This window comes from Acomys minous, assembly GCF_964271855.1.
Source record: "Acomys minous genome assembly, chromosome: 16".
Lineage (NCBI taxonomy): Eukaryota > Metazoa > Chordata > Mammalia > Rodentia > Muridae > Acomys > Acomys minous.
The window spans coordinates 1,269,435-1,402,522 of record NC_140498.1 but is presented as its reverse complement, the minus strand read 5'-3'; the positions used below and the strand labels follow the sequence as shown (position 1 = coordinate 1,402,522).

The following is a 133,088-nucleotide window of genomic DNA, read 5'->3' as shown; positions in this document are numbered from 1 at the left end:
ATCTTAAGGAAGTTACCTAATTCTGTAAAACTCAACGAGGAGCACAAACACTAAGGTACCCACTGGTATCTCCAATTAAAAAGGTAGAAAATGAAACTTCTGAGATTAAAGTCATTACATGCTGCAAGGAATCTTGAGGATGTTACTAGTGAGTATTATGATATCATGCAACTTCCTCACAAAGTGATAAGCTCAAATAATACAAGCAGAAGAAAAGAAAAATCTTTTAAACACATCTCCTAGATTCTCAGATTATTTACAACAGCTTCAATGGGATGATTCAGTACTCCGCAGAAAACTTGTATATAGCCAGTTCTTCCTTCTCGTTTTAAATACAAGCTCTTACATGCTCTGCTAATTCAACACAGAAAGGCTGGCAAGCAGTGATGGTTTAGGTTTGCTCGTTCTTTTTTGGAGGGTGTCGGCGTTTTTTACTCCAGCGTGTGTTTGTGCACTGCGTGCATGCAATGCTCACGGCGGCCAGCAGACGGCGCTAGACCCCTGGGATTGGAGCTCAGCCGGCTGTGAGCCTCCATCCACGCGAGGGCTTAGAACCTGGGGGACCTGGTTAGTCCTCTGGTTGCCGAGCCACGGTCACACAGCGAGCTGGGTTTGGCTTTCCTAGAGAGAATGCGGCCTCTAGTGCGTAAACGATAACTCTCAACTCAATGAAGGATACACATCAAGTTTAGCATGCTGACCTGCTTTTGGACACCTGGAGGCGGACCTTCCCCAGCCTGTGTGGAATCTGGTGCGGCCTTGGTCCCGCTGAGACGCTTCAAAGCCTTATTAAGAATGTCTGGGTCAGCAGGGCGTGGTGGCAGTCCCAGCACTCAGGAGGCAGAGGCAGGAGGATCGCTGTGAGTTCGAGGCCAGCCTGGTCTACAAAGTGAGTCCAGGACAGCCAAGGATACACAGAGAGACCCTGTCTCAGAAAAAAAAAAACCCTAAATAAATAAATAAATAAATAAATAAAAATAATTGATTTTGTGTGTGGTGTGTGTGCACACATGTATGAGAGAGAGAGAAAGGGGGAGGGAGGAGGAGGTCAGAGAACAACTTATGGCAGGTGCTGCTTTCCTTCCGCCATGCGGTGCTCTGACAGGTCTTTAGGCTTGGTGGTAAGTGTCATTACCTCTAGATCCATCCCATCAGCCACACCACACGCAGGCACGCAGGCGCATGCGCACACACCCCTTCTCTGGAAACACCCATTTATCACAGGCAGCAGTTATCATGGAAGACATTCTTATTTTAAGAAAAGCAAAACAAAAATTTTTGGTATTTTTTAAAATATTGGCTCGGGTGCTGGAGAGATGGCTCAGAGGGTAAAAGCCCTGGTTGCTCTTCCAAAGGTCCTGAGTTCAATTCCCAGCAACCACATGCTGGCTCATAGCCATCTAAAATGAGATCTGGCGTGCAGGCATACATGCAGACAGAACACTGTATTTGTAATAAATAAATAATCTTTTAAAATAAAATAAAACAAAATATTGGCTCAAAAATTTTAAAGTGGGTAAAACACCTCTTTAAGGACCTCATTCCCGGTAACTCACTAATTCAGCAGCATCAATGATAACATAAAGAGTCAAGAACTTAAAAAAAATTATTCTCAAGACAGTTTCTCTATGTAGCCTTGGCTGTCCTGGACTCCCTTTGTAGACCAGGCTGGCCTCCAACTCACAGCGATCCTCCTGCCTCTGCCTCCCGAGTGCTGGGATTGCAGGCATGCACCACCTCGCTTAGCTAGAAAACTTACATCTTTTATTACATAAAACCACATTGCCCACACGTCCTTCATGGCAGTCTGAACTCTGCTGCCCTCCAAAAGAAAGGTCTCTTGTGGTTCAGGAGCTATGGGGAAGCTAACACATTAAGTATTCAAAAGATGACCCGTCGGGCACATTTTATTCTTGCCTGAGGTGGTTAAGACGGTACCCTCCCTGGTCTGACCATAGCAGCTCGCGGTCACCATGGACTGGACAGCACCACACCACACCACACCACCCAATCATGTTCAGCTTGGCTCCATGCTGTTTCCAGAAGCGATATGAAGCCTCGGCAACTAGGTATGAGCTTGCAGACAGACCCAGCAATCCTTTCATAATTAAAGATACAAGATAAGAGTTTGCTGATCAATAAACAAAGTGTTTATTCAGCACCCTTGTGCCAAGCACTGTGCTAGGCACTGTGGTGGATACAAAAGTTAAGACACAGTCCCTGCTCTTGAGGAGCTTACAGTCTCAGAGGGGAACAGAACTAACACGGAGCAGCTAAGACAATGTATGATTTGGTATAAGATTTTTTAGTACAGATTTGAAGCTTCATAAGAATTTAAAGAAGAAATGAAATAGACCTTCGTGTTAAGATTTTAGTGTCAGGGTCTCAAAAGACTCAAGAAACTTAAATTGAGGTCCCTGCTGGGTAGAAGTGGGAGCAAGGGTCCAAGGAAGACCGAAAGTGTCCACTGCTAAGGGCTAAGAAGCGACTGCAGATTGCTGAGTGGCTTAACCATACAAGCAAGGTTCAAGGGCTTTAATGCCAACTCAAAACAGAGTAAATAGGATGGAAGGGCAGGGTCTCGGCTAACACAGGACTCACCTGTCGAAGGAAAACAGCCACAAAATAAAACAGTGGCAGGAAGCATGACAGTCTAGGAAGCATGTCACACGACACGTCAATAGCTCCAACGTTTCTCCCGGTTCCCAGAGGCCCCCCGAGACAGTGTTATGGTTCCATGTCAAGCTCCAGGAGGTGGAAGCTTTGCCTCATGAAGTACAAAAGAAATATAAAAGACTGGAGGACACAGAAGAATGACAGAAAAAGAAGTGGAAGAAACAAGTAAAAATTCAGTGAAAAAAAACACACCAAAGTATATAAAACGTATCTCCGAGGGAGATGTAATTGGCACGTCCATTCGGTTTTAAATGAACATATACTGTAGTTCCATAACAAAACAAAACTGCCTATGCTTTAGGTGTGCTTTTCAGTTATTTCTGCTACAATCAACCCAGGAAATGCCTTAAACTCTATTCATGTAAGCTTAAGTGGCCACAGAATCCCATAATCCAATCTCACTTTTCTGTTGACTCACACCATGAAAACAAAGTGTGCTTTGGAAGGACCAAAATCAAGAGGTTTGCTGGGGAAGTGAGGACTTTCCCTCGTGACCAGGTAAGCACAGGGATCCCGTCAAACCACAGAGGGCCAGGGAGACACCAGACTACTAAGAGGCCAAGCGACTGAGACCCGGCACTCCCAGGACACAGCGTGGAGCACAGCATGGCATCTGGCCACTAGAAATTCATATCCTAAAAATCAGATACTGCTTTACGCTATACATCCAAAATGCATCCCCTGTTTTCCAGTCATTAATATGTACAGGTATTCACTATTTAAAATGAACAGCTGGTGAAGAGATTATTTTAGAATTAAAGCTTTGCTGCAATAACTCCATTAATTAGCTAGATCTAAAATTAACTCAGGGAAAATAAATAAAACCTAAAGAAACCCATTTCTGGCTCAAAAGCAAGTAATAATAATAATAATAATAATAATAATAATAATAATAATAATAATAATAGTTACTGACAAAGCTTTCTTGAACAAAAACAATGATCAAACTTAAGAATCCCATGAGGAGCATACAATCTAAGATTGTCATTAAAACGTACAAGACCCTTAAACAAGAGAAAAGCAGCCCCATTGGCCCACGCCCCATAGAATTACAACCGTCTTCAGCCACTTACAGGCAGCAGGTACCGTGCCAGTGCTCGCCCTGGTCCTCACGCATGCTCCACTGAGCCGCTAAGATGCTTCCCACCCCTAAGATACTCTGACACTTTCCACCCAGCCTATTTAAGCCTGTGTGTCAGCCTTTGAGAAAAATCTCATCTGGAAAGCAACTCAGCCAAAACCGGATGCAGCAGCAGCAGCCAGGGGAGTCCGGTGCCTGCATGCTTATGAAAACAGATGTCTGAGGTCACCGTCCCGGGCTCGGATAAAGCAGCACGAACGTAAGGCTGCTGAGTCAGACAAGATGTGGCATCTTTGACAAGCAGTCACCGAACCACCAGTGTGGCTGCTTTTAAAGCCCCTCATTTCTACGGGATGGGACAAAGATAAACCACACTTGGCCCTTTACTTACAAAGAGTGACAGGAGGGACACGAGCCCTCGGCATGTGCTTTGACAGAGGGGGCCATTACTAATCTGGGTATTTCTTAGTAGAGAAATTTAGCTAAAACAGATGTCACAGTGGCTTGCTTACTGCTGGCTTCTCTACAGCCAGTCCTCCGCTACAAGAACCCACCCTTCCTTCTCTCTCCTCCTGCGGAAGCTCCGTTGTTCTCAGACTGTCTGAATGGCAGAAGGCAATCTTCCCTCTACTGAGGCCAGCACTCTGCACTAGTCAGACGGACGTACATAGCCGCTGTGTATTTCCAGTCTTGAAAGGAATCCAGGTGAAAGCCGTGGAGACAGACAGCAGGCACAGGAACTGCTGTGATCAGGCCTACGCAGGAGAGCTAAGAACACATTACCATGATTTAAAAGATCACACGAGAGCTTAAATACAGTGTGAGAGAGATGGAATTCCGTTTTATTTTGTCCTCTTTGAAACTTCCATTTACACCACGGCCTTGTCTATCAAAGAAGAGGAGGAGGAAAAGCCCCGCCTGATGCCGCAGAGCTCAAGTACCCACGTACTTGCTAGAGGCGGCAGCTTCCGTCTCTCCAGTTTTGGGCTCCACGAGGTTATACTTTCAGTACCAGCACAGTGAGGAGCCTCTGGCAAACTGCTGGAAACGTCTTCTGTGCTAGTCAGTGTACCATTCCGTAAAGTGCTTCTGGAGTTAAAATCGGCCAAGCTGTCAAAAGTGTCCACACTTTTGCAACAAGGGATGAAAGAACCCCAACGGGCATCTCACTGAGTCCGTCTCAGATGGGTCTCGTAACTGGCACAGCTGCTTTACCCTCCAAGGCGCTGGCCCTCACCCCAGGCGAAGCCTCCTGGCCGCTCTTCAGGTAGTGGGTTGTAATTGGGATCCTCATCTGGCGTATCAAAAATAGTCCTCCTAAAACACACAGAGACTGTTCAGTGCCAGAGCCCTCTCAGATCGGAAGTACCATAGAGCAATTCACTCCCACAGGCTCCTCAGATAGTAACCATCTCTGCCTGCCAATTAAAGAGGTAGTACACCTTAAAGGCGCCATATTTACTTAACGTTTACATTAACTTTTGCCTCCTTTACTCAGTTTTATTACAGAAGCATTAGTAATGAGCTACCTAGAATAGTCAAATCCGCGGGCACATAAAAGGTACGGTGGTTGCTGGGTAACAGGAAGAGGGCGTTACCTAACGGGCGGAGCTTTAGGATTACGAGATACAAACACTCTAAAGAGAGTGACCCTAGTGGCACAACACAGTGCACTGAACACCACACAACTGCTCATTTGTAAGTGGCTAGGATGGCCAGTTTCACGCTGCAGTGCACGGACTTAGTTACAGGGACATTCACTCGCCACTCCAACTACAGAAGGCAAAATAGTAACTAATGTCAGTGCTCATTAATAAGGGAGTAATATAGTTATGCTAAACATGGATCACAAAATATCATGTAGCCACTAAAATTCTGCGGGCCATTTATTTATTTACTTATTTCATTTTTTTGGGACAGGGTTTCTCTGTGTAGCCCTGGCTGTCCTGGACTTGCTTTGTAGACCAGGCTGGCCTTGAACTCACAGAGAGCTTCCTGCCTCTGCCTCCATGAGTTCTGGGATCACAGGCCTATGCCACTCTAGGCCGTTTACAATGGAAACTTTGTCCTGAGATATGGTTTCTCTGTAGCTCTGGCTGTCCTGACTCTATAGACCAGGCTGGGCTGGAACTCAGAAATCCACCAGCTTCTGTCTCCCAAGTCCTAGAATTAAAGGTGTGTACCACCACACCCAGTTAAGAAAAGTAATCATTACACAGTAAATGACATTTTGTGGGATATGGTGGCACACAGCTTTAATCCCAGCACTTGGGAGGCAGGCGAATCACTGTGAGTTCTAGGCCAGCCTGGTCTACAAAGTGAGTCCAGGACAGCCAAGGCTACACAGAAAAACCCTGTCTCTTAAAACCACCACCACCACCACCACCACTACCACCACCACCTCCAACAACAACAACAACAAAATGACATTTTAACAAAGTGTATATGGGCTGGAGAGATGGCTCAGAGGTTAAGAGCACTGTCTGTTCTTCCAGAGGTCCTGAGTTCAATTCCCAGCAACCACATGGTGGCTCACAACCATCTATAATGTGATCTGATGTCCTCTTCTGGCCTGCAGATGTACATGCAGGCAGAGCACTGTATACATAATAATAAATAAATTTTTAAAAAAGTGTACAGACTCTAGTTTAGGGGACACATGACCCTCTGGCCTCTGCAGGCGTATGTACCCATGTACCCTGTGCACAAGACATGCAGGCACACAGCATCGCTTACACATTTATAAAATAAATGTTAAAAATGTAAAAAAGTGTTTAGTTACCCCAACCCAAGCAGTCAGCTGCAAACACATTTACATACAAGCAACAGGAGACGGACTAAACAGGTAAACAGATTTGTGTGTGTCTGTGTAATTAAAGAAGAGGTCATTACTTGAGTAAGGAACAGGGGAGACACTGAAGGGGAGAAACGGTGAATTAGAAATGTTATAAATACAGTAATAATGTAGGAAATTACCAACAAGTTGAAGATACAAGACTGTTTACCAAGAAGCCAGTCAGGGCCCTGCTGAAGACGAGTAGAAGTACAGAATTTCTTCCTTCTACTTTTTTTTTTTCATTAATTAAAAAAAAAATTTCCCCCTCTTGAGATGAACTCTTGTTATGTTACTTAGGCTGCCATCAAACTTTGACTTCCTCTGCGCCAGCCTTCAGAGCAGATGGGATGACGGGCACGCGTGCACGCTAGCTCGCATACCTGGCTAGTTCACTCTTCCTTTAATATTTATTTATTCTTCTTTTACTTATTTCTTTTTCATTTTAGTTCTTTTTAAAAAAGGTTTAGATAGCTGGGAGTGGTGGCGCACGTCTTTAATCCTGGCACTCTGGAGGCAGAGGCAGACAGATCCCTGTGAGTTCGAGGCCAGCCTCTTCTACAAAGTGAATCCAGGACAGCCAGGGCTACACAGAGAAAATCGGGGGGGAAAAAAGGTTTACTTATTTGTGCATTTTATGTATACGGGTATTTTGTCTGCATGCACAATTGCACTCTAAAGGGGGCATCAGATCCAGGGGACCACAGTTATAGACAGTTATTTGCAGCCAATGGGTGCTGGGAATTGAACCTGAGTCTTTTGGAAGAGCAGCCAGTACTGTTAACCAACGAACCCTGTCTATTCTTTTTTTTTGCTTAGCTAATCCACAGAGAACGTATGTCAAGGAACTGCAGCACAGAAATGAAGAGATGTGCTTCACACGGCATCACTTGCAGGAGCATCAGTTAGTGAGGCTTCAGGTCCGAAGCCTTTTGCTCTCTAGCTCCCTGCGTGGCCACCGCCTGCTCTGCTGGCCAGCATGCCACAGGATGTCCCCGGAGCTGTGCTGCTCACGTCTTCCCACTGGTGCAGCAGCTCTCATGAAACCAAGTTCTGGCAGTCACTCAGGACAGTAACTGCAAAGTCACCCCATGATGTCGGGAGCCCAGGAATCACACCCCAGGCCCAATCTGCTCCCACCAATCCCAAAGCTCCCACTGCCCACGTATTGCTCAGTCTGCAAACACTAACTCATACGAACCACACACTAAGGGAGCCCAAGGCAACCCACGATCACGTGAGTCTGGATGGAGTGTGAAGCATGGAGCTGAGTACTCACAAAATAGACGGTGTTTTCAGAATTCTTATTCCGCCAGGCTGATTGGGAAATATATCTTCCAAGAAAAAATATATGTGTCCAACTGCAATACCTATGAGCAACGAGAAATAAAGGATAAAAAGGAAGATTAAAATTTCTTTCTTTCTTTTTTTTGGGGGGGGGGTTCGAGACAGGGTTTCTCTGTGTAGCCTCAGCTGTCCTGGACTCACTTTGTAGACCAGGCTGGCCTTGAACTCACAGAGCTCTGCCTGCCTCTGCCTCCCAAGTAGTGGGATTAAAGGCGTGCGCCACCACGCCTGGCTTAAAATTTCAATTTTAAGTTCCCTACCAGCATACATTTTATATAGGATAAGTATAGTTATTAAAAAAAAAAAATCAGTGAGTTAATATTATCTTTAGATATAATTATTTTTTTTTAAATCCTACAACAGCTATATATAAAGACTAAACAATAAAGATGAATGACAGTGACAAAATGCATTTTCAGGTGAAATGGTAGACAAAGTAGTGACACTTACCCAAAAGGTCCACAATAATTGAGTTCCCCAACAACAAGGAAAACCCCATGAGCACCCAGGGCAGAAAGGGGGCCTGGAAGTTTAGAAGACCAAAGAAGTTCATCCGGACGTACGGGTTCCTGCGGCTCCACACGTACACCAGCATGATTGTAAAGGCCTGGCCTAAAAACACTAGGCTCACAAACAAACCAAAAAGCTGGCAAATGGCATTAAGGAAAATGTCAGCATGAAGCTTACTGGGGAAGGCTGAGCAGAAGAGCTAAAGGATGTCCTCTAGCTAAGATCTGAGGCAGAAAACCTGAGAGGGACATTTTTAAAATATAGGGAGAAAAGCCTGAAGTTAATTACCCAAGGCAACTAGGTAGAAACCGGCTCGGGCAGGATTATAGCTGCTACAAACTAAGACTCTGCTTCTGTGATGCTCTTGCCTTTTTGGAAAATGCTAATTCTTTAGACAGTGAAGCCGGGTCACCACTGACACCACACAGGTGTCCAGGCCGGAAGGCGGAACAGAGCCTCCCGGCACACGGCGGCACATGTCAGCTAAAGAGCAAACCTCTCTTCTTTTAGAAACCACTGCTATCAGTCCTGACAGCGGCTTAATGCGCCTCTTCTTACCAATCTTGTGTAAAAGCGAAGTCACCCACCAGCAGCCAAGTAACCGAAGTGCTTCAAGATAACCCACCTGGCTAAAAGTTCTGCCTGGCGGAGCTTCCTGTCCGCCCTCTGGCTTGGACGTTGTCAGGGTGAGCTGTGAAGCAAATCTGTAGATTGTCTGTACTTTTGTCTGTTCAAAGTATCTGGCGAATGACGGAGACGGAAGCCTGAGGGACAGACAGTCAGCTCCTCAACACTTTCTGCACTCAACTTGTTGAAGGATACAGTCATTAAAAATCCACCGAAAAGGAACATAAACACAAAGTCCGCTGTCCGACCTCGGAAAGAGCCTTCTTCTAGCATTCGACAGTAACGGTATCTTAAGTTTCAAGTTAAGAAAATATTAGGCACATATGAACAAAGAATATTAACTGTAATGAACCCTGAAACTTTCTGGGGCTTCATGCTGCTTGGAGATGGTCCGGCTGCATTTCTCTAGGTGCGTTGATTTGGAAAAGCTCCTGCAAAGAAGTCTTGTGTGGTTAACTACCTTTCCAGGCCAAGGAGACTAAGCATTTCTATTTCCCAGTCAATAAAAACTGTAATAAAAAGCCTTTTATTAGGAACTTATCAGAATGGTATCCTATGCACTAGAAACCATCCTAGAACTAAGCCCTGTCACCCCCAAAGGCCCTCTGTCTGCTGCAGCTGAGCTGGAGCTGTGGGTGCAGGAGGAACAGCTCAGCCCAATCACCACGTGACACCACAATTGCCGCCGCTCGGATTATCTTTTAATGAACCTAAACATGTCAGGCCAGATATTTTGACACTCTTTCTGGCCTTGCATTTTTGGTCCCCTGTCTTAAACCCATCCCAAAACCTGGGGAAAATTATGCTGAGTTACCGATGTTTTAGGCTGTTTTACTACTGTGCCAGCTGACGCTGACGTTATTTTACAAACATGCCCACAGTACAATACAACTTAAGGACACTGATGTCTTTTAACAGTTGGAACCTCCCATGTAAACAAGGAGTTACAAACAGTTTTGAAGCTAATTATGATCTAATTTCATACTAGAGACCCAGAAGTCATAACTAAAATGTTATAAAAAAACAAGAGTAATAGTTTCAACTTACAGTATGATATATATATATATATCCTAAAATTTTGATGTTGACTCCACTTAATAAAGGATACAGAAAAATCATGTTAAACAAAAAATTGAATCCAACTGGACCAAAAAATAAGAAATTGGTGATTAGCCTCCATATCTGTGGGGGTGGGATGGGTGGAAAAATCAAGAGAAAGACACGTTAAGTAAATTATATGACCAGGAAGCATCTCTATTCTAAGATAAAAACAACATCCTATGACCCTGAGGCTCTGAAGTCCTAGATGGGGCCCATTCAAATGGGACACCCAATCTGACTGTGGACCTGTTCTCTCTGTCTCGCGCCCCCCCCCCGGGGTGTGTGTGTGTGTGTACACGCATGGGACACCCAATCTGACTGTGGACCTGTTCTCTCTGTCTCAGCCCCCCCCCCTGGGGTGTGTGTGTGTGTGTACACACATGGGACACCCAATCTGATTGTGGACCTGTTCTCTCTGTCTCAGCCCCCCCCCCACCCCCTGGGTGTATGTGTGTGTGTGTGTGTGTGTGTGTGTGTGTGTGTGTGTACATGCATGGGACACCCAATCTGACTGTGGACCTGCTCTCTCTGTCTCAGCCCCCCCCCACACCCCCCGGGTGTATGTGTGTGTACACGCATGGGACACCCAATCTGACTGCGGACCTGTTCTCTCTGTCTCGCCCCCCCCCATCCCCCGGGTGTATGTGTGTGTACACGCATGGGACACCCAATCTGACTGTGGACCTGTTCTCTCTGTCTCGCCCCCCCCCATCCCCCGGGTGTATGTGTGTGTACACGCATGGGACACCCAATCTGACTGTGGACCTGTTCTCTCTGTCTCGCCCCCCCCCCCGTGTGTGCGCGTGCACACGAGTGTGTGTGTGTGTACACGCACGTGCATGGGACACCCAATCTGACTGTAGATCTGTTCTCTCTGTCTTGCCCCGCCCCTCCCCGGTGTGTGTGTGTGTGTGTGTGTGTGTGTGTGTGAGTGTGTGTGTGTGTACACGCATGGGACACCCAATCTGACTGTGGTCCTGTTCTCTCTGTCTCAGCCCCCCCCCCCCTGGGTGTGTGTGTGTGTGTGTGTGTGTGTATGTGTGTGTGTGTGTGTGTACACGCATGGGACACCCAATCTGACTGTGGACCTGTTCTCTCTGTCTCAGCCCCCCCCTCCGTGTGTGTGTGTGTGTGTGTGTGTGTACGCATGCGACACCCAATCTGACTGTGAATCTGTTCTCTCTGTCTCGCCCCCCCCCCACCCCCCCCACCCCCCCCCCCCCGTGTGTGTGTGTGTGTGTGTGTGTGTGTGTGTGTGTGTGTGTGTGTGTGTACACGCATGGGACACCCAATCTGACTGTGGACCTGTTCTGTCTCAGGCCCCCCCCCCCCCCGTGTGTGTGTGTGTGTGTGTGTGTGTGTGTGTACACGCACGTGCACTACTTCTAGATAAAATAATGAATGATAATGTCTGTGAAATTTATATGGATAGGGCAAAAAATTCAAAACCATGATTATCTTTTAGGAAACAACACAAAAAGCTCACACTATGTGCCTAAGCACATTATACGGGAACCATCTGAGCAGAGGCTGGGTCAGTCTGCACAACAGAGGGCTGCTGTATGTGTAGTCCCCAAAACCCAAATGTGGAGCTGACAGGCACTAAAAACTTCAGGGGTCCAGTATGTAACGCTGTCAAGAAATGTTTCTACACTGGCTACGACATCCTGGTGAAAAAATTCTAACACAAATAGCCAGGTTCTTTCTGGTTTGAAGTCAGTGTCCTACAAGACAGGATTAATGCTCCAAGAGCCAAGGAAGTCTTGCCTGCCCAACCTACAATTACTCACAAAGCTTTACATAACTTACTCTCATATGTGATCTCAGTAGTCCTGTGAGACAAGCAAGTGGGTGTGAGCATCCTCTTAGGGCTTGCCCAGAGACATGCAGCTAGGTGGAGGCTCTGATAGCAAATCTAGAACTCCTGGTTCCAAGCTTAATGAAGACTTTAACCTTGCCGAGGGGTGGTTGCTCCTGTCTATAATCCTAGCACTAAGGAGTCCAGGCAGGAAGACCACAGGAGGATTGTTAAGGTCAAGAGTCGCCCAGGCTGCATAAGAGACCCTGTCTTTAAAAAAAAAAAAAAGTATGGTGATGCACACCTTGTGATCCTAGGAGGCTGAGACAGGGAGACACCATGAGGGCTATGCCAGCCACAGCTACAGAACAAATTATCTCAAAAAATAAACCAAAAACAAACCAAAGAACTTAACCCTAGGCAGTCAAGCCAAACAAACCAGTAGGAAGGACCCCAGCAAAGGACACAGGTGCACCGACGTGACAAAGATAAGACAGCAGACTGTTTCAGACACTCTCAAGCCTCGGGTCACTGGTAGTTTGTTTGTGATAATTAATACTGACAGATCTAGAGTCACCTCTAAGACAAAGTCTGTGAGGGAGATTCTAGAAGCAGTCACTCAGGGTGGGAAGGACACCGCCAACGCCAGTGCGTGGGCTGGGGTCCTAGAACAACTGAACAGGAAGAAGTGAACTGAGCACTGTTTCCTCACAAGGCTGCAATGGGACCAACTGCCCCAAGCTCTGGATGCCGGAATGTCACAACAATATCAAACTGCGACCCAAGATAAACCCTTCCAGCTGGGCGCACGCCTGTAACCCCAGCACTCGGGAGGCAGAGGCAGGCGGATCTCTGTGAGTTGGAGGCCAGCCTGGTCTACAGAGCGAGTCCAGGACAGCCAGGACTACACGAGAAACCCTATCTCAAAAAAGTAAAACAAAAAAACAAAACAAACAAAAACAAAACCCCAAAACCTACACACAGACACAAAAACCAAAAACAACAAAACACCAACAAACAAAAACTAAACTGAACTAAACGCTTCTTTTCTTCAGTTGCTTTGCCAAGCATTATGCCACAGCAGTGAGAAAAGCAACCAGTGCTCTGTCCACACGGAAACAATCCACTTCTATGTGTTACTTGCGCCCAGGTAATATAGGACCCGCATCCCAGTGAGGACACAGCACATAAAAAACCCCAAGTCACGGTGAGAGATTTTCTAAGAAGAGACGATGCAGCCGAGGGTTCATGTAAGACTAACGTCTTAAAAGGCAAGCTAGCATCCAGTGGGTCCAAAGGGAGTGGAACACGTTTGAGTGGGACGTGGGAAGCATTCTTAAGGCCACTGGGATCTCTCCTCCACCGCACCTGGAGCGTGACTGACCACCCAGGCATGGAAACACACTTCTCCTTAGCATTCTGATGACTGGACCAAGACTTCCTTCCTACTGTAATCTAGTGAGTCAGCGCTCTGCTTTAGATAATGGTCCTCCAGACTTGGGTCAGTAGGATCTGACTTCCAGAAGGCAGACCAACACCAAAGCTCTACCAGAATTGAGTTTATGAGCGGGATTGTGAGGATTAATGGCAGTGATGCGTGTGTCTGCGTTGTGACCTGACAGCATATAAGGCTATCCTGTGAGACTCCCCGGGCAGCTAGCTGGTCAGTCTATACTCAAACTGCATTATTATTGTTGTTTGTTGCTACTGGTGTTTGTGTTTTGAGACAATTCCTTGATGCGTAGTTCAAGCTGGCTCCAACTTCCTAAGCGACGTTAATTCTTTACTAGTTGTAGTCAAATAAAGGGACGCAGTCCATCAAAACACACTAAGAGTAGAAGATAGATTCTAAATTCCCACCCTTGGCAATTTTCTTAAGACAAGTGTCTCTCCACACAGCCTAGGCTCACCATCCTCCTGCTTCCTGGGATTAGAGGCATGGGCCACAGCGCCTGGCTCCACCCCTGGCAATTCTAATCTGGCATATGAGGACGCGCTCACAAATACCTAGCAGCTCTTAAATGATTCTGGAGCCCAAGCCGGCTTCAGGGTTCCCTCTTTAAATCTCAACAAGACTTACAATCAGAGCTTCCCCCATGGGATTATTATTATTTTTTTTGAGACTGTATCTGATAGGATTTACTACTTACTAAACAATGAAGGGAAAAAAAACGATCATGGAAACATTAGTCATAGTTGCTATAAACTACTTACTTGAAAGTGTTTAAAAATTAATTCAGGATTGAAGTATAACTGAAAAGGTGTGATCAATTCCAACTGCTGAAATGGAAAAGAGAGCTCCTTAAAGCAGATCAATCACAAAATAAAATTTCAGCATCAATAACAAAGGATTAGTAGCTCTAATAACTTCTGTCACTTGGAGTACATTTCTCTGTCTTGCTTGTGACGCCAGGTAAGGGATTCTTTAGAATTCGCACAACCACTTTGTATCCTCAATACACAATGTTAAGTTTCATGTTGCAATACTTGATGGTGCTATAACGCAGGTCGGTGGGAATATTTTAAAACAACAGAGTCTTTTAAGAATCTATGCATCACGTAGTCACCACCTGAAACAGCCGGGTGAGATTACTCAGAATAAAGAGATTTTGAGGCCCCATACCATTAGGACTCGGTATAGGCGGCCAGTTGCTTATATCCACAGGCCGACTTTTGAAAGACGTTTCCAGACAACTCGAGATTTCTACCCTCAACACAGAAGTCTGTGAACCTAGCGGACCTCACTCCCACTAGTACCTGGCCGTAGCTAGAGCTCTCAAGACACATTTTTGGGTGGGCGGCTCCCGCAGTTCTGACTTGCTACAGGTCTGGATTTCAATTCTCGGGAACTGACCTGCCCCTTCAGGGAGGAGCACATCCTTCTCAGGTCACTGGCTTGGCACCCTTGGGACTATCCAGAACCCTAGAGTCAGCTCCGGATGTCTCCACCCACCCCTGGGACCAGACCCACTGGGCTTCTCCGCGGCCCAAACCCGTTTTCCGAAGACCCGGTCATAGCTAGCCTGAAAAAGGGAGGACGTGGCGCCACAGCTGCTCACCACGGCCGCGGTGGTGAGGACGCAGGCGGTTGTGTAGGCGCGGCTGACCGGCGGGATCTGCAGGTACTCCAGCCGGAGGCTCTGGTACGCCATCTTCCCACCGCGCCTGCCCCCCCTCCCCTTCCCCTTCCGCCAGTATGCCAGGCGGCAGGGCGGACTCAAAAGAGGGCCTTCAGCCGACCCACCACTGTCCAATCAGCGCTGCGCACCCGGCCCGCCACCAATCGCCGGGGCCTTGGGGGCCGCGCACTGACCAATCACAAGTTGCGCCTCCGCGTCGGCCCACCCCTGCTACTCCGCCTACCAACGCAGAGAGACAGCACCAGCTCCTTCCGCCAATCCCCGCCGGCCACAGCTAGCTTTCCCGCCTCGTCCCCTTCCCTCCACCAATCCAAGCGGCCCCTTTCGACCCACGGCCAGCCAATCAGGAGCGCGACCCATCCCGCCTTGGCGAGCGTTCGCGGAGGGCGCGTCTCAGTCGGTTCCGAGAACCGGGGAGGCCGCCTTCTTCCACGCAGCTCGGCGTGGTTTGAAGGAAGTGGCGGGAAGCCGGTGCGTGGCGGATCCCATCGCTTCCGCGATCGCCTCGGTAAGCGGGGCGCTGTGTGCGCTCTCTGAGGAGGACCGGGAAGGGCGGGGCTAGAGGACGTGGCGTCCGGGACACCGGAGAGTCCTGCAGGGTATCCCTCGGCACGATCCCGGCTACGCCTGGGGGACTTTTGGGTTCCCGGCATGCATCGCGGCCGCGGGGTGGGACGGGAGCTGCAGCTGCCGGAAGCGCATCCCGCTCAGCGGGTTTTCTGGGCTTTGTCGGTGGTGGCCGGCGCGGCGGAGTGGGAGCCTCCCGTGTTTAATTTCAGCCGCAGAGAAGGGACCGTAGATGAGTTAATAACACGGAGCGGAGAGCGAAGGAGGTAGCGGCGAAGGAGGTAGGGATGTGTATTCCCTGGGCTCTTGTAAGGGTCCGCGCCCAGGCCGTGCTTACTTGAAGGAAAGAAAATAGAATTCGGTTGGGTTGGGGCAAAGACTATCCCTGGTCGTGGCAGACGTCTTTCGGTGAGTTATAAAGAAGCATTAAAAAAATTATGGGGGAAAAATGTGACTGTCAAGTGTGGTAGGAACTAAGTTAGAAAGGTGGAGAGAGAGAATGACATTTAAACTTAAGACTGTGAGTAAAGCCCGGAAGTCCCAGGCCAGCGTGGACAATGTAGAGGAGATTGTGGGCCGAACACAAGAGAAGTGGGCTTGTTAGTAAAACTGCAGCTTTATAGCTACTGCCTCATCATGGCATCAGTGTCTAACGGAGAAAAAGCAGAATTGGAACTTTTCTCCGAACTGGAAGTTCGGATTTAGGAATTTGGTTAGAACTGGTTGTATGTCATGGTTTGTCAATCCAGCATTGGTGAGAACTTTGAAGCAAAGTTAGGTTGCAAACTTGGGGACTTATTGGATGAAGGTTGTCCGGTAGATTGACCCATCACTTGGGTAATTTGTAACCAAGTTAGAGTGAAGACACAACCACAAAATACACATGCTCCACTTAAAAAAAAAAAGAAAACAAAGACTTGAGTTACTGTTCTCTTAGAGCAGTTTCTGAATCAGTTATTGTGTGGGTGCAGCCGTGGCGGCTCCTTCCAGAGGACCTGAGTTTGCATCCCAGCACCCATGTTTACTAGCTCATAGTTACCAATAACTGACCCCAGTCCATCTGTCTCCCACTTCTGGCCTTTTAGGGCCCCTGTTATGCCTGTGGCATATGCGCATATAGGCGCACACACATACATAAATAATAAAATACACTTTAAAAATTACTGTGCAAGACTGAAAGAACGAAAATGTTCTCAGATGACCAAGTGACTGACTGGGAAGTGGGGGGGGAAAGGGCAAAATTTAAAAGATGAGGTCTGGGGCTGGAGAGATGGCTTATCGGTTAAGAACACTAGCTGCAGCCGGGCATGGTGGCGCACGCCTTTAATCCCAGCAGAGGCAGGCAGATTGCTGTGAGTTCGAGGCCAGCCTGGTCTACAAAGCGAGTCCAGGACAGCCAAGGCTACACAGAGAAACCCTGTCTCAAAAAACCCAAAAAAAAAAAAAAAAGAAAAAAGAAAAAAAGAAAAGAACACTAGCTGCTCTTCCAGAGGTCCTGAGTTCAATTCCCAGCACCCACATGGCAGCTCATACCTGTCTGTAACTCCAGTTCTAGAGGATCTGACATCCTCTCAGAGACATACATGCAGGCAAAACACCAGTGCAAATAAAACAAATTATTTTTTTAAAAAAGATGAGTTCTGATAAGGGAACAGCCAAATAAGAATTAAAAAGTAGACAGGAATTTAAGGTTTATTCCAGCAATAATGCAGGCTCAACAAAGTCTCTAAAATGTGTCTCTGTCTAACTTATAGATTATATCTGGTACTTAAGGATATGCACACTTGTATCAACAAATGGATAAAGCAGTTTAGAAATAGTTACAGCAGGAGGTCGCTGATCTTAGACTGTGGAGTCAGCTGTTACCCTTGCTGTTACTATGTGAATGAAAGTTCTTACAAAGTGAATTGTCAGAGAGTGCAGTGCCTTGATATGGACTGTGGGTAATTGTTACCTATTTGGCTTGCCACGCCCAGCTGTGTGCAGTGCCTGAGCTGGTCAGAAGAGGGTGCCAGATCCTTTGAACTGGAGTTCCGGATAGTCTTTAAGTTTCATGTAGTTGTAGAAAGCGAACCTGGGCCCTCTGCAAGAGCAGTAGGCGTGCCTAACAACAGCTGGGCCATCTCTCCAGCCTGCGCCTCCTTATCTTGATACCTGCTCAAAGGTCTGAGCAGGTTGCTTGGATACCTGGCTGGTGGGGCAGGGTGGGTTGACTGACACTGCGTATCATCAGTCCCGTAACCCCAGGGTCACAAGCACAGGATAGGTCTAAACAGACGAGGCTACTTCCCGTGTATGACTGAAGTGGTGCTGCCCTTTCTTCCATTTTGGGAGAGCACCTTCTTATTCAATGGTCAGAGGTTGGGTGGGGCACGGATGCAGGTCCTGGGTTGAAAGGGAGGATAGATAAGTAGCTAAAACCCTTAAAAGAAGCACTTTTGTAATATTTCTGATGGCGAGATGCTGGAACCAGGGCCAGGGATGTATGGAGCTGATTGGTAAAATTTTACCTAATGTGTGTGATGCCCTGGTTCCTGCATTTAAAAAAAAAAAAAAAAAAAAAGGACTAGAACTCAATGAAGTCTTTGTCCCAAGGAGCAAGGGCGCTTTATCTGGAATATGTGTGTCTGACAGAACTGATAGATTACTGTGGTCAAAGTATGAAGTGATCAGGACATTAAATGCAAACATGTAGCTGGCCTCGTGGCTCATGCCTCCTATAATCCCAGCACTCAGGGAAGCAGAGGCAGGCAGATCTCTGGGAGTTCAAGGCCAACCTGCCTGTCTCCAAAGAGAGTCCAGGACAGTCAAGGCTATACAAAAAAACTCTGTCTTGAAAAAACAAATAAGTTTTTTAAAGAAGTAAACATGTATGTATGAGGCTATATTTGTAGCGACGAGAGGTGGCTTTATAGTTAAGAGCTTTTGCCACCATTGCAGAGGACCTGAGTTGGAGTCCCAGCACTCGCATCTGACATCTGGAATCTGGAATTCTAGCTCCAGGAACCCAACACCTTCTGGTTCTGTGGGCTTCATGTATGTGTAAATACACAGGTAGGTATGTGCACATATACATAAAAAAAAAAGTGGGTTCTGGGCCTGGAGAAGTAGCTTAGAGATTAAGAGCACCGACTGCTCTTCCAGAGATCCTGAGTTCAATTCCCAGCAACCACATGGTGGCTCACAACCATCTGAGATTAAAGGCTTGCCTTACTATGCCTGGCTTGGCTTACAACCATCTATAAGGAGATCTGGTGGCCTTTTCTGGCATGTAGGCAGAACACTATATACATAATAAATGAATAAATAAATAAATAAATCTTTTTTTTTAAAAATCTTTTTGAAAAGTTGAGTTCTGAGATCAGCCAGAGCTAAAAAATGACAACACACATTTAAGAGTACAATCCCAGCATCTTGCTCCTTGTGAGGCTAAGGTAGAAAAATTGAAATTTTGAGGCCAGCCTAAGCAACATAATGATGCCCTGACTCAACAAAACAAAACCCTAGTAAGAACATGGTTTTCCTAGTAGAAATCTAAGAAAAGTGTTCAGGAAATAAAACTAAATCCAGTCCAGAAATAATCTATGAATGACACCACAAAAACAAGTTCTATTTATATAACCATATAGTTTCTTCTGTTTTAAACCATTACATACATAAATTGTCAAGGCTAATTTTAACTTGTCTTCTCATAAGAATTCACCAGATAGTTGAAGTAGCAGTTTGCAGATTACGTTAAATGCCCTTACCTGGGAGTGGAGTACAACTTCCCTTATTTCTGTAGCAAGGATATAGTTGTATGACAAAAAGTACCAAGGTTAAGCTCCGATGGCCATAAGGAAATGGAATGACATGTTTGGAGATGCTTACACTGGAAAGGAATGCCTCTCAGGTCCTTGAAACAAGTCAGGGAAAGGCTTGATCATTTAGTTGGATTTTTATCAGATGGCTAGGGTGGAAAATGGAATTGAGGACATTTATAATGAGGTAATTAAAATAATTGAACATGAGGCCTAAAGGGAGTCGGGAAACAAGTAGATGGGCTGGGAGCAAGAGATCAAAGGTCAGGTGCTTAAGGTGCATTATGAGTGACAATTAGGCCAGCATTGGAAAGGGCTTGAAGATGTAGCTAAGTTAGTAGAGTGCTTATCTGGGCCCTGGGTTTGAACCCCAGCACCACATAAGAAATTGGGCTTGTCGTTATATGCCTGGGACGCCGGCACTCTGGTGCTGGAAGCAGAAGGACAGGAAGTTCACCATCACCCTCAGCTGCATCCCAAGTTTGAGGCCAGCTCCAGCTACGGGAGACCCTGTCACAAACCAAAGAAAGTTCGAGGCCAACGCATAAGGCTGCACAGCAAGACATTGTCAAAAGGTTAGGGTTGGGGTGGGCATGTAGATCACTGAAGCCCAGAGAACCGGGTCTCAAAGCATGGAGGCCATCTCTTCAAGCTTTTAAAGTTGCCAAGACAACAGAAGGTCGGGCTTGTGCCTTAGTCCTCAGTGATAGTAACGGAGGGAAATGAACAGGAAAGAGGATGTAGCTTTCCTATACTTGACTCAAGAGAGGCAGGGCTTCTATGGAGAATTAAGGCTGGAAGAAACCAGGTATCAGAGAAGCACAGATTCCTTCGTTTATATTTGCTTCCTGTATTTGCTTATCAATAATGACCTTTGTTACTTTCCTATGTTGATTTTATCCAAATGAATTTTTTTTTTCCTTTTGTACTTGCAGGTTTTCACAGTTGAGGGCAGCACAATAAAGCAGGATGTCTGTGGATCCGATGGCCTACGAGGCCCAGTTCTTTGGCTTCACACCACAGACGTGCCTGCTGAGGATCTATGTAGCGTTTCAAGACCACCTGTTTGAAGTGATGCAGGCTGTGGAACAGGTTATCCTGAAGAAGCTGGAGAGCTTCCCGGACTGTGAGATTAGCCCTGTCCAGACTCGTAAATGCACAGAGAAGTTTCTTTGCTTCATGAAAGGACGTTTTGATAAACTTTTTGGCAAAATGGAGCAGCTGATTTTGCAGTCGATTTTGTGTATTCCCCCAAACATCCTGCTTCCCGAAGATAAATGTCAGGAGACACACCCTTTCAGTGAAGAAAAATTCCAGCTTCTCCAACAGGAAATCAGAGAGTTACAGGAGAAGTATAAAGTTGAATTACGCACTGAACAGGCCCTTCTTGCAGAATTAGAGGAGCAAAAAACTGTTCAAGCCAAACTCAGAGAGACCTTGACTTTCTTTGATGAGCTTGAAAACATTGGCAGAGATCACGGAACTAGTAACTTCAGGGAGAGTTTGCTGTCCCTGGTCCAGAACTGCAGAAAACTCCAGAACATTAGAGACAATGTCGAAAAAGAAAGCAAAAGACTGGAGGCCCGGTAGCTTCTCTAGTGAAGGAGAGACCGTGCAGATAGCTGGCTTTTCTTTGTTTGCTCTTCTGTTTAGGCCTTTGGGGCTGCGTCCCCCCCTCCCCCCTGCTCCCCCTGTCCCCCTTTCCTGGGTTACACAAAGCCAGGACTCCAGGTCGGACTTGTAAAGCAGAGCTTGTGTTCATCCGCTTAGGCCGAGTGCGCTCATGTCCGGTAGTGAAGCCAGGTCTTCTTTTAGGGTGGTAACTCTGCTGGTAGCGATGTTTCAGTATGATTTCAGGAGGGGGTGGAATCCTTATATAACTCGATGTTTCCTGCTTATTTCTGCTGTGTAAATTAGGCCTGTATACTCATTCATTGGATGTTGGGGTGCAGCCATGAAGTGTACCAGGGACTACCAAGGCAGAGACGCTGGGCTGGAGACGCAGCTCCGTGGCGGAGTGTGCTCAGCGTGTGGCGTCTCACCTTTAACACACCACACTGGAGAGAAGCAGGAGGAGGAGGGAACAGTGAGCAGAGGGTCAGGGAGATGGGTGTTAAAAGGGGCATGTCTGATTGACAATGTAGTAAATAAATACTTTCCTCATATTTACATAATACCTCACGGCTTAATGTATGGGAAGAGATTCTTAATTTAGCACTTTGGGGCTTTTGGGGGGCGGGGGGGAAGCTTAAAGAACGATGCCATAAGCAAAGATACGTCACCAGCCCTTTGTGATCTCAATCCTGTTGACTGAAGGCAGCATGAGAGCAGAAGTGAGCTGCCAGCTCCTTTATTAACCAGCCACCCTTTGTGGGCCAGCCAACACGGCACACTTTCATCAGTAACTTTATTAACCAGTCACCCTTTGTGGGCCAGCCAACACGGCACACTTTCATCAGTAACTTTATTAACCAGCCACCCTTTGTGGGCCAGCCAACACGGCACACTTTCATCAGTAACTTTATTAACCAGTCACCCTTTGTGGGCCAGCCAACACGGCACACTTTCATCAGTAACTTTGCTCATACAGGGCACTTGCTAATTCATTGGATAAGGAAGTAGCAAAAAGACAACTCTTGGCTTTGGTACAGAAGAAAGGTGGTTTCTCCTTCCAGAACAAATCCTTTACAAGAGCAAGGTGGTGGTAGGTAGGTAGCCCTGGAGTCCAGCAAGAGACGCTGGAGAAATACTGATCCTTTTTGTTGTTTACTTGTTTGTTTTATATAAATCTGTTTTTTATTTATTAACTTAAAAAAAATATTTGTTATTTTTACAGCATTCTGCCCACATGTATGTCTGCATTCCAGAAGAGAGCACCAGATGGTTGTGAGCCATCATGTTGCTGGGAATTGAACTCAGGCCCTTTAGAAGAACAGATAGTGCTCTTAACCTCTGAGCCACCTCTCCAGCCCATATTAGGTTTTTTTTTTTTTTTTAATTTAAATTTATTTTTTTAAAAATTTATTCAGTTTACATCCTAATCATAGCTGTTTTTTGAGTTAAGTTTTCATATACTCAGATTGGCCTCAACCTCCAAAATGCTGGGATTACCACACTTGTCTTACTGTGGCTTTTTACTTAAATGAAAACTTACATAGCACATTGGAAACCTAATGTAGTTGAAGAAGGTCTCCTCAAAAGATCTGTTCGTATTATAATTTCTGGGGATTTTTAGTGTTGCCCCTTTTTTAAAAGGTGTATTTATTTTATATATATTATTACACTATCTTCACACCAGAAAAGGTCAGATCCTATTACAGATGGTCATGCACCACCGTGTGGTTGCTGGGAATTGAACTCAGGACCTCTGGAAGAGCACTCAGGGCTCTTAACCACTGAGCCATCTCTCCAGCCCCAAGTGTTGCCTTTTAAAAAAGAAGGTCTTTGTGAATATAATCAAGTTAAGTATGAAGACATCATCTTGAATTATCTTTGTGGGCCCTAATCCAGTGACGATAGACATCCCTCTAGAGAGAAAGCAAAGGTGGGGTCGGGGAGAAGAGGACGAGAGGAAGATTTGATATGCAAGGCGTGTTGTCTTGTGACCCACATGGTTTGGCTACTGCAGCCACAAGGTGGGAGGGGCGGGGCACAGATTCTTAGAGCTTCCAGAAGTGGTCCTGTAGACATGTAGTTACCAGAGTAAGAACTCATTAAGGGTCTAGGATACCTGTTAGGGAAATAATATCTGGGGCCGTTTGTGCTGTCCCAGACAGCAAAGGTCTAACAGGTCAATAGGGATCTAGGGTTTATATCTCATGTTGCTGGTTCTTGTGAAGGCCAGAAGAGGAATGAGACCCCTTGGAGCTGGGGTCAGTGGGGGATGGTAGGTGCTGGGGAGCCTAACTCCAGGCCTCTGGGAAAGCAGCAAGCAGTCTTTTGTTACTTGTTGGTTGCGGATAGGGAGGGAAGGGTTTCCCCTTATATTTCAAGGTAACAGTCAGGACCTCCCTCCAGCCCTTCCTATGTCTCTTCAAATTCCTGTTCCTTTTCTTAAATTGGTAGTATTTTACACACAGACACACATACACAGACTCACACACACAGACACACACCCTGTTGAGTCTGTTTAGTGTTTGTGTGCATAAGCTTCACCTTAACAACATGGCTGCCTAACAGGATTGGAACAGAGGTAACGCCAGCACACATGCTAATATGAGGGGGGGGTGTTTCACCACAGACAACTACAGGCAGCTAAGGAATACTGAGAGAATGTGAATGGATATTAGTCTTCCCCGGGTTGAGCCCTCTAACTGTTACCATGCAACAAGCATTCTAAACAGCTGAGCCATCTCTAGTCTGGACATTGAAGTCAATGTTACGGTTGTAGAGGTTCCGGGGTGAGGTGGGGCGCACCTTTCACCTCAGCACTCGGGAGGCAGAGGCAGGCAGGTCTCTGAGTTTGAGGCCAGCCTGGTCTATAAAGCCAGCGTCCAGGACAGCCAGGGCTACACATGGGAACCTTGTCTTAAAGCGTCTATTGTGGTGTAGTTGATAGAACTAGATGCTTGAATTTGGGGTAGAAAATGGGAACTTAGGTATCAGGAAAGTATGGTAACATGGGATAATAGTAAAGTGTTGGGGAATGGGTAATTTGGTTTGCGACTAGAGGAAGGAATCTGCTGCCGGGGTTAGGTGGTACAGCCATGTCTAGGACTGTAAGGTGAGAGACAGTTAGTATTCGCCCATCCGTAGGGCTTCAATGGGGAGCAATACTAAAGGACAGTACTAGATGCAGTGTCCATGGGGAAAACCGGAAACTGACTCCAAATCACTTGGAGATGTGATTTGGGGCAACAGTGCCATTGATGGTTAGGGGGAATTGTAAACAGGCTGTCATAAGGGCTGTCATAAGTGGGTACCAGGCTTGTGGCACTTAAAAGTGCAGAGAAGCTATCGACCAAGTCATGTGGTGACACGGGATTAGGGAAGGCCAGGACAGTGAAGGAAGGCCCTTTCACCGGAAAAGAATTTATAAGAACCCAAGCTTTGTCAGTCATGGGGCAAATTCAGAGCTTTAGCTGAGGCTCTGCTGGGCCAGATGCTCCTTGATAGAGAGGCAAACGGGGACTGTGTACTGAGGAGCAGTGGGCAATGCAGCACGGAGCCAAGGCCGACCCGCTGTTAGGGGCTCGTGGAAATAGGAATACGGGCATAGCGACAGACGCCACAGAGGGGTCTGTAGAGCTATTTGCTATAGAGAGTCGCTGTACCTAGGAATGCTGGGTAATCCGAGTCAGTTTTACAGGGATAGTGGGGATGTTCAGGGAGTGAAGACTAAAGCAGAACAGGGAGCCCGTCAAGGGCCGTTGTCAGTCGGAAGTGAATACAGCGGAGACGGAGAATATGATTTATTCCATCAGACACATCACAATCACAGACAAATCCGTAGAGTACAGCAGTGTAGGCATTCTGCGTTTGAACAGCTGACGTTCACGAGTGAGCAGTGGGTAGGTGAATAATGTGAGTCCTGGCTTTCGCTCTTGAGTCTAAGATGACAGGTTCCAGCAGAACTCTTGTTACTGACAGTCCCCAATCCCAGCCCCCTTCATCTTGGCCCCCTGGTTTCAGAAGGCCTCCAGGCTGAAATTAAGTTGCCAGAAAATTCTCTATCATAGTCCTCCCATGGGCCCCAGCAAGGAGGGCCCTCAGTCTCATCTCACGGAATGCAGGAATTCCAGGCCTCCATCCCTGAAGGTCTGTGGTCTGTTCCTCACAGTCCAAAAGCCCGTCGTGAGCACTGGCTTTCTGGTGGTCAGCTCTGCTTACTACAGGCCTTGCATCCTGGTAGCCGTGAAACCTAAGTGGAAGGAAAAATGCACAGGCCACGTCAGCCCCAACTCTGCGGGGGCAGATTCATACCTTGACAAACGTCACTCACCTCCAACGTCCAGCCGTATCCGCTGCTCTCCCAGGTCCACCAGCTTGGTGCGCACGGAGCCCTGACAGAAAGAGCTCCTGGGCACAACTGGCTCATCCCGGGATGACGCAGCATCATGGAGCTTCAGCACGCCGAGCCTGGTACCCTCTCTGGGAGGCTGCAGACTCGGGTCTGGTCCATCCTTTTAAACAACAGAAGGTTGGACTCATTCTGCGCTCTACAAACACAAAAAAGCTGGGCCCTCACGTGACAAAGTGGTAGGGTACAAAGGCAATCCTAATTACAAACGGGATTCAACCCAATCCAGGATCCTAAACGTTAGAGACTAATTGCACTGTGTGTGTGGGTGCAAGCAGCACCGCTATTCCATTGCCTGCAATGACTTTGGACCGTCTGATGAACAGTTAGACAAAGCTGCAACAAAGAAAAGAAGCATCGCATCGAACGCTAGGTGAAGTGGGTGCAGCGCATCTCCAAAACAAAAGGCTGCGCTTCTCCTTCCCTCTACCCTCCCCTCCTCTCGACTCTGCCCACCCTGCCCCACCCCGTCGGCTAGCCAATTAGGCAAGCTGCAAATGGATATAGGTGAAGATGCAGGAGGTGATGGAGAAGGCGATGGCCGCGTAGATGAAGATGGAGAGGTGCGGGAAGTGGTCAAGGTAGCAGCCCTCGTCCATCGGAGGCTCCTCTTCCTTGGGCTCTGGGCGCACGACAGCCTTTCGGGACAGCCCAGCGCGAGGAGCCCTACCGCCCGCGCGCCGACCAGATTTCCTGCTAGCTGACTTGGGCACCCGGGCCGTGTGGCCCTCCTCCGGGGGCGGCTTATCGAACAGGTCCTCGGACTCAGGATCAGAGTCGAAATGCATCTGCTCTGCACCCCAGGGCTTGCGTGGAAAGGCACCTTTAGCCATGGCGCAGAGCAGGAGCAGGCGGATAAGCTCAGGCGGAAAGTCTCTGCTGGGTTGCAGTGCAGTGGGCGGTGGCCGGGACTGCAGCTGTATTTCTATGCTCTGGGTGGGTGGGGGTGGTGAGGCGGAGCTAGCACAGCAAGGGGCCTCTGCGGGGTCTGGGGCCTCTCTGCCCGGAGGACACTTTCTCTGGCTCCTCCTTTCCGCCCACAGCCTGTTGCAGAGGTTGGCCAGCCAGCTCTCAGCACCTCTCAAGTCTTGGCACTGCAAGGTCTGTCTCCACAGCAACAAGACTGGCGTGCGTGGGAGGAGGCGCGAGACATTGGGATCTCCCAGCCAACTAAGGGGACTGGAAGCTGAAATGCAGGGGGCAAAGCTGCAAGCTGCGTGGGGAGCCTCCCCAGGGTTTTATTTCTCCTTTTCAAAGACACAAATAATGTAAGGTCTTAAAAATCGATAGACACACAGAGCACATTTAATAAGATGATGCACAAATGCGCAGTTTTATAACTAAAGGACATTGCGTTGTTGCAGGAGAGCCTGATACATGAAAGTCAGTGGAGAAAAGCCAAATCACAGACTAAGTGTTGGCCACTTAAGCTCATCACTGTATATGTATATACACACAAATATATATGTATATATACATATATACACACATGTATGTATATGTATATACATACACACAAGTATGTATGTGTGTATATATATATTCTTTTTCCCCTCATTATCTTTCTCAATGTCCCTTCCTCTCCTCCCAGGCTGAACTCCTGATCCCCTTCTGGCTCCAGCAGAGGTGTGTGTGTGTTTGTGTAATGCATGAAAAAACTGAGACAATCTTGTAGACAAAAGTAAATAAATAAATAAAGGCAAAATTTAGCTGTGCACACACTCAAGAGAGGGTCATGAGTTCCTGTCCAGCTCTGACTCAAGACAAAAGAAAAAAAAATCTAAAGAGAGCAATATCACAATAAAACTTCCACAAACCAGGGGGTCCAGAAGTAACACAGGGGAAGACTTACCTTCTTCCTCTTTCTCCTCACATTTCTATCTATACATCCTCGGTAGTGCCTGAGGTTCCAAGGCTGGTTGTCAGTCCCTGTGGGATTTGGGGGACAGCAGACACGTGATTCGTTGGGGGCCCTAGTTGTGTTGGAGGAATCCACTGGCAAGCCTGCCAGTAGCAATAGAGCCAGCTCCTACCAGACAGCTCATTTCTAGTTCATCCAAGAGAAACCAGGATCAGGGTGTTGAAATAACAGGACCAGAGTGCTGTCTCTCAATCTCAAAGCACTCAGGACTCGGTGCAGCAGTAACAGTTACCACCAGGTAGAGGTAGCATTCTGATGTGGAGTAAGTGTTGGCAGCAGGAAGCTACACTCCTGGCGTTTAGCAGCTGCAGATAAGAGCATGTTCTAGAACAGAGAGAACATGGGACGCTCAGCCGTGCTACTGGGGACCTAGAAAGCTGGAGGTGCTTAGAAAATACTCTGTCAGTTTTAGAGAAAGCACATACTTAAGATATAACCCCTGGGGGAGGCGGGGTGCGGCTGGAGGGATGACTCAGCAGTTGAAAGCACTGGCTGCTCTTCCAGAGGACACCTGTTCTATTTCCAGCACCACCTGGTGGCCTTCAGCTGTCTGTAACTCCCGTCCAAGGGATCCAACACCCTCTTCTGACTTCCACGGGCACCCGGCACGTACACAGTACACAGACCCAAGCCTTTTCCCTGGCCATGTAGCAGGTCACCAGCTGCAGCCTTCCCCGTCTATCTGTCCTTCCACCCCCCACCCCGGTTCCCAGGGCATCACAGATCTCCTCCTACAGCCCTTTTTCCAGACACACATCCCTCTGCCTCAGCTGCCGAATCCAGGAGGCAGTCCCTGGGGACAGGCTGGCCACACTGACCGAGGAATCGTATCAGCACTGGGCTCGTCATCACTAGAGAAGCTTCCTCCTCAGTGTGGGAACAAACCCATAGACCCAGAGCCAGCCTGTCTTAACAGGGATGCCTCCACCAACCCCTCTCCTCAGGCCTCAGGGAAGCCTGCTGGAAAGATGGCAAGAGTCACAGAAGATGGAGGATGCCAAGGAAACAAAGTCCTCTAGGCACAACAGGACTGACACACATGAACTCAGAGAGACTGGCACAATGCACAGGCCTAACGCAGGTCTGTGCCACATGGGGGTCCCAGCACTGGGACGAGACGTGGACTCAACCCTCTGTCCCTAACCCAGAAGTTATCTACAATTGATAACCACACAGAAATCATTTCTCCTACAGAGTCTCACTGGGGAAACGTCCCCCACCCCTTCTGTAACCCTGGCTGTCCTGGAAATCACTTTGTAGACCAGGCTGGCTTCAAACTGCCTGCCTCTGCTTCCTGAGTTCTGGGATTAAAAGTGTGCTGCCACCACTACCACCTGGCATGCTTTTATTTTTTTAATTTTAATTTTATTTATTTACTTGTTTAATTTTGTTTTTTTGAGACAGGGTCTCTCTGTATAGCCTTGGCTGTCCTGGACTCACTTTGTAGACCAGACTGGCCTCAAACTCACAGCAATCCACCTGCCTCTGCCTCCTTTGCCTACCTCTGCTGGAATTAAAGGTGTTGCGCCACCATGCCCAGCTCTTAAATTTAAAACTTTAAATTAAGTTCATTTGCCTGCCTGCATGTCTATGTGAGGATGTTAGAGACCTTGGAACCAGAGTTACACAGGTGTGATCTGCCATGCAGGTGCTGGGAATTGAACCCAGGTCCTCTGGAAGCACAGGCAGTGCCCTTAACCACTGAGCCATCTCTCTATCCCTGAAACAATGGACTGACTCCATGCCCAGAAATAGATGGCCAACAGAAAACAAACTCAGCGTCATGTTTTGAGGTTCTTTGTCTTATAATATTTTGTCAGGGTTTATTATGACTCAGTTTTGTGTTTTTATGGTTTCTCTGTGCATCCTATTCTGGTTTGTTTGTTTTTATCTTATTTTATTCTTCTTCTTCAGATGCCTGTTTTCTAACTAAAGACAGGAAAGGTGTTGATTCAGATGGGAGGAGAAAGGTGGGGAGTACCGTGGAGAAGGTTGGGTGTGGGGAAAACCATACCAGAACACATTGTATGAAAAAAAAAATCTACTTTCAAAGAGAGAAAAACAGAAATAAAAAAGATAGGTCCCAGTAATTCCACTCCTAGATTCTAACTAAGAAAGATGACAGCTGTATGGGGAGACTAGTGTATAAACATCTGTACCAACATTGTGGGTGACAGCCAGAATTGAGAACAATGCAAGTGTCCATCAAATCTGTGCAACTGGATGGCTACCCAGCGATGTGAAGGAGTGAGCTACTGGGACGTGTTGAACTAAGGTGGGTCTAGCAAGTGAAAGAGAAAAGCCAGGAGAGTAAAATTACACATGATAGAAGAGACAAGGAATGTCCAGAGAAGACGAATTGATAGAGATAGAAAAGAGATTTGTTGCCTGTGTGGCTAGAGGGGAAATAAAAATGCTAATGCTAGCTGCTGTAAACAGGCTTCAGGCAACTTTCTAGTAACAGAAACGGTCGGTTTGCGTCCTGCCGGTGGGGAAGTGGAACTGCGCATTTCTCAGGTAGAAAAAAGTAAAGCGCCAGCGGAGAGGAGCCCAAGGGCAGGCTGACTTGGGCTGACCAGTGGCTGCTTCCTGAGCAACCAGTAATAGAGTCCTGCTTGGAGCTCCGAAACCAAGAGAGGCAGGCGGGAAACAAATGGCTGCATCGGGAACAGCCAGCCGCTTGCTCCCTCAGACAGGCACTGCGGTGGGCAGAGTGGCACCAGAAAGATGGCAGCAGCGATCTCGCTGACACGCCGGGGAATGGCGGAAGCTCGCAAGAGGGGAGCCCTTCCTTCCCTAGACTAAATGAGGAGTATTAGCCAGGCCTGGTGAGATAGCTGATGCTGTACCCGCACCCCCACTCTCCAGGCAGAGGAAAAGGATCCCTGCTGACAAAGGGAGTCCGTCATTGTGTGCCGAGGCTATCCGAAAATGCCGGACTTCAGCCTTAAGAGCAGGGTCCCACAAGAAATGTTCTAAACGCCCAATTGTGATACAACCCTATACATCTTCCTTTTAAAGAAATCATGTAAAAAGTGTGTGTGTGTGTGTGTGTGTGTGTGTGTGTGTGTGTGTGTGTTGCCTGAATATCTTTGGAAGAGTGACACATGCTCTTAACCACTGAGCTGTCTCTCCAGACAGGGTCCCACTCTGTAGCATAAACTGTCCCGGAACTCACTACATAGCCCAGAGTACCCTCAGATGCAAAGCCTCCTGTATGGTGAGATTACAGATGTGAGCCGCCAAACCTGCCTGGCTGGAAGCAGTTTTCTACCTTTTAACATAAACATGCTTTCAAAAATGTGTGAGCGAAAAATTGTGCTGTAGCCCGTGGGCTGGTAAATAAGAGCCGGGGGGCAGGGGGGGGGGTTTGAATCCAGTAACGGAATTATCTCTGACGATAAGTCGGAGAATCATGGCCAGATCCTAGAACCCAGGGTTGGTGCTGGCTGTGTGACCTAGGTCCACCGCCGTTCAGATGATCTGGCACTCAGGTGACAAGTGAAGAGATGACAGTACCGTAGCCAGTATGGTAAGTACTGAGAAAACGGCCACCTCCATTGGTGGAAACAAGCTGGCCAAGTAAACAGTCATAGACTATTCGTGTCTTGTGATGCGATTGTCCTGTCCCCTGAGTATTGATTCCAAGGCAGGCTCTCTGCAGCAGGATATGTATTGCAGTGCTTTTTGTCAGGGCAAGAAACGGGGAGAAAACTCATTTTCAGAACAACAGGAGACGACTTAGCAGAACGATGCTGCATTTGAGGCTGGGGGCATGCAGTTCAGTGGCAGAGCGTTTGCCTAGCATGCACACATTTCGAATTGCCACAATTCGCCGAGGATTGATTCGGTTACCGGAGATGATTATCCTGAAATCAAACAGGTGTTTGTGGTTATCTACACCAGGATCAAATGACTTAAGATCACACGTACTAGCTGGGTGTGGTGCCGTACACCTGTAATCCCAACTCTCAGGGAGAGAGAGAGGCAGGTGGCTCTCTGTGAGTTCAAGGCCAGCCTGGTCTGCGAAGTGAGTCCAGGACAGCCAATGCTACACAGAGAAACCCTGTCTTGAAAAAAAAAAAACAACCCAAATTTAAAAACAAGCAAGCAAACAAACAAACCCCCCAAAAGATCATATGTACCAAAATGGTAAGAAAATGTAAAGTGCATTTCCATAGCAGAAGCCTGTCTTGTTTGACGATAAGATCATGTGATGGCCTCATTCTCAGGTTTTGAGATCTCACGCGTCATTGTCATGCAGTTTTTTTGTGTATGACAGAAGCAATTAGGAGGTGAGGGAAAAAATATAATAAGCAACAGGCCTAGTGCCTGTTGTCAGGAGCAACTCTGACCCTGTGATGTTCTGACCAGTGCCCACGCACTCTAAGGTCCTTCTCCTGTTGTCTAGATGGACCTATATTATCTAGCAACCACTTGCTCTACAACAGTTGCTAGGCAACCAGGGACAAGGCTGGACTTCTGAATAGCATCATAGCACGGGTGCTTCTGCCTGCCTCTTTCCATCAGCTTCTCTCCAGCTGTGTCATGCTTTTGTCAGCCCAGTCCTTTTCTCTCACTATCCTCCTCTGGGCTCCTATGTGCCTGGAGCTAATCTGCCAATAGCCCCCAGGGGACCCCGGCACTGTAGAGTCCCCCAAGGCACAGACAGTCACTGGCTCCATAACTCTCCCTCCCTATGGACTTCCCAATAGTGGGAAACGATCTTTTTGGTGTTCTCTCTGTGTGTGTGTGTGTGTGTGTGTGTGTGTGTGTGTTTTTTTTTCTTCCTTTTTTCCAGAGCTGAGGACGAGACCCAGGGCCTTGCGCTTGCTAGGCAAGCGCTCTACCACTGAGCTAAATCCCCAACCCCTATGGGAAACGATCTTTAATACTCTGCCCTTCTCATTCCCCCCACCCCTACCGCGTCACCCCATCATTACTTTCACCTTGAAGTCATCTTAAACCCCTGCTCACTCCCCCAGTGACTTCTCAGTTCAGTGCAGCCTAGAATCCCACCACTTGGGGAGTGGAGGCAGAAGAAGGACCAGGAATCCGGGATCATCTTCAGCTGCCCAGTGAGTTCGAGACCAGCCTGGGCAATGCTAGACCTGTTTCCAAACAAGAACACACAGACAGAGAACAGAAATGGATGGCCTAGCATAAAATGCAGCCAGCCAGGGAGTCCCCAAACAGGGGCTCCTGGGAATAGCAGTGGACCGCCTCTGTAAGTGGGATCCTTTCTGTGAGTAAATGACTCTGCTCTGTGAACATGCTCACTGGCTCCTTGGTCACAGGTGTCTCTGGGAGGTGTTTTCATCACTGGGGCCAAGGTGTGTGCGTGTGGTGCAGGTGTGTGCGTGTGGTGCAGATGTGTGCCTGTGGTGCAGGTGTGTGTGCGTGTGGTGCAGGTGTGTGCCTGTGGTGCAGGTGTGTGTACGTGTGGTGCAGGTGTGTGCCTGTGGTGCAGGTGTGTGTACGTGTGGTGCAGGTGTGTGCCTGTGGTGCAGGTGTGTGTGCGTGTGGTGCAGGTGTGTGCGCGCGCATGCACGAGAGCGCACATGTATGTATGCTTGGGAGCACATGCGTGTGTACTATTTTATGGAAGATAATCATATACATTAACAGTTAATGCTCATCTCTTCAGAGAGTGGTAGGTCTTTAAAGAGTAGATTCGCTATCAAGAGTGAATCGTTATAAAGTTCCTTCTGTCACTTTCATCTTCTTTACACCGCCAGGTCCTACATCCGGGCTCCCTCCATGGTGTTGTAAATGGCTTAGCAGAAGCCATCTTTAGATACAGCTGCCTAGCTATCCCCAGAACTATATGTCAAACTAAAGTACTCAGTCTCAGGCACTCAGTTACAACAACGGAGAGCAGACTAAGACACCGTGGGAAAGGAAGGCACTGTGAGCCTCCGGCAGTGTGGTCAGTTAACGGGAGGCGGGGCAGGGAAGGATGACAACATTTTCTTTCTTTCTTTTTTTTTTTGGCTTTTTTTCCTTTTTATTAATTCATTCATATTACATCACAATAGTTATCCATTCCCTTGTATTCTCCCATTCCTCCCTTCCTCCTGCTTTCCCCCTACTCCCTCCCCTATGGCTGTAACTGAGGGGGACCTCCCCCCCCACCCCGTATATGATGCTCACAGGGTATCAAGTCTTTTCTTGATGACATTTTCTAGCATAATTAGGACTCTTCCTATCGATAGCAGGCTTCCAGGAGATCCTAGCAGTGCTAAGGCTGGCTGACGTGTTAGTCATCACACGCAATGTTAACGCTGGGTGATCCTACAGTAACACGAGCTGGCACAGGGATTGTACATGCCCCAATCACTTTAACAGAAGGAAGACGCCCCCCCCACCCCACACTGCAGACCAGTCAAAGTCAAAGCTGGACAGAAAATGTGATGAGCCTTTCCATAGTGGTTTTTAAAATTTTTATTTTTTTACAGCTTCATTATATTTTTTATATAGTATTGGCTAGCTGTGTGTACGTATATGTGTGTGTGTAAATTAAATGCTTTGGTATATAAAATGAAGCCACCACAATTACATAGATTATCTCTATGCTCCCTTGGAATCACTCCGTCCTGTCCCTCCCACACTTTCTCTAGTAGGCAGCCAGTAACAGCCTTTTTCTTACTACAGATTTGTTTACATTGCCTGGAGTTTTATTTATTAAGAGGTTGGCCTTACTATGCTTGCCAGGCTGGCCCTGAACTCCAACGCTCAAATGAGCCTTTTGCCTCAGTTTCCTAAGTAGCTTGGATTACAGGCATGTTCCCCTATGCCTTTTGTTATTATCACAAAATATGCAAGGGTGGGCACTTTGTTTTTAAAAGTTTGGTATATAGTTCTGGAGGCAGCTAGGCAGCTTTTTCCCGGAGGGGCCTGGACACTTAATAGCAATTCAGTGCCAGGAGCTAACATAGTACTCAAAGAGCCCCTCTCCAGAGAACTCTATGACTTAGGATTTTATGTAACTGGAGCCACATAGTGGGCATTTATTTTATTTTTCTAGCACTTTAAGTTTAATATTTTATTTTCAAAATTTTATGCTGCTTTTTAGGAGTTTACCTTTTTTCCCCTCCAATATTTGGGAATTTCACCCCAATCACACTTGCTTCCCAGTCCACACTTCCACCCTTGTGCCCTCAGTAGTTTATTTTTAATTGCTAATTTTAATATAGTGTTCTGCTATATGCACATCACCACAATATGTTTTTTAATTAAAGTTTTTTTTATTATGTATGTATAATTTTCTTGCATGCATAACTTTCCATGCACATGAAAGGCCCACTGAGGTCAGAAGAGGGCACTGGGTCTCTTGAAATTGGAGTTGGAGACAGTTGAGGGCTTCCATGTAGGTGCTGGAATCGAACCTGGGTCCTCTGTGTGAACAGCCAATGCCCTCCACCACTGAGCCATCTCTCCAGCCTTAGTTTTCTATTTATCTGTTAGTGGGGTTTGGGCTATCTCTGGATGTTAACTATTACAAATTTAGCTCCTGGCCGCTTGTTTACAAGTCTTGTATGGGTAATGTGCACTTGTTCCTGTTGGAGGGGTACCAAGTTACAGAATGACTTGTGTTATCATACAGGTTCCCAGGACCCTGAAAACCTAACAAAGGAGGGGAGGGGGAGGGAGGGGGGGAGAGGTGTCTGGTTGACATTAGTCATTAGGAGGACGCTGACTTTCAGTGACATCGTCACTTCCCAACACTCTAGGATTCAGCTTTGTTTCTGGTTTCTCCTCAGCCTCCTTCAGAGTTAAGGGTGCAGTGGTGGCTTCCTCCTGCAGGTGGCAGGAGAGGGCAAGGTCTGAAGGTCCAACTCCCCGCTGCTCCGGACAGGAACCTTCAGCAGATCCTGGGGTTCCCTTTATGCCAAAATGGGAAGACTCAGCATTTTTGGGTCCTTGTCCTTTCTCAGGTTCAGCAAAGCAGATCGGCAGATCTCCAAGAACTGAAGGCTCCAGTAAAGAACGTGTGTTCATTAGCTTTTATCTTCCAAGCGCCTACAGAACAGCCCACCAAGATCTTGTCAACGGCTTTTCTAGTCCAAAGTTTCAAAGTCCTTCGAAAATCCTCACCAAAACACATGATCAGGTGTCTCCCCGCAATACCCCACTATCCTGGGACCAGTTCCTGTCTTAGGGATACTATGGCTGTGGTTAAATACTGTGGTCAAAGCATACTTATTATCTGGGACTGATTCATGGTGTGGGCTCTTGCCTCCTCGCTGTCTTTTTTTTCTTTTTTTTTTTTTTTTACGTTTAGGAAATGCTAGATGGAGACTCTTGTCTCTCTCTCCTCTAAGAACGGAGTGGCCAGGCAGTACTGAGAACAAACGACAGGTATTTTATTTGTCATGTGAGTCCAAAGAATTAAGATCCACTATCTCAGGGTTACAGTGACAAGTTGTAAAACGTAGCTGCAGGGAGACGTAAGTACAGCTGCAAGTAAGAGTGCGCCCAGGCCCGGGTCACGTGACCACATTCCTTCCGGCCCTCGGGAAACAAGGAAGCCAGATCAAAGGGCCCCGCCCCGCCGCACTAGCGCTCTGCTCCTCCAGCGGCAGCTAATTAGCATAGGGCCCGACAGTTAGCTGAAACCCGAAGCCGGCGCTCCTCTCAGCTAGGAGGTAAACAAAGATAAAAAGAAAGTTAGATCCCCGGTGGCCTTGGCACCTGTTTTGTAGCCTGTCACCTTAGGACACTAGCAGAGACCCGCCTAGTTAACCCCCCACGTCGCCCACTCCACCCGCAGATGGATACCTTGGCTTTCACAGGCAAGTCGTCCTGAGGGAATAACATCTCTGAGTACGGCCACTTGGAGCCGTCAAGACTCTCGCCGTCTTTACAGAACCAAGAACAAGCCAAGGAGGATCAGAGATGGTGGAATGGAGGCCAAAATAAAGATCAGGCGGAGACCTAATTCAAGGCTCCGGCTTCAGGGGTTGAGTTTTCAGATTACTCATTCCCCAAGGGCCCTGCCCCACACCTCCCAGAGTTCTAGGGTTAGGTGAGAACGGGCCTCCTTCAGGGCTTGGTAGAGTTCACTTTTTTTGGCCCAGCCCCAGGACCGACTGTAGCTGAACAACCTCTTCATATCTATGTGTGTGTGTGTATGCATGTATATATATATATATATATATATATATATATATATATATATATAATGTATTTATGTATATATGTGTGTATGTATATGCATTATGCATATGTGTGAAATTTATGTATTTATGTATACATGTGTGTGTGCATGTATGTATGCATGTTGTAGGCTCAATTTTCTTAACAAGTATATTTTATTACTTATTAACCGAGAGTATGTCACTTATAACCCGACTAACCGAAACAATAGGAAAAGAGGATTAAAGAATACAATAATGAAACCGTAAGGATATCAGTTCTGAGGAATGATTCTCCTGGCGTAATCAGCAGGATTTCTTCTTCTGGAACCTGGAGCAACCGGAACCTGGAACCTCAGCAGGAGCCTGGAGCCCCAAAGCCTCTCTAGGCGGTTTCGAAGTGGAGCGATGAACAGCCCAAACTATCCCAAGTCTCCAAAAAGCCCCGCCTCCAGTTCTGGGCTCGTTTATACATCTCCTCCCAGAGTCTATTCATGGATCTTTTCAGCTGGCAACAACCATGTTCCCGCTCAAGATGGTTTGCCGTCTAGTGGACTAACCTCACCTGTTCTCTCACAAGACCGTTCCCCATCCCACACTTGGGATTGTAACAAAAACAGATTTCTCTCTCCTTCAGTATGCTATGTATATATATGAAGTGTACATATTTATGTGTATATATGTGTGTGTGCATGTATATGTTATGTATATATATGAAATGTATATATTTATGTATATATTTGTGTATGTTTTGAGCCCACTGCTTGCCTTCTGCACAACTTTCCCACAGTAATACCTTCTCCCAACACAGTGTTTGTATTTCCTTTCCTGCTGGTCCAGAAATGTTGCTTTTCCTAACATGTCTCCTGTGGGTATGTTGAAAAAAAGAACCTAACTCAAAAGATGGGTGAGCAAGGATGGGAGGGTGATGCGTGGGCCGTAGCAGCTCAGAACAGGAAGTCCTGGTACAGAGCCTGATGCACCCACAGCCTCGAGAGAGGTGCAGCTGTGGCCTCCAAGGCTCGCAGAGAAGAAAGCAGTATTCCCTCTGGCTTCTAGGCATGGCTGGTGTTGTAAGGGGTGGGGCTATTCTTCGTTGTGAGCCTGTAATGTTTCCTATTATAGATGTTGGGTAGAACTGATGACTTCTTCCAGGACGCATGTGATCATGTTTTCTATATGTGACTGGGAAGTTGCACCCGTGAAATCTCAGCAATGCTGCTGCTCCAACGAGGTCTACCCAATGACAGCACGAGTTGACACACTTATGTGGATGGGGAAATTTCACAAGGCCCCTCCCCCAGATGACAAGCTATGGGTAACTAATAGCTGCTGAGAGAAAGAGCTCCCTAATAGGGTATCCAACCCCAGCCTGGAACATATATGCACGGCTAACGCCAAATGGGCTGACCGGGTTGTATTTCTATATACACATGTATACATGTGTGCACATATCACACATATATTTAATAATAATATTAAGGGAGAGGCCAGGAACTTGAGAGCTTGAGGAAGGAACATGGGAAGAGCTGGAGTGACTAGATAGAGGAGTAGAAATGATATAAATACGTTCCTTGTGTATGAAATTTTTAAAAATCCAAAAAAGAAAGAAAGGATGGCTTCCTTCTACAGATGCTCCTTCATCCTGTACTCAGGATGCTCTGGGACTGGTCCCATCCCATACCTGACTGTGGTCTCTGCCGCTTGAATGAGGTCGGGCCATCACCCATTTCTTCTCCATCTGTGTTCTTAGTGGGAACCACCACACGTGGCTTCCTGCCCACAGACATGTTAATTCCCTCAGATGTCGGGAGAAACCAGGGAAACCAGGCCTGTGTACACGATCTCCGCACGTAAAACCCAACTCATCTGAATCTGAACTCAGTCCCGTGCTCCTTCTCTGGGCCATAACTCTATGCAGGACCACATCCTCCAGGGCATCCGTGGGGCCAGAACCAGGATGACCTCAACCCCTCTTCGCTGTATTTGAATGTGTCCCCCAGTGCTCACACATTAGAAAGTTAACCTACAGGGCTCAGAGAATGAAGGGTAAGACGCAATGATGTCACAAGGGCTCAGCCTCCATGAATGGGTTAAAGCCATCACCACAGGGCTATGCTTCTGTGGCCTGACTGGACTTGTCACAAAAGCCAGGTTGGCCTGTGGCTCTCAGCCTTCCCTGTTATACAATCAGACGGATGAGCAAGAAGGGCTTCTCTGGATGCAGGGCCCATGTCCTTGCCTTTCCTGTGTCCAGAGCTGTGAGACACAATCTCTAGTCCTTATTTTTAGTGCCCAGGGTCAGACGTTGTCTTTTCTCACCACCTCAGGACCCTTTTCCTACCTGTCAGCTTGGTAGCAGCCACATAGGGCCTGTGTTGACCACAGGGCGTTCTGTGTTCCCCCACTTACCTTGTGTTAGAGATTAGCAGCTGCGGCTTCTCTGCCTCCAGAGCCCTGAGCTCTGCAATCACCTCATCACTGAGAGGGGCCTGGTCCAGCCTGCAAGCACAAGAGGGGGCTGTTTCTTCTGGCATCCTCCACAGGATCTTGAGAGCTCAGGGTCCAGGATTCTGTTGTCTGTGGGTGGAGCCAGTGAGGCGGCTTCTTCAGGCTTATTCTTGACCAAAAATCAGAACAAAGGAGAGAGCAGCAGGCTGAGCAGAGGGAGCTGTGTCCATGAGGCAATCTCAGTGGGTTTGCTCAGTGTACAGGAGACCTGAATCCAGGATGAGAACCATTGGAACATTCCAGAGCTGATATGAGGGGCTGGACCTTTATACCCACTCCCTACAGGTCAGTTATTGGAAGCAGACTGTCCCAGGATGGGGAACATGGCCATAGGTGAGGGCACACTTGCTGACAAAGGGCACCTCTGTAGCCGTCAGCATTCCTGTGGCTGGAGGTCATGGCTGTGTTCCCAAAGGGATTCTGGGGAGTTCTTCAAAGTGAACACATAATGCTGGGATGTGAGGCATCATGGGACATGAGGCTTCATGGAATTAACCAGAAAGAAAGAGCCTTGATGTCATTCTCACCTCCCCCGTCCTTTCCTTTAGTGATATGGAAGGAAGCCTTGTCTTACCCAGGAGCCACTGCCTGAGGTCCTCTGGTCCCCTTCTTCTGACCCTCAATTCCAGGGTTGCTGATGCTGTTAGGGTAGTGATTGCTTTCTCTGGGTTTCTGAGTCCTCAGTCCCTAAGCATGGACACATCCCTCTCACCATCCTGCTGTGAGGCACAGACAAGGCAGGAGGGCAAAGGCTCCTGCACTTGTGAGAGGCTGCGCACTGTCATCTTCCTGCTCTATGGGATGCTCTCCCTGTGGAGGGCGATGGAGCCTTAGCGGTCACGATTGTTCTGCCTCCAGGAGGGAAGGAGGCAGCTGAGACTCGCATGTAACTGAGTTGTCTGGAAGGCGGACCTGTGGCAGAGGCCAGTTCTGGACATGCCTTTCAGTGTGGGAGGAACAGTCATGGCTGAAAGCAGGCTGGGAACAAAGGCGCCAAGCACCTGGGGCAGTTCCAGCTCCAGAGGGAGGAGATCAGACTTCACTGCCCAGCTGTGCCTGTGCATTTGATAATGGAGCAGAGAGCTGGAAAGATGCTCAGTGGATACGGCATATATGGCTTGCTCCTCCAGAGGACCTGAGTTCAATTCCCAGAACCCACATCAGGTGGCTCCTATCAGCCTGTAACTCCAGTTACAGGGGATTTTGACTTCTATGGTCTCTGGAGGCATCTGCACATTTTGTTTGTTTATTTATTTATTTTGATTTTTTTGAGACAGGGTTTCTTTGTGTAGCCTTGACTATCCTGGACTCGCTTTGTAGACCAGGCTGGCCTCGAACTCACAGAGATCCACTTCTCTCTGCCTCCCAAGTGCTGGGATTAAAGGTGTGCACCACCACCACCCGGCGGCATCTGCACTTGTATATCTCACCAGTTCTCAACCTGTGAGTTGAGATCTCATGGGGGGGAGGGGGTGTCAAATGACCCTTTTACAGAGGTCACCTAAGATCATTGGAAATGTCAGATATTTACAACTCATAACAGCAAAATCATGCTTGTGAAGTAGGAAATAAATAGTTTTCTGGTTGGGGGGTGGTGGTCATCAAAACATGAGGAACTGTATTAGCTTCACAGCGTTAGGAAGGTTGAGAACCACTGATGTATAAATACATATAATTAACATAACATCATCATCATCAACAACAACAATAATAATAATAGAGTTGGAGCAGAGATGTGACAGAGGGAAGTCCAGGGCACAGACCTGCTGGGCGTTTCATGTTGCCTGGAAGACGCAGAGGCTCTGGGTACAGGGGTCTGGAGTCTCTGGTTCTGTGAGCCCAGGAAGGGCCCTGGCCAGCGACCTCTGGGAAGTGTTCCTGTATAAGTGGCCGTGGGCTCTGCTGGGGCGGTGGACGGGCAGGGGAGTCAGCTCAGGGATGGCATGAAGCAGCTGCTTAGAGAAGGACCCGGGTCTCAGGGGCTGTGACTTTCCAGGTTGAAAGCTTCCTACCTTGCTTGAAACCCAAGGGCAGAGGGAATGGAACAGTTTCTGGTACAGAGGATCATCTCAGTTTCCTGTACTCTACTCCTGACTCTTCAGGGTTTGGTGCCCTTTCTGTTCTGGAGTCTTCCCTCACTCTGCCCTTGCCTGGCCTGGCAGCCACAGGTTGGTCTAACCAAGTCTTCTTTCTCCTTCAGGCCTCAGAAAATCCTCCTTGGCCATTCAGTAGAGTTACCCCTCTCACAGCAACACACTCTTACAGTATTGTTGACCCTACAGAGTTCTTCAGAGCTTGTCAATACAGAGCCATGAGCTGACAGATGATCTATATTTGTCTCTTTCTACACACCATTAGGAGGACAGAGCCTGTGTGTTTGTGATTGTATCTCTAGGGTCTGGACCAATGCTTGACACACAGGGGCCTGATATGAATGCATGCATGCGTTAGTTATTGAATAAATGACTGAAGTACTGTCTTGGAGTAAGGCAAACCTGGGAGTTCCTTAGCCTGGTTAATATATTAATCCCACGGTTCCCAGATGCCCACCTTGTGCCGTTATAGTCCATGAGGTGGGTATAACGTTCTATTTAATAAATGAGAAAACTGACTCTTAGACAAGACAGTGACTTGCCCAAGTCACAGGGTGTAAATAGCACAGCTGGTCAGGAGCCAAGCTGACTATACGTTATCTGTCCCTTTCCTTTTCTATGGCCTGTCAGCTGGTACCCACCATATACCTCCCTGGACTCCTGACACAAGATGCCTACTTCCAAAAGGGGATCTCAGTGTCATGCTTACTGCAGGATGCTGAGGCTGCAGGCAGGACTCCTGAGCCCCTCAGACAGCTACCGCAGGATGCTGAGGCTGCAGGCGGGACTCCTGAGCCCCTCAGACAGCTACCGCAGGATGCTGAGGCTGCAGGCGGGACTCCTGAGCCCCTCAGACAGCTACTGCAGGATGCTGAGGCTGCAGGCGGGACTCCTGAGCCCCTCAGACAGCTACTGCAGGATGCTGAGGCTGCAGGCGGGACTCCTGAGCCCCTCAGACAGCTACTGCAGGATGCTGAGGCTGCAGGCGGGACTCCTGAGCCCCTCAGACAGCTACCCCAGGATGCTGAGGCTGCAGGAGGGACTCCTGAGCCCCTCAGACAGCTACCACAGGATGCTGAGGCTGCAGGCGGGACTCCTGAGCCTCTCACACAGCTACCGCAGGATGCTGAGGCTGCAGGCGGGACTCCTGAGTCCCTCACACAGCTACTGCAGGATGCTGAGGCTGCAGGCGGGACTCCTGAGTCCCTCAGACAGCTACTGCAGGATGCTGAGGCTGCAGGCGGGACTCCTGAGTCCCTCACACAGCTACTGCAGGATGCTGAGGCTGCAGGCGGGACTCCTGAGCCTCTCAGACAGCTACAGCAGGATGCTGAGGCTGCAGGCGGGACTCCTGAGCCCCTCACACAGCTACCGCAGGATGCTGAGGCTGCAGGCGGGACTCCTGAGCCCCTCAGACAGCTACTGCAGGATGCTGAGGCTGCAGGCGGGACTCCTGAGCCCCTCAGACAGCTACCCCAGGATGCTGAGGCTGCAGGCGGGACTCCTGAGCCCCTCACACAGCTACCGCAGGATGCTGAGGCTGCAGGCGGGACTCCTGAGCCCCTCACACAGCTACCGCAGGATGCTGAGGCTGCAGGCGGGACTCCTGAGCCCCTCACACAGCTACTGCAGGATGCTGAGGCTGCAGGCGGGACTCCTGAGCCCCTCACACAGCTACTGCAGGATGCTGAGGCTGCAGGCGGGACTCCTGAGCCCCTCAGACAGCTACTGCAGGATGCTGAGGCTGCAGGCGGGACTCCTGAGTCCCTCACACAGCTACTGCAGGATGCTGAGGCTGCAGGCGGGACTCCTGAGCCTCTCAGACAGCTACCGCAGGATGCTGAGGCTGCAGGCGGGACTCCTGAGCCCCTCACACAGCTACCGCAGGATGCTGAGGCTGCAGGCGGGACTCCTGAGCCCCTCAGACAGTTACCGCAGGATGCTGAGGCTGCAGGCGGGACTCCTGAGCCCCTCACACAGCTACTGCAGGATGCTGAGGCTGCAGGCGGGACTCCTGAGCCCCTCAGACAGCTACCGCAGGATGCTGAGGCTGCAGGCGGGACTCCTGAGCCCCTCACACAGCTACCACAGGATGCTGAGGCTGCAGGCGGGACTCCTGAGTCCCTCAGACAGCTACCGCAGGATGCTGAGGCTGCAGGCGGGACTCCTGAGCCCCTCAGACAGCTACCGCAGGATGCTGAGGCTGCAGGCGGGACTCCTGAGCCCCTCAGACAGCTACCGCAGGATGCTGAGGCTGCAGGCGGGACTCCTGAGCCTCTCACACAGCTACTGCAGGATGCTGAGGTTGCAGGCAGGACTCCTGAGTCCCTCACACAGCAGCAGCACGCCATCATCACCCAGGTCATTCAGCTTCAGGTCCAGCTCAGTCAGGCTGGATCCAGCACTGGCACTGAGGCCAGGACTGTGCAGCAGCTGGACGTGAGGCCACAGTCGACAAGCAGATGATCACTGTCAGCTTCTCCAGGGCTCACTGCTCTTGGGAAATGAGCTCAGGTCTCCCCTGTGAGCCCTGGCATGCTGGGCTGGCAGTGCTTGGCTCTCTGGAGAGCCACTTCTTGTCTGGGTGGGTAATTCCATGCTTCCCACAGCTGAGCTGCCGGAGCAAGGGAGTACAGACTGGGACCACTGCTCTGCTGTCACTGGCCAGGGCAGAGCTCCACAAGGCCCAGGACAGCTCAGTGGCATATCCCAAGACGTGAATTCTCCAGACATAGGATAGGGCATGGTCTCACGCATTACATAAAATCTTAATAAAGCGGGAGTCCATAGAAACAGAATAGAAGTCTGGTCACCAGGACAGGGGGCAGGAGGAAGTGGGGAGATGGCATTCCCTGGACCTGCAGTTTTCTCCCCTAATGCTTCACTTTGCCTCTGTGTTCCTCAGCTCTCCTTTAGCCACCTCCTTGGGAAGTATGCCCCTCCGGAGCCCTAATAGGCTGTTGTTAGCAATAGATAGTGGGCTCCTTGATGAATGCCAGTCAGTCTCGTGATCCCCAAACCAGAGTCCCATTTGTTTATCATTGCCAGTCTGGAATCTGTCACAGGCATAAACAGGAGGGGTCAGTGAACACTTGATGAATACCAATCCTCATGCTACACTCAGGTTTTGCCCTCCAGCCCCACTTTAGGGGAGAACCCAGAGCAGATTCACCACAAGGTCCTGAGTTGGCATCCAGAGCGCATCAGGGTCGTACAAAGACTCTGCACTGCAGAGCAGCTCAGTGCATTCCCACTTGGGACCAGCTCCTCCAGGCTTCTGTTGAATTTAAGATTGGAAAAGAGAATTGTTCAACTGGCATCAGAGATAGGGGTCCACTGTGTCTGAGAGGGAGGGGAAGAAGGAGAGGGGAGAGGGAGAGGGGGGAGAGGGGAGGGAGAGGGAGAGAGAGAGGGAAAGAGAGAGAGGTATGTTAAAATTCCTTTATGCTGGAGAAGAGGCATACAAGGCATACTAGGCCAATCTAAGCTACAAACCCCAAGAGGGTACGAGCAGCTCCATGTCTGCTCTGTGAAACATTCATTCTTCAATACTACAGACAAAACCAAACAAGATACAAAAAACAAAACAAAACAAAACAAAAAACCACAAAACAAAAACAAAAACAAAAAAACCCGAAACCAACCCTTCTCCAAACCAAAACACCAAAACACAGATTAAAAGTAGCCAACTCTGACTGAAACAAAAAGTATAGAATATTTTATTCCAATTTTACAGAATCAAAGAAATGTTAAATAAACCAAATACTGAATTCTAAGGGATGACAGTTTTAAAAAAAAGCTTTATTTAGGTTTTACTTCATGTGTATGATTGATGCCTGCTTGTTTGTGTGTGCACTATATGGATGTAGGTGCTGTCAGAGGCTAGAAGCAGAGCCTGGGATGCTCTGGGACGGTAGTGACAGGTGGTGTGAGCCATCTGATGTGGGTGCTGGGTCCACATCCTCTGCTAGAGCAGCAGGTGGTCCTAAACCCTGAACCATTCCCTCCCCAGCCCTCAGAGGATGGCAGGTCTGACGCATGGTTAGTGTTTATACTGACTGAACGTGGAGGGAAAGATAGGGCATAAAGGTACAGAATTGCTTATTCATTTAGTCAGCAACCAGATGCATTTTAGCTTTTTTTTTTTTTTAAATAGGGTTGAGTGTATCTCTATGTAGTCCATGGTGCTCCTGGCCATGATGGTCAAGGACTCCAATGCGAGCCCTAAATTACAGCCTTTTAATTTCATATGATCCCATTTGTCAATTTGTTCCATTTCCTTGGTGACTAGAGTCAGAAAGGCCTCACCTGTGCCTACACTTTCCCCACTTTCTTTCTAGCAGATCCAGGGTTCAAGTCTTGTGTTAATGTCTTTGGTGCATTTGGAGTTGGTTGCTCTGCAGGGTGAGAGTCAGTCTCTCCATGAAGTGTCTGGTTCCTGCAGCCGCTCTTGGTCACAAGGCTTTCCCTTTGTCAGTGAGTACTTTTGTTGCCAACGAGTATTTATTGCTGGTCATTTTACTTTGGAACAAAACCTCATTTTATCATCTAAAACATTTTGCATCTAAAGCATTTTTATTCAAGAATGTTTTGAGCTAGATATGTTTGATAAGCTATTCAAGAAAACACTAAAATAATGTCAAACTCTGTTATTATAGGATGAAAACATTGCCAGGATAGGTGGTTAATTTATCACAAAATGTCATTGTTAGATTTATAAACCGTAGCCTATTTTGAGGTGTGGTTCCAGAAGTCTAAAGTCACACACGTGCTATGTGTACTTTGTAGAATCATTTCTAGCTTCTCTGGGACTCTTTAGACTTGAGACAAGCAAAGAAACCATAAATAAAATTAAATTTCTCAAGCTTAAATATCTGATAAAATATTTTAGGTAACACTTTAATATATACAATTTTACACTTAGTCTGCATCTGTATTTAGTGTGTAGTCTTACTTGCAAAAGCTCACTATTTGTTGATGTACTGTTGTGTGACTTTTCTGGGGAGACATAAAGTTAACATCTGCCCCTAACTTCTGACCTTACCACAGCACAAAGAATGACTCACTAGACCATATTTATGAATATACATGAATTTATTAGCGATTACTCATGGAGCAATGGAAGACCCCAAACATTTACAGGGTCCCTTTCCCTGAAGCGCCCCACCCCCTCTAACCAAACTTAAGCTACCTCTGTCCCAGAATTGATTAAACTTTTGGTTTTTAGCGCCACCTAGTGTCCGAGAAGCAGAACTGACTCCACGCTCTGCTGGTCAACGTGTTTACTTACAGCCTGTCCTTGCCCTTAGCAGGGGTTGTGCTCATTTGGGCAAAGCTGTCCATCTCGGTAACGCTGCTTGTTTCCCTGCAGTGCGGGATGTGGGGCAGACGCTTTCAGGCTTGCTGCAAATGGAGGTGACGAGGGTTCAGAGGTCTGGTCTCATTCACCAGCGGATACACAGCCCAGACCAATCATGGCGGCCACGCCTTGAAGGAAGCACTGCTCCCTGGTTAAAGTAAACCGCACTTTCGGTGTGGCCATGTTTGCCAGTTCAACCACGAACCTGTGGCAACTCGTACCACTAGACCATATGGACGAGTGTGTAAGATCAAGAACTGACACTGTGATGAAGAGTGATAAACTGTTTGCACACTTCTAGGACTTGAATGACGTTGTCATATGGCGTTGGGAGATGTCACAGCAGGAATTACACACTAGGAGGGAGAAGGGTACAACGTTAGATCAGATTTCACTAAGTGGAAATTCCACAGCAATGCTGGCTGCAGAGGATAAGGGCTTGAAGGAAGTGGATTTCCTTGACTTTTGCTAGATTCTGGCTTTTTTCAAATCTTTAGTGTTTAGATTATATAAAACCAAGTTTCTGATAAAGGGAAATACTTTTAAAGATATACACACACTTTTAATGCAAATAATGATTATTTTTGGAATAAAAAGGGTTTTAAAAAAATAGACTTAAAAATAAAGATGGTTTTGAATTTTTAAAAAATCGTAAATTTTTGAAGTGTCAAGAGCCAAAACTTTCGGTTTTTAATTTTGTAATTTTTCTCCTGGAAGACACAAAGTGGTTTTTTCGTTTTTCGTTTTTGTTTTTGTTTGTTTTTTTGAGACAGGGTTTTTCTGTGTAGCCCTGGCTGTCCTGGACTTGCTTTGTAGACCAGGCTGGCCTGGATCTCACAGTGATCCACCTGCCTCTGCCTCCCGAGTCCTGGGATTAAAGGCGTGCGCCACCACGCCTGGCAAGACACAAAGTATTAAATAAAGAATTCTAACACTGTAAGGATGGAGCAGGTTGGAAACACAGCTATGCCTTCACCCTAGACCCCACACACTCCCAGCAACGAAGCAGGATTGTCTAGCTCTTTGCTGCGACTATTGGCATCAGGTCACACAGACAAACACATATTTCATTGACAGCCAAGCCACAGCTGACAACTCTACACAAAACAGTCTTCATTAATGTGTATTTACAGTTAAAAAAGAAAGCTTTCCCCCAGCAGACTGTTACTTAAGCAGAGGGATGACACTTTACAACCCAGTGTAAAATAACTTTCTCTAATGCAGAATTGTAGAACATTTAAAAATGATGAACCCTTGATCATCTTAAAGTTCAATTTTCATAAATTTTACTGTAGATAATTGTATTTACTTACCATTAACTAAAAAAAGTGTAAACATGACAATAAACTTTTTTCATTGTATAAAGTATGTTTCTCCCAATCACTGGCTTGTATTAAATGAATTTGTACTTTGAAGTCTCTATTTTGAAACATTTAGTGTCCCTATTGGACTTAGTAAAAGATTTAAAAGTTACTGCGGATTCTGGTGTGTCTTGCTGGCACCACACTGTGTGTTTGTGTTAAAATGACAACAGCTATGCGGTCTGCAGACCTCATCTGGAGATGCCCAGCACAGAAAAGGCATAATAGCATTCTTTGGAAGAAAAGTTAACCCTGAGACGATAGTCTATTCACTAACTGTTTTCCCTGGGAATTCGCCATTATCTGATCAAGCAACAAAAGTCTTGGCTGCTGTCCAGGTGACTTGTCCTCTGCAGGAGCCAAGTTCCAAACCTCGGCTATGAAGACGGTCTCAGTGCAGATTTGCTGTTGACACAGGAAGTCTGTTCTGTCACACTTGTTTCTCAGAGCATCCCAACTGCATCAGTCAGGGGACACGGGTTACCCAGAGCACTTGGGGACCTTGCATTACAGTAAGGAGGCAAGGAAGTGATATGACCTTGTTTTTACACACCAATAAATCATAACATCAAATTGATAGGCTTAACTGTGTTTTCTTTTTATAGATTGTAAGAAGCTCAGACTATTAAATGTATAATTAGTGATTTATATTTTAGCCTTTTCACCTATTTACAAATGTACCCAGTGTGTTATTTGTGTCATGCAGGTTTAAGAACCTTGGTTTCACCTGTAACTACACAATTTATTTAGTTTTTAAGTTATTTCTAAACTTTTGATGAAGTCAATATAGCAGGGAGGGAGGGCAAAACTTGAAATTAACTCTTACCAAATAAAAACCCTAGAGGATTCTGGGTAAGAGGTCTGGGCTGAAGCTGCCTGACTGTGACCCAGTGAAGGTCAGGAGTTAGAACAAGGAAAATGTTGTATTCCAAGAGAGAAAGAGAGAAAGAGCTTCAGAGATTCACACAGCAGAGCTGGGGCACCTGCAGAGTGCAGAGGAAAAGGTGGGAGACAGGGAGAAGCCAGGCTGACTGCTCTGTACCACTGTGCATCAGTGTCTTAAGCTGTGCATTGAATGCTGAAGTTATTTTTTATAAAACTGTGTCTGTATCTCTTAGCTAATTTCTTAACTCAGCTATCACACGAATAATTGAGACTCATATTTGTTTAAAATTAGGCTTTACAACACAAGGCTATTCTTAACCCTCTATGTTATTTAGTTTTACTCCCAGGAAACATCCGGGTGATGCTTGCACTTTGCTGCTTTCCTCAGCTCCAGCTCCTTCCTCTTGATCTTCCTTGGACCTCTACCTATGGCTGAATCCCTTACTTCCTCTTCTAACTCCTCCACCTCTGGCTGGCAGGAAGTCCAGCCCTAGTCTCTTCTCTGATCATTGATTGGCTGTAAGCTGCTTTATTGACATATCAGGGGGACAATGGGGAGCAGAGTTTACACGACATTTAGACAGGAAATCAGAATTTAAAGTACACAATAACCGTATGCCTACCCTCAAATCTCCATATTAGATGATGTAACTAAATGTCGGGGGCGTCAAAATCTTGACAAGAACAAAAGATTTTTGCATATGCAACTGCCCAAGATTAATTTACAGTGTGCACTGAATCTGGGGTGTTTCTGGCAGAGAATACCATGTTGCATCACCTGTCTTTCCTATACCTCTGTTTCTGAGCACACAATATAAGTTTAAGAAGGTCCCTCCCTTTCCTATTCATAAGACTGCCGGAGTCCAGCTCAGGATGGGTCGGGCCCGGAGGAATGGTGCACATGTAAGAGCGACGAGGGAAGAAAGAGTCAGACGCGGACACCATTCAATTCTTTTGATGAGAGATGGGACAGAGAAGAAGCCTTGGTGGCTTTACATACTCTGACAACTTGTGTCTTTTGTAAGCTTTATTAATACACAAAACCATTTCCTTAAAAACTTTAATCAGTGATTACACAGCTTGAAATCTTTTTGGTTACATAAGCATATAGGAACAAGAGGAACAAAGCAAGCAAACAGCAAATTTCCGGAGAACTAAAAATTAACTGTAGGATAAAATCAGCTCTCTTTTTATTTAAAACTTTCTTCCTAATGGTTGGTATTGTAAAGCCTTGCGGTTACAGAAGGTATTAAACAAAGCAACTCTATTTGATTTTGTTTTAAGCTGGCATATAATTAATAGACCAATCCCTCCACCTGATAACCTAAACTTGTCTTCCTGACCCTTAATTAATCTTTTCTTTTTCTATTTTATATTTAAAATAAAGCTATGATTTAAAAATATTATGTAGCCTTCTGCTTGGAAGTAGCTTGTCCTTTTGTCTTTCCATAACAATAAGAAAGTCCTGGCCTGTCACATTTACTCAGAAGGGCAGGCAGCTCACTGAGACAACATGCCTGTCTCTCTAACTTTGTCTTGAACCTCTATATCAATATAATTTCTATCTTTACTGTGGTTTTATAAGGAATAGAAAACCATTAGGACTTTAGGACTGTCTCCAATGTCTTCCTTTAACCTCATCATGAACTTTTACTTCAATGCAATTTCTATCTTTATTATAATCCTGTGAAGGAACATTAGAATTTTAAAACTGTTTTCTTTTGCTTCTAGGTAGGCACCAAGGTCTGTTGATAATGGCATAGTCAGAATCTCTTTTATTTCTAAACTTGTTTCTGAAGCTGAACATAAAGACCTAATGATTTTAATTATAATTTGCCAGCTTTCAAAGTTTTCCTAAAATTTTCTTCTTTATTAATTCTTCTAAAATCCATTTATCAAACATTGTTAACAATCTAACAATGAATCTGAGTAAGTTTTATAAAAGACTCAATTTTCTGCATAGCTGTATTTTCCCAGGCAAGCACCAATGACTTTATTAGTTTTTATGAATATCAGCTTTTACTAATTTCCAACTCTAGCTTTGGAGAGAACCCTCTTACAGGAATGTCTGCAGTAAAGGGTCAATCCAAGGACTTTGTCAGCAGGCCTTAAGGACACTTGGTTGTTCGGGCACTGGAACTTTGTCAAACAGTGCCCCCAGAATTCTTGGCCTCACTATAAGACATTCATTTTCCATGGAAAAGTACCATCTCTTGGTCTCTGTTCCCTACCTCCTCAGTCCTGTTTGTGTCATGGTGGGTCAGGTTGGCTCCAGGCTGGTGATTCTGACCATAGAGCAGGCTGGACAAGGCCTGTATTGATTTGGTAGGTCTACTGGGTGTTTTCTGAGATGCTCACCACACATGAACATCTGCCTGGGGAAGGCCAAGAGAGAATATCTGGGTCCCAAAGAGATGTCCTGGAAACAGTGTGGACAGGAAGGTAACTCAGATGGCCCCTGGTTATAGATAGAGAAACTGAGGACCAAAGGAAGTTCAGGGAGAGCCAGGACATTAAGGAGAGTGCTCATCCCTCAGCTGCTAAGATGTCAGTATCCCACAGAGACCCCGTGTGACTTCTCAAGAAGGTCCCTGATCAGGTGAGGATGGGTTTCCTTCAGAGCTTGGTAGAGTTGGTCTTTGCAGTCCCAGCTCCAGGACGAGCTGAAACTGAAGAGCTTCCTCATCTTGTCCGGGTTGGTGGCCTCAGCCCGCACTGCCTGATAATCCTCCTCACACAGCACCCTACCGTACAGCTTGTCCAGGACAGAGTCCACTGATGCCACTCGGGCCACCAGCTGCTCCCGATGCTGGTCCACAAAGTGCAGCAAGGTAGCAGTATCTGGGGATGAAAATGAGACTGGCACTGAGCAAAGGATTGCTCCTTCAGAGTCTCCCACTGGCTGTCCACTCCTTGCTCTTTTCATGTAGCTCTGCTTTTCATCTGCACCTCTGTCTCCCTTTTTCCTCTGGAAGGTCATTTCTTTTCTTTTCTTTTTTTAAAGATTTATTTATTTATTAAGTATACAGTGTTCTCTCTGCGAGTACACATGCACACCAGAAGAGGGCACCAGATCTCATTATAGATGGTTGTGAGCCAACATGTGGTTGTGGGGAATTGAACTCAGGACTTTTGGAAGAGCAGCCAGTGCTCTTAACCTCTGAGCCATCTCTCTAGCTCTGGAAGGTCATTTCTTGAGGCCAGCTATTAGTCTGGAATTTTGCCTCACTGGGGGGAGGGGTTCATGCCTGGACATTAAGGTTGGGAGTGGGTGGAGTTATTGTCACCATGGGACGCACCAAGGGGCCTGAGAGGAACTCTGCCCTGGGTATGCACCTCTCCCATCTGTCCCTGTGAGGCTTGCAAATGAGCATCTCTCCTTTCTCACTGCCCTTCTCTCGAGGAGCAGATGATCTTCCAGCAGAATACCATTGGCTTCTCAGGCCTCTTACAGTTTTTACTAACCGTTGGGAACTGGAGCGGTCCAGGGCGGTGCAGGTCTGAGGTCCCCTGGGAGAGAGGAGAGATGAAGCATGTGTCATGATTGCCACACCAACACTGAGTGCACTCTGTGAACTCCCTACCCATGCCTGAGACTGCGAGAACAAACTGCAGAAATTCTTATTTAATTTTCTCAGTCATACCGGGAATCTTAGTCCCTGAGCCTTTCAGCACACAGAAGGAAGAGACGTGAATGCTCAATAGATCACAGCTTCTGCTTTATCCTAGACTGAATTCCCCAGAGAAAACTAACCAAGTCCCTTGCTGGATGGCTTGGAACGTTTGGAATCTAATTTTTAGTTAAGAAAAAAAACAACAACAAAGCAAAACATTTTTTTTGTTCTTGTTTGAACTTGTCCAGCCACATGTCAAGGACTAGTCATCTGGATTTGATGGCAGAATCAAGATGAAGCAAGAGAGCACGTGGGAATTGTGAGTGAATTTAAACCGCATATAAAGGACATTAATAAACCGCAGCCATGAGTAAGCCCCAAGGGTCGAGAAGACTCTGCATTCCCTGCGCCCTGACAGTGCAGGGCAGCCAGCACAAGGACCCAGTTTGCGATATTGGAAGCCCTGGTTCCACCTGCATGAAGGAAGGATGGTTTTGATTACACCCCATGCTTGATGTACACTGACTTGCAGATAAACCAGAGCAGCTAATGAAGACACTGACTGAGTTCACCGTGAATATTAGAAACAAGCTGTAAGAGTGGGGATACAAGTGGGCCAAGATTACAGTTTTCCCATACCTGAATGCCTTCCCACACTAGATCTTAAACGAGTCCCAAAGGACAGAGTTAAAGAAAAATACGTGGAAGAGGTTGGCTTAACATGAAGAGAAATAGCAACATTGCTTCCGTTAGCTAAATAGCACATCGTAAGGACCAAACTAATGCCATGTTCTGTATGCTTTGTAGCTATTGCTATGGTCTGTATGTTCTGTGAGAACTTGTCCTCTGGGTGACCTTCTCCCTGCATTCCGGGGATGACCACATACTGCCATAAACTGCACCTGCCAGCAGTCTCCAGAAATGCCACCAGACCAGTTAGATATAATCTGCTCCCAATGTTCCTCTGAGATAAAAAAACCCAAAAAAACAAAAAACTTCCCCTCAAGACTAAGGTGCCACTCAATACGCCTGAAGGTCAACATCTCTGTGACCCACAACTTCCCCTTGAGGTCCAGCCTCCACCCAACCCACCTGAAGGTCGACATTCCTGTGACCCATAACCACATTTAGAGTTTTTCCCCTTTATAAGCCCATGGCCCTCGAAGCTCTGGGTCACTCTCCTACTCTGTTGCATCAGGAAGGCTGTGGTCTGAGCTCGAGCCGTAATAGAGGACCCTGTGTATGTTGCATCAGTATCGAGTCCTGGTGGTCTTTTTCTGGGGTCTTGTGATCTAGACGATCTGGGTGCTACATTTGGGGGCTCACCAGGATCCCCCAGACCTCCAGGACCTTGAACTGAGAGTCCTACACTGGCCAGTAAGTGGTAAGTGTGTGTCTGTGTAAGTGTACTGTCTGTGTATGTGTGTGTGCCGCAGCTCCGTGTTTTCAGGTATGGTAGCCAGGAGTGACTTAGCAGACATGCTGTATAGTTATGGCTGTGGGAGACTGGAAGATGTTCCAGATCCCATCAGGGGGGACTTTGGTCCCCATCAGAAGCGGGTCTCTGTCCCCGTCAGGGAGGCCTTAGAGCCTCATGGGGGGGGCGCTTCAGATGCCATCAGAAGCGGGTCTCTGTCCTCCTCATCGGGGGGGGGGCCTTCGGATGCCATCAGAAGGGGGTCTCTGAGCCCGTCAGGGAGGCCTTAGAGCCTCAACGGGGGTGGGGGGACTTCAGTCCCTATCAGGAGTGGATCTCTGACCCCCACCAGGAAGACTTAGAGCCTCACATCTGTTTATTACTGGATCAGACTACTGAATGCTGTCCTGGGTGGCTGAGCCAGTTTCCTCTTAAATCAGAGAGATGAATGTGGGTTTTTTTTTTTGTCCGACTGTTTTGTGTATGTGTATAGTGTTGATTGAGACTTTGACGGACAGAGGGACGGGACAGACAACCTCAAGTCTGGGACACAAAGCGGGTCGCTCCTGCAGTATGGCAAGATGCCAATGTCTTACTACCTGTGCACACCAGGAAGTCTGATTTTGTCAATTTGTGCTTTGTTTCCTTTTTTGTGTTTGTGTGACTCTTGTGACTAAGGACTGCTAAGGTCTGTCTACTCCCTCCCTGTCTTTTAAAACGTCCCACCATGTGCACTGAACAAACACCAGGAGGACACAGGAACTGCAGGGCTTTTGGGGTGGCTGCTGTTTGGCCTTGGTGAAAGCTTTTTCCAGCTTGCAGTTTGGCCGAAAACCTGGCCCCCAAGTATGGTACATTTTTAATCCTGATCTGGGACATCGCTGGAAAGCCCCAGATCTTGCCTGTATCGATTGGGTTCAGCAGATGACAAGGTATTTTTCCTTTGAAATTACATCTAGAGAAAGTTTTGTCTATTTAAAAATATATTAATATATGTGGCCACTATATGTTTGAATGTATAAATTTATTGTGTTCTGTACACTTTCCTTATAAATTACTGGTTATTGAAGACGGTTAACAAAAAATTTTTAACATCTGTAACAAAAAGGCTGACTTAAAGTTGTAAGTTAGAATTGGGGCCATTTTAAGCAGCAAGTGGCATAAGCCAATAGGTCTCTAAAGGTGCTTTTAAATTAAGGTTTTTGTGTAATTATTGTCCTGTATTTAAAACTAGACTTATAAAAGATAGGATTTAGTCGGGTGTGGTGGCGCACACCTTTAATCCCAGCACTTGGGAGGCAGAGGCAGGTGGATCGCTGTGAGTTCGAGGCCAGCCTGGTCTACAATGTGAATCCAGGACAGCCAAGGCTACACAGAGAAACCCTGTCTCAAAATACAAAAAATAAAATAAAATAAAATATAGGGTTTAAAGCAATGTTTCTTTAATAAGGTATTAAAGCTGTACCTCCAGGCTATATAGCTTAAGATTATACTGTGAACTCTTATATAAAGATTTATAAATTGCTTATTGGGTATGATGTTTAAAATTTAAGTTCAAATGCTTATTTACAACATATATGTGTGTATATGTGTTTGTAACACAGATGTTTTTAAATAGCAGCCATGTGAACCACTTGGTCTGTAGCCTGCCATGTGTCTCCACCATCTTGAGACAGCCACATGGTATACTGCTATACTGCAACAATTTTAGAGCCTCTTGGTCCTAACCAGTCTATCTCTGAGGGTGGGATTCCGCCCCCCCCCCCTTTTCACTGGTTTTGGAACTCCCCTTTCCCTCTAACTACCCAATTGCCACATTTCTGCACGCAACACCAGCTGACAATCCTGGTCTACATGACTGGCTGCTTCTTCTCGCTAACCTACACCTAGGACTTTTCTCACTGGGTGAAAACAGTGCTACCGCTACTGCTGTTTCTGCTTCTGTTGCTGCTGCTGCTGCCCGTGGAGAGAACAGTCCATCCGCCGCCTTTCCAGGCTCCTCTGGGATGCCTTCTGAGAATCTCAAGTCCCTACGCCCACATTAAGGGCTTCTAAGCTTACATGCCTCTGTGACCAAACTTGGACAGATCTAAAACTAAAGCCTTTTAATTATTGCCAGCAATCGGGTAAGGTGGAAGGAAGTTCCCATGTCCAGACATTTTCTTTGCTCTCCCACGAGGTTCACATGTACACCTAAAGGGAATTTTCTCCCTAACCTGCTAACTTTGTCTTCTGCCTACATATGTTTCAGTATCCTGCCAGCCCTCCTACATCTGGCACATCACCAAAGCAGCTACCCAAAGTGGTCCCATCCAACCTCACAGATCATGTCAGCTGGACCTGCATTGCTCTTCCCAGCTGCGGATGTTCTCAGACCCTGGACAGCAAATGCAACCGCCTGTTCTTCTGGAACCTGGCCAACGTTTCAGCCATTTAAACCCTTATCGCTGCCCTACTGTCAGCAGGAAGTAGTTAAGATGGTTACTTCACCTTTTACCCATTTGCAAAAGGCTGAAATGGTGTGCTTCAGCCCCGGGACAAACAGCTGCAGGTTCTCCCAGCACCCCTCGGTCCCTGTCTGCTGCAGGACTTGGCTGACATACTCTGCCCTCTACCTGGAACTTCCAGGGCAGAACTTTTCCTTCCTTTACTATATAATCTGGACATTTTGTTGATATTGCTTTTTTTTCTCTCTCTCTTTTCCCTTTACATTGCAGCCAAAAGCTGCTTCCAATGAACCTACATTTATATAGTTTAACTTACCTTATATAAAACAAACCAATGTTCCTCATTTTTTAATTATAGGAAAAAAAGTTCTTCAGTCACCCTCCACATGGTCTCTGTCCACTCTCTTCCTGTTTCTGTCGCTCTCTGGGGTACCCCTTCCCCCTTCCCTTCCCCCTTTCCCTCTCCCCCCATGCTCATTTAATAAACTCCATATAATATAATATCTTTGTCTTGTATCTATCACTATCTTATTTTTACATATAAAAGCTGGGCTAGGACTATACTCTGCACTCAAGTAAGTTTCCTATTTTCACTTGTCTATGTCAGCTTGAAAATATTGATGAGTTAAAATAGCAAAGAAACAAACAAACAAAATGGTGGCCAGAAAACCTAGCCATAGAAATGAAAGAACTCCACAAAACAACTTTAAGATATTTGTCAAAGAAATAAACTGAGGGAGACCTTAGAAGATGAAGTCACCCAGCCATGCTCATTGTTCAGAAGAATTAATATTGTGAAAACAGGCACCCTACCAAAAGCAGTCTTCACACTGGACTCAGTCCCAATCAAGAGTCTAGGGACAATCTTCACAGATAGAGGGTAAAAGAAAGTCCTGAGAGGCCAGGCGTGGTGGCGGACACCTTCAATCTCAGCACTTGAGAGGCAAGAGGCAGGCAGATCGCTGTGGGTTCTGGGCCAGCCTGGTCTACAAAGAGAGTACAGGGTAGCCAAGATAACACAGAGAAAGTCTGTATCAAAAAAAGGTCCTGAGATACATGTGGAACACTAGAGACGAAGGATGTCTAAGGTAATCCTGAATATAAAAGGATTTTGTGGAAACCATCGTCAGACCTCATTTCAATTAATAATAAAAAAACAAAAAGCACAGAATTGGCATAAAACAGACAGGCAGGTTAACTGAATAGAATAGAGGACTCAGGTAACTAAGTCCACAGAAGCAAAAATACACTTTAGAGAAAAGACAGCCATGGTACTGGAAAACCTAGAGTGTGCAGGCACTGCGGTGTCCTGGAAGAAACTATATTTCGTGGACTTTCTTTCCTCTTCCTCTCTTCTTTTTTTCCTCCACTTTCTCCTCTTCTCCCGCTCCCTCTCTGTCTCCCCCTCTCTCTCTGCTTTGGAGATACCACATGATCAGCTCCCCTCTCACGTGGAAGCTCCCACACCATGACACTCTGCCTCACCTCAGCCCCAAAGAGGTGGAGGCTGCTGACCACGGACTGAAACTTGGCTCTAAGACCCTGAGTTCAAACAAACTTTTCTCCTTTTAAAGTTTTCTTTTCCTCATGTATTTTTTTTTTGTCAGAATTGGGAAACACTGACTAACACACATCACTGTTTAAAATGTGCTCACACCACCTGTGACGGCTCAAGAAAAACCCACACAATGAGCTGGCAGTCTTGTGGCACCAAGAAACAACGCCAACCTCCACCACTCGTTGCTTCTGTCCGACCTCTGAGGTCTCTGGTCTTAAGCTAACTTCACCTGGCTTCAGCAGGGCCTCCCATATGCGCTTCATTCGCTTCTTTTCTCTCATTTCCACTGTAATCTCTGAATCCATGTGGCCAACAGAGATCTCAGAGAAGAGCTGGGCTTGCCCAGGGCTCCGGTAGCACAGCTCCAGTTCCTGGGGGGAGGGAGAAGATCGGGGGTGCTGTGTGGGAAGCCTCTACTCATGCGAATGAGGGCTTTCCACAACTTTCCATACTTTCCTGATCTTGCACACCACATTAGACACTGGGTATCTCTTTGCACTGAGGTAACCCACAGACTTAAAAATAAACATCTTTACTCAGAGGGTTAAGGACCAAGCTGGGCCCCCAATCGCGATGTTTTTTTTCTCATTGCTCTGACAGAAACCTGACAGGAAGAAACCTAAGGAAAGGTTTGTGTTGTTGTTCGGCTTCATGGTGGGGAATGCGTCCAAACTGTGGCTTCATTGCTGGCTGGAGGAACTCGTGGCATGGCTTATTACACCCCAGAAAACCAGGAACCTGCAAGTCTGAGGTGGGGAGCAGGGCACGTCTATAATCCTTCAGGCCTGACAAGCATGGCCTGATTCTGATAGCCAGGCTCACATATTTGTTTCCTCAAATCCCCCAAACCCTACCACTGTCTGGGGACCAGATACTTATTAAACATTTACACTGTAGAAGACAGGTCAGATTCAAACCCTAACACACACAGATGAGGGAGAGCTCATCCCGCAGTCCTGCTCACACAGCCACAGCCTGGCCTTCTCTCCATGTTTAGCAGGACGCCTTGCTGTGCCATATGGAATCTAATTCCTCAATTGCTGAGGCCTAGTCTGCATTCTTGTTGGGTTCTGTGAATTAACTTCCACCTAACTTTGATGTATTCTTGCTCATCACAAACCCCAATTGTTTCCCCCCCAATCTCAGTTTGCACGGCTTCCCATGCCGGGCATCAGAAACTCTGGGATGCTCACCACTGGGATGATGTCCAACTTCTTGGAGGCAAACACGATGAAGCGGGAACCAAAATAAAGAGAGTCCACGGGGGGCGGCTTGTTTATTCGCACAAACCGAAACTTCGTTTCTTCATCATCGATGGCCTAGGGAAAATTACAGTCAGAGATTTAGCTAGATTTCTGGGCCTTAACATCTGGTCTGAATGAGGCAAGTTGATTGATTAGTACTTTTTGGGGGGGGGGAGGAGATAGGGTGGTGACAGCTCCTGAGCACCCTTCTATATTTTGTTCTGACACACAGATGGTTGGATTATCGGCCCCTTTCATGTTCATTTTGGGAACAGGGCCAGGGCCACATAAGAAGGGAGTTGGATACATCTTGAGCAAAGAACATTTTCCTCCTTCTTGTGGGTGGAAAGAGGCTATAGAAGACTGTTCAGGGATTAGTAAATGGGCATCAAAGACGGGAGAGACTCTGATCTAAGAAGTCAGAAGTGTACACACACCCCCGGTTTCCTTGTATATAAAGCATTTACACTCCCAGTTTAGAATCTCTTCAAGGGACTCACTAGCTACAACTCAAGTTTTCTGTCACCCACCCTGGCCCCACTTTGTGACTCTCAGTGTCACCTTCCGAATAGTGCAGTCATTGGGGACCAGGTAAAGGTGAAAGGTGACATCCTTGAGATTGAGGTAATAGTAGATCAATGTGATGGAAGTGATGGGGATGAGATGCCGGATGGCAGGGATCACCCTCAGTAGAACTCCCACTGGGGAGAAGCTTGGGTTCTCCAACACTGCGTAACTCTGCTCCACTCTTGCTGGTGTTTCCAGGACCATCCCATGTTCTCGAAAGTGAGCAACACAGAACAAGGAGCTGTCCACCTGTCCCTCTGTGAAAGAACAGAATCAAGAGATGTAGATTCAGTGTTTCCGTTGATCCATGCTTGGCTGGGAAAATAGTACCGTATCAATTAGAATGATTGTGGTGGTTTGAATGAGAAAGGGCCTCTATATTTGGTGGAACTGTTTGGGAAGGATTAGGAGGTGTTCCCTTTTTGTTTTTGTTTTTGTTTTTTTGTTTGTTTGTTTTTAAAGATTTATTTATTTATTAGTATGTATACAGTAGCATGTGCATCTGCAGGCCAGAAGAGGGCATCAGATTACATTATAGATGGTTGTGAGCCATCATGTGGTTGCTGGAAATTGAACTCAGGACCTCTGGAAGAGCAGGCGGTGCTCTTAACCACTGAGCCATCTCTCCAGCCCCCTTGTTTTTTTTTTTTTTTAAGGTTTGTTTATTATTATGTATACAGTGCTCTGTCTGCATGTATACCAGGAGGCCAGAAGAGGGCATCAGATCACATCATAGATGGTTGTGAGCCACCATGTGGTTGCTGGGAATTGAACTCAGGACCTCTGGAAGAGCAGTCAGTGCTCTTAACCACTGAGGCATATCTCCAGCCCCAAGTGTTCCCTTTTTGGAGGAGCTGTGTTACTGATGGGATCTGAGGTTTAACAAGCTCAAACCATTATTAGTTTTCTTTTTCTCTGTCCTCCTTGTCGATCAGGACATTAGCTTTCAGCTTCTGCTCTAGTGCCATGCTTGCCGGCCTGCCTGCTGCCATGCTTGCCTGCCTGCCTGCTGCCATGCCTCCTTCGACGAAGGTCTTAGAATCATCCTCTGAAACTATAAGCCGCTATAAAATCTTTCTTTTATAAGTTGCTTTGGTTATGATCTCTCTTTAGTTTGTATTCACTTTTTGTTGTTTAAGAGAAACACTATGACAAAAATTTAAGTTTTATTAATTAACTTACAATGAAAACACAACAAAACTATCAACTCTTTTTCACTATCAGTGAGGGTGAGTGTAACTCATGCAATGGGAGGCAGCTTTGGCTTTGTCCCTGGGTAGCTGCTGGGTGAGTATTCGATGTGGAGGGGAGGTTCATGATGGTCTCATCTACGGATGCTATAAAGAACACAGCCTCAGAGGCTGCTGTCAAAAACCTGGCAGTCAGTAGGCTTTCTGAGGCGGTCTCATCGCCAACCTCGGTGGTTTGGGATTCAGCAGTGTTCACTGAGTTCTTTGTTGCAGGGTGGAGTTTGCTGTTATGAAAGAGACCCAAGGGCACCTCTGTCCACTGAAGACAAAGCGGGATGGATCCCTGGAATGGTTAATCTCAAATATGAACGGGAAGATATCCAGAATTGCCTTGGATCTGGCCTCAGGGTATGATAGGAGATAATCTTGATTGGGTTAATCGATTTGGGAAGATCTACCCACTGTGTGCAGCACCGGTCCATGGAGGAGGATCCAGGACTGTGTGAGATGGAGTCAGTCACATGGGCACAGCACTCGCTGTTCTCTGCTCCCTATCTGCTGACACAAGTTTACCAGGTGCTGCAGCTCCATGTCCTCAGGCTTCCAGGTCACGATGAGCTGCACCTTTGAACTGTGAGACAAATACATCTGTTCTCTCTTGAGTTTCTTTGGTCAGGTGTTTTGTTTGAGCTACAAATAAAGTAACCTGGATAGAAAATTTATATCAGGATCTGGATCTTTGCTGTAAAAAACCTGACGAGGTTCTTAGATCTTTGGAAGTATTTGTGGACAGAATGTGAAACAACTCGGGACTTAGTGGAAAGTTTACAAACAAAAGCTCTGAGAAATATAGTTGTAGGCCTAGGAGACATTTGCTTCAAAAAAGATACAGCAGACAAAAAGGGATGATAAAACATCTCATGGACCACCTCCATAAACTGGTCTGCCTCATAAAGGAAACCTTGAAGCATTTCCTCATCACCCCCCACCCTACACTTTCCCGTGTGACCTGTCAAGTCCAGCCGTTATCACCACCCTCCTCCTTACATTTCCCTTGGTTACCTTGGAGAGACACAAAATGCGGGAGGTGCACAGCAGACACAGCTCCATGCTCAGCCTTGATGTTAAACAGAGGCCCAGCCACCATGTGACTCTGCTGCAAGGGAGTCCTGCCCAGGAATTGGCTCCACACACAGAATCCAACCTCGATTGTCACTGCCCTTGTCACCACAAAGTGGAGTCCTGTGTTTGGGTTATGGTAGGAACCAGCACCAGGGAACTGAACTCTAGAAGAGGGAGAGACAGACACTGAGTTAACACCTGGCTCTGCTCATCTGCTATGTGCAGACCCAGGGCAGGGCTGGGGACACAGCCAGCTGCAGCCAGATGGCTCTGAGTTCTTGTTCCTCTGCTGTCTGCATGTGGTCCCTCACTAAGTCATTGAACCCCCAAAATCTGTCTCCACATCTGTAATTGAGGTAATGACAACACCAGCTTATAGAGCTGTGAATGATCTAACGCAAACCTACAGGTAACACACACCTGGGAGCAGTTAGTTATTCCTATAATAGTGACTAGGGTGCTGAAATAGACAAGTGTGTGTGTGTTTGTGTGTGTGTATGTGTGTGCGCACCACACACAAGTGACCTTCCGCACATTAGACAAAGGCTCTACCAATGAGACACACCTTCAGTTCGCAGTGTTTGTATTCTTTTATTTTTACTTTTGATAATAGACATTTATTGATTTGACACACTTCCCCACTCGAATCTAGTACATGATACAATCTGGGTCAGCCAAGCACTGGCACCAGAAATGATGGGAACACAAAGCAGGGGCGGGGCCAATACAAAAGGTGTTTGGTGAGGGGCTGCTTTGGGTCTGGGGTAGAGGAGCCTGAGATGGCCTCTCGGGCAGGTGCTAGTAACCCTGAGCCACATGCTCCTCCTTCCTGCTCATCTCCCAGACCCTCAGCCAGACGCCCCAGGCTCCTTTCCTTGTTCCTCCTCACAGCCCTGCCTGCCACCACAGAGCCTTCTACGTAACCCTGGCAGTCCAGGCCTGGGAAGAAGGGCGGGACGACTGTCCCAGGCTGCAAACAGGGAGGTCTCTGTACCTAACTCTACCACCCCAAATCCTTCCTTCTCTCACACTCCTCCCAGGCTCCAAATGCTCTTCCTGGTAACACTAACCTACACTGGTCAAACAAGAGTGTGCTTGTGCCCCAACTGCACCCTTTTCTAGGCACAAGTGGACAGAATGTGGGGGTCTGGCTCAGGTTTTTTCCCTTAAACTCTAACCTGAGAATGCATAGAGTTTCTAGACCTGGTTCAAAGGGGAGCACTTCTCTCTAGTGTCTCTTTGTCTTAGATTCTTATTGCTGTGAAGAGACACCATGACCACAACAACTCTTATATTTTAAAAACTTATTTATTTAGTTACTCACTTTACATCCCAATCACAGCCCCCTTTCCCTGTCCTCCAGGTCCCATCCTCCCTCCCTCTTCCTTCTATTCCCCCCTCCATTACCCCTCAGAAAAGGGGAGCCTCCCCATTAACCCCCCACAGCACATGGAGTCACATAAGGACTGAGCACATCTTCTTCCCACCAGGGAGAAGTGATAGAAAATCATGCAATAGTGTCCATATCAGAGACATCCAAGCTGACCAACAGGTATATGTGTAGGGGCGGGGGTTCTGTCTAAGCATGATCCAGGGGACCCACATGACAACCAAGCTGACCAACAGGTATATGTGTAGGGGGTGGGGTTCTGTCTATGCATGGTCCTTGGTTGCTGCTTTAGTCTCTCCAAGCTCTCTGGCTCTGTTGGTCTTCTTGGGGAGTGCCTGTCCCCTCAGGGTCCTTCTATCCTTCCTGAAACTCTTCCACAAGGCTCCCTGTGTTCTGCCCAATGTTTGGCTGTGAGTCTCAGCATCTGTTCCAGTCTGCTGCTGGGTGAAGCCTCTGAGAGGACAGCTCTGCTACGCTCTCATCTGCAAGCATAGCAGAATACGGTAATAGTGTCAGGGGTTGGCTCTCTCCCATGGGGAGCGTCTCAGGTTGGGCCAGGCATGGGTTGGACGGTCCCTCCATCTCTGCACTATCTTTATCCCTGCACATTGTAGGCAGCTTGCTAGAGGAAGGCATTCCTCCCTGTAACGGAGGTGTAGGAGCCTGAGACAGAATAGGATCTACCCGGGTCATGAGAACATCAGCAGGAGGTAGTAGTGTGTCTGACATGAGCAAGGCCTCCAGTGACTGGGAGCCTGAGAAGCCCTCTTCTTCTGCTGACAGAGGTCCGTCTATTGGGCCAAAGAGGGCGGCGCCATAGCTGTGTAAGTGGGCAACATGCAAAGAGAACCCGGAGAGACTGCCGCTGGACAGCAGGGAATGGGAAAGACACAATAGATTTTCACTGAGGGTGGGATCCTTTGCATAGCTGCTAGCTGAGGCTAGCACCTCAGACTCTGGCCTCAGTGAGGACATCAGCTTCTTCCCGATTTCCAGAACAAGGGCTGCTGGACCACTTGGCAAAGTGGCCTAGAGGGTTCCTTGGCTTGGCACCTTCAGGTGGAGCCGGTAGGGCAGATAGCTTCTTCCTGGGGCCTTTGCCGCGGCCCCGGAGCAGCTTGCTGCCTCTGTCCCTAGAGGCAGCCTTGCGGTGAGGCGCCTTGCCACCCTTGCTCCTATGGGGTTCGGCATCCACCTAGATCTCTTGCCTCTTTGTGGATCTTGATGAACTTGCTGTGTGAGGACAGGGTGTGGCGGAGCTGTTGCTGTCAGCGGCTGCTCTAGGCTACGTTTTACGGCCTGGCTGGCGAGTTCTACTTATGACTGAAATCTCCAGGCACTCCGGCAGGAGCTTCGCTTCTGAGGACCTGTTACAGCCCCCAGGATTCCTGGCTGAGGGTCCTCTGTTGGTTCTGGGAGCCAAGAGGGCAACAGGTTCGGAGTGTCTCTCTGAGTCTACCTTCCGTTCTAGACTGGGCTCCGCCTAGGACAGTTCAAGTGGCTTGGTGGCGAGCTCTGGTGGAGGAAGAGAGCGAGGTGCAGGATCGCGGATGGTTCTGGGGTTCTGGGGTTCTGAGGCAGTCTCTGTGGCTGACTTCTTATTCTCTGGATCCATATGTGGAGTTGAACCCCTGCAGTTCAGCGTTCAGTGGAGTGTGCTACAGTCCCTTACTGTGCCTCTCCCCAGGGAGAAAGCAATGAGGGCCGGGAGGCACATTCTAGTCAGTTCCGAGAAAGTCACTAACTTCTCCCTTGTCTCAGGACTTTAGTCCCCAAGCTGTCCCTTCCACTCAGTTCTCAGATCCCCTTCCTAGCTACAGGCTACTCTGAAGCTCTACCTGTAACCCTCTTATTTAGCTTCCTGCATTAAAAAAAAAAAACAACTAAGATATTGTACTCATGTGTGTGTGTGTGTGTGTATTTTGAGACAGGGTTTTTCTGTGTATCCTTGGATGTCCTGAACTCGCTTTGTAGACCAGGCTGGCCTTAAGCTCACAGAGATCTGTGTGCCACCACAGCTGGTGGGTGTTTATATTTTTTAAGTGTACATTTCCCTGTAATGACAGTTTATCTGCTAATATTCATAATAAATCCTTGGCCCTGACATAATGGTTTACTAAGTTCTTCAACGATTTTTCTCAAAGCTTCCTGTTTGGTGACCGGTGGGTGGGCAAGTGCCAGTTTCTGTGTGAGGAAATTGAAAGTGACAGTTCCTCCAGCTGGGACAGGGACTGACAGTATTGGAGGAGGGTAACAGGTTATGGAAGACACCATGGTTGTGTGATTAGTGACTCGTTGTTCATGAGACTGTAATTCTTGGGGGACAGGGCTGCTGTGTCCCTCCCCATGTCCTCAGCTTCAGGGGTTCTTGGCTCACAGTGGTTGTTAGTGCAGCAGACGTGCAGAGACAACAGGATTTAAGGGGAACCTAAGCGACAGAAGAGACCAAATATAAAGAGGGAGCCATGCTGTTTACACCATGAATAGAATAATCACCAGAAAGAGCACAGTTCAGATAACGAGCAAAGTTGAGCACAGACTGCGTAGATGAAATGAAGGACTCATGTCAGCGCGGTTGGTGTGGTAGTGGTTGCTGGTTGCAGAACGCGAGGTCCTATCTGAATCATGGGAGATACACAGGGAAATGTTAGTGGGTGAAGTCCTCTGGTATCTTGGACTTACAATACTGTGACAGTGATCTACTAGTTGGAAAAAAATGGTTTCTGGAGCCGAGTAATTGGACAGGGAAGTTCTTGTGCTCTCCAGTTTGTAAATGTTTGGAAAACTTTGTGATAAAGATCATTCTTTTTATAACGACTCAAACTTTTTATATCATTCCTGGCTTAGCCTTCTGCATTGGCACGGGGAGGAGAAGACATAGTGGAGACTAGGTGGTTGCTATTTGTGGCGATCCTTATGGAAAGCGGCCTGTGGGAAGCTAGCCTGTTCCAGGCAGAGCTCACTCACCGGTATAGGCTCCTCTCTCTGTCGACCACCTCAGTAGCCACACGTCCTGTAGGGCCCCAGAAGTCATCTTCAGTCCCCAGTGGTTCCAAGTGCTTGTCTCTTGGTGAGGCAGACGCGGATGGATGGGAGAGCTCCAGGGGCCCAAGTTTTGTGGACTCTTCCTCTACAAGAGGCCAGGCAGTGGTTACTATGTGTCCAGGCTTATATTCCCAGACTTTGCAAGCACTGGCCCCAGGCTTCACTCTTTTCTTGGTTGCCTTACTAGGAAGTGTATCTAAAGACTTTATTGCTGTTTCTGTGGATAGCTACGTGCTTTTTCATTTACATATATGCATATTTTCATTTACATATGCATATTTTTATCATTTGTTTCCACTGCTGGCCTTCTGAGAAACCTTACTACCTGCTCCCAACCCAGCCTTTGTGTTTCCTTTTCTACTGGTCCAGAAGTGTTGATTTCCCTAACCTACCTCCAATGGGTAGGTTGAGAAAAGAACTTAACTCAAAACATAAATGAGCAAGAATGAGGCGGTGACTCCCAGGCCATAGCAGCTCAGAATGAGACAGGGAGCCCTGGTACAGAGCCTGATGCAAGGGAAGGACTCGAGAGAGGTGCAAAACTATCACCTTGAACCAGGCCCTAAGGCTCAGAGAAAAGGAAGCAGTGTTCCCTCTGCACTCTAGTTGTGATCTGATGTCCTCTTCTGGCCAACAGGTGTACATGCAGGCAGAACACTGTATCCATAATAAATAAGTAAGTAAATAAATAAATAAATAAATAAATGTATTTTTAAAAAAAGTCTAAGAAAGATCAGGGATACAAGGCATGCCAAGAGCCATACTGTTAAAGGAGCTCATTAGGCATGTGGGCTGTCTAGGAGGTGATCAGGTATTCTGAAGGTCTGTACCATGATGCACCTCCAGAAATGCTTCCAGTCTCTGACATGCTGTCAGGAGCCATTGATTTGGGGGAGTTGAGTAAGCATGAGAGATCTCTGGAAGGGATCTGGTATTCTACAAGGCCTGTACCGTGATGCACCCTAGAATTGCTTCCAACCTCTGACTACCCTGTCAATTGTGCACTGCTAGGTCTCTCTTAAATGAGGCATTAGAGCCAGGCATAGTGATGCATGCCTTTAATCTCAGCACCCAGGGAGGCAGAGACATGTGGTTCACTGTGAATCTAAGGGAAGTTTGGTCTACAGGGTGAATCCAGGACAGCCAAGACTACATTCAAGGCCAGTCTAGCCTGCAAAGCAAGTCCAGGACAGCCAAGGTTACACAAACTGTCTCGAAAAATCAAAAAGAAAAAACACCTGGCACTGGTGTGAACTGTTACCTTCTGGGTATTGACCAGCTCTGATTGAGCAAACTTCCTACAGGATCTTGTTTGAGGATACTTGTAGGCTCAATTTTCTTAACAAATATATTTTATTACAAACTTATTAACTGAGAGTACCTCACTTATAACCCAACTAACTGAAACAATAGGAAAAGAAGATTAAAGAATACAGTAACAAAACCATAAGGATATCAGTTCCAAGGAATGATTCTCCTGGCATAATCAGCAGGATTTCTTCTGCTGGAACCTGGGGTAACCAGAACCTGGAACTTCAGCAGGAGCCAGGAGCCCCGAAGCCTTCCCTCGAGCGGTTCTTTCTAGGAGCGTCTTGAAGGGCAGCGATGAACAGTCAAATCTATCCCAAGTCTCCAAAAAGCCCCGCCTCCAGTTCTGGGCTCATTTATACATCTCCTCCCAGAGTCTGTTCATGGTTCTTTCAGCTGGCAACAATCATGTTCCTGCTCGAGGAGGTTTGCCTGTTCTCTCACAAGACCGTTCCCCATCCCACACTTGGGATCGTAACAAAAACAGGTTTATCTCTCCTTAGATCTTCTAAAACAATTTTAGAGAGTTTATGGCTGCAACGAATACCTGTGCGGACCTCCAGATACCTCACTAGGGATAGCCTTGTGGCAGATTTGTGGCTTCAGATAAGCCTCCGCCCCAGATGGCACCACGCAGCCTGGTATTTCACCATAAATACACACAAGTTGGTTTAAACTTCTCATGAACCCTAGAAAGAATGGGGCTACCTAGAGATGTGTGAATTTCCTCTGCTTCTTAGAATGAAAGACAGATAAAATTATTGTCCTGAACTCATTACGAACTAAGAGATAGCTGGATAATGTATAGTTGGGTCAGTCCTAATTGATGTCATGTGTTCTTGAAACTCTTAGGCCTTGTCACTCTGAACTCACTGTGAACTTATGTAATGGATGCTTAGATAAGAAATGTTTAGATTTAAAACATGTAAACCTGTTGTATTTTAGAACTCATCTGTTTTCATGATTAATTGCCCTTTTTTGAGTATGAGGTAATTCCCTTTTCTCAGAAGTATAAGGGGCGTTGAAACTGGGAAGCTTAGCTTCAGTTGAAATTAAGATGCTTCACTTCACCCACCCTCTCTCTTGAATGTGTGTGTGTGTGTGAATGGCTTCTCTCTCTCTCTCTCTCTCTCTCTCTCTCTCTCTCTCTCTCTCTCTCTCTCTCTCTCTCTCTCTCTCTCTCATTTCACTGTAGATTCACATATAAACTAGCAGGCTCAGGGCTTTATCATCAGCCTTTTAGGATTCACAGGCCTCCACAAAGAGGCCTATCTACAGTTCAAAGAGCCTGCTTTTACCCCCCCCCCCCCCCCCGTGCAGTTTCTGGCTAAATCCACTTTTACAGCCTCAGCCATAGGAAAATTGTGGTCAGTTAAAATTTTTTCCCACAGCCAGTTCCTAGAGAAGAAACCCTGGGCTCCCTTTCCTCTTTCTTCTTTCAATCCTGATCAGTTGCCTGAGCCACCAGCTCTGGCCACCCAAGAGATACAGTGGTCTTAAGTGGGGAGAGCAGAGTAGAACATTTTGATAGCTAGAAATGGGCATAGATTGGTGACAGGGGAGAGGACTGTATGGGGCGGAGTAAACCAAAACCAACAATGCACTAAAGGTCCTAGAAACACAGCACTTTGTAAGCTAATCAAAGTATACTATAAATAAACGTAGGCTATTGAGCAATGAGCATACAGTTCTTTCCTCAGAAGATATGAGTTATAAAAGGGAAATTCCAGTGCCAGGCAAGGAGAACCTCCCAAAGAGTTACTGGTCATGGGGGAAGCAGAGAAACAAAGCCTGTTGCTGTCGCTCTTAGCAGTCTACCATGACTAGAAGTAAGTCCCTATTGGTGAAGACACAACATACATATATATATATATATATATATATATATATATATATATTTTTTTTTTTTTTTTTTTTTTTTTTTTTTTTGCTATAGGACTTAAAGAATCCATGTTGGAAAAGACATGAAGTCTCCTCTCCTCTATTCTGGTTAGGCTTCATAATACTAGGAGGTGTTGTGACGCCCCTGGGGGAGAAACAGCATCACTGTTCTTGTCTGACAGTGCGTTCAAATGCTACTTGTGCAACCGAGGCATGAAAGTTATATGGTACTCAGTCCAGCCTGCGGTGTCCATATCAGAAACAGGACCAACAGAAGAGAACCGTGTGCTTATTGCAATCGCAAGGTGAAAAGCCGAGACGGCATTTGCCCTTTCCTAACCCACCAGTCCATGGAAACGTTCTTCAGTGAGAATCACCTAGATGAACCGGGACACAGAACTTAGTTATCAATCGTAAACCTCGAAGAGTTAAGGAGTTTAAAGGCATCAGAGACAAAGAGCTCTGTGAACTTGAAGAGCGCGTGAACTCAAGGAGAATAGAGGCCTGAGTGATGTGAAGAAAACACACACACAAGGCTGAATAAAAGAAAAAAAAATAATAATTCAGGATTTGAAAAGCCGAATCCAGCAAAGATATAAATATTGAAGAGAACTCAAGCTGAAATGAAGAGGAAATTGAAAACTCAATACCTATTTGGTAAATTCAACGGGAAGCCTCACAAGTAGAAAGGATCAAACAGAATATGCAATATCAAGACTGAAAGACAAAACAGAGGAGTTAGACCACATACGCAGAGAACATTGAAAAAACAAAACCAGACGAACATGTGGGAAGTGTGGGGCTAACACTAGGCATCCATCCAACATGTTCCTTCTTTGACAGCAGAGAGGGTCCCCAAGATTCATCATCTGAGCTCTGAAGTTTTGGGGGAGGCAGGCTCCTTAGAGAACCCCTCACAGGCAGTTGGCCCATAGCTGATAACTTTCAAGGATTGTCCTGTGGGAAGGAGACAGTGGTTGTGTGTTTGTGAAAGAGGCAGCACTAGGAGCCAGGGAGCGTTCCTGGGGCCCTACCTGCTCACACTCATGCCCTGCTCCATGGTCACATGGGGGAGAATGAGGCTTCCACAGGTGCTGCTGGGAAACAGCCCTGCTCTAGGACCACGATGTCCACACACGCCCCCTGGTCCCCCTCTGTGTGAGTCTCCATTCCTCTCCGAGCCTCAGCTCCTTCACGCGTGACCCTGAGCATCTGTCCCACAGGGTTGCGAGCTATAATAACAGCAACAGCAACCACACAAGCTTGTACTAATAATTACCCAACACTTATTGGACATTAGACTTGGATTATCTCCTTCCTTTTACAGCCCAACGAGACAGCTGTTTACCCTTCCACTTTCTTAAAGTTGTTGTTGTTTCTTTTCTTTTTGTTTTTCAAGACAGAGTTTCTCTGTGTAGGCCTGGCTGTCCTAGAACTCACTCTGTACACCAGGCTGGCCTTGAACTCACAGAGAGCTGTCTGTCTCTTCTTCCTGAGTCCTCGGGTTGAAGGCATGGGCCACCACCACCCCGACCATTTTCCAGATGTAGTCATGGAGACAGAGGGATGTAAAGTCCAGGATGCTAGAGCCAGGACTGGAGTCTGCCTCTGTCCACCTCCAAAGCCTGGGCTTTTAGATTCAGTGTCACCAAGTGTTCCTTTTTGGGAGCTGGCTTTAAGCCTGTGCTCACCCCTCAGAGCTCTTCTGAATGTCAGATTCTTCCCCCTACAGCATCAGATTGCTGCTTCTTAGGGGCTGTGGGACCCTCACAGAGGCCTGAGAATGCAGGTGTGTAGAGGACGGTGTGTGGACCTAGGCGTCAGTTAGGAGCTTCTGCAAGCCTTTCAGCCTCTCCTGGGGCCTGTGAACTCTTTTTATTTTATTTTATTAATTTATTCATATTACATTTCAATTGTTAGCCCATCCCTTGTATCCTCCTATTCCTCCCTCCCGCTTCCCCCCTACTCCCCTCCCCTATGTCTATGACTGAGGGGGACCTCCTCCCCCTATATATGCTCTTAGCGTATCGAATCTCTTCTTGGTAACTTGCTATCCAGGGGACGTGGTCAGAGATGGGGCACCAGAGTTCGTGTGAAAGTCAGATCTCACTCTCCACTCAACGGTGGAGAATGTCCTGTCCATCGGCTAGTCTGGGTAGGGGTTCGAAGTTTACTGCCTATATTTTCCTTGGCTGGTGCCATAGTTTGAGGAGGATCCCAGGACCCAGATCCGAGGCCTGTGAACTCTTGACAGGAGGTTATCCCGCCGTGAGAACACTGGCGGGAGGGCTCAGTGGTGAGGAAGGGGTCACAGCAGTGGTGAGTGGGGCTCTTTTTGTACTTACTCGTCTTGTCTGGCAGAGCTGTTTTCAAGCTGATAAAGGCTTCGAATAATGGCTGCATGTGTAGTTCTCCCAGGTACGTCCTCAGGTCTCCCTCCATGCATGGTTGTTCCGGGTATGCCGTCAGGTTTTCCACGCATGGTTGTTCCGGGTACGCCGTCAGGTTTTCCACGCATGGTTGTTTCGGGTACGCGGTCAGGCTTTCCACGCATGGTTCTTCCGGGTACGTCCTCAGGTCTCCCTCCATGCATGGTTCTTCCGGGGAATTCCTCAGGTCTCCCTCCATGCATGGTTCTTCCGGGGAATTCCTCAGGTCTCCCTCCATGCTGGAGTCTCCCTTCATGCAGCAGGCCAGTAAGCTCCTGCCTCTGCCAGACATGTCTGCTCTGGAAATGGATGTTTGATCAGAATTGGTGGAAGAGACCCGGAAATAAGAGGATAGCAGAGCACCATCTCCAGGAACTGATTGTCCTTTGATCAGAACAGTTGAACGACTCTGTCCCACCTGGGGAGTGCATACTGTGTGGCCAGGTGCAGGGGGCTTGGGCCTTACAGGGCAGAAGAGGGAACTGTATCAGTGAGTGAGTTCTTCACAGTGTCGCAGGGGAATGATGCCTGCAGATGTTCTGTTTTCTCCATTGGCTGTTTTTTATTTGTTTGTTTATTTTTCGAGACAGGGTTTCTCTGTGTAGCCTTGACTGTCCTGGACTTGCTTTGTAGACCAGGCTGGCCTCGAACTTAGAGATCTACCTGCCTCTGGCTCCTGAGTGCTGGGATGAAATGCATGTGCCACCACCGCCTGTCAGGCAGGTGTGCTCACCTTTATGGTGAGTCAGGGTTTTCTCAGCTTGTCTAAGGTTTCCTCTTTAGCTCCCTCTGGACAGAGAAGAAGAGCAGGCTGTTTTCTCTCACTGGTTGTTTCCTGGGGGAGGGGGATGGTGGAAGTGGGGCTAGGCACTGTGCCTAGGGTTTATGGTGGTGCAGGTTGCAGGTTGACTTCATGTACCAGAAAAAGACTTTTAACTGCCGTGCTGGGTTAATCATGCAATTGCTGCCATTCACTCCTGGAGAAACCTTTGCAAACAGTTATTACCCAGGGACTGTTGTGAATAAGATGAGCCTGAGGACAGGGGGCCAGGAAAGCTCTTAGCCAGGGCGGCCATTGTCCTCATGTGGATCTACATAGCAGTGGTTGGACCCAGGAAGGACAGGGTAAAAATGATGTATAAGGACAAGGAGGAACGGAGAGATCAAGGGAGGAGCCAGAGTCAGAGGGAACTAAATACCCAACCTTAGTAATGCATTTGTCACTGGATTTTTTTGGGGGCGGGGTCTGGCCATTTACCAAGTATTTGGGCCCTCCCGAACCATCTTGGGTTTTTTGGTGTGGAAGCAGCATTGTTCCCAAACTAGCAATCTGCAGGAGATCTAGCTCTCTTTAGCTTTGGAGAACTGCAGCAGCGGACACTTGGCTCAGGACTAGCCATGGGAAGTGATGGAGAGAGAGAGAGAGAGAGAGAGACACACACACACACACACACAGAGAGAGAGAGAGAGAGAGAGAGAGAGAGACACACACACACACACACACACACAGAGAGAGAGAGAGAGAGAGAGAGAGAGAGAGAGAGAGAGAGAGAAGGGACGGTGGGTATTTGGAGAATGTAGGGATGTGAAAGCAAGAAGATGGGAGGGATGCAGGCTCAGAGTGTGATGGATCTCAGGGTTAGAGGATGAGAGTCAAGGGGGAAGAGGTTGGAAGGAGGGTGTTGGGATGACAGGGGCAGCGGGCATGAGATCACAGGAAGACAGGCATGGAGGACGCACGATGGAAGGTGTGTGACACTCACTATGCCCTGTTCCTCATCCCCTTCCCTCTTAAGTAGATGAGTCCTTCATCCGTTACTGTGACAGAGGGTGCGGCGGGGAGGTACAGCACAGAGAGGGACTCAAAAGCTCAGGCTAAGTTACTTGCTTAGTAAACAGCCTTTTCCAAGGAATCTTTAGACATCCTCTGTCCCCGGGCACCACACTGAGGGAGGAATGCAGAGCCAACTAAGGTGGAAGGCAAATTATCCAGAGAAAACCAAAGAGTCACATGGACAGGTGTTGGGGGCTTGACCGATCCAAGACATTCTTAGAGGCCCCGATGAAAGGACAAAGGGGGCATCAGTTCCGTGTCCTTGTCTAGGAGTGGACCTGGAAAGGCCAGTTGACCACCAGACCCAGTGCCTTGGAGGAATCAAGGTGCGGTATCTAGGGACCCAATTCTTCCCCCTGGGCTGTGGTTATTAGTTCTGAGGCAGCTGCGTTGAGGTGTCCTATGTCCTCTTTACTTTACCAACTGTGTCTTACTTAGCTCTGTGGGACCTTGGCTGTGTCCCCCAGGATTCTCTACAAATAGCACATATGATGCAATAGCACATATTAGCTTCTCATTAAAACCCACTTGTTCATCATTTCATGCAAGACCTGCTGGTACCAGCTGTTGCTTTCATCTTCTTCATTCCTCATGCCTGGCCCTCTCTCTTACCACCTCGCCATTCAGGACCCTGACTCCTGCAGGTTCAGGTCAGACGGGAGGATGCAGGTTAGGCTACGAAAGGGGCAGGCACATGAAGCAGACAGGCGAATGCAGCTGTCTCCCTCCCAGCTGAGCTGGACTGCAGACTCTGCGAGCTGAGGCTGGCTCTTAGGATGAGGCTCCCATGTCTGCCACAACACGCTTTAGTGGAGGCAGGCCAGCACTTATCTTCCCACAGCTCAAGCGGTTTGGTGGACTCTGTTGGCCCCACCACTCACCTTCCTCTTCTGTGATCCCACCGAAGTGTGTGTGTCCCTGGCCAGGGCTCCTCAGCTGGTTTATCGTGTCCTCTGAAAGTGGGAAGAGACTCTGGTACCTCACCAGGAAGCCAGGCACCACTGAGCCTGTGCAGATGTTCTTCTTCTGAACCCTGGGTGGAGTTGTCACATTATTCGGCTTGTTTCCCATTTGAAGTCTCTGCAGATGCCTGGGCTGGAGGGGTTGGGCTTGAGAGCTTCATCTGGGTTTGAAGAAGGCCTGCCTTCCTGAGTGCAGGACTCATGTCATTTATTAATGTGGGACCCCAAGGTTTTCCAGAAGCTTCTAGTTCAGCAAAAGCCCCTGAATCTCCTCCCCTGTGTATTTTTTGACTCCTGAAGTCTCCTAAATCTTACATTTGGTTTTTGATTCCCCCTAACATCACTGTCTTTTCCTGTAGCTGTGTGGTGTGTGTGCATGTTCATATGCAGGTGGACTCACCTGTATGTGCATGTGTGTGACCTGACAGCTTATGGATTTGAGTAGTCTAGCTAGCCAGCCAATCTGGAGCTCTTCTTGTCTCCTCTTTCTGAGCTCTGGGATTACAAGCCTGTAGCCATGCCCAGCAGGCATTTGTGGGGATGCTGGGGACCAGAGCAAATGTCCTCATGCTTGCTCAGCCAGTGCTTTACCTATTGATGGTCTCCCCAGTTCTGGCTCCATCTTTGAGACACCTTTGTAATCTGTTTCCATTGTGCCCAGGGAGCCTGCTGGTCCAGCCAGTGTCCTGTATCTCTCGCCCAGCATCCTAACTCTCTCTGCTGATACTTTTGGTCCATTCTCAGTCTTGAAGCCAGAGTCACACATTGAATAGGTAAACTAGTTAAAATAACTTCCTTACCTATATCTTTTTTCATATACATTTATTTTATTACACATGCATAAACAAACTACATACAGCAGAGAGAACCATGTGACAATCATGAGTTCTAAAAATGTTACATTCATAGTGATTTGGCTATTTGCATTTGTCAAACTTGAAGTAAGCATCTTTCCTGTCTTGTGTCTAAATTTGTGAACAAAAATCAATGTCTATCCTATCTCAATTCTATTAACTTAACTCCTTTATCTTGATCTTAAAAAGATCTTATCCCCTAACCAACTAAACTTGATTGTAGTACTAAACTATCTGGTCTTCAACACCCCTCAGAGACTGGAGAAGGAATAAGACTTAAATTCCCAAGTGAACCAGCAGTGCAGGTCACTGCCTGAACACTCTCTGTAGTGTTGGAGCCTCATCTCTGTCCTTCTGGCCCAGTGTCCCTGCCAGACTTATTCCCAAGGCAGGGACTATTGAGGGCTTGTTTACCCTGTCTTGGCAGAGTTTGGCCCTCAACTCTGCCTGCATCTAAGCTGCGCATTTTTAGGCAGAATTCTATTTGTGGCAGGAATGAGGTCATTTTGCCCAGAGACTGTTTGCCATATTTGAGGCCAACTCCACAAGGAGGTTCTTTGATGCTCATCATCTTCTTTGATGTCGGCTGGGTGTTGTCAGGAGTTAACTTGTCAAAGAAACTTTAGGATAATAAAAACATTTTAAAATGCCATATTCTGTGTGTCTCTGAGGCTTTTGAAGACTTTATTTAACTATTTTACCTCATGTATCTATAGAGTCATATCTATCTGTTAGGCTTAGGATATATATTCTTGTGCTAGGATCTGACATGTATTTGACATGGCCTATATATTTTTTTTCATGCCCAAATTTTGTATCAATCACCTATATCTTTCAATCTTCTCTGTCTTGCTCTGAGTGACAAACAGGTTCCTTCCAGTTTTCACAAACTCCTCATGACCTGCTCCTTCCCACGCTGCCCTCTTTCTGGCACTAAGTCCCTCTTCACGCTCCTCACTCACTCTGCTGTGCGTTATCTGCTCTACCAGGAGCATGCTTACCTCAGGACCTTTGCACAGGCCTCACTGTTCTCTTGGAATGACTTCCCACTAGTCAGAAGTTTGCTGCCTGCTCTCTGAAGCAGCACCACCCTTCCAGAATTACCCTCCTGCATTCTCCTGTGGACACTTGTTACCACACAGCACCACAAGCTTGTGTCCTTTATGTCATTTCTGCCTGCGAAGAGAATGGAAGCTCTTGGTGGATGCACTTAGCCTGCTTTGCCGATTGTTCTGTCCCCTGTGTCCAAGTGAGCACCTCACCCACAGTGCAGCACAAGGGGTTCTCACAGTCTCTGAGAGGTGGGTATTTTTTTGTATTAACATTTATTTATTTATTTGTTTGTTTAAATAGTGTGTGTGGGATATGTATGTTTACATATGTATTATGTGTTGTACATGTGCGTGTAGTTGTGTGTGTGTATGTGTGAATGCCATGGAGCACATGTGGAAGCCATGTTACAACATTCAGGATTCAATTCTCTTTTTCTCCCATGTGTAACCCGGTCATTGTAAGCAGGACATCAGGCTTGATGCAGGTGCCTGTTGTGTGAGTTTTTTTTTTTAAGTTTTTATTGGTTGTGATTTCACATCATGCACCCTAATCCCACTCATCTCCTCCTCCACCATTTCTACCTCCTCACAACAGAGGAGAAAAACCTCACTGTGGAAGCTGTAGTGTGCCCCAGTGTGTCCCACAGTACACGCTTCTGCCCACACTTTATTTATTTATTTATTTTTTGTGCACGCTTCTTTGTTTGCAAATGTTCTTTGCAATGACTCTTTGGTCTGGAAGGAGGCTTCTAGAATCTGCTACTCTATCACTACTGGAACCTCACTAGGACTTCTCTCAGCCATCCTGTCGCTGCCCGGCGTCATGGAGACCCTGTCATTCTGGATCTGTAAGCCAGGCCCCGTCATGCTCTCCAGCACTTCATAGATGGGGTAGATGTTGGGGTGGCCCAATTCTAAGGCCTAGATCTGGGCCTGAGAGTTATCCGAGCTGGTCAGCCCACCAGCTCTCATGTGTTCACACCACCACACGAGCTCTCTCACGCCCTGTCCTGGCTGGCCCATCCTATGCTGCAGACAGCAAGGGGCAGAGCCCCTCTCCCACTCTCATGCCCCCAGGGCTGGCTCATCCATGCCCTTACCATCAGGGCCAGCTCTACCTTGCTGCCCAGGTGAGGTGCATGACCCACTCTCCTGAGCGTTGCAGCAGGCAAAAGGCTGAGCTGGTTCTCCTGTTCTCCTGCCCTCAGAGCTGGCTCACCCACAACCTGGCAGCCAGGGCCAGCTCTACCCTGCTGCTCAGTTAAGGTGCAAGGCCTGCCTTCCACGGTGTTGCAGCCAGTGAGGGACAGGGCGAGTTTGTCTACTTTAGAAACCGTGTGGCCAGCTCTTTTGCAAGGGACAAGTGAGGGAAGGACAGCCTCCCTCCTTCATTCCCCCCCCCCCCCGGTCTTCCCCACATCACAGCACACAAGAATCAGGGCAGTCTCTCCTGTGCTTACACCTTTGGGGCTGGCTCACCTGCAACCCCAACCTCCAGAATCAGCTTTACTGTGCTGCCCAGGATGGGTGCTGGGCCATTCTCCCAAGCACTGCAGCTGGAGAGAGGTAGGGCCATTTCTCCTGATCTTATGACCCCAGGGCCATGTCTCCCAATTGTTATAGGTGGTGATTTGTAGGGGCCAGGGAGGGTCATGTCCATGCCATACCATGGGAAACAAGTGGCAATGCCAGCTTTCCCATGCTCATACCCTGGGGGCCGGCTCACCTACAGCTCCAACAATGTGCTGGGCCTGTTCTCTAGTGATGCTGCTGGCTGGGGCAAAGTCAGCTCTCTTGGTCTCATACTCCCAGGGACTGTGCTCCCATGACGCCCAGGAGTTGGGTGGGGCCAGTTCTGTACAGCTCCCAAACATCAATATATCCCTGGACAGCAGCCCAGACCAGAGATATACCCCTAGCATTGGGTGGTAACAATCGTGTACTTCTGTAAGGCCCTAGATCCAGATGTGGCCCCGGTGGCGGCACAGGCCAGCACTCCCCCATGGTCCCAGGTGGCATCACCACCTCTCACATCAGGCTTGACCCTCACAATCCTCCAGTTCTCCAGCTTTCCCTCTTCATTGAGCCCACATCCTTCTGTTTCTCTTCCTCTTCCATTTCTACACCACATACTTGCTCCTTTTAGTAGCACCCGTGAATATCTGACTGATTAGTAGCCTACACCAAACTCATATATCCTTTGGCTGTTAACCCCCTTGCTGTAAACTTTGGCTCATTGTGCCAGCTAGTGTCCGAAAAGCAGAACTGACTCCACGCTCTGCTGGTCAACGTGTTTACTTACAGCCTGTCCTTGCCCTTAGCAGGGGTTGTGCTGATTTGGGCAAAGCTGTCCATCTTGGTAACGCTGCTTGTTTCGCTGCAGTGTGGGATGTGGGGCAGACGCTTTCAGGCTTGCTGCAAATGGAGGTGACGAGGGTTCAGAGGTCTGGTCTCATTCACCAGCGGATACACAGCCCAGACCAATCATGGCGGCCACACCTTGAAGGAAGCACTGCTCCCTGGTTAAATTAAACCGCACTTTCGGTGTGGCCATGCTGGCCAGTTCAACCACGAACCTGTGGCAGCTCGTACCACTAGACCTTATGGACAAGTGTGTGGGATAAAGAAATTGTTGGCACACTTCTAGGATTTGATGTTGTCAGTATGGTGTCGGGAGATGTCACGGTTTGAGATTACATCGGAAGGAAGGTGGATACAAAGTTAGATCAGATTTCACTCAACGGAAATGACACAGCAGTGCAGGTTCCCAGTGGAGAAAGGCTTGATACATGATGGGAATACTTGACTTTTATTAGACTCTGGCTTTTTTCAAATATTCAATGTTCGGATTATATAAAATAAAGTTTCTGTTATAGAGAAATAGTTTGAAAATATGAATCAATTTTATGCTAATCATGATTATTTTGGAATATGAAGAATTTTTTAATAGAGTAAAAAGCAAGGATGTTTTTGTTTTAAAAAAACATTTGAGATGGCAAGAGGCAAAACTTTTGTTTTTTAACAGTGTAAAGTTTCTCTTGGAAGACACAAGATGGGAAATAAAAAATTCTAACATTGTAAGCAAGGATCAAGCTGGAAACACAGCTATGCCTTCACCTTAGACCTGTGTCCCAACACCTCCAGCAATGGAGCGGCAGCATCCAGCTCTCTGACTACTGGTGTCAGTCACACAGATAAACGCATCTCACTGACAGCTAAGCCACAGCTGATAACTTGTCACAAACGGCCTCTGTTAATGAGTATTTACAGAAAAGAAAAACTTTCCCCCAGAACTTTAGTTATAATCATGTTTCATTATTATTGACACAAAAGAGTAAACACATCAATAAACTTAAAAAAAAAACTATATAAAGTGTATTTCTCCCAAGTCACTAGCTTGTGTTAGGCGGGTGTGTACTTTCAAGTCTCTATTTCTACATACGCATTGTCCCCACCGGAAAAAGATTAGAAAGTTACGGCATATTCAGGTGTAGGTGTCTACTGCGGGCACCGCACTGTGTTTTTGTGTTAGAGCTCATCTTGAGACACCCCACACAGAAAAGACAAAATAGCATCCCTAGAAGAAAAGTTAACCCTGTCTCTTCACTCACTGTTTTCCCTGGGAATTCGCCATTGTCTGATCAAACAACACAAGTCTTGCTGCTGTCCAGGCGACTTGTCCTCTGCAGGAGCCAGGTTCAGAGCCTCAGCTGTGAAGACGGTCTCAGTGCAGATTTGCTGTTGACACAGAAAGTCTCTTCTGCCACTCTCATTTCTCGAAGCATCCCAATTGCATCAGTCAGGAGGCACAAGTTACCCAGAGCGTTCGGGGACCTTGCATTCCAGTAAGGAGGCAAGAGAGTGACGTGACCCTGTTTTTACACACAAAAAAAGTCATGACATCAAATTGGTAGACTTAAGTATGTTTCCTTTTTATAGATTTTAAAGAAGCTCAGATTATTAAATGTATAATTTGCAATTGATATTTTAGCATTTTTCACTTATTTAGAAATGTATCCAGTGTGTTATATTTGTCACGCAGGTTTAAAAACTATGGTTTTACCAGTAATCACACAACTTATTTAGTTTTAAGTTATTTCTAAACTCCTGATGAAGTCAATATAGCAGACAGGGATTTCAAAACTTGAAATTAACTCTTGTCAAATAAAGCCCTAGAGGATTCTGGGTAAGAGGTCTGGGCTGAAGCTGCTGGCCTGTGACCCAGTGACACAGGAATTAGAACAAGGAAAATGCTGTATTCCAGGAGAGCAGGAGAGGGAGAGCTTCAGAGACCACACAGCAGAGCTGGGGTGACTGCAGAGCGCAGAGCAGAAAGGAGCAGTGAGGAGCAGGCTGACTGCTCTGTCCATGGGCCTGGCAGGGAGGGCACGGAAGCTTGATCCAGAGGGGAAGCCACTGGGCTGGGAAAGAGACAGTCAGGGCTGTGCTGGTGACAAGCACAGAGGCCTCAAGTCCCTCTGTGGGTTTAGGTGAGATAATTCCTCTTGTAGATGGCTGAGCAGTGCAGAGGAATCCCATTTTGTTATTCTTTTATAAAAATTTAAAGAGTCTGTCAGATAAATGTATATAAAAAACGACTCTGAGATCCCATCTTACACCCACCAGAACAGCTAAGATCAAAAACTCAAGCAACAGCACATGATGGCGAGGATGTGGAGAAAGGGGAACACTCCTTCATTGCTGGTGGGAGTACAAACTTGTACAACCACTTTGGAAATTAATCTGGCACTTTCTCAGAAAACTGAGAATAGGGCTACCTCAAGACCCAGCTATTCTACTCCTTGGAATATACCCAAGAGATGCTCCACCACACACGGAAATATGCTCAGCCATGTTCATAGCAGCCTTATTCATAATAGCCAGAACCTGGAAACAGCCTAGATGGCCATCAGTCAAGAATGGATAAAGAAACTGTGGTACATTTGCACTATGGAAAACTACTCAGCTTAAATACAAGGAAATCCTGAAATTTGTGGACAAATGGATGGAACTAGAAATGACCATGCTGAGTTAACCCAGATCCAGAAAGACTCTCATGGTACACACTCACCTATAATTGGACACCAGCCCAACAGAGATGTCCCCTGAAAGTCTTCACTTAGCTGGAGATTGGGATAGATACTGGGACTTCCTATTGGGACTCCAGGTGAGAGAGGTAAGGAAGAATGGGGAGATAGAAGGATCCAGAGGGTCCTAGAAACCTACAAGAAGACCATTAAGGCTGGCGGATCTGGACCCAGGTAGGTCAGCTCAAACTACTGCACCAACCAAGGGCAGTGCATGCAGTAAACCTTGAGCCCCTATCCAGATCTAGCCAATGGACACCACAACTGTGTGTAGAGCAGGGACTGACTTGGACATGAACTCTGGTGGCCCCTATTTGACCACTTCCCCTTGGTGGGGAGGCCTGGTGACACTCAGAGGAAGAGTAAGCAGGCTACCAGGAAGAGACCTGACAGGCTGTGATCTTATAATGGGGGACGAGGTCCCCTTCCATCAAGGACCTAGGGGAGAGGAAGAGGATGAAAGAGAGAGGGAGGGGGAATGGGAAGATACAAGTGAGGGGGTAAGAAATGCGATGTAATATGAATAAATTACTTAAATAAAAATTTTAAAAAGCAGCACATTTATAAATACATTATTATTTAGGTATTAGTATCACCTTTAGAACTCAGGAGCACAGAAATTCTATTGTGGAATTCACAACTCATAGGCTCTGTGTTTTAGATTGCTTTCCTTGGAATTATTAAATTTGTATTGATTTTTCTTATATTAAATTTGAGTGCTTTTTCTCATTTCTAGCTGCTGTCACAGATTACCATAAAATAGGTAGCTTAAACAACAAACACTAATTTCTTGTTATTCTAGATGCTAGGAAGTCCAAATTCAAGGTATGGGAAGATGTCATGTCAGATGAGGGCCTGCCTACTGGTTTTCAAATGATGTCTTATCCTGATATCTTTACAGTAAAGAGACCAGAGAGAGGTAGCATCTTCTTTTGAAACACTTCTGTCATGAATCAGTTGCATATGAAAGAACTGATCATTAAATACCATCACAATCAGCAATGAGAGAGAGAGAGAGAGAGAGAGAGAGAGAGAGAGAGAGAGAGAGAGAGAGAGAGAGAGCGCATTTGAATGTGCACCAGTGTGTGGGTTCTCATGGAGTCTGGAGTAGGGTGTTGTAGCCATGGAGTTGGTTTCACAGGTGTGAGCTGTCTGATGTGGGTGCTGGGAGCAGCATTTGATCTTCTGCAATAGCAGAAGTTCAGCTACCCATTCTACACGTGCACATCAGTTTCTTAAGCTATGACTCACACCTCCATAGGGGAAGCTGTAACTAAATGGAAAGGTCACAAAAATATTTTTTTTTGTTTTTTGTTTTTCGAGACAGGGTTTCTCTGTGTAGCCTTGGCTATCCTGGATTCGCTTTGTAGACCAGGCTGGCCTCGAACTCACAGCGATCCGCCTGCCTCTGCCTCCTGAGTGCTGGGATTAAAGGCATGTGCCACCACACCCAGCTCAAGGTCACAAAATATTAACAAGAGCAAAAGATATTTGCATTTGCAACTTCCCAAGATTAATTCACAATGTGCACTGAATCTGAGGCGTTTCTGGCAGGGAGTACCATGTTGCATCACATGACTTCCCTACATTTGTGTTTCTGAGCACACAACATGAGTTTAAGAAGCCCCCTTACTCTACTGTTCATAAGACATTCACACTCCAGGGAAAAGGATCATCCTTTTTTTTTTCATTTCCAAGCTCCCTAGTCCTGCTTGTATCAGGTGGGTCAGGTTGGATCAAGGCTGGCCACTCTGACCATAAGGGCAGGCTGGACAAGGCCTGAATAGGTTTGCTAGCTCTGCTGGGTGTTTTCTGATATGCTCACTCCACATGAACATTTGGGTGGGAAAGGCCAAGAAGGAACATTTGAGTCCCCAAGAGGTGTCCTGGAAATAGTGCTTTCAGAAAGGCAATGCAAATCACCACTAGCTATATATGGAGAAAGTGAGGGTCAAAGGAAGCTCAGGGAGAGGCAGGATTCTAAGGAGAGTGCTCACCCCTCAGCCACTGAGATGTCAGGATCCCACAGAGACCCCGCTGGACTTCTCAAAGAGGTCCATGATCAGGTGAGGATGGGTTTCCCTCAGAGCTTGGTAGAGTTGGTCTTTGTTGTCCCAGCTCCAGGACCGGCTGAAACTGAAGAGCTTCCGCATCTTGCCCGGGTTGGTGGCCTCAGCCCGCACTGCCTCATACTCCTCCTCACTCAGCATCAGACCATGCAGCTTGTCCAGGACAGGGTCCACTGATGTCACTCGGGCCACCAGCTGCTCCCGGTGCTGGTCCACAAAGTGCAGCAAGGCAGCAGCAGCTAGGGGTGAAGATGAGCAAATAAATGCTACTTTAAGGCCTTCAGTGTAGCTGCCACCACTTTTTAATATAACCGCTCTTTCCATCTGCACCTCTGTCTCCTCTTTTTCCTCTGGAAGGTCATTTATTGAGGCCAGTTATTAGTCTGGCATTTGCCTCACTAGGGGGAGGGGTTCATGGTTGGGCATTAAGGTTGGTTTTGGGTGGAGTTATTGTCACCATGGGATGCACCAAGGGGCCTGAGAGGAACTCTGCCCTGGGTATGCACCTCTCTGACCTGTCCTGGTAAGGACTGAAAATGAGCATCTCTTCTTTCTCACTGCCCTTCTCTCAAGGAGCAGACGATCTTCCAGCAGAATATTATTGGATTCTCTGGCTTCTTACAGTTTTACTAACCGTTGGGAACTGGAGCGATCCTGGGCAGTGCAGGTCTGAGGTCCCCTGGGAGAGAGGAGAGATGAAGCATGTGTCATGATGTTCACACTCAGTGCGCTCTGTGAACCCTACCCATGTCTGAGACTGTGAGAATGAACCAGTAACTCCCTGGTTACACTCCAGGCCCACTCCACAAGGTAGATTCCATCCACCATGCTATAAATTTGGTAAAACAAAGAAACTCAGGTCTGAGGAAGTTTTAGGCCTTTGAGAGAAACTACTATTGTGTCTTAGCTAAATGGACATAGTATCAATGCCCTTCTAAATATCTATGTCTGTGCCACAGACAAAAGCTACTTTCAGCCTTCATCAGAAAAGCCTCTCTTTGCAGTAATGGAGGTGACTGCAGATGCTTATGGCTGTACAGGATGCTGAGCATAAGGGATGTCTGAGTCCTCATCCCAATAAGTAGACATTTATACCACCCCTGTAAGTCTCAAGGAACATTTTGGGGGAGGAAATGGGAAGAACATGGGAAGAAATGGAGAAGGCGTGTGACGCGCTGTCCTCTAAGCTTGGCATGGCCATGGCCATCATGGACTCACATCACCTGCACCTACTGTCTCTGGACCCACACGAGTCGGTTCTGCCCATCAGTCGGCTGTACATGGGAAAGCAGCTCACAGGGACAGTGACACTTACTGATAAGCTACCGGTAATAATAGAATATGGGAGAAGGCGAGGTAAACATTTCCTCTGCATACCCACTGGTGAGCTCACAATGTTCCGCTCAATAGTTCAAATTCCCATAGGCATACAGATGATCCTAGTCAAACTCCGTGAGACATGAATGTGAGAAAGATTTGCAGGAAGAAGAGATGCTGGGTGGAATACGAGTGAGAGAAGAGAGGGCGCGTTAGGGCGGGGTCACTGGAATGTATAATATTGTTAAACACAAAATTATTTCAAAAATTGCATATGGATTGAAGACAGCATATTCCATGTTGGCAAAATCCCTTCAACCTTAAGACTGAGCTGTTATGTGGACAGGAGCCAGATCTTTGTGCATCTCAGTCTGTCACTTCCAGGGGAGCTGGGCGGAAATCGGCACAGGATGACTGAGAAAATGGGGTTTAGAGTATGTGGTGGTTTGTATACGATGTGTTCTCTGATGAAAGGTCGTGTGTTGAAGGACTATTCTGAAGCCATATTCAAAGGTCCTGAAGGCTGTGATTTTAGGAATGAACCCATACACTAATGCACTCATGATTGTGTGAGTGTGAGAAAGGTAATGGAAACTATGTAAGAGTCCACAGATGGAGGAAGCAGGTCACCGCGGCACCTCCTGGAAGAGAATGACTTGCATGGACTTACTTCCTCCTCCTCCCGTTCTTTCCTCTCAGTGTCCTCTCAGTCTTCTCTCCCCTCCTCCTCCTCCCCCTCCCCTCCCCCTCCTCCTCCCCCTCCCCTCCCCCTCCTCCTCCCCTCCCCTCCCCCCTCCCCTCCTCCCCCTCTTCCTCCTCCCCTCCTCCCCCTCTTCCTCCTCCCCTCCTCCCCCTCTTCCTCCTCCTCTCCTCCCCCTCCTCCTCCTCCCCTCCCCCCTCCCCTCCTCCCCCTCTTCCTCCTCCCCTCCTCCCCCTTTTCCTCCTCCCCTCCTCCTCCCCTCCCCCCTCCCCTCCTCCCCCTCTTCCTCCTCCTCTCCTCCCCCTCCTCCTCCTCCCCTCCCCCTCCTCCCTTCCCCCTCCTCCTCCCCCTTCATCCCCAACCCCTCTCCGCTCTAACTTGCACCTCTCTGCTTTGGAGCTACTCTCAGCCTCCTATCTCACGAGCCCCCACTTCCATGACATCTTGTCTCATATCAGGCCCGAAGAGATGGGGCCAGCTGACCGTGGGATGGAACTTTGTTCTAAGAATATGAATCTAAACAAACTTTTCTAAAGTTGTTTTTCTCACGTATTTTTGTTACCACTGGGAAAAGGTGATTAACACAGCATGATAGTTTAAACTGTTCTAATAACACCTGTTATGGATCTAGCAAAAGCCATATAGCTTACCTGGTTATTTCATGACACCAAGAATTAATGACAACACACCCTTTCCTATTCATTGACTTTCTTCTATTTTTTCTACCTTTGAGGTCTCTGCCCTCAAACTGACTTCACCTGGCTTCAGCAGGGCCTCCCATATGAGCTTCTCATGCTTCTTGTCTCTGATTTCCATCTTAATCTCTGAATCCATGTGGCCAACAGAGATCTCAGAGAAGAGCTGGGCTTGCTCAGGGCTCCGGTAGCACAGCTCCAGTTCCTGGAGAGAGATAGAGACGGAGAGGAAGATGGAGAGGGAGAGAGAGAAGGAGAGAGGGAGAGGGAGAGAGGGAGGCTTGGTTGTGTCAGAAGCTCCTACTCATGTGAATGACGGTTTCCCACAGCCCCATAGTTTCCACCACACTACACACTGGCTGTCTTTTGCACTGAGGTAGCCCACAGCCTTTGAACGCACATCTTTACTCTGAAGGTTAAGGACCCAGCTGGGACCCCATCATGCTGCTTCTCTTCTCATCACTGTGACAAACACTCGATAGGAAGCAACCTAAGGGAAGTTTTGTGTTGTTTGGTTTCATGGTGAAGAATGTATCAAGCCTCTGGCTCCATTCTTGGTGGCAGGAACTTGTGGCACGGATTATTATGTCCCAAAGGATCAGGAATCAGTAAGTCTGGTGTGGGGAGCAGGGCACGGCTATATCCTCAAGGCCTGACATGTACGGCCTGCTTTGATAGCCAGGCCTCATGTATCTGTTTCTACAAATTCCCCAAATCCTACCACTGTCTGGGGACCTAGTGTTTGTACATTTACACCTGTGGAGACACTTCAGATTCAAACTGTAACACGCACAGAGGAGGGAGAGCTCATCCCGCAGTCCTGCTCACACAGCCACAGCCTGGCCTTCTCTCCATGTTTAGCAGGACGCCTCGCTGTGCCATATGGAATCTAATTCCTCAATTGCTGAGGCCTAGTCTGCATTCTTGTTGGGTTCTGTGAATTAATTTCCACCTAACTTTGATGTATTCTTGCTCATCACAAATCCCAGTTGCTTTCTCTGAAATCTCAGCTTGTTGCAAAGCCTTGTAACCTGCCCCATGGGTTTCCCAATCCTGCTGTCAGACCCTGATTCTCACCTTCGGGATGATGTCCAGCGTCTTGGAGCCAGACACGATGTAGCGGGAACCAATATAAAGGGAGTCTAGTGGGGGCGGCTTGTTTATTCGCACAAACTGAAACTTCATTTCTTCATCATCAATGGCCTAGGGAACATTACAGACAGTGATTTACCCAGATTTTTGCGCTACAACATCAGGTCTGAACAAGGTGAGGTGGTAAATCAGTGCCTTTCAGTGGGATATACTGATGACACCTGGCACCACTCTAACTTGTATTCTGACACACAGATGGTTGGGTCAGTGGCCCCTTTCATGTTCATTTTGGAAACAGGGCCAGTGACACTGTAGAAGGGATTTGGTTACACATTGTGCATAGAACATTTTCATCCTTGTGTGTGGAAAGAGGTATAGAAGGCTGTTCAGGGATTAGTAAATGGGCATTAAAGACCGTTCATTGTGTACAGGGAGACTGGGACTCTGGTGTGTGTGGAGGTGACAAGAAGAAGGCAGAATTGCACACGCACACCCAGGTCCCGGTATATAAAGCAGTCACACTTCTAGTTTAGATTCTCCTCACGGACTTCACCAGCTACGACTCAAGTTTTCTGTCACCCACCCTGGTCCCATTTTTTGTGGTTCTCAGTGTCACCTTCCGAATAGTGCAGTCATTGGGGACCAGGTAAAGGTGAAAGGTGACATCCTCGGGATTGAGGTAATAGTAGATCAATGTGATGGAAGTGATGGGGATGAGATGCCGGATGGCAGGGATCACCCTCAGTAGAACTCCCACTGGGGAGAAGCTTGGGTTCTCCAACACTGCGTAACTCTGCTCCACTCTTGCTGGTGTTTCCAGGACCATCCCATGTTCTCGAAAGTGAGCAACACAGAACAAGGAGCTGTCCACCTGTCCCTCTGTGAAAGAACAGAATCAAGAGATGTAGATTCAGTGTTTCCATTGATCCATGCTTGGCTGGGAAAATAGTACCGTATCAATTAGAATGATTGTACCATATCATTTAGAACGATTGTGGTGGTTTGAATGAGAAAGGGCCTCTATATTTGGTGGAACTGTTTGGGAAGGATCAGGAGGTGTGTAATTGTCAGAGGAGCTGTGTCACCGGTGGGATTTGAGGTTTCAAAATCTAATACCATCCTCAGTTTTCTTTCTTTTTCCTTCTCCTTGTGGATAAGGATGTAACAGCTACTGTTCCAGTGCCATGCCTGCCAGCTTGCTGACATGAAGGTCTTAAAACCATCCTCTGAAAGCATACCTCTCAATAGGTAATGGTGGCCTGGGGGAAGTGGCAAGCTGTAGATTTTGAGCACAGTGCTACAGAGGCCAGTGTTTGCTGGGCCATGAGCTCTGCATAGCATGTCACAGCTCTCAGCAAGTCCCAAGAGGTGTTCTCTCCCTTTCTGAGTCTTGGGGAGACAGGAAGCTACAATGGCTTCGAAGAAGCTTCCTTATCAGTGCGGACCAAGGTCCACTCTGCGAGGATGAAAAGGGGACAAAACACTGGTTCTGCAATGTTTTCTACATAAAAAGAACAGTCCAAAATCTCGTGTGAAAGAACTGTGCAGAAGTATAAGTGAGTAGCTTTTCTTGATACCATGAGAGATGGCCTCCTTCCAGGCCAGTGTTTGGACCTGTAGGGACTCCCAACCCAATAATTTGGACTTAAGAAGCCATCCCTTTGCCGTGCTTGACTTCAAACCTGGTTGCTCCACCTCAGACATCATCTGAGTACAGAAGCTGGGCTGGTTTTGCATGGTCAGAATCCTTGGAATTTTCTTTTCATTCTGCAGATTCCTCTGCGATCCAGCTGCTCCTTCCCTACAGGTTGCTATTCTGTTTCTCCCAGTACAATCAGTACAGAACTCTGAGCAAGGGGACCAGTCTTCGGGAGGCTGGAGTTCTGGGGACCCCCATCAGTGATGTGAAGGGTCTAGGTGCCCTGTTTACCCTGCCACACTTTACCTTGGGCAGAAGGGAGGAGATTATCAGGATAAATCCCCAGGTGGCTAGCTTTCCATTTGGAGATGCTTTGCTTGCTAGTGTGCTGTTAGCTGCTGTCTCCAGGAAAGTGTTACTTTGCTCTTTTCCTGAATGAAGCAGACCGTGGTCTCACACACTAAGTTGTTTGGTACCCTGGGTGCCAAATGCTCCTCAGTTTCCCCAGACTGACTTTGCAACAATCTCTTCAAATTGCTCAGTGTATCTCAGTGTCCTGCTGGCTCCTGAGGGACAGGCTGTGTAAAGAGCACTTAATAATCACCACTTAATATTGCTACTGAGGACATCACTTTCCACTTAGGGACTCCTTCAGGTAAAACAGAAATACAGTGTAACCCTGCGAGACCTGTGTTTTGAAGAAGATACAGCAGACAAGAAGGGATGATGAAACATCTCAGTGTCTACCTCTGTAACCTGAGGCTTTGCTTCATTAAGGAAACCTTGAAGCATTCTTCATGACCCATCACCCTACATTTTCCATACAACCTGTCAAGTCCACCTGTTATCGCCCCCCTACACTTCCCTGTGTGGCATGTAAATTCCACCCGTTATCACTACCCTCCTCATGCCTCCCTTGGTTACCTCGGAGAGACACAAAATGCGGGAGGTGCACAGCAGACACAGCTCCATGCTCAGCCTTGATGTTAAACAGAGGCCCAGCCACCATGTGACTCTGCTGCAAGGGAGTCCTGTCCAGGAATTGGCTCCACACACAGAATCCAACCTCGATTGTCACTGCCCTTGTCACCACAAAGTGGAGTCCTGTGTTTGGGCTGTGGTAGGACCCAGCCATGGGAAATTTAACCCTAGAAGAGGGAGAGACAGACACAAGTTAACACCACTACTGCTCAACTGCTGTGTGCAGACCGAGGGAAGAGTTTGGGACACAACAGACATCAGCCAGTTGCTTCTGAATTCTTGTTGCTGTACTGTCCCTATTTGGATCCTTGACTCAGTCATTAAACCTCACAAATATGTTTCCTCCTCTGAACATTGGATTAACCTTACAGAACTGTGAGTGCTGAGTGATCTAATGCAAACCTACAGGTCACATATAAGTAGAGGCAGTGAGCTCTTCCTGTGATGCTGATGAGGGTGATAAAAAAGTGTGTGCGAGTGTGTGTGTGTGTGTGTGTGTGTGTGTGTGTGTGTGTGTGTGTGTGTAGGTTGTGGTATAAACTAGGACGTTGTGCACACTAGACCACAATATAATCAATGAGGCACATCTTTAGGTTTTATTGTTTATGTTTTAAAGAGTATATTTCCCAATAGTGAGAGCCTATCTGCTAATGTTAGTGATAAATTTTGGCCCTGAAACAGTGCTTTACCAAGACCTTTAGTGATTTTCTCAAGGCTTCCTGTTTTGTGACAGGTGGGTAGTCAAGAGTTACTTTCTGTGTGAGGAAGCCTAAAGTGAGAGTTCCGCCATCGGAGACAGGGACTGGCAGGGTTGGAGGAGGGTAACAGGTTGTGGAAGAAACCATGGCTGTGAGTTTAGTGACTCGTTATTCGTGAGACTGTAAATTTTGGCGGACAGGGCTGCTGTGTCCCTCCCCATGTCCTCAGCTTCAGGAGTTCTTGGCTCACAGTGGTTGTTAGTGCAGCAGGTGGGCAGAGACAACAGGATTTAAGGGGAACCTAAACGACAGAAGAGACCAAATATAAACAGGGAGTGATGCTGTTCACACCATGAATAAAATAATCACCAGAAAGAGCACAGTTCAGATAATGAGGAAAGTTGAGCACAGACTGCTCAGATGAAATGAAGGACTCACGTCAGCGCAGTTGGTGTGGTAGTGGTTGCTGGTTATGGAAGGCGAGGTCCTATCTGAATTTGGGGAATAGATAGGGAAATTATTGTGGATTCACTCATATGATGTCTTGCAGTTACAACACAGTGACAACAATGACAAAGAAAGAATGAGAGTAGTCGAAACAAATTTGGAAATAGTTGCTGGAACTGAGTAATTGGACAGGCAAGTCCTTGTGGTCTCCTGTTTGTAAATGCTTGAAAAATATTTATGAAAAAGACAGCCCAAACTCCTTATTCCCATCCTGGCCTTGCCTGCTGCATTGGCGAGGGGAGGAGAAGATATATTGGAGACTAGGTGGGTGCTCTCTGTGGGGCTCCCCTGTAGATGGCGGCCTGTGGAAAGCCAGATTTGGGCAGGCAGAGCTCACTCACCGGTACAGGTTCCTCTCCCTGTCGACCACCTCAGTAGCCACAGGTCCTCTAGGGCCCCAGAAGTCATCTTCAGTCCCCAGACGTCCCACAGGCTTCTCTTCCAGGGAGGATGGAGAAGATGAGTAGAGGAGCTCAAAGGATTTAGGCTGTGAGGATCCCTCCTCTAAAGAGGACAGAAAGTGGTCACTTTGTGTTTCTAGGCTCATCTTCCCAGGAATGTACATGGCTGAACTTTTTTCAAGGTTCGCCAGTCTAGGCCTAGCAGGAAGGTCATCTGCAGTTATTATCACTGCTCCTCAGGCCACCTGCATGCTGTTTACTTTGTGTGTGTGTGTGTGTGTGTGTGTGTGTGTGTTCTTTCTACTGTGCTTTTTGAGCAACCTTTCCATCATAATACCTGTCCCAGCCGTGCCTGGTGTTTTCTTCCTAGCATGTCTTAAGTGAGTGCGTTGAGAAAAGAACAGAACTCAAAAGATGGATGAGCAGGGATAGGGAGGTGAGTCCTAGGCCATAGCAGATCAGAGTGAGACAGGGAGCCCTGGTGCAGAGCCTGATGCAGCCACAGACTGGAGAGAGGGGCAGCAGCCACCTCCATGCCTGGGAGAGAAGGAAGCTGTATTCCCAATGGCTTCTAGGTGTGGAAGGTCTTGCAAGGTGTGGGGCTCTTGTTTAAGAAGACCCTGTACTGTTCCATGTCGGAGACAGGGGGATAGAAACGATGACACTTCTAGGACATTTATTGAAGATAATGTTTTCTGACAGGAAAGCTGCAACCATGAAATCACAACTAACTCAATATCTGCCCAGTGACAACACCAGTTGACATGGTAAAGTGTATGTGGGAATCGCATCATGCCCCACTCCTGTATAAGACGATAGGGGCTTAAAAGCCGCTGGAAAGGAATCAGCACTCCAGAGTATGTTATCCAGTCCCAATTGGTCACTCTGGAACATGTGTAGATGACCAACAGTACATGGACTCATCAGGTTGTATTTCTATATACAAATGTATACACACATTTCACCACATGTATATGTAACAACAATATTAAGAGGGCATGAATTTCAGAGTTTGTGGCTGGAACATAGGAGGATTAGGAGAGGGTAGAGGAGTGGTAGAAATGATGGAAATATAGTACTTGTGCATGAAATAAAAAAAAATGTCAAGGAAGATAAAGATGATGGCTTCTTCCTGCAGATGCTCCTTCATCCTGTACTCAGGATGCTCTGGGTCTGAACTCTTCACATACCTGGCTGTGGTCTCTGCTGCTTGAATGAGGTCAGGCCATCGCCCATTTCTTCTCCATCTGTGTTCTTAGTGGGAACCACCACACGTGGCTTCCTACACACAGACATGTTATTTCTCTCAGATGTCAGGAGAAACCAGGGAATCCAGGGCTGTGTACATGATCTCTTCACATAAAACCCAACTCATCTGAATCTGAACTCAGTCCCATGCTCCTTCTCTGGGCCATAACTCTATCCAGGACCACATCCTCCTGGGCATCCATGGGGCCAGAACCATAATGACTTCAACCCCTCTTTGCTGTATTTGAATGTGTCCCCCAGTGCTCACACATTAGAAAGTTAACCCACGGGGCTCAGAGAATGAAGGGTAAGACGCAATGATGTCACAAGGGCTCAGCTTTCATGAAGGGGTTAAAGCCATCACCACAGGGCTATGCTTCTGTGGCCTGACTAGACTTTTCTTGGCCTGTGGCTCTCAGCCTTCCCTGTTATACAATCAGATGGAGGAGCAGGAAGGCTTCTCTGGATGCAGGGCCCATGTCCTTGCCCTTCCTGTGTCCAGAACTGTGAGACACAATCTCTAGTCCTTATATTCAGTGTCCAGGGTCAGACATTGTCTTACAGCTGCACAAGACAAACAAATATTCCCACAGTCTGAATGCTGATCACCTGACAACACTCCTAAAACCTCTCTCCTTTCTGTCTCCACTCTCTAGCCCCAAACCTTCATCCTAGTCCCAGGATGAGGTGAGCTGTGTCCCGAATCACTGCTGTATCCTAGGACAGTTATCTCTGCTTCTGATTGGTCCCTTCTAGTGTATTTCCTACATAGCAGCTGGTCATAAGATATGGGCAGAGATGCCACTTCATGGCTGAGGCCTGAGCAGAAAGTTCTCAGCATGGTCCACTTTTCTTGCTGTGTCCCTGTCCCCTCTATGCCCTCCTCATGCCACCTTTTCCTGGTCACTGACTTCTAGACCAGTGACTCAAATTACTGTGCTCAAATGTCATCAGGACAGTCTGCTAAATCAGAAATCTCTCCTTAAAAAACTACCCCATCTGAGATTCTGGGTCAGCAGGGATGGAGTGGGGCTTGAGAAGCTAAATTTCTGTCATCTCCCAGGTGATGGGGAGGCAGAGCTGGTGGTTTCCACATGTGGTTTTCTGTCCTTCAAAAAATCTTCTCTCTTTGTTTCCTTAGAATCTCTGTGCCTGGTATTTTCTTCTTCTCAGACCATCTGACACTTGCCACCTTTGAGAGCTCACCCTAGCTTATGTGCTCTGTATGAGGTCAGGCAGCACCACAGCACCCACAGGGTTTCCAGGTATAGTTACATGGGCGACGGGGAAGAAGTTTCCTCCCCTTGCTGGTCAGAGGTAATGAATGTTGGGCCATGTCTGCCTTGTTCACTGATGTGCCCTCAGATGCCCAGATAGTGTATGATGCACAGTGGGTGTGCAGGAATGTTTGTTCAGTAGACAGATGACTCTGGCATGTGTAGAGGACCTGCCATTTCACATGTTGGCACAGCAGATAGGAACTTGAGGATAGATGGAACTCATGGTCATGAACTGAAATGCACCAAACAGGGAGAACAGGGCCTCAGCACAGCCCTTGCAGGTGGAAAATGACGTCTCATCTCTGAGGCTTCATACCTCATAGGGGTGTGTGTGTGTGTGTGTGTGTGTGTGTGTGTGTGTGTGTGTGGTGTGTGTGTGTGTGTGTGGTATGGTGTGTGTGTGTGTGTGTGTGTGTGTGTGTGTGTGTGTGTGTACTGGGGTGGCACGCAGTGATATACACAGTGGATTTTCTCCTAAGGGCCTTTCTGTCTGTGTCTCTCTCTCTGAGGTGTGGTGGCTGCTGTCACTGATTCAGTGGTCTGGGTTCACTGCTGGATACCATTTATTATCACACGTGCTGTGCCAGAAGACTCACCAGTAGCTCATGTTTTCTTCCCTGATTGAAGAAATGAGGAAGGCACGTAATGGACGGAAGCCAGCTCTCTGAAAGAGCCCACCAAGCAGGGGACTAAAGCAGAAGCTGAGACTCATAGCCAAACTTTGGTATGGAGTGAAGGGAGTCTTATGGAAGAGTTGGAAGGTAGAAGGACCTGAAGGGGACAGGAGCTCCACAAGGAGACCAATAGAGCCAACAAATCAGGGCCCTGGTGGGAGTGCTGCAGAGAATAATGCATGCCCAAGGACGATTCATGGTGAGGACCTAGACCCCTGGTCAGACATAGTTGATAGGCAGAACAGTCTCCTTGTGGGTCCCATAATATGGGGTGTGGGCTACCTCTAATATGGACTCTGGGTGCCCACGTGGTGATCACTTCTTCCTGGCAGGGCTGCCTTGCCAGGTGATGGTGGAAGGGGATGCAGGTAGCCCAGATAAGACTTGATACGTTGGGGTCCGATGATAGGGAGGAGGGCTCCCCTTTTCTGAGGACTAGGTGGGGATGAGGGAGGGAGTGCGGGACTTGGAGAAGAGGAGGGAGGGGGATGTAAAGTGAATAAATTAAAAATAAAAAAAAATTAAAAACGGATGTTGTATGATGCAACACATGCATACACACATACTTTTGTCTCTGTGGCTTCCTGGTTTCTTCCTGTCTCTCTTTGTCTGTCCCACCATCTCAGGACCCTTTTCCCACCTCTTACCTCTGGAGCAGCCACACAGGGCCTGTGTTGACCACAGGGCATTGTGTCCCCCCACTTACCATGTGCTAGAGATGAGCAGCTCTGGCTTCTCTGCCTCCAGAGCCCTGAGCTCTGCAATCACCTTATCACTGAGAGGGGCCTGGTCCAGCCTGCAAGTACAAGAGGGGGCTGTTCCTTCTGGGATCCTCCACAGGATTGAGACCCCAGGGTCCAGGATTCTGGCCTCTGTTGTCTGTGGGTGAAGCCAGTGAGGAGGCTTCTTCAGGCTTATTCTTGAACAAAAGTCAGGACAAAAGAGATTGAGCAGCAGACTGAGCAGAGGGAGCTGTGTCCATGAGGCAGTCATGGAGACCTTCTTCTAGGATGAGGATTTTTGGAACATTCCAGAGCTGAAATAAGAGGCTGTACCTTTATACCCACTCCCCACAGGTCAGTCATTGGAAGCAGACTGTCCCAGGAAGTGGAACATGGCCATAGGTGAGGGCATTCTTGCTGACAGAGGGCACCTCTGTAGCTGTCAGCATTCCTGTGTCTGAGGTCACAGCCATCTCCCCAAAGGATTCTGGGCAGCTCTTCAAAGTGAACACATAGTGCTGGGATGTGAGGCTTCATGGAAACATTCACCTTTAACAAAAGAGTCTTCATTTCATCTCTCCCCGTGGCCCTTTAGTGCTAAGGAAGGAAGCCTCGTCCTCACACAGGGGCCACTCCCTTGCAAATTCTGGTCCCTTCTTCTGACCCTCAATTCCAAGGTTGCCAATGCTGTTGGTGTAGTTGACTCTCTTCTTGGATTTCTGAGTCCTCAGTTCCCAAGAAAGGACACAGCCCTCCCACTATCCTGCTGTGAGGCACAGACAAGGCAGGAGGGCAAAGGCTCCTGCACCTGTGAGAGCTGTGCACTGTCATCTTCCTGCTCTATGGGATGCTCTCCCTGTGGAGGGTGATGGAGCCTTAGACGTCATGATTGTTCGGCCTCCAGGAGGGAAGGAGGCAGCTGAGATTTGCGTGTAACTGAGTTGTCTGGAAGGCGGACCTGCGGCAGAGGCCAGTTCTGGATATGCCCTTCAGTGTGTGAGGAACAGTCATGGCTGAAACCAGCCTGGGAACAAAGGCGCCAAGCATCTGGGCAGTGCCACCTCCAGAGGGAAGAGATCAGACTTCACTGCCCAGCTGCTCCTTAGGTTTGAGAGGTGAAAAAGAAGACCTGACAGAGACAAGTCCCACAGCTCAGGTAGCTGGACTTTTCCTGTTGAGCTGAAGAACCAGGAGGCTCTTGGTACAGGGATCAGGAGCCTCTGTGGTCCTGTGAGCCCATGAAGGGCACTGGCCAGCAACCCCTGGGAAAGGTTTCTCTACAAACTGCCTATGGACTTGTGCTGGGGAGGTGGACAGACAGGAGAGAAAGCAGCTTACACCAGCAGGAAGGGGCTGCATGGAGGACACCCACCAATTCCATTCCCCTCCTTCTACTCAGAAAGGGATCACAGAGTCGTGCTTACCGCAGGATGCTGAGACTGCAGGCGGGACTCCTGAGCCTCTCACACAGCAGCATCACGCCATCATCACCCAGGTCATTCAGCTGCAGGTCCATCTCAGTCAGGCTGGATCCAGCACTGAGCACTGAGGCCAGGACTGTGCAGCAGTTGGATTTGAGGCCACAGTCAACAAGCCTGCATGGGAGATGCCCACTGTCAGTTTCTCCAGGGCTCACTGCTCTTGGGAACTGGGCTCAGGTCTCCCCTATGATCCCTGGCATGCTGGCCTGGCAGTGCTTGGCTCTCTGGAGAGCCTCTTCTTGTCTGTATGATTCCATGAGTCTCACAGCTGAGCTGCAGGAGTGAGGGAATGTACATGGGGAACATTGCTATGCTGCCCCAGGACAGCTCCCTGGTATTTTTAAAGGGCCATGTGATGTAATATTCACCAGACACAGAATAGAGCATGCTCTCACTCATTACATAAAATTTTAATAAAGCTGGAGTCCATAGAAACAGCATAGAAGTCTGGTTACCAGGGCAGAGGGCAGGAGTAAGTGGGGAGATGGCATTCCCTGGACCTGGAGCTTTCTCATGATTCACTTTGCCTCTGTGTTCCTCAGCTCTCACTTGTCCAGTTCCTCAGGAAGTTTGTTCCCCTGGAGCCACCATAGGTTGCTGTTATCATTAGCTAATGGGGTTCCTTGGTGAATGTCAGTCTCTCTCATGATATCCAGGAACAGAATCTCCAAGATGCAAGACTTGTTTATCTTAGCAATTATGGCATGTGGTACACGTGTGTTAAAGGGTGTTCAGTGAATATTTGATAAATACCAATTCTCACCCTAGACTCGGTTTTTGCCATTGCTCTCCCGTCATCCATCCCTCCTCAGGGGAGAACCTTGACCAGACTCACCACAAGGTCCTTAGGTGGCAGCCAGAGTGTTTCAGGGTGCGACAAAGACTCTGCACTGCAGTGACGCTCAGTGCATTCCCACTTAGGTCCAGCTGCTCCAGGTTTCTGGTGAATTTAAGATTGTAGAAGAGAATCTTCCAGCTGGCATCCATGATTGGGGTCCACCTGCCCCTGAGGGGAGAGAGAGGTTCTGGAGTGACATGACTTGTGCTTGTGTGGTCTCCATGTGCAGCTCCACAGAGCAGATTGGCTTTATTTCTACCTGATCCCCAGGCCTTGAGATGCCATCCCCAGAATTCACCGGCCTTCTACGTGTTCCTTTGCCCTCACTTTTTAGTCCTTTCTCTGTGTGGTTCCTCATCTTCATTCTTTAGGATAGCATGTCATGTGCTCAGTTCATGTATCTGTTTCTCACCCAGTGTAGGTGTCACACAGGCTGTAAAAATGGCTGGCATCTTTTCTATTTAGTCTGTAATGCTCATCTGAAGGCCTGGCACAAAGAGGGACAATGGGAGTTCTGATAGGTTTCTTCCCTCTGATGTGAATGTACCTTCTCTCCATTGGAACAGAATTCTAGTGTCTCATAAGGCAAAACTGGAAAGGGGTATTGGAGGAGAGGTCAGGACAGGTCGTTGAGCATGCTCTGGGATGGGATGTTGAGCATGATCATAAACACTACAGCTGTGCTTGTTCACATGGCCCATGTATACTTCCAAGAATAGGGACACAGAGAAGGGAGAGAGGACACAATGAGAGAGAGAGACAGAGAGAGAGAGAGAGAGAGAGAGAGAGAGAGAGAGAGAGAGAGAGAGACAGACAGAGAGACAGAGAGAGACAGAGAGAGACAGAGAGACAGAGAGAGAAAGAGAGAGAGAGAGAGACAGATAAAGAGAAACAGACAGACCGACAGAGAGACTGAGAGAGACCGAGAGACACAGAGAGAGACCGAGAGAGAGAGAAAGAGAAACAAAAACAGAGACAGAGAAACAGATAGAAAAGGAGAGAGAAACACACACACACACACACACACACACACACACACACACACACAGAGAGAGAGAGAGAGAGAGAGAGAGAGAGAGAGATATTATTTCAGAATTATAGAGCATTCCTATATTCCTGAATGCCAGCAACAAAGCTTAAAAGATATAAGAACATTGATTTCTAGGCTATACTAAGCTACGAACACCAAGAGGCTGCAAGTAGCACCATGCCTGGTCATGCAACATTTGCAGTGTAGCACTACAAACAACACAACAAACTCAAAACACCAAAACTCCCCAAAACAGAGATTTAAAGTAGGTATCTTTGACTGAAAAAAGCCACAACAGGATTTTCCCCAATTTTACAACATCGAAGTAGTAAACTTTAAAGAATGATTTGTTAAAAAAGATTTACATTTTTTATTTTATTTTTACTTTATATGCATGTTTGTATTCCTACTTGTATGTGTGCACTGTATGGATGCAGGGCCTGGATCCCCTGGGACTGTAGTTATAGGTGATATGACACCTATGATGTGGGTGCTGGGAATGGATTCATATTTTCAGAAAGAGAAGCAAGTGGCCTTACTGGCTGACAGGCTCCTCTGTCCACCAAAGATTGGCATTTTTGATGCGTGGTTGGTATTTACACTGACTGTATTACATAAGACACCTGAGATGCCATAACAAGACACACAGAGAAGAAGTCATAATCCTGCAACCTTTATGCCCTAATTCCCTGAGCTGGTCTTTTCTCTTCACTTGGCTTAGTCAGTCTCCATCTCTGAACTGTTCTTCTTGTGTGCGGTGCCCTTCTGTTTGTCTCCCTGCCTTGTTTGGCTGACTTTTTCCTCTCGACTTTCCTTTCTCACTAGCGGCTGAAGCCTGTCACTTTTCCATGGGGCTGTCCCCAGGCTCCTAAGGTCACTGTGGTTTGCAAGGAGGCTGGTGTTCTTAGTTCCTCTTGCACTATTTGTCATCCATCTCTGGACATACTCAGAATTCTTCTGAAGCTCCACATAAGCCCACTTCTTCTCATTAAATCTGTATCAAGGAATAACTTTTTAAAAACACAGACATCTGGAAACAACCTAAAAAGGCCAAGAATAGGAAAATTATTCAGCTGGCAACTCATTCTCTGTAGAGGCTATCATAAAACTCTTCAGAATGATATTATAATAAACATAGTTCTAGAAGACAGCCTTGATTCATTAAGAAAATAAATGTGAATACAAAGTAATCAATAAAGCACGGCTCAATTTTCCCAAGAGAAGTATATAGACAAAAGATTAAAAGGTTATAACACAAAATTTCCTTTCTGCTGTGGATCAAAGCTAGGGTCTTGTGCTTGCTAGATGTGCTGTTTTGAACAAGATGTCACCCAGAATCATGGACACTTGAATGGTTTGTTCAACTCATGGTACTCTCTGGGAAGGCTCAGGAGTTGGCTTGTGCAAGTATGCCATTGAGGTCAGGTTTTACTATTTCAAAGCCTTGACCCTATCCCCTGAGCACCATTTTCAAGTCCACAACTTTGCCTGCATTCCTGGAGACCTGCAAGCACCAGCTTCAACCAGGTAAGACCCAACCCCTATTCCCTGCCTGCCAAGTTCCCCTAAATCACATATAGCAGTAGCAAACTCCCAGCCAAAACCACAGAGGCCATGCAGACCACAAAACCCCAAGGGAGACACACTACTGGGCCTGAAAACTCACTATTCAGCAGATTCCCAGGCTACTCAGGCCAGAAAACAGAGAGGAAACTGAAACTAAAGGGAGAAAAAAAATTACCCAACAAAGATAAACTCAGAAATCAGCATCGACACCTATAAGAACTGCAGAACTCAGATGGACAAAGGCCAGGGAAAGAGCACAATCAACAAGATCCAGGGCAACATGATACTGCCGGAGCCTACCTATCCTACTATAGCAAGTCCTGGACACCACAACACACCTGAAACACAATAAAATGACCTTATATCCAATCTTATGAAGATGGAAGAGGCCTTTAAAGAGAAAAATGAATAAATCCCTTTAAGAAATATAGGAAAATACAACCAAACAGGTTGAATAATGCTCTTCAAATCTTGAAAATGGAAATAGAATCCATAAAGAAAACAAAAATTGAGGGAATACTGGAGATGGAAAACCGAGGTAAGAGAACAGAAACTACAGACACAGCATCACTAACAAAATGCAAGAGATGGAGAACAGAATCTCAGATGTAGAAGATGCTATAGAAGAAATGGATGCATCAGTCAAAGAAAGTATTAAATCTAAAATGCTTCTGACATAAAACATCCAGGAAATTTGTGAGACTATGAAAAGACCAATGCTAAGAATAATAGAAATAAAAGAAGGATATTTCTAGCTCAATAGCTCTGAAACTATTATCAACAAAATCATAGAAGAAAAGTTTCCTAACCTAAAGAAAGAGTTGCCTATAAGACATAAGAAGCTACATAGATTGGACCAAAAAGGAAAGTCCTCCCAACACATAATAAAACACTAAATGTACGGAAAAAAGAAAGACGATTAAAAGTCATAAGGGATAAAGGCCTTGTAACATAGAAAGGCAGACCTATCAGTAGTCTCAATAGAGACTTTTAAGCCAGAAGGGCTGCACAGATATCATGCAGACCCCAAGGGATGATAGATGCCAGCCCAGATTACTACACCCAGCAAAACTTTCAATTACCATAGATGGAGAAATCAAGATATTCCATGACAAATCTAAATTTAAAATAATACACCCACAAATCCAGCCCTACAAAGATACTAGAAGTAAAACTCCCACCTAACAAGGTTACCTACACCCAAGAAAACACAGGAAATAAATAATTTCACATCAGCAAAAGCAAAAGAAGAAACACACACACACACACACACACACACACACACACACACACACACACCATCAATTTAACAGGAATTAACAGTCATTGGTTTTTAATTTCTCTTATTGTCCATGGACTCAATTCCCAAAGAAGAAGACACAGACTGACAGAATGGATGTAAAATCTGGATCCATCATTCTGCTGCATACAAGAAACACACCTCAACATCAAAGGAAAAGAGCTGAAAAAAGCTTTTCTAAGCAAATGGACCCAAGAAACAAGCAAAAGTAGCCATTCTAGTATCTAATATAATAGACTTTCAACCAAAAATTATCAAAAAAGATGAGAAAGGACACTTCATATTCACCAAAAAATATTCACTAAGATGACATCTTAATTCTGAGTATCTATGCCCAATGCAAGGACACCCACATTTATAAAAGAGACAATATTAAGCTTAAATCACACATTGAATCCTATACATTAATAGTGTGAGACTTCAACACCAACAGACGAGTCATTCCAACAGAAACCACCTTGCTGCTGGGATTGTTAGGAAGTTATGAAGCCTTTGAGGTGAGTGCCAGAGCCAGACGGCCTTCGTTGATACACACAGAAAGGCCTCTGGGCTGGAGAAACAGGAACTCTCACACATATGCATTCTGAGGAAGTCCTCAGGACCAAGGTCACTGTCATGGGGATAGGGGATGGTTCCTTCAGGAGTGGGAAGTTTCTCAGAAAGATAGCATGCTAAGAAAGACAACCCTGAAATTTGCAGACAAATGGATGGAACTAGAAATGATCATCTTGAGTGAGTTAACTCAGACCCAGAAAGACTCACATGGTATATACTCACTTATAACTGGACACTAGCCCAACAGGGATGTCCCATGAAAGTCTTCACTTAGCAGGAGATTGGGATAGATGCAGGGACCTCCTATTGGGACTGTAGGTGAGAGAAGTATGGGAGAATGGGGAAATAGAAGGATCCAGAGGGTCCTAGACACCTACGAGAAGGACATCATGACGGGCAGATCTGGACCCTGGGGGCTCTTCTTAAACTACTGCACCAACCAAGGACAATACATGCAGTAAACATTCCACCTCTACTCAGATCTAGCCAATGGACAGGACATTCTCCATAGTTGTGTGGACAGCAGGGACTGACTCTAACATGAACTCTGGTGCCCCATATTTGACCACTTCCCCTTGGTGGGGAGGCCTGGTGGCACTCAGAGAAAGAATAATCAGGCTACCAAGATGAGACTTGGTATGCTGTGACCATATGGTGGGGGAGGAGGTCCCCTTCTGTCACAGACAGGGTGAAAGAGGGAGGGAGGAATGGGAGGATACAAGTAAGGGGATAACAATCAAGATGTCATCTGAATAAATTAATAAAAAATATCAAAAAGGAGAGAAAGACAATTAGTAATGGTGGCCACTGTAAGCCTGTGAAAGGTGAAAATGATTTGAATCAAAGAAGCTAGATGGTCCTCACCAAGGCATAGGGAGAGACAGAAGTCCATAGGCCCATCCCATGCTCAGGCACACAGAGGCAAACAGAGAAAGACAGTCAGATTCAGCAGTTAGATGTCACAACTTGTATCCTGCTGCCCTGGGTCCAGCTAAGAGTGTTTCTGGTGCTCAGAACATGAGGGACCCTGGGATGCATAGGGAAGCTGGAGAGAGGGCTGTGTCTGGATACTCACAGAACTATGCCAGGGACTGTCAGCTTGTGTCCCTGACATCCACTGCTGTACAGCTGAAGACTCTTCACATGGTGGCAGAACTTAATGCAGAAAGTGACCACCATGAGCTCCACATCTGTCTGGACCACCAGGTGCCTCACGTTTGTCTGGAGCTGTGTGTGAGCCACATCATTTGGGCCATGCACCATTGTTTCTTGAAAATCCTGCATCACATTTGTCAGTATCACCTCTTCCCGACTCTCATACAGACAGTGGAACAAACCCAGAGAATCCAGTTGATGGGGTAGGGTTTCCCTTAGGATGCCCCGTAGCCAGCTCAACTTTGTCTTCCAAGGCAGTCTGCAGGAAAATAACTTTTGCATTTCTCTGATTCCTTGTTTATTCAAAAGGCCAAATATAAAGTGCATAGTGGGTGCCTCATACAGAGCATCTCTTCCATACACTTCTATTTGTGTTTCCACAATTCTGTAGTTTTCCTTAAAACCATGTCCATCCTCACTGTCCCACAAGACAAAGGACATTGCTGCAAAGAACTCCTGGAGACAGAAGTGGGCAAAGGTGTAGCTCGTAGAGCCGGGCTGCTTTTGAAGGACACCGATCTTCCGGAAGGTCACAATGTCAGCCTTAGCCAACCTTTGGATCATGAGATCATGTTCACTGAACAGGCTCCTTCTTTTGTAGATCCCCTCAGCAGCCAGTGAGCAGAGAGCTCTGAGCTGGGTCCCCAGATGCTTACCTGGGATTCTCTGGGACAGATATTTGAGGCAGAGGGCTGTGGTGGTCTGTGAAGTCAGTAAGAGGACTTCCTGCTTCTCCATCTGCTGTGACAGGCAAGTGCAGACCAGCCAGGACACCCAGGGAACCTCACACAGGGTGAAGAGCACTGGGTTTGATTCAACTAAATGAAAAGCCGTAAATGCGTCACTTTTCTTTGCAAAATATTTGTAGAAATATTCCTTCCTCTCAAACTCAGAGAAGCCGAAGACTTCCACCCAACATGTCTGCCCTAAGTAAGGAATGATTTTCTGTAGAGCTGTGGTCCGAGCTGTGAGCAGGAAGGAAGCCTCAGGAAGGATGGATTTCCCCAGCAAACTCCCCAGCAGTGTGTGCACAGGCTGTGGCTGGCTCCAGTGCAGACAGAGCTCAGGATTCTGATCCTCCAACACCCATTCTGGCTCATCTATGCCATCCAGGATGAAGAGCAGCTTCTCAGGGTGAGACAGGATCTGCCTGATGGGAGCTGTGGGCACAGCCTGGCCTTGTGCTATGAGCTCAGCCAGACTCAGGTGCTCACACTGGGCCAGCTCTCTGCAGCTGAAGAAGAAGACATGCTGGAAGCGATCCCTGTAGAGCTGGCCTTCCTCCCAGGCTCTCCTCACCTGCCTGGCCAGCGTTGACTTCCCAATCCCTGCTGCTCCCTGTAGTACAACTAACTGAGGCTTCTTCTGGGTACCTGAGCTTGGTCCAAATAAGTTTTGGATCCTAATCATTTGCCCTTTTTCTTCTAGTACACGTTGATGCCAGGCTTTCCTGACCAATTTCTCCCAGGCTATTGGAAAAGATTTTTGTAGGAGTAGTAGTTGTGGGTTATTTTGGGGCAAATTCTCCATTTTCAAGGACTGTGTGGGGTAAAATGTCTCTCCTTCTTGCTTCTCATATATTTCTGGAATGTTTCCTAAATTAAAGAGAGAAAGATTGAGCAAGGTGTACACATTAGAGCTGTCTGTTCATCCAGTCCTTCCTTCCTTTTTTCCTTCAACATCTGGATGAATTTAGGCATCTGTCCAAGCTGTACAAAATATAGACTGTGGCCATTGCTATATTCTTAACAATCAGTTTATAAAACATGTTTCTAATGAGAAGATTCTAGTTCAAATGTTCATGTGACTGATAATAATGCTGTTCAACATTTATTCAGGCTTCCAATATTTATCAACTTCTTGCCCTGTGTCAGACCCACTCTTGGAGCCAAGAATATTGGATGAATTCACAGACATAACTCTGTGCTCAGTCTGTGGGGTGATCCAGTAGCTCCTCTGAGCTCGGCGTTCCCATCTGTAATTCAGGGCTGTGGACTCTCCCTGTGGGAGGTGGTGGAATAGTGTGGAAGATTACAGACAGGGGGCAGATGTCTGCCCCTGACAGGTCCTATTAGACCCCACTATTGCTGACCTGATAACATCATTTTGCAAATTCTGAGATGGTGACTCTGATGGGATGGTCCAGGAGCGCCATAGAGTTCATGTTTTAAGACTTAGATTTGGTCCCCTGTCCTAGGCCTGGCAATCCCAAGTGTATTTTGTGTTGTCTTCGAGATATCTTTGGTAGCAACGAGCCTTGTTTGTGGCTACTGTTGTCCCCTCTGAAACTCATGTTGTCAACATAGAGGTAAGGAATATGCTGGTAATGTCTAGTGTGAGTATCTGGAGTCATGGGGACAGGATCCTTAATTGGCCAATACTATTCTTCTAGTAACAGGCAAACCACTGTTGGAAGGGTTATCATTTCTTTCCTGAAAGCACCTACTTGCCTTTATGCTTTTATTTTGGAAAGTGAGTAGCCACAGTTTCTAGTGTTGGACTTCCAGCCTCCAGAATTATGACCAAATATGCATGTTTAACAAAATCACTGAGCATGTAGTCCTATAATTCATCACTCAGAAGGCAGGCAGGAGAATCAGGAGCTCAGGGCCAGCATTTCCACATGGTGAATTTGAAACCATCTGAGGCTACAACCCATTCATCTTTCTATCCATCCATCATGCATCAATCACCCAGTCAGACAGTGAGTGAATCAATAATCAATCAGTCAATCAGCAACTCAATCAACTAACCAAAAAACAAGAACCTCAAGCTACCTAGTCTCTGTTTTCTGTCCTGGAAGTGGAAAACAAAGTAAGACATTTGCTCTTGATGTAACCTGCTCCGCAGTTTGCCACTGTACAATTTACTGGAATTTACCTCTCTACCCCATTTCCTTTCCCTCTAACCAGTGCATCTGAAGAGCTGTCTCTCCAGTTTGGACCTCATCTCTGCATGTTCTTTGGAGGGAAGTTAAAACAGGGCAGACAGGAGGACACACCTTGGAAACGAATCCAAGTTCAGTTTCCAACACCTGCCAATTGCTCAAAGTACAAGGCAGCTGCCTGCCCTGCTTCGAACATGGCTTTGTGGGAAATTTGGTGAGATCACTGAGTGGTAGCATCAGTTCACACAATTAGCCCTTGGGGACTTGGCTTCAGGGACCAATTTGCCTCTGAAATCAGGATCTAGATATATTCTCTCTTTGTCTTCTGTAGGGAAGATTTCTAACATTTCCTGAGTGTAGTAAGCTGGACATACATGTCTGTCACCAAGGTTCACCTGGCTCAAGACATCTTTGCCCAATATGTCAAAAGAGGGCTTGGATCTTCCCAAAACACTTTCTCCAAGACCTTCCAGCTGAAATGTATCTGTCATTTGCACACATCTGAATCTTCTTCAGTTCCATCACACTTCAAAAACATCTCAGTCTGCTAGACGACTCATCAGTTAAAGAGCTTGAAGAAAAAGTATTTGGACTAGAATTTGAATCCCAAGGCTCCATGTACATGTTGAATTGACATTGTGCCCCTTTCAATTCAGTCTAAGAAGCATAGAAAGGGGATTCCTCAGGGTAAGATGGCTAGCTAGATTTGCTCCATGGATGAGCTCTGGGTGTGGATAATGAGAAATTTTGCTTCTGTGAATAAGAGAGCAACTGAGGAAGATTCCCAACATCAATTTAGTGTACTCACATATATTCACATGATGTAACTCCACACACATATATGTCCCCACACATGCAAACATGCGTACACATATGTATGCACAACTCACACATACACATAAAAAAGAAGAAAGGAGGCCAATAAAAATTCACAAAGTAGATAGAAGTGGGAAATATTCTAGATTGTGAAGTAGCCCATGCATACAGAGACAATTGGCACATGTTTTCTGTCATGTATGTATCCTAGCTTTATGATTGAGGAAATGGATTTTTAAAAATTTTATTAATTTATTCACATTACAACTAAATTGTTATCCCATCACTTGTATCTTCCCATTCCTCCCTCTCTCCTGCTTTCACCCTACTCCCCTCCCCTAGGTCTATGACTGAGGGGGACCTCCTCCCCCACTATATGGTCATAGGCTATCAAGTCTCACCTTGGTAGCCTGCTTATTCTTTCTTTGAGTGCCACAAGGGCTCCCCACCAAGGAGAAGTGGTCAAATATGGAGCACCAGAGTTCATGTCAAAGTCAGTCCTGTTCTCCACATAACTGTGGAGAGTGTCCTGTCCATTGGGTAGATCAGAGTAGGGGTTCGATGTTTACTATTGTATTGTCCTTGGTTAGTGCAATAGTTTGAGCAGACCCTCCCCCCCCCCCCCCCCGTGGGCCCTGATACACTCATCATGATGTTCTTTTTGTAGGTTTCTAGGACCCTCTGGGTCCTTCTATTTCCCCATCTCCTACATTTCTCTTACCTAGAGTCTCAGTAAGTTGATTTTTCAGTCAAAGAAAATGTTAAATCTAAAAAACTTCTGAAACAAAACATCTAAGAAATCTGTGACAGGATGAAAAGACGAAATATAAGATTAATAGGAATAGAAGAAGGAGAAGACTCCCAGCTCCAAGGCCCAGAAAATATTTTTCAACAAAATTATAGAAGAAAATGTTCCCAACCTAAAGAAAGAAATGCCTATAAATATACAAGAAGCTTACAGAACACCAAATAGATTGGACCAAAAAAGAAAATTATCTCGCTACATAATAATCAATATACTAAATGTCCCTAACAAAGAGAGATTATTAAAAGCTGCTAAGGAAAAAGATCAAAAGACATATAAAGGCAAACCTATCAGAATTTCACCTGATTTCTCATCAGAAATTCTAAAAGCCAGAAGGGCATGTGCAGATATATTACAGACACTAAGACACCTCAGATATCAGTCCTGACTATTATACCCAGCAAATCATTTGATCACCATAGATGAAAAAATACAAAACAAAAATCCAATTTAAACAGTATATTTTCACAAATCCATCCCTACAGAAGATACTAGAAGGAAAACTCCAACCCCAAGATGCCAACTACACCTAAGAAAACCCAGGAAATTAATAATTTCACCTCAGCAAAACCAAAAGAAAGGACACACACACACACACACACACACACACACACACACACACACTACTATCACTAGCACCAAAATAACAGGGAATAACAACTCTGGCCATTAATATTTCTCAAAATCATTGGCCTAAACTCCTCAGTAAAAATACCCAGGTTAACAGAATGAATGTTGCATACATGAAACACACCTCAACAATAAAGATAGACATTACTTCAGAGTAAAGGTCTGTAAAAAGGTTTTCCAAGCATATGGACCCAAGAAAACTAGCTGGAGTAACATTCTAGTTTCTAATAAAATAGACTTTCAAACAAAAGTTATCAAAAAAGATGAGGAAGAACAAACACTTCATACTCATCAAAAATATCCACTAAGATGACATCTTAATTCTAAATATCTATGCCCCAATGCAAGGATCCCACATTTGTAAAGTAAATATTACTAAAGGTTAAATCACACAGCAAACCCCACATATTAATAGTAGAAGACTTTGACACTCACTCTGTACAATGAACAGATCACCAAAACAGAAACTAAATGGGGAAATAATGAAATTAAGTCATCATGATTCAAATGGAACTAACATATCGACAGAATATTTCACCCAAACACAAAATAATATAGTTTCTTCTCAGCAACTTAAAGAACCTTCTCCAAACTTGATCATATCCTCAGCCATAAAGCGAGCTTCCACAAGTACAAAAAGACTGAAATAACCCTTGTATCTTACGAGACGACCACGGATTAAAGCTGGATCTCAACAGCAACAGAAAGTCTACAAACTCATGCAACCAAACAACTCCCTACTTAATGACCATTGGATCAGTGAGGAAATAAGAAAGAATGTAAAGACGTTCTAGTATTCAATGAAAATGAAGGCACAACACACCCAAATGTATGGGACCCAATGAAAGAGGTGCTAAGAGGAGAAAGTTCACAGCAGTAAGTGCCTTCATAAAGAAATTGGAGACATCCAATAGTAACCCAGCAGCACACCTGAATGCTCTGGGATAGAAAGAAACAAGCACACCAAAGAGGAGTCGATGACTGGAAATAATCAAACTCAGGGATGAAATCAATAAATTGAAAACAAAGAAAACAATACAAGGAATCAACAAAACCAAGAGCTGGTTCTTTGACAAAACCAATAAAATAGACAAACCCTTAGCCAAACTAAAAAGGCAGAGGTAGAGTATCCAAATTAACAAAATCAGAAATGAAAATGGGGATATCACAACAGATAGTGAGGAAATTAAAAAAATCACTGTCTTACTTCAAAAGCCTGTATTTCATAATATTGGAAAATCTAAAGAAATGAATGATTTTCTTGATAGATTTTAGCTTTCAAAGTTAATCAAGATCAGCTAAACAGTCCTATAACCCTTAAGGAAATAGAGGCAGTTACCAAAATTCTCCTAACAAAAACAAACAGACAAACAAACAAAAAACAAAGAAACCAAAAAACCCCCACCAACAACAGCAACAAGCCCAGGGCTGGATGGTTTTAGTGTAGAATTTCACCAGATGTTCAAAGAAGAGCTAATACCAATATTCCTCAAATTATTACACAAAATAGAAACAGAGGGAACATTGCCAAACTTATTCTCTGAAACCACAGTTTCCTGATACCTAAACCATGCAGAGACTCAACAAAGAAAGAATTTCAGACCAATTTCACTCATAAACATCAATGCAAAAATATAATACTCGCAAACCAAATCTAAGAACACATCAATTACATCATCTACCATGATCAACTAGGCGTCATCCCAAGGATGCAGAGATGGTTCAACATACAAAAATTAATCCACCATATAAACAAGCTGAAAGAAATAAAACCACACGATCATTGGGTTGATGCAGAGAAAGCCTTTGGCAAAAATCCAACACACCTTCATGTTAAAAGTCTTGGAAATTTCAGGCTCATACCTAAACATAAAAAGGCTGTATACAGCAAGCTAACAGCCAACATGAAATTAAATGGAGAGACACTCAGAGCAATTTCACTAAAATCAGGGACAAGACAAAGCTGCCCATGTTCTCAATATCTCTTCAATATAGTACTTGAAGTTGAGCTAGAGCAATAAGACAACTAAAGGAGTTCAAGGGGATACAAATTGGGAAGGAAGAAGTCAAAGTATCCCTATTTTTAGATGATATAGTAGTATATGTATTGACCCCAAAAATTCTACCAGAGAACTCTCACACCTGATAAATACCTTCATCAAAGTGGCAGGATACAAGATTGAGTAAAAAAAAATTCAGTAGCCCTCCTGCATACAAATGAAAAACAGGCTGAGAAAGAAATTAGGGATATCATACTCTTCACAATAGTCACAAATAATATGGAGTTTCTTGGTATAATTCTAACCAAGCAAGTTTAAGACCTGTATGACATGAACTTCAAGTCTCTAAAGTAAGAAATTGAAGAAATATCAGAAGACAGAAAGATGTCCCATGCTCATGAATCAGTAGAATTATCATAGTAAAAATGGTCATCTTACCAAAATCAATCTACAGATTCATTGTAATCCTCATCAAAATACCAACATAGTTATTTACATACCTTGAAAGAACAATTCTAAACTTAATATGGAAAAACAAAGAACAAAACCAAAATATCCCAGAATAACTAAAACAATTCTATACAATGAAAGATCTCCTGGAGATACTGCTATCCATGACTTCAAGCTATACTACAGAGAAATAGTATAAAAAACTGTAGGGTACTGGCATAGAAATAGACTGATTATCCATGGAAACAAATCTAAGACCCAGAAATAAACCCACATACTGATGGACACTTGATTTTTGACAAAGGAGTCAAAACCATACCATGGAAAAAAGGCACCATCTTTAACAAATGATGCTGGTCTATCTGGATGACTACATGTAGAAAAAGATAAATTGATCCATATTTGTCCCCTGCACAAACCTCAAGTCCAAGTAGATCAAAGACCTCAATATAACATCAGATATACTAAATATGTTAGAAGAGAAATTGAGGAAAAGCTTTGAATTCACTAGCACAGGAGACAACTTCCTGAACAGAACACCAACAGCTCAGGTTCTCAGATCAACAATTAATAAATGGTACCTCTTGAAACTGAAAAGCATCTGTAAGTCAAAGCAAACAGTCAACAGAATGAAACTATAGTCTACAGATTAGAAAAATTTCTTCACCAATCCTACATCTGATAAACAGTTAATATCCAAACTAAATAATGATCTCAAGAAATCAGACACCAATAAGCAGAATAACCCAATTAAACATGGGACATAGAACTAAACAGAGAATTCTCAACAGAGGAATCTTGAATGGCCAAAAATTAATTTAAAAAATGCTCAATGTCCTTAGTCATCAGGGAAATGCAAATCAAATCAATTCTGAGATTCCATCCACATCTGTCAGAATTGCTAAGATTAAAATCTCAAGTGACACCATGACAAGGATGTGAAGAAAGGGGAACACTCCTCCACTGCTGTTGGGAATGCAAACTTGTACAACCACTTTGGAAATCAATCTAGCACTTTCTTAGAAAATTGGGAATAACTCTACCTCAAGACCTAGATATACCATTCGTGGGCATATACCCAAAAGATGCTCCACCACACAACAAGGAAACTTGCTCAACTATGGTCATAGCAGCTTCATTCTTATTAACCAGATTCTGGAAACAATCTGGATGTCCCTCAACTGAAGAATAGATAAAGAAGCTGTGGCACATTTACACAATGAAATATTACTCAGCTATTAAAAATGAAGAAATAATGAAAAATTCAGGCAAATGGATGAAACTAGAAAACATCATCCTGAGAGAGGTAGCCCAGACCCAGAAAGACAGATATGGTGTGCACTCACTTATAAGTGAATTTTAGCTATATAGCACAGGATAAACATACTACAAGGCACAGATCCAGAGAAGATAAATAACAAGATCCAAGGGAGGACGCATAACTCTCACTTGGAAAGGGAAATAGAATTGATAGAGGTAGTGGTTGAAGAGAGGGGACAAGGTAGGAAAATGAGCACAGAGAAACACGAGGGAGGAGATCAGGCCTGTGGAGAGCAGGTAAAGGAGGGCAGAAGGCCTGCAGATAAAAGAGAAACTAAGTTTGGGGGGGCATCTCTGTGACAACCTGGAGACCTAAGTCAGAATAGGACTCTGGGAAGATATAAAGGGGCGTAAAGCTGAGACTCCTAGTAGCAGAGGCCATGGAGACTGAAAAGGACAGCCTCTATCTAGCCAAGAGTCCTATTGGAGGGAGAAGAACACCAACTCACCCACAGAAACTTTGATCTGATACTTACCTTGCCTACCAAACATGCAGGGACAAAGACACAAGAGATAGAACTGAGGTTAAGGGGATGTTCAACCAATGCCTGGCCCAACTCAAGACCTATGCCATGGAAGAGAGCCAACCCTTGACACTATTAATGACACCCTGCTATGCTTGCAGAGAGGAGCCTATCAGAGTTGTCCTCTGAGAGGCTATGCCGAGAAGCTGTTAGAAAGTGATGATGAGACTCAGCCAAACATTGCCACTAAGCATGGAGCATGTAGTGGAAAAGAGGGTTTGAGGGATGAGGAGGACTTAGAGGTGACAGGAGCTCCACAAGAAGACCAACAGAGCCAATCAACCAGGGCCCAGAGGGGCCTTAGGAGTCTGAAGCACCAACCAAGGACCATGCATGGACGGGACTTAGGTCCTCTACACAGATGCAGCTAGTAGACATCTCAGCTTTCCTATGGGTCCACTAATAAGGTGAGCAGGAGCTGTCCCTGACATGGACTCCATTGACAGCTTTTTGATTACTGCTCTCTGATGGGACTATCTTGCCAGGTCACAGGTGAGAGGACGAATTCAGCCCTGGTACAGCTTGATGAGCTGGGGTGGGTGGGTAGGGGGCTCCCCTTTCCTGAGGAATAGGGGAGAGGGAATGAGGGAGGGAGGGTGAGACTGGGAGGAGAGGAGAGAGGGGCTGCGACTGGGATGTAAAGTGAATAAATAAACAAATAAATAAAAATATAACTTAAACAAACGTAGGCTATTGAGCAATGAGCGTACTGTGCTTTCCTCAGCAGACATGAGTTACTAAGTTCAAATCCCGGTGCCGGGCATGGAGAACCTCCCAAAGAGTTACTGGTCATGGAGGAAGCAGAGACTCCAAAACCAACAAAGCCTCTTGATAGTTTAACAGAACTAAAGTTAGATCCCATTGCTGAAGATAAAACTCACTTTTGTTACAGGATTTAAAGGAACCAAATTAGATCAGACGTGATATTTCTTCTAAGCTGGCTAGGAATAGGAAGCGCTATAATGCCACTGGGGAAGAAATCCATCAATGCTGTTACCTGCTGGTGACCTGAATTCTAGAGTACTGACCTGCCAGGGAATCTGGTGCAACAGTGGCATGGAGGTTATAGGGGAACCAACTGTTCTGATTAGTGTTGAGGAATTTCTGATTAGGTTTGAAGTCCACAGGAGGGAATCCATACCTGGTACTGTAAACATGGTCTAAAGCCCATGGCTCAGGGGGTCATAGGCCCCAGGGAAGGACCTACCACTGTTGTTTTGCTAAATACGCATATTGTTAAACTGCCTTATGAATATGTTTATAATCGTAGATTAGTGTTTCTCAAAATCCTGGCCATACAAGCTTCTCTACAGTTGTCAGCAATTAATGGAGAGACTCATAATCAGAATTCTGATGAAATGTCTGTTGAGTGCTTGGTCTTAAGTGCGATAGCTAAGTGAGGTTACTAGGGCTCAGAGAACGCTGCAAATGAGGTGGCAGAAAGATCTAAAGAGCTGAAGGGTAGGAAGAAGTGCTGTGAGATGTGTTTTTCTGAGCATTACATGGCTTTGCACCGATGAACTTAATATAGTTATGGTTGCTTGTGCTTGTGCTTAACCTGCACAAGATTAAGCCAACAGGATCAGTCACTATTCTGTGGGCACCACTAACTGCACTGAGAGGTTTAAATAAAAAACCAACCAAAAACAACAACAACAACAAAACCAAATAAGCAAAGCAACAACTATGACAATAATGACAACAACAAAAAGGGAGAAAGGACATGAATTTGGGAGTGGATTTGTTGGGAGGTCTCATGGGGGATTTGGGAGTAGATATGACCAAGCTACAGTACATAAAGATATGGATGTCTCAAACAAAGAAATAAGAGTTATTCTAGACCTGAAGAGCCAGACATGGTACCCCTGTACTCTGGTTACTCCACAGCAGCTTGCCAGTGGTCCTAAAGCCCTTCTGGACTCTCTCTTTCCCCATGGGACTCAGTTGATTACCAGAACATTTTTGCTCACCCAGGTGGTGTGGAGAAACAAATAGTCTACCTGACCTCCCTGGCAGGCCCCGTCCCTGCCACAGCCCAAGCACCCAATCCTGATAGCCCAGCAGGTGCTTCACAAGGATCACAGAGTCCTGGTTCCTCTCTCTGAGACTCACTATAACACAGATCCCTCCTCCCCAGGAACCTTCTAGCCCCCTCATGTGGCACAGAGATGCAGGTCAGCTACACATGCTTTGTGTGTTCCTCAGAACAACCACAGGCCAACTCTGGACAACCCATGGCTGTATGTACCACATTTATCCTCCAGGCTCATCCTATGCTCAGGGTCAGCCTGGTGAGTCTGCCTTCTCCTGTCTTGACTGTACCCTCCCTAGTCCCCAGACTCAGGTACTACGAGCAGGACCCTGGCCCAGGCTGGTGAGGTTCATCTGAATACCAACACCCCAGGTTTAGGCTGCATGGCATATCCTGTATGTATGCCTAACCTGCTGTGTCCATATCAGAAACAGAACCAACAAAGAAGCCCATATGTCTACGTCTCATTGCAATAACAATATGAAAAGTAAAGGCGGCATTTGCCCCCACCCGCTCCACCAGTCCATAGAAATGTATTCCAGTGAGAATCACCCCAATGAACCCAGGACACAGAATGTAACTGAACAATCACAAACCCGAAAGAATTAAGGAGTTTAAAGTAGTCAGAGACAAAAAGCTCAGTGAACTTGAAGAGAATGAACTCATTGAAAGTCGATGCTTGAGTGATGTGTAAGAAAATACGAACATGAGGAATCCAAGATGGTGATGAGCAGTGTGGACCGTGTTTGGAAGCTCCAGTGAACAATTCAGGGAATTGCACAGATTTCTGAGCCACGAACACCAAGGTCCCCATACCACGGCAGCAGGAGTGCTCCATGGTTCGGAGGGACCAGGGTGCAGAGGACCTGCATGCCCCTGCACACGGGAGGAGCGTGGATTTTCTCAGATCGGAGCAGCAGTGGCAGAGGCAGCAGCAGTGGCAGCGGCACCAGCGGCAGTGGCTGAGGTTTGCAGCTTTTAGCCTTCCGGTGGAGGTGATTAGTGTGGTGGCTGGGGGGAGTTGCTGCAGGAGAGGGGACTCTGGACAGGATTTGGGTCACGTGGTGCCTTGTGACCCAAACTGGACTTGGCGGACAGTTCAGCCCCAGAGTCCCGGGTTCAGCTCAGTGCGTAGTGCCGTGGAGACGCTGGCTCAGCGCAGTAAGCAATTCTGCCCCAGGCACTAGCTCAACGCAGCCACAGATCCCCTGCTGTGACATAGGCTGGGCAGAGCACTCAGTTCAACCCTAGGCACTAGCTCAGCGAAGCCGCAGTTCTCTGGCTGTGATGCAGGCTGGGCAGAGCGCTCAGTTTCACCAGAGGCGCCACCTCAGCCCAGCCACAGTTCTCTTGTGTCGATGCCTTCCCCGACCAGCAGGAAAGACACCAACACCGGGAACTCTTCCTGTAGCAGTTTATTCAGGAACTTTTGACTACCGGAGTAACCCTGGGAAAAGCTCCCACAGAACCTTTATAGTGTGCCTGGTCCTATTAGAGACTGCCACGTTGTCGCTTTTAGTTGGTGCGTTCGGATCACGCCACCTCACGCTATGCCTTGTTTGGATCACGACACTCATGCTATGCCTTCAGGCATGCACATAAGGGGCTTGTTCAAAGGCGGATTGCACATGCGCATAAGGGGCTCACTCAAAGGCGCATTGTGCATGTGCATAAGGGGCTCGATCAAAGGCACATTATGCATGCGCATAAGGGGTGCATTGCACAGAGGAAGCAGCAGGGGGCGCTGCTATTTGTGGCTCTCCACACTCCTGCTGTGACACAGGCTGGGCAGAGCACTCAGTTTCACCGGAGGCGCCATCTCAGTGCAGCCGCAACACAGTTCTCCGGCTGTGATGCAGGCTGGGCAGAGCACTCAGTTTCACTGGAGGCGCCACCTCAGCGCAGCCGTAGTTCTCCGGCTGTGACACAGGCTGGGCGGAGCGCTCATTTTCACCCTAGGCGCCAGCTCAGTGCAGCTGCAGTTCTCTGTGACACAGGCTGGGCGGAGCGCTCAGTTTCACCAGGGGCGATATTTCAGTGCAGCTGCAGTTCTCCTGCTGGGCCGCAGGTTGGGTGGAGCGCTTAGTTCCACCGGAGGCACTAGCTCTCCTCAACGAGCAGTTCTGCCCAAGACACTAGCTCAGCTCAGCGGAAAGTTCTGGGGCGCTGACGCAGGCTGAGGTAAGCATGCAGATTCAGCCCAGAGGCCCTGGCTGGACTTGCTGGGCAGATTGGGCCCAGAGACTCTAGTTGAGCTGTGCACACAGGCTCGGTGGCCCCAAGACTCTGGCTGGACTATCCACGCAGTATAGGCCCGGAGTCCTGGGCTGAATTCAGCTTGCTGTGTGAGTCCAGAGTCCCTGGATGAGCTCAGTGCACAATTCTGCCTCGGAGACTCGGGTGGAGCTCAGCGTGCAGTTTGGAGCCAGAGTTCCTAACTGTGCTTGGCAGACAGATTGGGCCCAAAGACTCTAGGGGAGCCTTTGGCACAGTCCCGGCCCTAAGACTCTGGTTGGACACAGTATGCAGTTTGAATCCAGAATTCCTGGCTGAGCTGGGCAGATGGTTCGGGCCCTGAGCCAATAGCTGACCATAGCACACACTTTGGGCCAAAAGCCCCTATCGGAGCTCGGTGCGCAGTCCCAGCCCAAAAATTCTGGCTGGACTCTGTGTGCATTTTGGGCCCAGAATCCCTAGCTGAGCTCGGCAGATGGTTCAGGCCCTGAGAATCTAGCTGAGCTCCATGCATGGTTCGGGCCCAGTGTCCCTGGCTGGACTTGACAGGGAACCCAGAAGGCTGTGGATACCATGGCCTGACCCAATGCTCATTCAGAGACCCAGAACGATTGCAGGACCCAGTACAGGGGAGCTGAGGATCACTGGCTGTGAGAGCCCAAAACGACAGGGCTAACCTCCTGCCATCCACACCAGTGAAGTATCAGAGCTTCCAGGCTATGGAAATCGTGAGAAAACAAGTGAATCTATCATCAGACTCCCTCCATCCAACTCTGGAAGCTGCCCAACAAAAACAAAGATGGCAAGATGTCTAAAGGACATCGTAAAAGCATACGCAAAAACCTCAAAACAACATGGCGTCTCCAGTTTCCAGCTATCCCAAAGAAAACAACCCAGAGAACTCAAATACAACGGAAACACAAGAAAATGACCTCAAATCCTTAGTAATGAGGATATTAATGGAGGAAACAAATAAAATTCGTAATCAAATACAGGAGGTAGCAACCAAACAGGTGAGAGATATAAAAGAAGCACAGAGAGTGGAACTGGAAAAATTTCAGGAAAATGCAAACAACTAGATGAAATAAATAAATAAAATGGTTCAAGCTCTGAAGACCTATAAAGAGGCAATGGAAGAAACTCAGGAATATACAAACAATCAGATGAAAGAAATCAAAAAATCAGTTCAAGATCTGAAGATGAAAATGGATTCAATGATAAACACACAGACAGAAGAAAAACGAGAACATGAGACCTCAGAGAAGAAGGCAAGCAACACAGAGGTGAGCTTTTCTAATAGAATCCAAGAGATGGAAGAACAAATCTCAGGTCTAGAAGATACAATCACAGATCTTGAAGCAACCATTAAAGAAAATGCCAAATCTGGAAAACTTCTGACACAAAACATCCAAGAAATTAAGGACACCATGAAAAGAAGAAATCTGAGGATAATAGGCATTGAAGAAAGAGAAGATATTAGACTCCAAGGCCCAGAAACTGTTCTCAACAAAATCATAGAAGAAAATTTCCCCAATATAAAGAAAGATATGCCTATAAACATACAAGAGGCCTACAGAACACCAAATAGAATTGACCAGAAAAGAAAAACTGCCCCTCACATAATAATCAAAACACAAAACATACAGAACAAAGAAAAAATATTAAAAGCTGCAAGGGAAAGGGCCAAATAACATTTAATGGCAAACCTATCAGAATTACACCCGACTTCTCAACAGAGACCATAAAAGCCAGAAGGGCCTGGACAGAGGTCCTGCAAACCCTAAGAGACCACAGATGCCAGGCCAGACTACTTTACCCAGCAAAATTATCAATCACCATTGATGGAGAAAACAAAATATTCCATGACAAAAACAAATTCAAACAGTACCTATCCACAAATCCAGCTTCACAGAAGGTACTAGAAGGAAAACTCCATCCCAAAGGGTCAAGCTACAACCAAAACTACTCAGGAAATAGATAACTATACCATGGCAAAAACACAACTACACAAACGCTCAACTGGAAACAACATCAAAATTAAGACTCTTAATAGTCACTGGTCATTAATGTCTCTCAACATCAATGGCCTCAATTCTCCAATAAAAAGACACAGACTAACTGAATGGGTGCCTAAACAAGATCCAACATTCTTCTGCATTCAAGAAACACATCTCACCTATAACGATAGGCATTACCTCAGGGTAAAAGGTTGGGAAAAAATATTCCAAACAAATGGTCACAAGAAGCAAGCAGGTGTAGCCATTTTAATATCAAACAAAATAGACTTTCAACCAAAATTAATCAAAAGGGATGCGGATGGACACTTCATACTCATCAAAGGTAAAGTCAACCAAGATGACATCACAATTCTGAACATCTATGCTCCCAATACAAGGGCACCACATTTGTAAAAGATCTTCTAAAAAAGCTTAAACCGCACATCGATCCCCACACAATAATAGTGGGAGACTTCAACACCCAACTCTCACTGAAGGATAAGTCATTGAAACAGAAACTAAACCGAGAAATAACATCATTAACCAACGCCATGAGTCAAATGGATCTAACAGATATCCATAGAACCTTTCACCCAAACAAGAAAGAATATACCTTCTTCTCTGCACCCCATGGAACCTTCTCCAAAATTGATCACATCGTAGGTCACAAAGAAAGCCTCAACAGATACAAGAGGATTGAAATAATGCCTTGTATCCTATCAGATCACCATGCTCTTAGGCTGCAATTCAACAACAACAGAAATAACAAAAAGCCTACACGTACATGGAAACTAAACAACTCTCTGCTAAATGACACCTGGGTCAGGGAAGAAATAAAGAAAGAAATCAAGGAGTTTCTGAAATTCAATGAAAATGAAGGAACAACGTACCCAAATTTGTGGGATACATTGAAAGCAGTGCTAAGAGGAAAATTCATAGCACTAAGTGCCTTTAAAAAGAAATTGGAAACATCTCACATAAGCATCTTAACGACACAACTGGAAGCCCTAGAAAAAAAAAGAAACACCCAAAAGGAGTAGACGTCTAGAAATAATCAAACTCAGGGACAAAATTAACAAATTAGAAACTAAGAAAACAGTCCAAAGAATCAACAAAACCAAGAGCTGGTTCTTTGAGAAAATCAACAAGATAGACAGACTGTTAGCTAAACCAACTAAAAGGCAGAGAGACAGTATTGAAATCAACAAAATCAGAAATGAAAAGGGAGACATAGCAACAGACACTGAAGAAATACAAAGAATCATAAGATCCAACTTAGAAGGCATATATGCCACAAAATTTAAAAATCTAAGGGAAATGGATGATTTTCTTGATTAATTTCATTTGCCAAAGTTGAGTGAAGAACAGATAAACAAGCTAAATAGTCCCATTTCCCCTACAGAAATAGAAGCAATCATTGATAGTCTCCCAACCAACAAAAGCCCAGGCCCAGATGGTTTCAGTGCAGAATTCTACCAGACCGTCAAGGGCGAGCTAATACCGATACTCTTCAAGCTACTCCAAAAGATAGAAAGGAATGGAACATTACCAAATTCATTCTATTAGGCCATAGTCACATTGATACATAAACCTCACAAAGACTCAACAAAGAAAGAGAATTTCAGACCAATTTCTCTTATGAACATCAATGCAAAAATACTCAATAAAATACTTGCAAAACGAATACAAGAACACATCAAAGATATCATTCATCATGACCAAGTAGGCTTCATTCCAGGCATGCAGGGATGGTTTAATATACGGAAATCCATCAATGTAATCCACCATATAAACAAACTGAAAATAAAAAACCACATGATCATCTCTTTAGATGCAGAGAAAGCATTTGATAAAATCCAACACCCATTCATGTTTAATGTTTTAGAGAGATCAGGGATACAAGGCACTTTCCTCAACATAATAAAGGCTATATACAGCAAGCCAATAGCCAAAATCAAAGTAAATGGTGAGATACTCAAGGAAATTCCTCTAAAATCGGGAACAAGGCAAGGCTGCCCACTCTCTCCATATCTCTTCAATATAGTACTCGAAGTTCTAGCCAGAGCAATAAGACAACAAAAGGAGATCAAGGGTATCCAAATGGGAAAGGAGGAAGTAAAATTATCCCTATTTGCAGATGATATGATAGTGTACATAAGTGACACTCAAAATTCCACCAGAGAACTCCTACAGCTGATAAACACTTTCAGCAAATTGGTTGGATACAAAATTAACTCAAAAAAGTCTGTGGCCTTCCTATACACAAATGACAAGCTTGCAGAGGAAGAAATTAGGAAAACCACACCCTTCACATTAGCCACAAGCAATATAAAATATTTAGGAGTTACTCTAACTAAGCAAGTGAAGGACTTGTTTGAAAAAAATTTCAAAACTCTGAAGAAAGAGATTGATGATGATATGAAAAGATGGAATGATCTTCCTTGCTCATGGATGGGAGAATTAACATAGTAAAAATGTCCATCCTACCAAAAGCAATCTAAAGATTCAATGCAATCCCTTTCAAAATATCTACACAATTTTTAAAAGACATTTAAAGTTCCATTCTGAACTTCATATGGAAAAAAAAAAACAGAATAGCGAAAACAATCTTTTGCAATAAAAGGTGCTCCAGAGGAATCTCCATACCTGATCTCAAACTGCACTATAAAGTAATAGTAATTAAAACAGCATGGTACTGGCACAGCAACAGGCTGGTTGATCAGTGGAATCGAATCGAAGACCCAGATATGAATCCACACACATATGGTTACTTGATTTTCGACGAAGAAGCCAAATCCATTCAACAGAAAAAGGATAGCATCTTCAACAAATGTGCTGGTCTAACTGGATGTCTATGTGTAAAAAAATGCAACTGGACCCATATTTGTCACCTTGCACAAAACTCAAATCCAGGTGGATTAAAGAACTCAACATAAAACCAGAGACACTAAGTCACTTAGAAGAAAAAGTGGGGAAGAGCTTGGAACATGTTGGCACAGGAGACAACTTCTTGAAGAGAACACCAACAGCACAGGCCTTAATGTCAACAATTAATAAATGAGACCTCATGAGGCTGAGAAGCTTCTGTAAGGCAGGAGAAAACTGTCAACAGAACAAAGTGACAGCCTACAGACTGAGAAAAGATCTTCACCAACCCTACATCTGACAAAGGTCTAATATCCAAAAACATATAAACAACTCAAGAAATTAAACACCACCAAACCAAATAATAAAATTGAGAAATAGGGCTTGACTTTGGAAAGCTATCTGGTGCTTTCTCAGAAAAATGGGAATAGGGCTTCCTCAAGACCCAGCTATCCCACTACTTGGAATATACCGAGAAGATGCACTACCACACAACAGGGATATATGCTCAACCATGTTCATAGCTGCCTTATTCATAATAGCCAGAACTTGGAAACAACCTACATGTCCCTCAGTAGAAGAATGGATAAAGAAACTGTGGTACATCTACACTATGGAATACTACTCAGCTATTAAAAACAAGGAATTTCCAAAATTTGTGGACAAATGGATTGAACTAGAAATTGTCATAATGAGTGAGTTCACACAGAAGCAAAAAGAGCTAAATGGTATATACTCACTTATATCGAGACACTAGTCCAAGGTGTACGTCCCCATGAAAAACTGTACCTACCAGGAAAGTGGGTAAGAGGGGAGGACATCCTATTGAGACTTTAGGTGTGAGAAGCCTGGGAGAATGAGGAAATAGAAGGATCCAGCGGGTCCTGGAAAACTACAGGCGAGTGTGGGCTCTGGGGTCCTCCGCAAACTATGGCAACAGCCAAGGAAAATATAGGCAGTAAACCTCGAACCCCTACCCAGACTAGCCGATGGACAGGATAGTCTCTACTGTTGAGTGGAGAAGGAGATCTAACTTTCACACAAACTCTGGTGCCCCATATTTGAACATGTCCATTGGATGGAGATGCCTGGTGGCACTCAGAAAAAAGATAATAGGTCACCAAGGAGAGACTTGATACTGTATGAGCATATTCAGGGGGAGGAGGTCCCCCTCAGACACAGACATAGGGGAGGGGAGTAGGGGAGAAGTGGGAGGAAGGGAGGAATGGGAGGATACAAGGGACGGGCTAACAACTGAGATGTAATATGAATAAATTAATTAATAAAAAAATAAGAATAAAAATAAAAGAAGAGAAATGGGGCTTGGAACTAAACAGAGAATTCTCAACAGAGGAATATCAAATGGCTGAGAAACACTTAAAGAAATGCTCAACCTCTTTAGTCATCAGGGAAATGCAAATCAAAACAACTCTGAGATTCCATCTTACACCTATCAGAATGGCTAAGATCAATAATTCAAGAGACACCACATGCTGGCGAGGATGTGGGGAGAGAGGAACACTCCTTCATTGCTGGTGGGAATGCAAACTAGTACAGCCACTTTGGAAATCTATCTGGTGCTATCTGAGAAAACAGGAAATAGGGCTCCCTCAAGACCCAGCTATTCCACTCCTTGGAATATACCCAGAAGATGCTCCAGCACAGAACAAGTAAGTTTGCTCAACCATGTTCATAGCAGCCTTATTCATAATAGCCAGATCATGGAAACAACCTAAGTGTCCCTCAGTAGAAAAATGGATAAAGAAACTGTGGTACATATACACTATGGAATACTACTCAGCTATTAAAAACAAGGAATTCCAGAAATTTGTGGACAAATGGATTGAGCTAGAAATGATCATAATGAGTGAGTTAACCCAGAAGCAGAAAGACTCAAATGGTATATACTCACTTATATCTGCATACTAGCCCAAGGGGCATGTCCCATGAAAGCCTTCACTTACCAAGAAACTGGGACAGAGGGAAGGACATCCCATTGAGACTCTGGATGAGAGAAGCATGGGAGAATAGCAAAGTAGAAGGATCCAGAGGGTAGTAGAAACCTACAAGTAGAACATTATGATAGGCAGATTTGGGCCCAGGGGTCCCGCTCAAACTAAGGCACCAGCCAAGGACAATACAGGCGGTAAACCTTAAACCTCTACCCAGATCTAGCCAATGGACAGAACATTCTCCACAGTAGAGTGGAGAGTGGGATATTACTTTCTGACATACTCTGGTGCCTCACCTTTGACCATGTCCCCTAGAGGGGGAGACCTGGTGGCACTCAGAGGAAGGACAGCAGGTTACCAAGAAGAGACTTGATACCCTATGAGCATATACAGAGGGAGGTATTCCCCCTCAGGAACAGTCATAGGGGAGGGGAATAAGGGGAAAATGGGAGGGAGGGAAGAATGGGAGGATACAAGGGATGGGATAACCATTGAGATGTAACAAGAATAAATTAATAAAAAAGGAAAAAACAATAAAAAAAAGAACATTATGATAGGCAGATTTGGGCCCAGGGGTCCTGCTCAAACTAAGGCACCAGCCAAGGACAATACAGGCTGTAAACTTTAAACCCCTACCCAGATCTAGCCAATGGACAGAACATTCTCCACAGTAGAGTGGAGAGTGGGATATGACTTTCTCACATACTCTGATGCCTCACATTTGACCATTTTCCCTGGAGGGGGAGACCTGGTGGCACTCAGAGGAAGGACAGCAGGTTACCAAGAAGAGACTTGATACCATATGAGCATATACAGGGGGAGGTAATCCCCCTCAGGAACAGTCATAGGGGAGGGGAATAAGGGGAAAATGGGAGGGAGGGAGGAATGGGAGGATACAAGGGATGGGATAACCATTGAGATGTAACAAGAATAAATTAATAAAAAATTTTTTTAAAAAAGAAAATACAAACATAAGTTGAATGAAAGAAGAAAGATAATCCAGAGTTTGAAAACTGAGTTACACAAAGCTATAAAAACCTGGAAGGGAACTTTCATGAAGCTGAAATGAAGCTTCAGTAAAATGAACTCAAGTTGAAAGGAAGATGTAACTGAAAAACACTCAAAAGGTAAAGTAGATCTGGGGGAAAGGGAGAGGGGTAGGGAGGAACTTGGAGGAGTTGAGGGGTAAGGCGGTTGTGGTCAGGATGCATTGCATGAGAAAATAGTGAATAAAGAAAAAATTAATCTAGTAATTAATAAATGCATTTTTACCAAATAATGTGTGAGTAAGGATGGTGAAGGCAGAACTACAGTTCTTTAACTGTGAAGTTTTGCTTCTCTAAGCCTTCTTTTTCTTGTCCCCAAAGTGGGAGAGTAGCGGTCTCTCTCTCAAGGCTGGCTGTGAGTTTTAAGTATAAGTGGGATGCAAGTGAATCCCTGGGCACAGGGCCTGTCATGAGTAGGGTGTTGATAAAACATCTGATGACCCATTGGCCAATAGGGAAGGTAAGTGATGAGAATATATATTCCCTGTCTCTGAGATATATTCTTCTGTCTTCCGGTTCCTGTTCTGGAAAACCAAGCTGTGTTCGTGTGCTGGAAGACACTGCTCTTGATTCCAAGGGCCTCCTAAGAGCAGCACCATGACCCAACAGTGACATTCCAGTGTGCTTCCCAGGGCTCTCCAGGTCCTGGGGTCTATGCTGTGCACTTTGTTTCCAGGGCACTGCACCTTTGCTCGTGTATTTGGGTCATCAATGTGTTCATTCCATTTGAGCAGTGAATTTACAGATTCATCTGGAGGCCACTCCATCCCGGGACCTTCCTGATTGCTACTGATGGGTTGGAAAGAGGTTCCCAGTCCTCAGACAGGCCCTCTGATGTTGGAAGACTGGGTGATTCTTGGCCTGGAAACTCATGGCCTGCAGGTTGGGCTGGGAAAGCTTGGTGAGGGTGTGAGTAGGGCTTTCTAGGTGAGAAAGGACAGGGAAGAAGCAGCTGGTTACCAAACACCCACTGTGCTTCAGAAACTTACTTCAGGCATTCTGAACCCTTACAATGATCCTGTGAGATGGTGTGATGACTAACGTTGTCCATGTCACAGGATACAGAAGCACCCAGCAGAAATGTCCCTGGGAGGATTTCTGAGGGACAGCTTAGGTTAGCTGAGGTAGGCCCACCCTAACTGTAGGTGCTGCCATTCCCAGGGCTGGAGTCCTGCAGTGAATGAGGAGGAAAAGGGAGCTGAGCGCCAGCACTCATCTCTCTCTGTCTCCAACTGAACACAACATGACCAGATGCTTCAATCTCTTGTTGCTGTGGCTTCTCTGCCCTGATGAACTATATTCTTGATCTGTGAACCAAATAAACCATCTCTTTTAAATTTTTCTTTTTGTTACAGTAACATAACAAGTAACTAATAGTCCCGGGCTAATCACTTTTAATAGGATCTCACTATGTAGCCCAGGTTGGCCTTGAGCTCAGGCTCCTCCAGCTTAATGTGGGGTGGGAAGAATGGACTTTGAAGGAAAGACAAGGGTTGGGTGTAGCAGGACTGTCACAAAGCAGCAGCAGGATGGAGGAGCAGAAAGTGATTTCTTAGGCACCGATTTTCCTAGATTCCAGACCTGCATCTGTCTCTCTGTGCTGTGAGCTAGGACAAGTTAACTTCTCTCTCTCTTGATTTGTGCACTGGAGAGAGAAGTGGCTACTTTGATGCTTGAGAAAGGGAAGAGGCAAGGGTGTGGCCTGGAAGGTGCGAATGAATTAAGGGAAGTCAATAGAAGACACTGGCAGAAGCTGAGGCAGGAGACTACCCTCCTCACTCAGGCCATCTCAAGAGAAGAGACCTTGGAGCTTCAGGACCGCCCTGACCCCAGGATCTTCAGCGCACACTCAGATTCTGAGCTGTGCTCTGGGTGGCAGTTGTGCTAGGCTCACTGCTGACCCACATGGGTTCCAGTTTCCCACCTGTCAAATGTCACTTCAGCCCTCAGAGCCCAGAGGGGTCATTTCTAGCCTGCGACGCTTAGCAACCCACGATGGCTCCTCTGCCCCTGCATTTAAGTTCCCCATCCCAGGTCACCATCCAGGTGGAGGCTCACCTATGAAGAGCCACCATCCATGTGACTCAGAGTTCCACCCACGGCTGTCAGCTCAGCTTACCTTTGCTTGTACATTCTGACATGCCAGATATACATAGATCAAGTTCCTCCTTTGTCCACTGAGAGGGTCCCAGAGATTCACAATTTGAGCTCTGAAGTTTTGCAGAGGTAAGCTCCTTAGGAAACACCATACAGGCCATTGGCTCATAGTTGAAACATTTCAAGGATAGTCCTATGGGAAGGAGACAGTGGTTGTGTGTTTGTGAAAGAGGCAGCACTAGGAGCCAGGGAGCGTTCCTGGGGCCCTACCTGCTCACACTCATGCCCTGCTCCATGGTCACATGGGGGAGAATGAGGCTTCCACAGGTGCTGCTGGGAAACAGCCCTGCTCTAGAACCACGATGTCCACACACGTCCCCTGGTCTCCCTCTGTGTGAGTCTCCATTCCTCTCCCAGCCTCAGCTCCTTCACGCGTGACCCTGAGCATCTGTCCCACAGGGTTGCGAGCTATAATAATAGCAGCAGTGGTGGTTGCATGGACCTTACTTTAATTATTGAGCATCTATTGAATATTGGACTCTTTGATGTTTGACATGGATTACAACTTCACTCTCATAGCCCAACGAGACCTCTGCCCTTCACATTTCCCAGGAGGATGTGTTGAAGAGGGCCTGAGTCTACCTCGGCCCACAACCGAAGTCTGGGCTTGTCACCTCAGTGTCACTCTTGAGAGCTAGCTTGAACCCTGTGTCAACCTTCTCAGAGAACTGAATGCCTGCCTCTCCCCACTACAGCTTCAGGGTGCTCCTTCCCGGGGGCTGTGAGGACCACACCAGAACCTGTAGAAGAGGGCGTGTTCCCTTCCAGTGCTCAGTTGGGGGCTTCTGAGAGCCTTTCCATTCCAGCCTCTCCTGGGGCTTTTGACAGCAGGTTCGCTTGTCCATGGAAACCATGGCAGGAGGACTCAGTGGTGGTTAAAGGGTCCCAGAGTGATGGTCTGGGGTCCCTAGTGCACTTACTATATACTGGCTCAGGTTTGGAGACCAGTAGCTCCATCTGTTTCCTTGTTTTGAACAGGGAGTCCGAGGCTTGTTGACCCCTAGACTGAGATTCCTCTGAGCCACTCTCCTCCTTGGACTTAGCTGCTGCCATGGTGACAGAGCCCTCAGAAAATGGTCTTACTGATCTTTTCTGTTGGTTCTTTAAGCAGAGACTTTTGTCTCTGCCAGACATTTCTGCTCTGGGAATGGATGCTGGATCAGAACTGACGGAGGAGACCTGGAAACAAAAGAAAGCAGATCAAACTCTACAGGGACAGACTCTCCTTTGATTGGAACATTCCAAGGACTCCAGTCTCTCCTGGGGAGTGGGTACCGTGTGTCCAGGTGGCGGCCTTGGGCTTTATAGGGCAGAAGAGGCAACTGTGGGGGAGGGAAGTTGGTGTGTTCTTTACAGTGTCACAGCTGAATGATGCCAGCAGACGCTCTTGTCTCTGAGTTGGCTTTGCTGACAGGCAGATGTACTTATCACTATGTTGAGATGGGGTTTTGTCAACTTTATGTAAGGTTTCTTCTTTTAGGCCATTAGGTCCTTTATCTGCCCCTGATGGGAGATGAAAAGAACCCCCTGGGCTGTGATTACTTTGTCTTAAGGCGACTGTGTTGAGGTATCATGTGTTATCTTTACCAGCTTTGTCTGACTTTAGCTCTCTGAGGACCTTGGTTGTCCCCACAACCCCCTTAAAGTGTGTGTGTGTGTGTGTGTGTGTGTGTGTGTGTGTGTGTGTGTGTACTAATTACCTTAGTAAAGTTGTTTGCTTATCAGCTTATGTAAGACCTGCTGGTCCCAACTACTGCTTCTGGCTTCTTCATTTCTCATCCCTGGTCCTCCCTCTTACCCCCTTGCCATTCAGGACCCTGACTCCTGTAGGTTCTGGTGAGTTAGGAAGGTGCTGGATAGGCTATGACAGAGCAGGCACAGGTGAATCTAGCTGTCTCCCCTCCTCCACAGCTGGCTCTCCAACAGACTCTGGAGCCCTGGACCCTGGGTCTCAGGTCAGGTCCCCATGTCTGTCACAACATGCCTTAGTGGAGTCAGGCCAGCACTTATCTTCCCACAGCTCATGGTCTGTTGGACTCTGTTGTCCCACTACTCACCCTGCTGTTCTATGGAGCTCACTCGTGTGTGTCTCTGTGGCCGAGTCCACTTGTGTGTGTGTCCTTGGCCGAGTCTCCTCAGCCAGTCTTCTCTGAAACTGAAAGGAACTCTGGCCCCTTATCAGGAAGCCAGGCATCAGCAAGCCTGCGCAGATGTTCCCTGAGCCCTGGGTGTGGAATGTCAACATTATTCAGGTTGTTTCCTGGTGTGAAGTCTCTGCAGAGACCTAGACTGGAGGGGTCAGGCTTGGGAGCTTCATCTGGGTTTGTAAAAGCCCCGCCTTCCTCAATGAAGGACTCAGGTCTGAGCTCAGTTCATGCATCTTTTAATGTTGGGTGGGATGTTTGCCAGCAGGTTCCTGTTCATCAAACGTTCCTGGATCTCCCCAAGTTTGTGCTCGGGATCTCTGTGCGTCCTCTCCTCCCTGTAGACTGCAAAACTCCAGTCCCATTGACAGTAGCTTCGTTTCATACAATCTAAATATTAAATACTTGAAAAAGCTAGAATCTAACAAAAGTCAAGGAAATCCACTCCCACTTCAAGGCCTTCTCCTCGGCAGCCAGCATTGCTGTGGAATTTCCACTTAGTGAAATCTGATCTAACGTTGTATCCTTCTCCCTCCTAGTGTAATTCCTGCTGTGACATCTCCCAACACCATATGACAACGTCATTCAAGTCCTAGAAGTGTGCAAACAGTTTATCACTCTTCATCACAGTGTCAGTTCTTGATCTTACACACTCGTCCATAAGGTCTAGTGGTACGAGTTGCCACAGGTTCATGGTTGCTTTGGCCAGCATGGCCACACCAGAAGTATGATTTACTTTAACCAGGGAGCAGTTGCCTCCTTCAAAGATTGGCCGCCATGATTGATCTGGGCTGTGTATCAGCTGGCGAACGAGACCAGACCTTTGAACCCTTGTCACCTGCATTTGCAGCAAGCCTGAAAGAGGCTGTCCCATGTGCCAGACTGCAGCGAAACAAGCGGACCTTCCCAAGATGGACAGTGTTTGCCCAAATCAGCAGAACCTCTGATATGGGAAATGACAAGACTACACAAACATATTAACTAGCAGAGTGTGGAGTCACTTCTGATGCTATGACACTAGGTTGCACTAAGAACAAAAGTTTGTCAATTCTGGGACCAACAGATCCAGTGGATACATAAGCTTGGTGAGAGATGGGAGGGCAATTTCAGCACAGAATTCTACCAGACCCTCAAAGAAGAGCTAATTCCGATCGATACTCTTCAAGCTACTCCAAAAGATAGAAATGGATGGAACATTACCAAATTCTTTCTATGAGGCCACAGTCATGTTGATACCTAAACCCCACAAAGACCCAACATAAAAAGAGAATTTCAAACCAATTTATGAACAGTGACCCAAAAATATTCAATAAAATACTCGCAAAACGAATACAAGAACATATCAAAGACATCATTCACCATGATCAGGTAGGCTTCATTCGAGGCATGCAAGGATGGTTTAACATATGGAAATCCATCAATGTAATCCACCATATAAACAAACTGAAAGAAAAACCACATGATCATCTCCTTAGAAGCAGAAAAAGCATTTGACAAAATCCAACACCCATTCATGTTTAAAGTTTTGGAGAGATCGGGGATACAAGGCACATAATTAAACATAATAAAGGCTAAATGCAGCAAGCCAATAGCGAAAATCAAATTAAATGGAGAGATACTCAAGGAAATTCCTCTAAAATTGGGGGCCAGACAAGGCTGCCCACTTTCTCCATATCTCTTCAATATAGTTCTTAAAGTTCTAGCCGGAGCAATAAGACATCAAAAGGAGATCAAGGGGGATCCAAAGGGAAAGGAAGAAGTCAAATTATCCCTATTTGCAGATGATATGATACTGTACATAAGTGACCTCCAAAATTCCACCTGAGAACTCCTACAGCTGATAAATACCTTCAGTAAATTGGCTGGATACAAAATTAACTCAGAAAAGTCAGTAGCCTTCCTATATACAAATGACAAACATACAGAGGAAAAATTAGGAAAACTATACCCTTCTTGATAGCCACAAGCAATATAAAATATCTAGGAGTAACTCTAACCAAGCAAGTGAAGGACTTGTTTGGAAAAAAACTCAAATCTCTGAAGAAAGATATTGAAGATGACATCAGAAGATAGAATGATCTCCTTTGCTTGTGGATCAGGAGAATTAACACAATAAAATTGGCCATCTTATCAAAAGCAGTTTACAGATTCAATGCAATCCCTATCAAAATACCTACACAATTTTTTTCTCCTTTATTAATTTATTCTTGTTACATCTCAATGGTTATCCTATCCCTTGTATCCTCCCATTCTTCCCTCCCTCCCATTTTCCCCTTATTCCCCTCCCCTATGACTGTGACTGAGGGGGATTACCTCCCCCTGTATATGTTCATAGGGTATCAAGTCTCTTCTTGGTAACCTGCTGTCCTTCCTCTGAGTGCCACCAGGTCTCCCCCTCTAGGGGACATGGTCAAAGCTGAGGCACCAGAGTATGTGAGAAAGTAATATCCCACTCTCCACTCTACTGTGGAGAATGTTCTGTCCATTATTGGCTAGATCTGGGTAGAGGTTTAAGGTTTACCGCCTGTATTGTCCTTGGCTGGTGCCTTAGTTTGAGCGGGACCCCTGGGCCCAAATCTGCCTATCATAATGTTCTACTTGTAGGTTTCTAGGACCCTCTGGATCCTTCTACTTTGCTATTCTCCCATGCTTCTCTCATCCAGAGTCTCAATGGGATGTCCTCCCCTCTGTCCCAGTTTCTTGGTAAGTGAAGGCTTTCATGGGATATGCCCCTTGGGCTAGTATGCAGATATAAGTGAGTATATACCATTTGAGTCTTTCTGCTTCTGGGTTAACTCACTCATTATGATCATTTCTAGCTCAATCCATTTGTCCACAAATTTCAGGAATTCCTTGTTTTTAATAGCTGAGTAGTATTCCATAGTGTATATGTACCACAGTTTCTTTATCCATTCTCCTACTGAGGGACACTTAGGCTGTTTCCATGATCTGGCTATTATGAATAAGGCTGCTATGAACATGGTTGAGCAAATGTTCTTGTTGTGTGGTAGGGCATCTTCTGGGTATATTCCAAGGAGTGGAATAGCTGGGTCTTGAGGAAGCCCTATTCCCAGTTTTCTCAGATAGCACCAGATAGATTTCCAAAGTGGCTGTACTAGTTTGCATTCCCACCACCAATGAAGGAGTGTTCCTCTCTCCCCACATCCTCGCCAACATGTGGTGTCTCTTGAATTATTGATCTTAGCCATTCTGATGGGTGTAAGATGGAATCTCAGAGTTGTTTTGATTTGCATTTCCCTAATGACTACGGAGGTTGAGCATTTCTTTAAGTGTTTCTCAGCCATTTGATATTCCTCTGTTGAGAATTCTCTGTTTAGTTCCAAGCCCCATTTCTCTTTTTTTATTTTTATTTTTTTATTAATTAATTTATTCATATTACATCTCAGTTGTTAGCCCGTCCCTTGTATCCTCCCATTCCTCCCCTCCTCCCACTTCCCCCTCCCCCCCTCCCCTATGTCTGTGTCTGAGGGGGACCTCCTCCCTCTATATATG

General features: G+C 46.4%; 6 protein-coding genes and 1 long non-coding RNA gene across 15 annotated transcripts; 2 read left to right on the top strand and 5 right to left on the bottom strand.

Moving 5' to 3' along the window:
• Positions 1–4,571: 4,571 nt before the first annotated feature.
• Positions 4,572–15,256, bottom strand: DERL2 (derlin 2). Of its 4 annotated transcripts, none has more exons than XM_084760749.1 (7): positions 15,033–15,185; positions 14,188–14,253; positions 10,183–10,256; positions 9,270–9,363; positions 8,388–8,583; positions 7,870–7,960; positions 4,572–5,074 (listed from the first exon to the last, which is right to left on the bottom strand). In XM_084760749.1, the coding sequence occupies exons 1-7, from the start codon at positions 15,123–15,125 to the stop codon at positions 4,969–4,971; spliced, it is 720 nt and encodes a 239-aa protein (XP_084616875.1). In that variant the 5' UTR covers positions 15,126–15,185; the 3' UTR covers positions 4,572–4,968. The 4 variants fall into 4 exon arrangements, with proteins under 4 accessions (XP_084616875.1, XP_084616876.1, XP_084616877.1 ...); XM_084760750.1 differs by having other exon boundaries at positions 14,188–14,250; positions 15,033–15,177; XM_084760751.1 differs by lacking the exon at positions 15,033–15,185 and adding an exon at positions 14,731–14,775.
• A 224-nt stretch (positions 15,257–15,480) lies between these two features.
• On the top strand, positions 15,481–21,656 carry MIS12 (MIS12 kinetochore complex component). 6 transcript variants are annotated; one of them, XM_084760756.1, is made up of 3 exons: positions 15,504–15,621; positions 18,621–18,734; positions 20,416–21,656. In XM_084760756.1, exon 3 carries the CDS (start codon positions 20,450–20,452, stop codon positions 21,068–21,070), a length of 621 nt encoding a protein of 206 aa, XP_084616882.1. In that variant the 5' UTR covers positions 15,504–15,621; positions 18,621–18,734; positions 20,416–20,449; the 3' UTR covers positions 21,071–21,656. The 6 variants fall into 6 exon arrangements, with proteins under 6 accessions (XP_084616879.1, XP_084616882.1, XP_084616884.1 ...); XM_084760758.1 differs by lacking the exon at positions 15,504–15,621 and adding an exon at positions 15,771–15,961; XM_084760754.1 differs by lacking the exon at positions 15,504–15,621 and adding an exon at positions 15,771–16,088.
• Positions 21,657–24,876: 3,220 nt separating this feature from the next.
• LOC311585516 (uncharacterized protein) lies at positions 24,877–26,462 on the bottom strand. Its single transcript, XM_084760759.1, has 2 exons — positions 25,422–26,462; positions 24,877–25,340 (listed from the first exon to the last, which is right to left on the bottom strand). Exon 1 carries the CDS (start codon positions 26,330–26,332, stop codon positions 25,982–25,984), a length of 351 nt encoding a protein of 116 aa, XP_084616885.1. The 5' UTR covers positions 26,333–26,462; the 3' UTR covers positions 24,877–25,340; positions 25,422–25,981.
• Positions 26,463–35,738: 9,276 nt separating this feature from the next.
• On the bottom strand, positions 35,739–46,703 carry LOC311586331 (NACHT, LRR and PYD domains-containing protein 1a-like; the record flags this gene model as incomplete). Its single annotated transcript, XM_084762294.1, has 5 exons — positions 35,739–36,061; positions 38,242–38,333; positions 38,970–39,059; positions 41,871–41,917; positions 46,620–46,703. 5 exons carry the CDS (start codon positions 46,701–46,703, stop codon positions 36,006–36,008), a joined length of 369 nt encoding a protein of 122 aa, XP_084618420.1. The 3' UTR covers positions 35,739–36,005.
• A 3,195-nt stretch (positions 46,704–49,898) lies between these two features.
• Positions 49,899–72,048, bottom strand: CARD8 (caspase recruitment domain family member 8). The gene is made up of 8 exons (XM_084761339.1): positions 71,895–72,048; positions 66,283–66,445; positions 61,866–62,089; positions 59,608–59,870; positions 58,996–59,121; positions 58,032–58,173; positions 52,232–52,276; positions 49,899–51,607 (listed from the first exon to the last, which is right to left on the bottom strand). The coding sequence occupies exons 1-8, from the start codon at positions 71,989–71,991 to the stop codon at positions 51,315–51,317; spliced, it is 1,353 nt and encodes a 450-aa protein (XP_084617465.1). The 5' UTR covers positions 71,992–72,048; the 3' UTR covers positions 49,899–51,314.
• On the top strand, positions 51,620–52,058 carry LOC311585788. The gene is made up of 2 exons (XR_014775352.1): positions 51,620–51,741; positions 51,953–52,058. It is a non-coding gene; the product is annotated as an uncharacterized lncRNA (long non-coding RNA).
• An 11,655-nt stretch (positions 72,049–83,703) lies between the features above and the next one.
• NLRP1 (NLR family pyrin domain containing 1) lies at positions 83,704–105,131 on the bottom strand. The gene is made up of 12 exons (XM_084761341.1): positions 103,636–105,131; positions 98,107–98,277; positions 97,215–97,385; positions 95,775–95,864; positions 93,057–93,148; positions 91,807–91,903; positions 90,204–90,427; positions 88,257–88,519; positions 87,626–87,751; positions 86,612–86,753; positions 84,471–84,515; positions 83,704–84,075 (listed from the first exon to the last, which is right to left on the bottom strand). Exons 1-12 carry the CDS (start codon positions 105,123–105,125, stop codon positions 83,783–83,785), a joined length of 3,204 nt encoding a protein of 1,067 aa, XP_084617467.1. The 5' UTR covers positions 105,126–105,131; the 3' UTR covers positions 83,704–83,782.
• Between the last annotated feature and the right edge of the window lie 27,957 nt (positions 105,132–133,088).

What these genes read in the sequence shown, in the direction of transcription:
- DERL2 (XM_084760749.1), bottom strand. Translation starts at nt 15,125, where the DNA reads ATGGCGTACCAGAGCCTCCGGCTGGAGTACCTGCAGATCCCGCCGGTC. An exon ending in TAATTTTTAAACACTTTCAA is followed by an intron (nt 10,257 to 14,187) that starts GTAAGTAGTTTA and finishes CCACCCCCACAG; the next exon opens with ATATGGAGGCTAATCACCAA. An exon ending in TTGTTTAACATGATTTTTCT is followed by an intron (nt 9,364 to 10,182) that starts GTATCCTTTATT and finishes TTGAAACTTAAG; the next exon opens with ATACCGTTACTGTCGAATGC.
- MIS12 (XM_084760753.1), top strand. Translation starts at nt 20,450, where the DNA reads ATGTCTGTGGATCCGATGGCCTACGAGGCCCAGTTCTTTGGCTTCACA.
- LOC311585516 (XM_084760759.1), bottom strand. Translation starts at nt 26,332, where the DNA reads ATGGCTAAAGGTGCCTTTCCACGCAAGCCCTGGGGTGCAGAGCAGATG.
- CARD8 (XM_084761339.1), bottom strand. Translation starts at nt 71,991, where the DNA reads ATGGAGGGAGACCTGAGGACGTACCTGGGAGAACTACACATGCAGCCA. An exon ending in AGAGAGAGGAGCCTATACCG is followed by an intron (nt 62,090 to 66,282) that starts GTGAGTGAGCTC and finishes TCCCTCTTCTAG; the next exon opens with AGTTCAGTTCCCTGGTGCTG. An exon ending in GGAGGCCCTGCTGAAGCCAG is followed by an intron (nt 52,277 to 58,031) that starts GTGAAGTTAGCT and finishes CCTCTCTCCCAG; the next exon opens with GGGACCTCAGACCTGCACCG.
- NLRP1 (XM_084761341.1), bottom strand. Translation starts at nt 105,125, where the DNA reads ATGATTAGGATCCAAAACTTATTTGGACCAAGCTCAGGTACCCAGAAG. An exon ending in TGCCACCTAAGGACCTTGTG is followed by an intron (nt 97,386 to 98,106) that starts GTGAGTCTGGTC and finishes TCTCCCATGCAG; the next exon opens with GCTTGTTGACTGTGGCCTCA. An exon ending in ATGACTGCACTATTCGGAAG is followed by an intron (nt 87,752 to 88,256) that starts GTGACACTGAGA and finishes AATGTTCCCTAG; the next exon opens with GCCATTGATGATGAAGAAAT.